The sequence below is a fragment of the Dendropsophus ebraccatus genome, unplaced genomic scaffold (assembly GCF_027789765.1).
Source record: "Dendropsophus ebraccatus isolate aDenEbr1 unplaced genomic scaffold, aDenEbr1.pat pat_scaffold_449_ctg1, whole genome shotgun sequence".
NCBI classification, from domain to species: domain Eukaryota; kingdom Metazoa; phylum Chordata; class Amphibia; order Anura; family Hylidae; genus Dendropsophus; species Dendropsophus ebraccatus.
This window is the reverse complement of record NW_027210055.1, coordinates 1-126,806: the sequence shown is the minus strand read 5'-3', so window position 1 is coordinate 126,806 and position 126,806 is coordinate 1. Positions and strand designations below refer to the sequence as shown.

The 126,806-nt window shown below is 44.6% G+C and overlaps 1 protein-coding gene across 2 annotated transcripts; it reads right to left on the bottom strand.

Annotated features, from left to right (window-relative positions):
- Window positions 1–34,675: 34,675 nt before the first annotated feature.
- On the bottom strand, window positions 34,676–87,280 carry LOC138776573 (striatin-like). Of its 2 annotated transcripts, XM_069956153.1 has the most exons (18): window positions 87,177–87,280; window positions 84,246–84,319; window positions 82,447–82,528; window positions 81,759–81,926; window positions 72,862–72,991; window positions 72,211–72,346; window positions 65,963–66,073; window positions 54,002–54,088; window positions 53,478–53,621; window positions 49,987–50,123; window positions 48,759–48,934; window positions 46,115–46,162; window positions 44,168–44,289; window positions 43,125–43,292; window positions 41,221–41,361; window positions 39,591–39,692; window positions 37,606–37,692; window positions 34,676–35,572 (listed from the first exon to the last, which is right to left on the bottom strand). In XM_069956153.1, exons 1-18 carry the CDS (start codon window positions 87,203–87,205, stop codon window positions 35,403–35,405), a joined length of 2,112 nt encoding a protein of 703 aa, XP_069812254.1. In that variant the 5' UTR covers window positions 87,206–87,280; the 3' UTR covers window positions 34,676–35,402. The 2 variants fall into 2 exon arrangements, with proteins under 2 accessions (XP_069812254.1, XP_069812255.1); XM_069956154.1 differs by lacking the exon at window positions 54,002–54,088.
- Window positions 87,281–126,806: the final 39,526 nt, after the last annotated feature.

Genomic DNA, 126,806 nt, shown 5'->3' with positions numbered 1-126,806 from the left:
TTGGTCGGTATAGGATTCGTTGCATCTCTCTTATTAGTGATGTCTGTGCAGCCCTTGCCTAAAGTGTAAAATAATAAACGTTATACATACCTCTCCATGCTCTCTGGTGTTCTTCTAGCTTCTGCCGCCCCTGGAACTTCTGAGCCGCTAAGCCAATCACTGGCCAAGAAGGGACAGCGCCACGGCCAAGAATAGGTTGAGTGGTCTGTCATTTCAGAGAGTGGCTACGAAGTTCCAGTGGCGGCTGCGGGAGCGGGCAGAAGCTAGAACACCAGACAGCGTGGAGAGGTACGTGTAAGGTTTATTTTTATTATTATTTTTACATTGTCAACAGCCGCACATTGTTATAAGGTAGTAATTCGCGCCCAGGGACAGAGGATTTTTAGGCTGGCTTAAAACAACAACCATCAGCCGATATCGTTGTCATTATTACACACACCGATAATCTGCGGAATCAGCCGGATTTGCCAGATTATAACCATTTTTTATATCTCCCCCATGGATGCATGCTTCTAGTCAGAAAAAAACCAACACACAAATGAATGGTCACTAACCGGGCATTACAGAGTCACATACAGATACATACAGCTGCCTGGTGAATCAGCCACTCATGTAAAACTATGAATGACGCGACCAATCCGAGAAGCTCCGGCTGCGATGGAGACTGTCGCTCAGATTGATGACTAAAGGTTTCCATTTCTACATGACAGTCAACTATGAAAGATAATGAAGTCAGACAAGAAAAGCAGCTGATGGGGTGTCGGAGAGAATAGGCTCGGATATAGAGCAATCCGGGTACATTATTGGGAGGTTAGTCATTTGTTTTGACGTAAAATAAGAGTCTCTGTAGACTGGACCAGAAGACGTCTTACCTCTAGGATTAGACCAGAAGACGTCTTGCCTCAAGGATAAGATTTGTATGGTTGTTATGGAGAACACCGCACCTTCCAACAAAATGTATACACCTATACAATAGAAGTGCATGGGGTTCAGTGTCTCCCATCACCAGCTGTGCCACAACTTCAACCCACGTATCATGTCTGCACAAGCCGGAGCAATAAGTGACTAAATGGGATTAAAATCAAAAAGAGGAAAAGGACACGTTTAGAATGGTTATAGATACAACCAAAGACATACACCCAATGTCATACACCCAATGTAGCACACAGCTCTGCATTACAACCTTTAACCAAAAAAACATGGCCTCTTTCTTCCAGAAAGGGCGCCCCCCTAGTCCTCAGTTAGTGTGTAGTATTGAGTCTAGGTTTCATTGAAGTGAATGATCCCAAGTTGTAATAACGCACACAGCCTGAGGACAGGGGTGGTGCATTTTTAAGATTGAAGTAGATGTGTGTTTTTTTTTTGTTTTTGTTTTTTTAACTCTAGATAGCCCACTTAAGGAGTTAGAAAAACATGGCCACTTTCTTCCAGAGACAGCACCGCTCGTCTCCAGTTTGGGTGTAGGTTTTGCAACTCCATTCTATTGAAGTAAATGGGCACGTATCTCGAGCACGTATCCTGTTTACCGCGCAGGCGCAGAAGAGGTGACGAGACCATCGCAACGGCGACTGCGCGGGAATTCGTCAGAAGACGTCAATCAAGTTCCAGGAGGCGTGGATGGGCGGCAACGAGAAGAGGACCTCATGAATAAGTTGGACTCGTCCATCGTTTCCTATGGACGTTGGACTCATCTCAGCTCATTACCATAATGGGCGCGAGAAGAATAATCTGCGATTTCTCCGTGTTAACGGGATCCGGGACGGGATCAGGAGCGATGTGGTAAGTATATTGACCTTTACGTCACTGTATGTCGGTTTCTGCCGGGGCCACGGGGTGAATGGTTCCCTTTAAGTGGCTAATTTTGGCTTCCAAGTTGGGGGAATCAGACAAGTGGCAGAAACCATACCCAGAACGTTCTAATGGCCATAGCCGGCCATTCAATAACTGGTGCATGGACGGCCACAGATGTAACAAACATAAGAAAGCCTGAACCCTTCACTGGTCGCATCTAACCACAGGGCAGTTTTCGTTAAGGTTTTTTTTTTGTGTGTGCTCATTCACCATCATTGCAGTTGATCGATAAGGGTGGGAGGGAGCCTGCGCTCTTGTGATACTGTTATCAATAGTGACCACAACCTAACAAGAAGATTAAATGGTTAGGATCAGCTGCTCTTGTGGGGTGGTAACCATACCCGCTGTACCACAAAGTGTTGAATGGTTATGAAGTTGTACAACATTTGGATGACACTATTGGTATGATGCTAGAAGTATTCATGCGGTTTACAATCCACCGCCGTTGTCCCCTACCTTCACCGTCTGCGGCAGAGCAACTGCATGCAGGACATGAAGACCATCACCAGCCACCTACCCCAATGTTCCCTTCCCTGGCTGTCCTTGTAAATTCGCAGGCAAGGCATCAAGAGGCCCGTCGCCTACCGCCACCCCTGTTGTCCCCTACCCCCAGATGTAGAGCTGCACACAGGCCGCTGTTATCCAGTAGCCTGCCGCCATACCATATGCTGTCACTGTAGATCTGTAAGAATGTGCTGTGATGAGCTCTCCCCGTAGTCTGGAAGCAGCCATACCCTACGCTGTTGCTGCTGTGCTATACAAGTGTGTTGTGGTGAGCTCCCCGTGGTGACCTGAAGCCACCATACCGTACACTGTCCCCGCTGTGCTGGATGAGTGTGCTGTAGTGAGCTCCCCTTGGTGGCCAGAAGCTGCCATACCGTACACTGTCCCCGCTGTGCTGCATGAGTGTGCTGTAGTGAGCTCCCCCTGGTGGCTGAAAGCCCCTATACCGTACACTCTGTCCTACCAGTCTGCTGTCATGAGCTCCCCCTGGTGGTCGGAATCTGCAATACTGTCCGTGCTGTACAAGTGGTCCAGGAGTTAGTTAGAGTCTCCAGACTGTACATTATATAATAATAATCATTTTGTTCAACAATAAATGTGAATTCTTCATGGAAAAATAAGACATCCCCTGAAAATAAGACTTAGCGAATCTTTGGGAGCATATAAGACACTGTCTTATTTATGGGGAGACACGGTACATGCATGTATACACACATTTGTGCACAATACGACACTGATGTAATTGCATGTTTAGACGACATAAAAAATTAATGACAGAATGAAACAAGTTCTTAATATCTCACAATGAGTCAACTGAAACCAGAGTATCGCTGCCAACCTAATGGCGGGTTTACGTAATTGCCCAAGGCAACACAAACTAGGAAGATGAAGAGCAGTGAAGTTGTGTAATGAGTAACAATGTAATCCTCTTTGGGGAGAAGCACTTCTATAGACTTTAGAAGCTCGGTTTCGATTGATGATCTATCGGTCGGGTGAAAGGAAGTCACAAAAATCGAGGTCAAGTTATTTCCTCACTTTTATATGGTGCAGGAAAAAGATGGGAACGTTACCTTACAGTATACAACCTAAAATATATACACATGAGAATACAGGAGGGGTCAGTCCACCTGCAGGGGAAGATGCCGTCAGTCCCCATGCTACTGTAAAGCGGGGAAGAGAAGCCTTTTTTTCAACTAGTAGGATATGTCCACACTATGGAATCAGGTTCATTCTTCGAACGGACAGCGAAATCCGCCTGACCATAGAATTGAGTCTATGGGCCCTATTACACGGGATGATTATCGTGCGAAAAATCGTTGCAGGCAACGATTGAAAAATAGTTTGTATGGTTTGTATCGTTCAGTGTAATTGCACATTGCACATTGTTTTGCTGGGATCAAAAGGAATAAACGATCATAGTAACGATTCGTTAGTTACGATCCTAACTAACGATTATCGTTCCGTGTAATATGGTGAACGATTTCAGGTTAACGATAAACAATCTCGTTTGCGATCGTATATAGTTAAAAATCGTTCCGTGTAATAGAACCCTATGGGACAGGTGGAGAGTGAAGGGCGATTGAACGGGGACAAGCAACCTGATCTGCGGGGAGCTCTCCACATGCGAGGCCTCAGGATCACAGTCTTCAGAACACAGAACGTTATTTACAGCTTTCAGCAGCTCTTAGGGCTCTATTACACAGACAGATTTATTTGACACGTTATTGAAGCCAAAGCCAGGAACAGACTATAAACAGAACAGGCTATGAAGAAAAGACTGAGATTTCCCCTCTTTTCAAATCCATTCCTGGCTTTGGCTTTAGTAATCTGTCAGATAAATCTGTCTGTGTAATAGGGCTTTTACTCTCCTGTATATGTGAAACTTGTTTGGCCAGCAGCTCCCTCCCAATCTCCCACAATACATATGCACGTGTTCTAAAGGGGTAGAGAGGAGGAAGACAATGCCAGACTCCTCTGTCATCAGCTTGTTGTGCAAAGAGCAAACAGATCTGGTACTTAAAATCCAATATGGCTCATCTTTCTGTACCTTAACAACTCGGAGGCCTGGAACACACCATTCATCCAAATGGCCAACTTACTCTTCAGGTGGTATATCTTCTGGGCAGGAAAGTCCTGTACAACAGAAGTGAATGGGGTTTTACAAGTGTCCGCTGCACATGACCAGAACCTCACAGTATATGGATGGGGGCCGCCAGCGCTGGTAGCAGAGCCTACACTAACCTCATGTATATAAATAGCACAATACAACAGCTCCCTATAGACTATTAATAGATGAATATCATCCACAGAGACAAAGGGAATCCACCGCATTATCCTGTCATCTGAATGCTTATAAATATTCATCGGTCTGCTACAGTCTGTGCTATTAGAAGGCGAACATTAACATAGGAGGCGCAATCTTACACAACCCCCCTCGTCCCTAAATCAGGGGATCAGCTGGCCATTTTGGGCGTGGTTAACTACTAAAGGTCCTTCTACATGGGGCAATTGTTGCGGTTTGTCCTCTATAATGAATGCCAGTCCCCATGCCCAGCGCTCCTATTGCTCTGCCATCGGCCGGTGAGGCTGCACCCACATGTTCTGTGAAATTGTCAGTGATCGCGGATCCACCACCACAGACAATTTCAGGGGCCATTGAATTCTACGAGTCTACTAATAGGATCCATGTGGCAAAAAAATAGGACGTCATAAGGTGGACGTGATCATGGCCAATAGAAGTCTATGGGATCTGTTAAAAAAACGTGGATCAGATAAGAAAACTAGTCACATTTTTTTTTTACAAGTTCAAAATTTTATGTGGATGCGGACATGGATACGAATACACAAGGATGCAATTACGGACCAAACTGCAGGGATCACGGAGTAAAAAAAAAAAAATAGTTGAAAAACACTAAACATGTAAATAAGGCCTAAGGATACTATTACACGGAACGATAATCAAGCGAATCAGCCCTATCCGACCGATTATTGACCCGTGTAAAAAATACAACAATCAGCCGATAAGAACGATCAGCTGATCGTTGATACAGGTTTGGAGTGGACCTATAACTGTGGGGCGCCAACTGCGCATCGCTACGTGTAAGAGCGGTGTGCGGCCAGCGGCTGACGATTTCCAAACTCTATACATTACCTATCCATGCTGCAGGGCTCCTCTTGCGGTCCGCTTTTCACCAGTCCCGTGCACTCCAGCTTCAGAGCAGCCTGTCTCGGCTGAAAGGTCGCTCAGCCAACCACTGGCCAGGACCGCCGCGGCCAGTGATTGGCTGAGCGGCCTGTCAACTCAGACAGGCCGCTCTGGAGCTGCAGTGTGCAGGACCTGGGGAGAAGCAGAGCGCAAGAGGAGCCCTGCAGCATGGATAGGTAATGTATACAGTTTAAGCAAGGGCTGCAAGGACATCAATAACGATGTCCCTGCAGCCCTTGTTTAAACAATTAGGCCGTGTAATAGGCCCAGTAAACGCGCCGATCTAGCAAATCGGCGTTCGTTTACAGTTCTTATCGGGCCATGTAATAGTACCCTAAGAGTCTAACTTCACAGTTTATATAGAGAGATAGTGAATAACAATGTAGTTTATAAAGATCCCCACGTAGGTCACACCTATTCACTATCACCAACACGAAAAACATTCAGGATAAGGAAGAACACACACAGGTAGGAGCGGCAGAATTATAACTACATTTATAGGGCACAGGTTACAGCGAGAGGCAGCGCAGACACCATATCCCTTATAACAGAGAGCAAAAATGTTACCTTTCCTGCAGTGTAATGTTAATCGCCTCAATCCAAACCTGTCGGCTGTCACTTAGTGAAGATATCATCCCAGACACATTATTCATCAGCAATATGTGACATGTGAAACACTCCGCATACCCGACAGCCGTACATACTACTGGCTTAAAGGCAGGGCTCCAGACTAAAAAATTTACCTAGGAGCCATTGGCTCCTAACCTGAAAAATTTAGGCGCCAAATAGAATATTTGGTCGCCAACATTTTAAACCATGTAAAATTAATGTTATGTTAAATGGGACTTACTGTGCGCAGAGGCCGCAGCCTCCTCCTCCTCCTTTAGATTCTTTCTTTTCTTAGTTTGAAAACGTTCAACATGGAAACTTGCAACTTGACAACCATATACAGTCTGACTCAGTACTTCAGCTTCACTTGGCTAGCCTTTTAATGAGGCTTACTCTTCTCAACTTGAACTTAAAGGGAACCTGTCGACCCCCGTGCCGGGGTGACAGGCTCCCAACCCCCCGTTAGAGCCCCCTATATTCACCTCATGGCGCCGGGTCCCGCTTCTGAAGATGGTCGGGTCACGGAGATCTCAGCCGCTGCAGCCCGACGTGCGCTGAGAGATGAGTCCAACGCTCATAGAGAATGACGGGAGAGTCCAGCGCTCCGTCATTCTCTATGAGCGTTGGACTCATCTCTCAGTGTGCGCGCCGGGCTGCAGCGGCTGAGATCTCCGTGACCCGACCATCTTCAGAAGCGGGACCCGGCGCGATGAGGTGAGTATAGGGGGTTCTAACGGGGGGTTGGGAGCCTGTCACCCCGTCACGGGGGGTGACAGGTTCCCTTTAAAAGCTTGCAACAGTCTATACATACTGAGCTAGACTTATGACTGCAGCCATAGTGACCCCCCACAAGATGTGTATATAGATAGATATATCTCTCACCTAGTGACTAATGCAAGTGACCCCCCTACAATACAGACACCTGAGGGGCCCTGATAATAATAATTGTGCATATATCTATCTCCCAGTGTCTGCAGCCAGTTTGCCCTACACTTATAGATGGCCCCCTCCCCTTATAGATGACCCCCTCCTCCCCCCCATTATAGATACCCCCTCTTCTCCCCCCCATTATAGATGCCCCCTCCTCCCCCATTATAGATGCCCCCTCTTCTCCCCCCCTTATAGATACCCCCTCCCCTTATAGATGGCCCCCTCTCCCCCCATTATAGATACCCCCTCTTCTCCCCATTATAGATACCCCCTCTTCTCCCCCCCATTATAGATGCCCCCTCTTCTCCCCCTTATAGATACCCCCTCACCTTATAGATGCCCCCTCTCCCCCCCCCCATTATAGATGGCCCCCTCTCCCCCCCTTGAAGATGGCCCCTCTTCTCCCCCCATTATAGATGCCCCCCCTTCTCTTCCCCCCATTATAAAGCCCCCCCCCTTTCCTCTATGCTAAGCAATATTTAAAAAAAAACAAACACACAAACTCACCTGACAACCCGCTCCCCCGGCGATCCTCTTGTTCTTCAGGCGCTGTCCCCGGCTGATGCGCAGCTGCCGGGAGTGTCCCGTCCTATCCCCGGCAGCGCGGCGCGTCAGTGAGCTCCTGTACGCCGGGGCTGTGACTTCTGACACAGGAAGCGTCTCTGACGTGCGCTTCCTGTGCCGGAAGTCAGGGCCCCAGGCAGCTCACTGATGCGCCGCGCTGCCGGGGATAGGACGGGACACCCCCGGCAGCTGCGCATCAGCGCATCAGCCGCGCATCTTAAAGAGACAGCGCGCCGCCGCCGGGGCCAGTCGCAAATGGCGCCCAGATTAATAAATCTGGGCGCCATTTGCAAAAAGTCAGTCGCATTGGCGACCATTTTGGTCGCCATCTGGAGCCCTGCTTAAAGGGAATCTGTAACCCCTGCGACCGCTGAGTGTTTCACCAGACCTGAACTGGAGACAAGAGCGGTGCTGTCTCTGGGAGAAAGTGGCCATGTTTTTGTAGCACTGGACAATCCCTTTAAGGTAATAACAAAAGGACATGTAAAAAGATTTTGTTAAAGGGACAGTGCCCATTTAAAGGGAACTAATCACGTCGAATATGTGCCTAATGATAAGGAAAGGTGCTGGTACATCACCCAGCAAAGCAAAGCAAGGCAAAGCATTTTCGGCACAACTCGACTTTGCAGAAAGTACTAGATGCACACAGCTACATAAGCCTAACCACAGGAACTGGATTATCGATCAGGATTCAGCTCCTTGATGGCGTTTCTGTGTAAGTACACAAAAGTGCGGTTGACCACGTTTGTGTACGTTTTTTATAATTGAAGTCAATGGAAAAATAGATCAAAACGGATGATCACAAATGCATCTGTTGTAGTGTGAACACAGCCTTACAGCCGCTGCAGAGTGCAGGAAGTGAAGGCGTTAAGACTCTTATGGATGATGCATGATCAGTACATTTCACAGGGGGGGGGGGGAAACATTCCAGTATAGTCGGCCATTTATCCATCTCAGAAGCCGCTAGATCTGTAACTAGGAGCAGAGGAAGGTGGAGCGCTCAGTGCTAAGAGCCCAGCACACCGGCACCTGCTGGCCTTGGGCTCAGGGCAGTATACACATTACCCAGGTCAGTCACAGAGGCTCCCCTTATGAAACCAGGAACTTTATCATAGGGACAGGGACTACCTGGGCATGCAGCAGCCTACCATGAAGGACCCTTTCCTCCATTTTTGGGCTATAGGCAGCTATTTGGCCTCCCTGTTCACACCGGGATTCAGTTCCTCATGGACAGAAAAGAAAAGCACCATTGAGCAGCATAGTCATAGTGCTGCAGGCTGTGCCACCCTGCCAGTACAGAAGGCAATATACCCACATATATAGAGCCCCAATATACCGACAGCATCGTGCAATCCTAAGCAAAAACGAAAGGGTGGGGGTCTGCGATAACACAACGACTGCGCTGATAGATAAGATACAACTACTCTGAAGAATGCGAGGCTGGCGGCCAATGCAACCCTGATGTATGTGCAAAATGCCAGGAGAATGGAACTTACACAGAGACATCACACATGGAGCCAAACCTCCAAGAAGGCAACAGCGGGGCACTAGGTACTAATATATTATATATATATATATATATATATATATATATATATATATATGTTCTGAACTGGCATGGCTGCATGGGTCTAATAATTTGGGGGTCAGCTTATGTAAGGCTCTGAGGACATTAAAGGGGTACTCTGGGGAACATATTTATCTTTTAAATCAACTGGTGTCAGAAAGTAACGTAGATTTGTAATTTACTTCCATTTAAAAATCTCCAGCCTTTCAGTACTTATCAGCTGCTGTATGTCCTGCAGGAAGTGGTGTATTCTCTCCAGTCTGAGACAGTGCTCTCTGCTGCCACCTCTGTCCATGTCAGGAACTGTCCAGAGCAGGAGAGGTTTTTGTATGGGGATTTGCTGCTGCTCTGGACAGTTCCTGACATGGACAGAGGTGGCAGCAGAGAGCACTGTCTCAGACTGGAGAGAATACACCACTTCCTGCAGGACATACAGCAGCTGATAAGTACTTGAAGACTTGAGATTTTTAATAGAAGTATATTTCAAATCAACTGGCCGTAGCAAGTGCCAGAGATTTGTAAGAATGTTTTTTGTAATTACCCTTTTAAGAAATCTATGTTACATTGTTTTAGTAGCAAAACTGATGAATAACTAGCAACCCACCAGCCCCAGACCACACTTTAATAGAAGTATTATACAAATATCTAACACCAGTTGATTTAAAAGAAGAAAAAAAAATTGTGAACAACCCCTTTAAGAAGAAACTAAACAACAAGAAGTGCTAAACGTGTCCCATGTATGCAGAGTGACAACCTGCTGAGAGTTTATCCAGGAGAATTAACCTATAAAAGAATAGGATCAGTATAGAAATAAACCCATTACCAGAGTTCACAGCGGGTCACACAGGCTCTCCACAGCGCCGGATGTTATACTATGACAGTGCCCATCACAACTACTATAACCTGAGAGACGCTCAATTCTTTACTGGAGATGCGGAATTCACAGAAAGAAGTGTAAGGGATATTTACAGGCCGTGTGCAGGAGCAGAGAGCTGGACGAGATACGATCTGTCGCTGCGTACACCTGGCATACACCATTCATATGAGAGGCGTTGTATCATAACACAAAGCCTAGTACATGCGGGTCCAATTACACGGGACGATTATCGTGCGAAAAATTATTATATGGTTCGAATTTAAATGATAATCGTTCTGTGTAATTGCAGGCAACGATCGAAAAATCGTTCATATGTTGTTGATTTAGATCTGAACCTAAAATTATCGCTAATCGTTCGCTGTAATTCCACATTCGTTCACTCAAGTTCCGCATTTGGTCACTAATCGTTCAGTGTAATTGCACATTGTCCATTGTTTTGCTGGGATCAGATGGAATAAACGATCATAGTAACAACCATCATTCTGTATAATATGGAGAACGATTTCAGGTTAGGATCCCATACAGAAGTTGGATGCAGACATAGGGGGGGGCCCCCCATCGGCTGTACCTATGATTTCCCGGACCCCCTAGGGCTGCATCCAACTTCATCACACACCGGTAATTAAAAGCAGCGCGAGTGGACTCCAGCATGCTCATCTCCACTTCTAAGGTCTGTCCTCCCAGTCCTGTATCAGTGATGACTGGTAAAGGCGGCGATTACTGGTTGTCACCTATAAGGCTTCTGAAAGTCACTCAATCTGGTAAGGGGAAGAAAAAAAAAGAGAGGAAAAAAAAAAAAAAAAAAAAAAAAAAAAAGTACAGAGCAAAGCACATTTATATGGCTTTTTACTTCCTCCTTGCAGGTGTTCACTCCTCCAATCAGTACACAAAGGTATGGCACCCCCACGGTAAGATAAGGTGAGGAGAGTCCTGACCCTATACAACTACAGGCAATGGAGGCCAACCCCTGCACCCCCCCGGCAATGGAGGCCAACCCATGCACCCCCCGGCAATGGAGGCCAACCCCTGCACCCCCCCGGCAATGGAGGCCAACCCCTGCACCCCCCCCGGCAATGGAGGCCAACCCCTGCACCCCCCGGCAATGGAGGCCAACCCATGCACCCCCCGGCAATGGAGGCCAACCCCTGCACCCCCCGGCAATGGAGGCCAACCCCTGCACCCCCCGGCAATGGAGGCCAACCCCTGCACCCCCGGCAATGGATTCAACCCCTGCACCCTTGGCAATGGACCGGCCCCGTCCTTACAGGGATCAGCTGTAGGATCTGCCCTGTACACTATATAAAGCAGAGGTGGGAACCTTCAGCCCTCCAGACGTTGCAAAACTACAATTCCCATCATGTCTGGACAGCCAAAGCGGTGGGAACTGTAGTTTTGCAACATCTGGAGGGCCGAAGGTTCCCCATCTCTGATATAGAGGAATGATTGTGTGAGTAGTCACGGTGCGGCTCCCTGCTATGGCAGGACGGCCTAGAAGCCAGGCACAAGCCGCCAGCTGGAAATGCAAACTCTGCAGTCTATTGCTATGCCACCAGTGTATTATACACAGATATCTAACAAGCCTAGCCGCAGATCCTCGCTCCCTGTATTATACACTGGTATCTAACAAGCCTAGCCGCAGATCCTCGCTCCCTGTATTACACACTGGTATCTAACAAGCCTAGCCGCAGATCCTCGCTCCCTGTATTATACACTGGTATCTAACAAGCCTAGCCGCAGATCCTCGCTCCCTGTATTACACACTGGTATCTAACAAGCCTAGCCGCAGATCCTCGCTCCCTTTATTATACACTGGTATCTAACAAGCCTAGCCGCAGATCCTCGCTCCCTGTATTACACAGCCAGGCTGCTAGACATCATGCACGAGATACAAGAGGAGACTCACAGATGACTTAATGCTTCCTAAACCTGATGGGATGCAGAGGAGGCTTGTAGAGAGCCAGACACAATGGCCGTACCCAGACAGTATGTACCAGGACTGGCATTAGATGAAGGTGACCCAGACGCTGTGCATTACAGGGAGAAGCTGGCTGAGCACAGGGACTGCCGGCTCCTCCACCTGACAACAAGACTGAATGTAAGAACAGAACTCCATAAACCTTACAGATCAGACAAGTGACAGCTCTGCTTATAGGGGGAGGGGGGGACTGACTACTGGCATCCCTCTAATAGCAGGGGCACCCATCACCGGCATCCTCCCTGTAGGCAGGGGCACCCATCTCTGGAACCCTTACAGTAGCAGGGGCACCCATCTCTGGAACCCTTACAGTAGCAGGGGCACCCATTACCGGAACCCTTACAGTAGCAGGGGCACCCATCACCGGCAGCCTCCCCGTAGGCAGGGGCACCCATCACCGGCAGCCTCCCCGTAGGCAGGGGCACCCATCACCGGCAGCCTCCCCGTAGGCAGGGGCACCCATCACCGGCAGCCTCCCCGTAGGCAGGGGCACCCATCACCGGCAGCCTCCCCGTAGGCAGGGGCACCCATCACCGGCAGCCTCCCCGTAGGCAGGGGCACCCATCACCGGCAGCCTCCCCGTAACCAGGGGCACCCATCACCGGCATCCTCCCCGTAACCAGGGGCACCCATCACCGGCATCCTCCCCGTAACCAGGGGCACCCATCACCGGCATCCTCCCCGTAACCAGGGGCACCCATCACCGGCATCCTCCCCGTAACCAGGGGCACCCATCACCGGCATCCTCCCCGTAACCAGGGGCACCCATCACCGGCAGCCTCCCCGTAACCAGGGGCACCCATCACCGGCAGCCTCCCCGTAAGCAGGGGCACCCATCACCGGCAGCCTCCCCGTAAGCAGGGGCACCCATCACCGGCAGCCTCCCCGTAAGCAGGGGCACCCATCACCGGCAGCCTCCCCGTAAGCAGGGGCACCCATCACCGGCAGCCTCCCCGTAAGCAGGGGCACCCATCACCGGCAGCCTCCCCGTAAGCAGGGGCACCCATCACCGGCAGCCTCCCTGTAAGCAGGGGCACCCATCACCGGCAGCCTCCCGGTAGGCAGGGGCACCCATCACCGGCAGCCTCCTTATGCACTGATAACCAGACAGTGAACCGTCTAACAGAGCAGACACTTAAAGGGACAGCACCCCGGCATCTCTATGGGGAGGCCCTCAGGACTGGGGATGAGGAGACATCTTTCCTGACACCCATTGATAACCAGCACTGTGCACCTCTGTATACCCCATGCTGGCTGATACCAGGGAACAATAGTACAGGGGGAGGCAGTGACCTCACCAGCAGCAGTATACAGTAGAGGGGAGCAGTGACGTCACAGCAGCAGTATACAGTACAGGGGCAGTGACGTCACAGCAGCAGTATACAGTAGAGGGGTAGCAGTGACATCACCAACAGCAGTATACAGTAGAGGGGTAGCAGTGACGTCACCAACAGCAGTATACAGTAGAGGGGAGCAGTGACGTCACAGCAGCAGTATACAGTAGAGGGGAGCAGTGACGTCACAGCAGCAGTATACAGTAGAGGGGAGCAGTGACGTCACAGCAGCAGTATACAGTAGAGGGGAGCAGTGACGTCACAGCAGCAGTATACAGTAGAGGGGAGCAGTGACGTCACAGCAGCAGTATACAGTAGAGGGGTAGCAGTGACGTCACAGCAGCAGTATACAGTAGAGGGGAGCAGTGACGTCACAGCAGCAGTATACAGTAGAGCAGTGACGTCACAGCAGCAGTATACAGTAGAGCAGTGACGTCACAGCAGCAGTATACAGTAGAGCAGTGACGTCACAGCAGCAGTATACAGTAGAGCAGTGACGTCACAGCAGCAGTATACAGTAGAGCAGTGACGTCACAGCAGCAGTATACAGTAGAGCAGTGACGTCACAGCAGCAGTATACAGTAGAGGGGAGCAGTGACGTCACAGCAGCAGTATACAGTAGAGGGGAGCAGTGACGTCACAGCAGCAGTATACAGGGCCGGTACCTCACAGCCGTAGAGCTCGCTCAGCTGCTCTACGATCCACTCCTCCAGCACCAGCCGCTTCCTCAGCTCCTTCCTGTCGTATTTCACCGTCACTTTCCCCTGCTGCTGCCGCTTCTGCTGCTGCTGCTTGTGCTGCTGAGCCGGTACCGGCGGGGAGTCTTCCCGGGCTCCGGGGGCGCCCAGCGGGGTCTGGAAGAAGACCCGTCCCCCGGCTGCAGCAGGGCTGGGCTCCGTGCCGCTCACCGCCGACATCTCCCTGAGAGGAGCCCGGTCCGCGGGGATGTGAGGAGCGCAGTGATCCGGGGATGTGAGGACCGCTGTGTGCTGCGGCGTGTGCGGCGGCTGCTGAGCCCGCTCTACTCCCTCATCACCGGGGATCGCTCCGCCCGCTCTATATAACGCGCTGCCGCCACCGCTTCTTGTCCCCGATGTTCCCTCATCCGCCGTCTGCTCACCGCTCACCGCTCACCTGCGCTCCCTCCCCCTGCGCCAAGCCGCTCGCTGGTTCGTTCTTACGTGAGGGGGAGGGGCTTACCATCCAAAATATAGGAGCGGGGGCGGGGCCTGCAACCTGGAGACGTCTGATCCATGATAGGGGGCGGGGGTGTAATACATACTGTACAGCGAGAGGGGCGCAGGTGTGGGCTACTGCTGTCATGTGACCAGTGGTGGATATAGGGGCACAGGTGTGGGCTACTGCTGTCATGTGACTGGTAAATATAGGGGCACAGGTGTGGGCTACTGCTGTCATGTGACTGGTAAATATAGGGGCACAGGTGTGGGCTACTGCTGTCATGTGACTGGTAAATATAGGGGCACAGGTGTGGGCTACTGCTGTCATGTGACTGGTAAATATAGGGGCACAGGTGTGGGCTACTGCTGCAGTCATTCTAGCTACACAGTACCAGAGATATCCATCTGATGTGTGTCGGCAAATCTCCCAGCATGCTCCAGGGACCTATTCATAGACCCCATCACCAATGGAGGCCAAAAACGTCCCATGTCGGCCTCCGTTCAGGTGCTTTCTGGCAGGATCTCTATTCCTTTGCTGGATGGAACGCCACAGACCTCTGTGCTATCCTACAGAGCAGGATACTATAAATATATATATATATATATATATATATATATATATATATATATATAGCAAGGGAGTCTATGTATGATGGATGCTACAAGCTATTTGGCAGCGATATCGGGGTTATCAATATATACCCCTGCCAGACACCACAAAAACATCAAGTGAAAAGCCCCCCTCCCCCCCAATACAACCAAGCACAACTGTTTTTTAGTGCATAACAAGGGAGAGATGCTAGACAAGGCCAGGAGGATGCAGCCCATGTTATTCTGCACTGTGGAGAGGAACCATGCAGGGGACAAGGATTGACAAGGGGAACAATGCTGGGGACCAGGAATGAGATTGGGAACCTTGGTGGGGACCAGGAATGAGATGGAGAACCTTGGTGGGGACCAGGAATGAGATTGGGAACCATGCCAGGGATTAGGAATAAGATGATGAACCATGTCAGGGACCAGGAATGACAGGGGAAACCATGCTGGGGACCAGGAATAATGGGAAACCATGCCGGGGACCAGGAATAATGGGAAACCATGCCGGGGACCAGGAATAATGGGAAACCATGCCGGGGACCAGGAATAATGGGAAACCATGCCGGGGACCAGGAATAATGGGAAACCATGCCGGGGACCAGGAATAATGGGAAACCATGCCGGGGACCAGGAATAATGGGAAACCATGCCGGGGACCAGGAATAATGGGAAACCATGCCGGGGACCAGGAATAATGGGAAACCATGCCGGGGACCAGGAATAATGGGAAACCATGCCGGGGACCAGGAATAATGGGAAACCATGCCGGGGACCAGGAATAACGGGAAACCATGCCGGGGACCAGGAATAATGGGAAACCATGCTGGGGACCAGGAATAATGGGAAACCATGCTGGGGACCAGGAATAATGGGAAACCATGCCGGGGACCAGGAATAACGGGAAACCATGCCGGGGACCAGGAATAATGGGAAACCATGCCGGGGACCAGGAATAATGGGAAACCATGCTGGGGACCAGGAATAATGGGAAACCATGCCGGGGACTAGGAATAATGGGAAACCATGCCGGGGACCAGGAATAACGGGAAACCATGCCGGGGACCAGGAATAATGGGAAACCATGCTGGGGACTAGGAATAATGGGAAACCATGCCGGGGACCAGGAATAATGGGAAACCATGCCGGGGACCAGGAATAATGGGAAACCATGCCGGGGACTAGGAATAATGGGAAACCATGCCGGGGACCAGGAATAATGGGAAACCATGCCGGGGACCAGGAATAATGGGAAACCATGCTGGGGACCAGGAATAATGGGAAACCATGCCGGGGACCAGGAATAATGGGAAACCATGCTGGGGACCAGGAATAATGGGAAACCATGCCGGGGACCAGGAATAACGGGAAACCATGCCGGGGACCAGGAATGGGATGGGGAACCATGCTGGGGACCAGGAATGACAAGGGGAACCTTGGTGGGGACCAGGAATCAGATAGGGAACCTTGGTGGGGACCAGGAATGGGATGGGGAACCATGCTGGGGACCAAGAATGAGATGGGGAACCATGCCGGGGACCAAGAATGAGATGGGGAAACATGCCGGGGACCAGGAATGAGATGGGGAAACATGCCGGGGACCAGGAATGAGATGGGGAACCTTGCTGGAGATGCGGAATAAAATGAAAAGCCATGATAGGGACCATGCATGATAAGGAAAACCATGCTGTGAGGTAGGGATGACAGGGGGAACCAGGCTAGGATCAGGATTGAGATGGGGAACTATGCTGGGGACTAGGAATGAGATGATGAGACAGGAATAAGATACAGCATTTCTGGGGACTATCGGACCCCGCCGACTCTTTTATGAATAGAGCCCCAGGTCGGCACACAACCTTTTTCTCTGAATACCCCTTTAACCTAAATTAACATCTATGTGTACAGGTAGGTATATAGCGATGTTCTACAGACTGCCATATCAAGGCAACATATACCTCCATACTACAGCCTGTATTACAGTATGCCAAGAGATACAGTACATGGCTGGCTACAGGTTCAATGTATATAATCTATGTGATACCAGTGTCCACCAATCATAGCACTTCCTTAAAGGGGTTATCCAGCGTTGGAAAAACATGGCCACTTTCTTCCAGAGACAGCACCGCTCTAGTCTCCAGGTCAGGTGCGGTTTGCAATTAAGCTCCGTTCACTTCAATGGAACGGAGTTACATAACCTGCACCCAAACTGGAGACAAGAGCGGTGCTGTCTCTGGAAGAAAGCGGCCATGTTTTTCTAACGCTGGAGAACCCCTTTAACTGCGCCTGTATAATCACCTCATTATTTGCCGTAATAACTGGTGCGGCAGAGACACTTTCCCAGACGACGGCCTCCAGATGGTGGAATGGACGATGCCGGTAGGAGACGCCCTCTTGTCTGTTCTCCGGTGTCGCAGCTGTCACAGCCGGCGATGTTATCGGGCGCCGCACCCAATCATCACATCATTACTCTCAGTAAATCAGTCCGTAATATGGCCGTGTCATATGAGATTATTTCCAGATAAACGGAAGCTGATGGTGCTGGAGACATCGTGGAGAGCGCACCACTTTATATCCGAAGTATTAGGGTGCGTTCACACGTACAGGATCTGCAGCAGATTTCATGGCCCAGGTTGGATTTGCTATGAATCTGCAACTTCAAATCTGCTGCAGATCCTGTACGTGTGAACGCACACCTAAATGTGAAGTAATATAAACCACTGTAAGGGTAATGTGATGGAGTTCAGACGTAAAGGTCGGGGTATATTCACACAGCACAAATAAGCTGCAGATTTCCCATCAAAATGTCCTCATAGAAAATTCTACTTTTGCTGTTGACTTTGGTGCATGAGGGGGATTTATCAAACATGGTGTAAAGTGAGACTGGCTCAGTCGCCCCCGGCAACCAATCAGATTCCACCTTTCATTCCTGGAAAATGAAAGGTGGAATCTGATTGGTTGCCGGGGGCGACTGAGCCAGTTTCACATTACACCATGTTTGATAAATCTCCCCCGTTATGTTTCTTGCAGATTTTGAAAGGGAAAAAAGTGTGAATGGCAAATGATAGTTTTCCACAACGTGTGAATCAAACTTCCTTAAAACTCCTGCATATTCTTGGTACTTTAAAGGGGTATTGCGGCAAAAAAACTTTTTGTTTCAAATCAACTGGTGTTAGAAAGTTATATAGATTTGTAATTTACTTCTGTTTAAAATTCTCAAATCTTCCCATACGCATCAGCTGCTGTATGCCCTGCAGGAAGTGGTGTATTCTCTCCAGTCTGACACAGTGCTCTCTGCTGCCACCTCTGTCCATGTCAGGAACTGTCCAGAGCAGCAGCAAATCCCCATAGAAAACCTCTCCTGCTCTGGACAGTTTCTGTTGTTTCAGTTTAAGCACTTTGAACCGTTCTATCAAGTTTCTGTCCTGGAAAACACTCAAGGGTAAATATGTGAAAAATTTTTGTATCTTTTCAGCTGTGCAGTAAAATTGCAATATTTAAGGATTTTTCTGATATGTGCTGATTATTGGACATGTTTACAACAGCCGTCTCAAAAGGGAGGGGGAGGAGGGGGAGACAGAGAAAAAAGCTCACACACAGATTATTGTGTCTTCATCAGAAAGTAGCATCTGTGAACTGGGGGAAGGAGACTGAATAGATAATAACAAGTATAGAAGGAATTGTTAGTCTCACCATGGGCAGCAACATAGCAAAAGTTATGTCTGAGTGGAATACCCCTTTAGTATTTTTATTCAGTCTTCAGGTTGTCACCCGCCTTTTCTTGGAATCCATAATGGTAACGCAACGTGACACGGAATTTTTTTATCTTATGCGATAGAATTTATGTTGTGGACCTCCACCTTCCTGTTATTAGTTGTACGACATTACGTTGAGCTCAGGGTTTTATAACAAAGGTTTAGTGACTCACGGAAAAGCTGCTGGTAGTCAGACCCTGGAGAACACCTACGCCGCAGTGTTGGGGGAGCGCAGGAATAATAAGAATACCGCCAATGAGATTTCTATTGGATTTAATTGAAGCTGTAATATTACAGATGACATTTTCTTGTGAGAAATAAAAAAAAAAAAAAGTCCTCTCTGCCGGGTAGCATCATGTGACTTAAATCCAGTGAAGTGACACTAACATGACATAAAGGTCACTTGGCTGAGCGCCACAATCACAGCTTAAAGGGATTACGCCAAGAAAGGACGTTTTAGCCTTTTAAGTGCATGTAACCACATGGACGTCTAACATTCTGCACATACTTAGTAGACATGCTAATTACATCAATTATTAGGGAATATTAGAGGGGTATCATACAACGGCCATTGTCTGATAGAAGGGGTTAAACAGTGCCACGAAGTCAGAGGCAGAAAGGACGGTGGGAACAAACCAATAACCTGACCCCAGGAGAGTGAGTGTCAGGTCCGATCATCGTAACGTCCACTTCTAGTGCTCCGCGTCTGCTTGTTTCTAGGGGGATTGGGTAGGGATGTCATCACGGCCAGTAGTCACAGGCTGGCTCTGTAATTGGCTGAGACGGCTCTAATGTGTGTGTGTGTATATGTATATGTATATATATATATATATATATATATATACACACACACACACACACACACACACACACACATATATATATATATATATATACACATACAGCACAAGATATGGAAGCCATAGACATTCACATCTAAGAATAGATTATGTTTTGTACATTACTTAAAGAGAAAATGAGAATGTTTTTATGGTAAACATATTTTGTAAGAATTTTTTTCAAATTTTTCCATTTTTCTATCTATATTATAAAATAATCCTGATATCTTGCAGTTCTTATTCTCACCACTGGGGCCAAAACTAAGCTGAGACTTCCTGTTGTGTATGTGGTGATAAGAGGAGGCTGCTGTAAAGTGATCTGTACAGCAGACATGTGACACCAGTAGGTAGAGGAGGCAATAGCAGCTTCATGTGGAATGACCTCTTCACAGGTCACAGAGCGCGCTCAGTAATGTCTCACAGAGTGTCTGTTGTTGTCTATGTCCATGAGTCTTGCTGTAAAGCATATCACTAAGTGCAGTTAACAGCAGCCTAGGCAATATGGCTGCCCACATAACAATGAACAAAAAGTGAAATAAAAATTAGTCAGAAAATAGAAACAGATTAGAATAAAAAAAAAAAGTTTTAGTATCTGACTCCAATCAGTAAAAAGAGATCTGGGCGACACATTCCCTTTAAAAGGGAACTTGTCACTTTAAGGTTACTTTCCCACTTTAGCATTTTATCGGGATAAGGGGCCACATATTGATCCAGATAATTATTTGCGACCGTCATTATCAATAGACAGCCGCCTTTTCCCACTAAATGACATCTGTCATTCAATGGCAAATAATAGGTGTCGTAGTAGTGCCCCCATTATAGGACCCCAGCAATCACACCTTACATAGTGCCCCCATTATAGGATCCCAGCAATCTCACCTTACATAGTGCCCCCATTATAGGACCCCAGCAATCACACCTTACATAGTGCCCCCATTATAGGACCCCAGCAATCACACCTTACATAGTGCCCCCATTATAGGACCCCAGCAATCACACCTTACATAGTGCCCCCATTATAGGACCCCAGCAATCACACCTTACATAGTGCCCCCATTATAGGATCCCAGCAATCTCACCTTACATAGTGCCCCCATTATAGGACCCCAGCAATCTCACCTTACATAGTGCCCCCATTATAGGATCCCAGCAATCACACCTTACATAGTGCCCCCATTATAGGATCCCAGCAATCTCACCTTACATAGTGCCCCCATTATAGGATCCCAGCAATCTCACCTTACATAGTGCCCCCATTATAGGACCCCAGCAATCACACCTTACATAGTGCCCCCATTATAGGACCCCAGCAATAACACCTTACATAGTGCCCCCATTATAGGACCCCAGCAATAACACCTTACATAGTGCCCCCATTATAGGATCCCAGCAATCACACCTTACATAGTGCCCCCATTATAGGATCCCAGCAATCTCACCTTACATAGTGCCCCCATTATAGGATCCCAGCAATCTCACCTTACATAGTGCCCCCATTATAGGATCCCAGCAATCACACCTTACATAGTGCCCCCATTATAGGACCCCAGCAATAACACCTTACATAGTGCCCCCATTATAGGATCCCAGCAATCACACCTTACATAGTGCCCCCATTATAGGACCCAGCAATAACACCTTACATAGTGCCCCCATTCTAGGATCCCAGCAATAACACCCTACATAGTGCCCCCATTATAGGACCCCAGCAATCACACCTTACATAGTGCCCCCATTATAGGACCCAGCAATAACACCTTACATAGTGCCCCCATTCTAGGATCCCAGCAATAACACCCTACATAGTGCCCCCATTATAGGACCCCAGCAATCTCACCTTACATAGTGCCCCCATTATAGGACCCCAGCAATCACACCTTACATAGTGCCCCCATTATAGGACCCCAGCAATCACACCTTACATAGTGCCCCCATTATAGGACCCCAGCAATCACACCTTACATAGTGCCCCCATTATAGGATCCCAGCAATAACACATTACATAGTGCCCCCATTATAGGATCCCAGCAATCACACCTTACATAGTGCCCCCATTATAGAACCCAGCAATAACACCTTACATAGTGCCCCCATTATAGGATCCCAGCAATCTCACCTTACATAGTGCCCCCATTATAGGAGACCAGAAATCACACCTTACATAGTGCCCCCATTATAGGATCCCAGCAATCACACCTTACATAGTGCCCCCATTATAGGAGACCAGAAATCACACCTTACATAGTACCCCCATTATAGGATCCCAGAAACCCCACTTTACATAGTGCCCCCATTATAGGAGACCAGAAATCACACCTTACATAGTGCCCCCATTATAGGATCCCAGCAATCTCACCTTACATAGTGCCCCCATTATAGGACCCCAGCAATCACACCTTACATAGTGCCCCCATTATAGGAGACCAGCAATCACACCTTACATAGTGCCCCCATTATAGGAGACCAGCAATCACACCTTACATAGTGCTCCTATTATAGGAGACCAGCAATCACACCTTACATAGTGCCCCCATTATAGGATCCCAGCAATCACACCTTACATAGTGCCCCCATTATAGGATCCCAGCAATCACACCTTACATAGTGCCCCCATTATAGGACCCCAGCAATCACACCTTACATAGTGCGCCCATTATAGGATCCCAGCAATCTCACCTTACATAGTGCCCCCATTATAGGATCCCAGCAATCTCACCTTACATAGTGCCCCCATTATAGGATCCCAGCAATCACACCTTACATAGTGCCCCCATTATAGGACCCCAGCAATAACACCTTACATAGTGCCCCCATTATAGGATCCCAGCAATCACACCTTACATAGTGCCCCCATTATAGGAGACCAGAAATCACACCTTACATAGTACCCCCATTATAGGATCCCAGAAACCCCACTTTACATAGTGCCCCCATTATAGGAGACCAGAAATCACACCTTACATAGTGCCCCCATTATAGGATCCCAGCAATCTCACCTTACATAGTGCCCCCATTATAGGACCCCAGCAATCACACCTTACATAGTGCCCCCATTATAGGAGACCAGCAATCACACCTTACATAGTGCCCCCATTATAGGAGACCAGCAATCACACCTTACATAGTGCTCCTATTATAGGAGACCAGCAATCACACCTTACATAGTGCCCCCATTATAGGATCCCAGCAATCACACCTTACATAGTGCCCCCATTATAGGATCCCAGCAATCACACCTTACATAGTGCCCCCATTATAGGACCCCAGCAATCACACCTTACATAGTGCGCCCATTATAGGATCCCAGCAATCTCACCTTACATAGTGCCCCCATTATAGGATCCCAGCAATCACACCTTACATAGTGCCCCCATTATAGGACCCCAGCAATCACACCTTACATAGTGCCCCCATTATAGGAGACCAGTAATAACACCTTACATAGTGCTCCCATTATAGGACTCCAGCAATCCCACCTTACATAGTGCCCCCTTATAGGATCCCAGCAATAACACCTTACATAGTGCCCCCATTATAGGACCCCAGCAATAACACCTTACATAGTGCCCCCATTATAGGACCCCAGAAATCACACCTTACATAGTGCCCCCATTATAGGAGACCAGAAATCACACCTTACATAGTGCCCCCATTATAGGATCCCAGCAATAACACCTTACATAGTGCCCCCATTATAGGATCCCAGCAATAACACCTTACATAGTGCCCCCATTATAGGAGACCAGCAATCTCACCTAACATAGTGCCCCCATTATAGGACCCCAGCAATCACACCTTACATAGTGCCCCCATTATAGGACCCCAGCAATCACACCTTACATAGTGCCCCCATTATAGGACCCCAGCAATCACACCTTACATAGTGCCCCCATTATAGGATCCCGGCAATAACACATTACATAGTGCCCCCATTATAGGACCCCAGCAATCTCACCTTACATAGTGCCCCCATTATAGGACCCCAGCAATCACACCTTACATAGTGCCCCCATTATAGGACCCCAGCAATCACACCTTACATAGTGCCCCCATTATAGGACCCCAGAAATCACACCTTACATAGTGCCCCCATTATAGGACCCCAGCAATAACACATTACATAGTGCCCCCATTATAGGACCCCAGCAATCACACCTTACATAGTGCCCCCATTATAGGACCCCAGCAATCACACCTTACATAGTGCCCCCATTATAGGATCCCAGCAATAACAACTTACATAGTGCCCCCATTATAGGATCCCAGCAATAACACATTACATAGTGCCCCCATTATAGGACCCCAGCAATCACACCTTACATAGTGCCCCCATTATAGGACCCCAGCAATCACACCTTACATAGTGCCCCCATTATAGGATCCCAGCAATAACACCTTACATAGTGCCCCCATTATAGGATCCCAGCAATAACACCTTACATAGTGCCCCCATTATAGGACCCCAGCAATCACACCTTACATAGTGCCCCCATTATAGGATCCCAGCAATAACAACTTACATAGTGCCCCCATTATAGGATCCCAGCAATCACACCTTACATAGTGCTCCTATTATAGGAGACCAGAAATCAACTAAATCTGTGGGGGAGCAAGTGTTCCGTTTTACTGCAGTGCCACCACAGGAAGAATAAAGCATTGCACCACTGGAGGAATGAAATGCCTGAAGCTAGAGCTGCTCTTCCTTGTCCCACTCCATCTAATTTTATTTTTGTAAACTATTTAAATTGATTGGTGCAGAGAAACGCACATGGAGTAAAGGGGGGGGGGGGGACTATCACTTTAACTAGTCACTTTGCAGAAATCATTTGAACAACTATAGTATATAAAGAAACATAGAAGATTATCAGCAGAAAAATACCACTGGGTCCATCTACTGTGCCCCATATTCTTATGAGTCCCCATAAAAAACCTCTCCTGCTCTGAACAGTTCCTGTCTCCCCCAGAGATGTCAGCAGATAGCACTGTGTCAGACTGTAAATAAAACAACATTTCCTGCAGGACATACAGCAGCTAATAAGTATGGGAAGACTTAAGATTTTTTAATAGAAGAAAATTATAAATTTATATAACTTTCTGACACCAGTTGATTTGAAAGAAAAAGATTTTCGCTGGAGTATCCCTTTAACTATAACCAATGGGAATTGCTACCGCAAGACTTCCCTTAGACGCGGCTTTTGGTGTATTTTTGGGTTGATAAAAGCAACAAAAAAACTGCCGTCGTTTTATCTTTTTAGTGTACATTACTATGGATTTTTTCCCCCTCTGCCATTTTATCCCCTGAATATTTTCAGTACATGTGATTCTATAATCAATGTTTGTGTCGTAAAACGTGGAACCCAGTCCCCCACCGCAGTTTAACAAAACTCCACCCTGAAAAACACCAACACCATGTCAAATATTGCATTTTATTTTTCCACATTGACTTTCACCTAACATTTGGCCACAGCATTTTTGACTTCCTAAAAATACCATTTTGGTGTTTTTAGTGGCATTTTCTTTTCTGAAAAACACCTAGACCAGCCTAACAGAAAATAGCAGGGCTTATAGGCAATAGCTTAAAAGGGGTTAGAGAAAAACGGCCACTTTCTTCCAGAGACAGCAAAGCTATTGTCTCCAGTTTGGGTGCAGGTTCTATAACTCAGTTCCATTGAAGTGAATGGAGCTTAAAGAGGTTTTTTTTTTTCAGTGAAAATATTTTTCTTTCAAATCAAATTTATATAAATTTGTATCTTACGTCTATTTAAAAATCTCATGTCTTCCAGTACTTATCACCTGCTTTATGTCCTGCAGGAAGTGGTGTTTTCTTTTGCATCTGACACCGTGCTCTCTGCTGCCACCTCTGTCAATGTCAGAAACTGTCCAGAGCAACAAAAAAATGCCTATAGAAAACCTCTCCTGCTCTGGACAGTTCCTATCTTGGACAGGGATGTCAGCAGAGAGCACTGTGTCAGACTAAAAAGAAAACCTTTCCTACAGGACATACAGCAGCTAATAAGTATGGAAAGACTAGAGATTTTTTAAATGGAAGTAAATTACAAATTTATATAACTTTCTGAAACCAGTTCATTTAAATGATAAAGGGGTACTCCAGCGAAAATCTTTAATTACAAAAGACAAGTGGCCACGTTTTTCTAACTGTGGATAACCCCTTTAATGGATCTAATCTGTGATGTATGTAAAATATTACAAAACCACTAGGACTGAGCACCATAAAAAATGTAATATTTGTTGTAAACCTGAATAATTATGGTGATAAACAAATTGTAAATGCAGTTACTGGTGTAATGTCTCCACCTAGTGGTAATCTGTGGAAATGATTAAACTCAAGAAAGTACTCACAGGTGCCCAGATAGTAGGAATTTATTCTCTTTGAATGATTTCAGTTCATTGCTTTAGTAATTTTAACGGGTTATCCAGTACTACAAAAATTTGGCCACTTTCTTCCAGAGACAGCACTGTTCTTGTCTCCAGGTCAGCTCCATTCCCTTCAATGGAACTGAGTTACGAAACTTGCACCCAAACTGGAGACAAGAGCAGTGCTGTCTCTGGGAGAAAGTGGCCATGTTTTTGTAGTGATGGATAATCCCTTTAACACATTTGCCAATTCTTTCAGAATGACTTGGAGACTCCTGGAAAAAGGCTAGATGGTCCCGATCGGTGTCCTACATACTCACCTCTCCCTGTTTCCCCTCTTCTCTCAATAGATACACACATGCTCATTGGCCCAGATTTATCAAATATGTCTCAGACAAAGAGAAACCAATCACAGCTCAGCTTACATTTCTCACTATGGGATGTGATTGGTTGCTTTGTGTTTTTGTCTCACATTGATAAATCTGGGCCAATGTTTTGAAAAAGAGAAAAATGAAAGTCACCCTTATCATTGCACTTTGTTTTCCTTTTTTTTGTGTCCAGATTATTTAAAAAAAATGATTCTTTCAAATCAACTGGTGTCAGAAAGCATTATAGATTTAAAGGCTCACACAGATTTATGTGTCTTCAGCAGAAAGCAGAAGCTGAGAACTGGGGGAAGGAGACTGAATATATATTAACAAATATGGAAGGAATTGTTGTTCGGTCTCCTTTCCCCCAGTTCTCAGCTGCTGCTTTCTACTGAAGACACAAAAATCTGTGTGAGCCTTTATCTCTGTCTCCCCCTCCCTTCTGAGACAGTTGATGTAAACAAGTCCCTGCAGCCTTTTTCTGCAACATTGACCTCAGAATAACCTTCACAGCATTAGAAAGCTACAAAGTTGCAGATAAAGCCAATCAGGGACTTGTTTACATCAGCTGTCTCAGAAGGGTGGGGGAAGGAGGAGGGGGAGAGAAGATCAAGCACAGATTTTTGTGTCTTCAGCAGAAAGCAGTGGCTGAGAACTGGGGGAAGGAGACTGTATAGATAATAACAAGTATGGAAGGAATTGTTAGTCTCACCATGGGCAGCAACATATCAAAAGCTATGTTAGAGAGGAAGAGCCCTTTAGGGTGTGTCACACGTTCAGGATCCACAGCAGATTGCTCTGTTCAGTCATTTAGTTACATTAATATCTGCACCATCAAATCTGCTGCGGATCCTGTGCATGGGAACGCACCCTTAGGCTATGTTCACACTACATAAAAGTACGTCCGTTGTTGCAATCATCAAAAACTGCCGTACTTTGTGCGGGGTGGAACACTGCCTTTACTGCTATGGGATCCCGGCTGAGATCCCATACGGCGCAGCGAAGAACTGACATGTCACTGAATTGCCGCGGCAGAAAGACCTGTCAGTTCACACAATGAAGCGAGCGGCTCTAGCCGCTTGCTTCATTGTGTGCTGTGTGAAGCGCTGATGCGTCTGCATCAGAACACTGCAACCCGAAAGATCATATGGTACTTAAAGGGGTTGTCCAGCGAGAAAAAAAAATAGAATTGTAATTTACTTCTTTTTAAAAATCAAGTCTTCCCATACTTATAAGCTGCTGTATATTCTGCAGGAAGTGTTGTTTATTTACATTCAGGCACAGTGCTCTCTGCTGACATCGCTGGCCGAGTCAGGAACTGTCCAGAGCAGGAGAGGTTTTCTATGGGGATTTGCTGCTGCTCTGGACAGTTCCTGACTTGGACAGAGGTGGCAGCAGGGAGCTCTGTGTCAGACTGGAAAGAATACACCACTTCCTGCAGGACATACAGCAGCTGATAAGTACTAGAAGACTGGAGATATTTAATAGAAGAAAATTACAAATCTATATAACTTTCTGACACCTGTTGATTTGAATGAAAAAAAAAATGTCACTGTACAACCCCTTTAAGTACCGGCCGGAATGTTCTTTGCAGAGATCGGCCAGGTCACGGAACGGCCGGTCTCTTACGTAGTGGGAACATAGCCTTAAACAGCAAATAATGGACGTTATGTAAGAAAACGCCATTATCCGTAATATAACAGACGTTGCTTTAAAATAATAAACATTATTCATCGTTAATTATATTTTTTACAATTAAAATTTCAGTCCGCTATTTTTGCATCCATATTGAATCCGTATGGAAAAGTGAGGTAATAATAATCTAGTCACTATTTGCGGAGCCGTATTTTTGCCAATCCCATAGGGTTCTATTAGGGTGTCCGTGGAGGACGTTCATCAGCACTAGGGCCAGTCTTTTTTTGCAGCACACATCACAGCCCTGTACACAACTACAGAGGTGTGAATGGGGCCACTGAAATACACTGATCCTATTTTCTGTCCGCAATTGCAGATGTGTGACTAGGGCCTTACTGGTGCAACTATACATTAATTGAGCAAAGGAAAATGGAAAAGCCATAAATATAGGAATAAGGGGGAGATTTATCAGACATGGTGTAAAGTGAGACTGGCTCAGTCGCCCCTAGCAACCAATCAGATTCCACCTTTCATTCCTCACAGACTCTTTGGTGGAATCTGATTGGTTGCCGGGGGCGACTGAGCCAGTTTCACTTTACACCATGGTTGGATGAGGTCTGGGCCTGCGTCTATGCGGAGTTCTCACTCCTGGTATAAGAGAGGGATTCAGGTCATAAAACATGGAGCTCACATGTCACCTTCTGAGGCGTCACCCAAGAATAATGACTTCCCTGTTAGGAAAGCTGCATTTTAAGATGAGCAAATATAATCCACAAGGTCAGAGGAAGGAAACGTCTGATGGCTGCAGGAAAGTCAGACCCAGGACAAGGACTTTCCAAGAACTCCGCTGGTTGCCGGAGAGAATTTCCTACTAAAATGTACAAAACCCTGTATATTAGAGAACCCCTCCCTACCAGTACCACCTAATATAACAGGGTCCTTATACCCCCCATGTGTAGTGTCTGATGATACTGCATGCAGCGCCATCTGCAGGACCAGGGAGGCACTAAAAGCCTCATCCTGTATCCAGGACCAGAAATAATCAGCGACCCCTCATAGTGAGCAATAGGTTTGAAGGTACAGAAGCTCTGCAGAAAATGCAGAGACTGGTATGATATTACAGGGGTTCCTGCTTGAGTATCGGGGCGCTGGAAAATACTTAATACTCTAACATGTACCACATGGTACTCATGTAAAATGGCGAGTCTCCTCCCTTTAAACAGCCAATAAACATGCAGGGAAGGGTCTGGCACCTCCTTCTATGTCGCAGCCATGACGACTGCTGGTGTAGCAGTGATTGGCTGGCCACATCAGGTGACCTGGGTGTATATAGACTAGGGTCACCTGATACTTGATTCTCTGCTGGGGCAGGGACAGAGCAGGTGCAGGGCTTAGAGTGCGTTTACACAGACAGATTTTCCATTGCAATTATTGAAACCAAAGCCAGGAACAGATTATAAAGAATGAACATGTCATAAAGAAAACAGACTGAGATTTCTCCTCTTTTCAAATCCCTTCCTGGCTTTGTTTTGAATAATTGCAACAACGAAAGAAAAAACACTTTGAGTGAACACACCATTAGATTTAATGGGTTGGCGACTTGCTAACACCAACCCAAAAAAAACTTTTCTGGACTAGTAATCTCACGCGCAAAAAAAAATTATATTACATACAATATACCTGTATTATATGGTATCCGGATAGTGATACAGTGTACTGGTATATAGCTGGTATACGCAGTTGGATACTGTGCTACAGTTCTTGCTATTGGATTATGTCGTAGAAGTACCAGCATTAATCCATAACTATCCAAAAGGGTTTTTTAGGACTAGTGATATCCGTGTGTGACACAGAATAAGCATCTGACCGTCTTACCAGTAATACACAGTCTGGTAATAGGACAGTATACAGCATCCACTTGCATCAGTTTTTCCATTGACTTCCGTAAAAAAATAATAATAATCAAAACATCAGATTTTTTTTTTTTTAGTGTATACAAAGATGTGGATCATATTTAAGTGTAGGAAAAAAAACACAAACAAATCTGTTTGGATCCTTTTTTTCATAATATAAGTCAATAGAAAAAACATCCAAACAAATGCACACAAACCAGTTTCTCATTAAGCACATAGGGTGGTATTACACGGGCCGATGGGGGCCAGATAATACCTGTAAACGAGCGGCAATCTACTAGATCGGCGCTTGTTTACTGGGCCTATTACACGGCCCGATAATCGCTTAACAAGGGCTGCAGAGACATTGTTACCGTGAACTTGGATAAAGCTCTAAAGTTGTCTGGAAAACATGGATACAGCCAATGACTATATCCATGTTTTCCACATAGCCTTAGGGCTTTATCCAACTTCAGCGGCCACCGCTAATCAAATGCCGAACGATCAGGTTCGGATGGACTCCAGCTGCTCCAGGTTCGCTCATCTCTAGTTCTAACCTATATCAGCGATCAGCCGATGATCGTTGTCATCGGCTGATTGTTGTATTTATTACACGGAGCGATAATCGCCCGAATCGTTGTGTAATAGTACCCATACTCTACCTTAAACAGAGAGCAAAAACGCAGTGAACCACCCGTCACCATGAAAACGCTGCCTAAGCTATTGTCATCATGTTATAGAGCAGATTGATATATAGTATCATTATGGGAAAAGATTCAGTATAACTTGTAATTTATTGATTGAAATCTCTGATGCTTCCATGCTAAAGAGTCCAGACTATGTAGTGACTCCGCCCTCTGGACTCCTAACATAGAATGATCAGGGATTTCAATCAACATGTTATAACTTATACTGAATCTTTCCCTACAAAGTTATATATCAATCTGCTCAGCTCTTCCTGCTCTATAACATGATGGCGATAGCTTAGATAGCATTGTCTTGGCGACAGGTTCCCTTTAAAGGGATGCTCTTATCTCAGCTAACCTAGTTACACTTGTAGGACTCATCAAGTTAAATATTCTTGCAAATACCTTCACTTATCAAACGTACCTCCTTCTCCGATAATTGTCCCGTGGAATAGAAGGCAACGTTCAGCCGACATTGTTCATGTTGCAGTCGTTTGTTGAAAAACAAACGACTGATACGGCAACGATCTGCTGCTGTCGCTTGTTTGCTCGTCAACACAGCTCGTGGAATAGGGCCTTAAGTTACCGACCACCGCTCTGCAAGCAGTTTTCTGATGGGTGTGTATATATAAAAGTAGTATACATATTTAAAGTAATATACAGAATATACAAACTAAATCTACATTAGAACTATATAGGCATCAGGCAGACCACTGCTTTTAGAGCAGTGTGGTGGTCGGTAACCTAGACAATGAGTGAGCTGTTAGTAATGGGAGGGAAAGAGCAGCCATCAGGATGTATGTGCAAAAATATTTAACTCTCTAAGTCCTAAAAGTGTAACTATGTTATCATGTCTGTGAAAAAGGGAGCTCCTGCCTGAAACACGTTGGATTTTTTTTTTTACAATTTTCTGATGTAATACGCTTTATGGATCTTCAATAGTTTAGCATGTTTTTGGATGTGCTGGATGTCACTGTGTTTTTTCTGGAATAAGATTCTGCTCAGATGGGGGAAGAGTCCATATTGTGGTGTGGCATCTGTCCCTTTTTGCAGTAGCTGTGTTAGTTGAGATGAATACCCCCTTTAAGGACAAAACAATTAGACATTTCATCCACATAGAATAATTGTAAAATAAAAAAAAAAAAGCTGCTGTTTAATCTACACATCAATAACAATCCGTTCACCCAAGTAGTCTTCCCTTTATTAATATTGAAAATAAAAACATTACCATGGCAAGTTGACTTTACCCAGCACTCATCCATATTTATTTCAATTCACATAACCAATACTCAGAGACTCAAAGGAGGCTCGGAACAAAAAAAAAAAAAAAAAAAAAAGTGATTTCTCCACGCGGTCGATTGCAAATCTAAATTTCATTGTTTTCAAAAGTTTCTACAGTCCAAATATATCGTCTATATATGTACACATTCACAAAATAATAATAGTGGAACATGCAAAGGCTTGGATATTGCATGTTCTAAAATGGAGGGGGAAAAAAAAAAAAATGTCAAAAATGTGCATTTTACTAAAATGGATGCCCTCAGGTGAATATACTTCCCAAATTTCCAATCCCTTGTACATAAAAAAAAAAAAAAAAAAAAAAATTGTGAACACTGGAACATACGTATACGACTTGCACATGAGATTCTGCACGACTTCCGTGTTAAGTCTTGGTTTTGCGTATATGATCAGTAGGTTACGTTTGCCGTAAGGCTCTCCGTTAAAGGCACCTTCTATCCGCTCCTATAATTTACTACAACAGATGGCAAGGTGGAATTTATCTTGCTTGAGTTTAAATAGCCGGTATTTTTTTTTTTTTTTTTTTACTTACATTCAGGTTTTAATCAACTAAATATTACAGTCATAAAACAAGCATGCCAACTTAAGATGTATGTACATCAATTGAAACAGCTGTAAATTGTATATAGTAGTATGTAACAGCAAAATACTCAAGTCCATACCCATACCATTATCTTTGTGTACACTTAGAAGAACTCAATACAAAAAGATTAAAATGCACCCCTTGAGTCATCCCATACTCAACACATTTAATATATGTTTACAATATATATATATATTTATATATAATATACATAGCTTTTTTTAGAATTTCCAAATAAATCTTTGTAATTACTTAGTCTAAAAAGAAAGTAGGAAAAAAAAAAGAAAAGAAAAAACAAAAAATGTCAAATACACAAATAATCCACAATTTCAATGTCTAAGTACAAAGCCACATAGCTCGTTTCTTTCCTTTAAACAAACCGAAGATATTAAAATCATTGTGTTAAATCGGTGGCCTTTCTGTTCGCTTGGTTTCGTCTTCTTTTCTTAGATATGCAGCCATTTAAATGTACTTTGCACAAATACCACTTTTACAAAAAAAAGTTTTTTCCCCCTAAGCCACTTTGAGAAAGACTTAGCAACAACAGGAGATCAGTGTGTATAAAGTCCAGGAGCATTGTTATACCAGGGCCATAGGTTGTGTTCAGTCTCACCATGATCAGTCAGTAAAATGAGGAACAGCAGGAACAGTGCAGGCGGTGGTATTACTTATATATTGCAGAACTATTGGCTCTTCTAGGTCACTTCCATACAGACTTATCCTCTCTGACCTATGTGTGTGTCTCATCTGGGTTTAGAACAAACATGACTTAATGCGTAATGATTTAATAAATATATTCTTGGAAGTCTACTAAACCAGCAACCTGTTCGAGAGGGCTGTCAATGGGCCTATCTTCCCCCCCACAAACAGCGCCATCTTTGGCCATGGGCTGTGTTGGCTACTGCAGCTATGCCAAGTTAATAGAGATGAGAGAATCTTGAGCATGCTGAACCTGAACGCTAAGCATTTGATTACTGGTGGCTGTCTGAGTTGGATACAGCCTTAAAAGGGGTTATCCAGCGCTAAAAAAACATGGCCACTTTCTTGCAGCGACAGCACCGCTCTTGTCTCCAGTTTGGCTGCAGGTTTTGTAACTTCATTTCAATAAAGTGAAAGGAGCTTCAATGTAAACCGCACCTGACCTGGAGACAAAAGCGGTGCTGTCTCTGGAAGAAAGTGGCCATTTTTTTGTAGCGTTGGATAACCCCTTTAAGGCTGCCAGCAAAATATGCATACCACCTATAGATTGTATCCATGTTTTCCAAGAGTCCATAGAGCCGCACCCAGCTTCTTCAGCCACGGGTAATCAAATACTGAGTGTTTGGGTTTGAGGTTCGCTCATCTCTACTGGTTAACATGAATAGGGCTGCAATACCTTACATGGCCCACAGTTTGGTGCGGTTTCAAAGATTTAAAGGAGTTATCCAGTGCTACAAAAACATGGTCACTTTCTTCCAGAGACAGCACCGCTCTGGTCTCCAAATCATGAGTTGTTTGCAATTAAGCTCCCTTCACTTTAATGGAACAGAGTTACAAAACCTGCCCCAAACTGAAGACAAGAGCGGTGCTGTCTCTGGAAGAAAGTGGCCATGTTTTTGTAGCGCTGAATAACCCCTTTAACTAAATCTTAGACAACCCCTGCAGTATAGCCATTGCTCTTTGTACATTTCAACATTATGGCTGAATGACAGCAATATATTTTAGTGGCAGGTCTAGATTTATGCATCCAGGTACACAATGCAACAACAGCATCATGTGCCCAACGTTTGCACGGGGGAAGGTATTTCTTATGTGCCTGGTGACAAATATTAAACTAAATAGACTTATTTACAAGACAGAAGCAGCAGAGTTGCTCAGGATTACGCGAGGACATTGTATATTCATAATTAGAAAAAAAAATAAAAAAATCACGAAGACAATGCAAATTTGTTGCTCTAGGGAACCTCACTGTCAGGGTAAAAAAGCCTCTAAAAACCCAGGACACGTGGCTGTTATGTTGGCGAGAAGTCTTCCATGCTAACGGTGATATTACAATGGACCTTTAATGTATTCAACACATTTAACCCTTTAGAAATTTATTTTGGTATTTTACCTAGAAGTACATTCCAAGAACACAACACAACGGATACTAAACAAAGCGGTAAAAGAGAAAGTGTGTTCCTCGTTGCTGTTGTTTTTTTTTTTCTTACACTGACTTCACTGGTTACTAGCGGCCCAATGGACTGGGAAACGCTTCCTTTCTCAGCTCAACAGCTCCACTATGAGAACTGGTAAGTAAGAGGTCCATGGTTTCCACCAAATACGCTTGCGAGAGAGCTGTAAGTGAGAAAGGGGAGCGGTGAGTACTGTGTTTCCTATATTGTAGTTAGTCGCCGTCCCACTGGCTGTGTTTGTTAATTTTGTCCCAATTGCCACAACCGCAAAATACACCGGAGACTAGTTTGATCCAGGCCTGCCTGGTCAAATGTGCACTCTCAAAAATAAAATGCTGCTACTGTAGCTCAGAGGTCATTTGAAAGACAGAATCCTGGCTCCAAGCACCAGTCCAGTTCACAGCACCCTGAACAAACCATTAGTTTAGTTTAGAAAACAGCACCCTGCAAAACTAAGCCCACGACATTGCTTTCTGTGTTTGTTTGTTTTTTTGCATCTTTTCCTGATTATTGAACACAAGAAGGAAAGAAAAAAAAGGCCGGTTAAATCAAATCTTCGCTCATAAGTAGCGCGTCTCTGCTTTCAATGTGGCTGCTTCGGGGGAAATTAAAAACTACGAGGACGCATGGTGTCATACAAAAACTTTGGCGAGGGCGTCTGCGCCTGCACTGGCTATGTAGCATTTGGATGGGTGGAATGCCACGTCGTGAATAGACTCGTCGAATTTCTTGCGGTGGGCGGTGAATTCCTGTATGCAGGTCTTGCTTTCCAAGTTCCATAGGCGTATTGAACAATCGTGACCTGTAAGAAAAATAAATAAAAATAAATGAAAGTTGCAGAAACTGCACATTATTCCAATTTGATCATCAAAACCAGATATTATTTCACGCTAGGAGACATCTTGATGGATGGAAATAGGCATGTCAGCCTCTGGTTCTCCCACTTGAAGTAGTTCCTGCAAGCTTAAAGGGATTTTCTAAAATGACTACAAAAACGGGTGCAGGTTTTGTAACTTACTAAAAGGGGTTAGAAAAACATGGCCACCTTCTTCCAGAGACAGCACTGCTCGGCTCCTGTTTGGGTGCAGGTTTTGTAACTAAGTTCCACTGAACTGAATGGAGCTTAATTGCAAATGACTTGGAGACAAGAGCTGTGCTGTCTCTGGAAGAAAGTGGCCATGTTTTGTAGCGCTGGATAACCCCTTTAACCCTTTGAGGACCAGGCCCAAAATGACCCAGTGGACCGCGCAAATTTTGATCTTAGAAGGGGAGGAGGGAAAAACTGAAACACTAAGAGCTCTAGCACTCTCAGTTTTCTATCTACAGGCCATGTAAGGGTTTATTTGTTACAAGAATAGTAGTACTATGTAATGGCGTCTTTCATTTTACCATAACATGTATGATAGAATTCCAAATATATTATTTATGAAGATATAAATTGGTGAAATCGCAAAAAAGAATGCAATATGGTAACGTTTGGGGGGTTCCTGTGTCTACGTAATGCACTATATGGTAAAAGCGACATGATACAATTATTCTATAGGTCAGTCTGAACACAACCATATGCAGGTTACACAGATTCTCTAATGTTATATATTTTTTTTTTTTTATGAAATCCTTTTTTTTGGCAATTAATTATAAATAAAATGGGCCTATTGTGACGCTTATAACGGTTTTATTTTTTCACCTACGGGGCTGTATCGGGTGTAATTTTTTCCGCCATGATCTCTAGTTTTTATTAATACCATATTTGTGAAGATCGGACGTTTTGATCACTTTTTATAAAAATTTTTTTATATATAATGTAACATAAAATTGGTAATCCGCGCACTTTTTTCCCTCTTTTCGTGTACGCCGTTTACCGTTCGCAATGACGCTTGTTATATTTTAATAGATCGGACAATTACGCACGCTACGGTATATTATATGTTTATCTATTTATTCATTTTTATATGTTTTATTTATATAATGGGAAAGGGGGGTGATTTAGACTTTTATTGGGGGAGGGGTTTTGGGGTAGTGTGTTAGTGTTTTTAACTTTTTTTTTTACACATTTGAAGTCCCTTTGGGGGACTTTTACATACATTAGTTTGATTTCTACACTGATGAATGCTATGCCATAGGCACAGCATTGATCAGTGTTATCGGCGATCTGCTCATTGAGCCTGCCTGTGCAGGCTCAGTGTAGCAAATCGCCAATCGGACCGCACGGAGGCAGGTGAGAGACCTCCAGTGGTCCGTTTTACCGATCGGGACCCCCGCGTGGGGGTCCCGATCGGTAAGTGACAGGGGACTCCCCCTGTCACTTACACTTAAACGCCGCGGTCGCGCAGCGATCGCGGCGTTTAAGGGGTTAATGACACGCAGCAGCGCGATCGCTGCAGCGTGTCATTACCGGTGAGGCCCCCACCTGCTATGAAGCGCGCTCCGCTCCGGAGCACGCTTCATAGCCGGAGAAACACCCAGGGCGTACAGTTTCGCCCTGGGTCGTCTGGGGACAGACTTCCATGGCGTAACTATATGCCCTGGGTCGTCTAAGGGTTAAAGAGGCGTTGGTATACAACCTTTCAATGTTCACTGTTCACCACTTCTGATGTCCCCATGGAAAGGACAGACAAGACGCTCCTAGGCCATGGCCCAGTTTGACCGTAGCTTTGGCATAGTTGTCAGCTACACTAACTATCCATAGACGTACTATAGATGTCTGTATTTAGGTGCTACTACCTCATCACAATTGATCTTTTGATAACCATGTTGCTATTCATTATTCCTCCCATAAGCGGTGATGCACACACATAGATTAAGTTCATCTATAACCAAGGTAGAAATACTCACTGCCAGACATCAGGTACAATCCATTCGGATCAACAGCTAAACTTGTTACAGCATCTAAATGTGCAACCATTGAATGAATGAGTTTTCCTGCAGGAGAGAAATACATTATATTAGCAAAAGAAAATAAAACATTTTCTATACTAAGGGCCGTATGACATGGCCCGACATTTAATGTAAGCAAGCGATGTTCTGCTAGGGCGACACTCACTTACTGAGCCTATTAGACTTCTTGATGATCGTGAAACTAAGGCTGTATATATAGTTATGGATGTCCGTGCAGACCTGGCTGTATATACTTTGCTTCTCCATGCTCCCCCCAATGTCATTATAGCTCCTCCCTACAGGCGCTGCTGAAGACTTCTCTCAAGTGACAGGCCAATCAGTGGCAGAGATGGGAAAGCGCCGTGGCCAGTGATTGGCTGAGCTCCTGTCACTGCACAGATGGTTTCAGATGGGGGAGAAGCTTCAACGACAGCGGGGAGCGTGGAGAGGTAAGTATAAAAGGTTATTATTTTACTTTACACATTGCTATGTGTAATAACGATGCACGTCCGGCAGCCAATCATCTTTGAAGATGTTAAAACACAATGATTAGCTGATTATCATTTCCTCGGCTGATCGTTGTTGACATAATTCAGCAGATTATTGCTCTGTGCACTGAATCTTTCTTGAAGGAGAAGTCTGGCAAAATTTTAATTAAAGTATTGTATTGCCCCCAAAAGTTATACAAATCACCAATATACACTTATTATGCTTTTTTCCCTGCTCTTACTACTGCATCAAGGCTTCCTGGATAACATGGTGATGTCACTTCCTGGATAAACATGGTGATGTCACTTCCTGGATAAACATGGTGATGTCACTTCCTGGATAAGATGGTGATGTCACTTCCTGGATAACATGGTGAGGTCATGACCCGACTCCCAGAGCTGTGCGGGCTGTGACTGCTGATGAAGGATGATGGCAGAGGGATGCTCAGTGTCCCCCCAGAGTTCCCCTGCTATCATCCTCTCCAGCAGCCACAGCCCGCACAGCTCTGGGAGTCGGGTCATGACATCACCCTGTTACCCAGGAAGTGACATCCCCATGTTACCCAGGAAGTGACATCCCCATGTTATCCAGGAAGTGACATCCCCATGTTATCCAGGAAGTGACATCCCCATGTTATCCAGGAAGTGACATCCCCATGTTATCCAGGAAGTGACATCCCCATGTTATCCAGGAAGTGACATCCCCATGTTATCCAGGAAGTGACATCCCCATGTTATCCAGGAAGTGACATCCCCATGTTATCCAGGAAGTGACATCCCCCTGTTACCCAGGAAGTGACATCCCCATGTTATCCAGGAAGTGACATCCCCATGTTATCCAGGAAGTGACATCACCATGTTATCCAGGAAGCCTTGATGCAGTAGTAAGTGCAGGGGAAAAAAAACACTTTATAAGCATTTACCGTAATAAGTGTATATAGGTAATTATTATAACTTTTGGGGGGCAATAACTTTAATAAAAAATTTCGCCGGACTTCACCTTTAAGCCTATTTAAGGCTGTGATTCTTGCTTTGTACACATTCCATAATAAGATAGATAACTAAGTTTTTTTTTGCATTGTAAAGTATAAGTAACATAAGTCAGAGCAATGCTTCAAGGGGCATCAGGATCTCTTCTCATTATTTCTATACACTGTGCTAATATATTTTCACATTGCAGAGAAGTAGCACAGGGAAAGAACATTGCAACGAAAAAAGGAAAGAAAGGAAACGTTAAGCTTCTGAGAACTTCAGACGTCATCTAGTGGTCTCAGCCTCTGTAATGATCCACGTGTATCAGTGTAATCGCTGCTGTACATTGTTACCACGTCTTACCGTCACTGACACCTGCTAACCATCATTGTGAACGTCACCCAGCATTACAGGCTGTAGCTGCCATCCAGATATTCTCAGTCCAGGCTGAGCAGCACAGAATCATTTCAGTCCCGTCCATACCTGTATTGTTGTCATAAAATTTGATGTGCCGATCCTCATGAGCAGTGATGGTAATTGGAAGAGTCGGATGGCTAATTACTCGGTTTATCTGGCAGCTCGTAGCTACAGGAAGAAGCAAGTCAGGCATATTAGTCTCCATAGATACACAGTATTTATATGTACCAGCGGCTCAGAACCTTTCCTTCCATTACCCTGCTGCATATATCTTTGTTGAGGAGAATCCTAGTCTGGGTTCATGCAGGGTTCTTAGCTGCATCGCAAAATCCACTAAATGCAGACCACCACATGACACAAAATATGCAAAAATAAAAAGGTGACAAAAACAAAACACTATCATATTATCAATAATAGACAAATCTAACCTGACAATAGCCCCTAAAGCGCAGGGAGCACCAAGGAGGAAGGTATATGTCTCTGCACTGTTCCCATGCTGTTAACAGTGTAATCCTCGATATGGAGCAACATTACAAGTACTGCTCCTCCCCCATTGAGCTGAGTCGGATCAACGTGATGGGGGAGGGACAGCGCTCCTAACGGTGCTCCAGGCTGTAGATTCAACTACTAACTGCATGGTAACAGTTTAGAGGTAAGAGGCACATAACTTCCTCCTTGGTGCCCCCTGCGCATTAGGGGGCTATCAGGTTACAGTTGTCTTACCTGCTGATAGTTCCCCTTTAAAACACAAGGACTTGCGCTAAAAAATTATTCTTTTAGTCCTTTTTTTGGTCCCACAATTAACCTGTTTACTGGAGAGGAGGTATGTAAAAGATCAATAACGTTAAAAGTGGTTGCCCAGTGGTTTAAAGCCGCTGCTATTCTACCACTCATGGAGTCGAAATGTCTGCCCTGTAGGTCACCCAGCCAAAGCCTGGCTGAGCAGACACTTCCTGTGTGTGGAGACAGGACCAGGAAACGGGGACCGGAAAGGACCTGACAAGCCCCAGGTTGGTAGCAGCACAGTAAAGTTTAAACATCTGACTAGAACATATGGGTTCAAACCATGATTCTGCCATCGCTGTGAAGCCCCTCTCCCCCCCAGGAAATAATGTCCCTTAGGGCACACTCCTCACACGTTCTGCCATTACAGTCTGTGCACGGAATGGAATTTGGTTTAAATCTTTGCATTATTGTACACAGCTACGTGACTGCTCAGCCAATCAGGGCTGAGCAAGCTGGAAGCCATGTGATGCGCTCCAGCCAAGGACTTGGTAATAAGGAGATAGCTAATAAACATACATTAGAAAGTTATATAACCTTGTAATGTGTGTTAATTAAGAAAAAAATACTAAAACGCCTGAGTTGTCCTTTGAACTGTTTCAGAGCTCACAGAATCATAAGGAATGATTGATGCCGGGAGCTCTGAAGTCCGTTCCATAGCTCATCGCCCGTATTTACGGAATCGGTGAAGGACCCCTTACTATCTACAGTGCTCTAGAATTATAACAGATTTTATTCTATTAAAAGGTAAGCAGGCGCAGGCTCAGGACATCTGCCTGGACCACAGATACTTTTGTTCTCTTCAGTTTAAAGGAATATGTGAATATACATTCATAAAGACGTGTGTGTAAGTGATGTGTATGACCTCTGGATGTTCCAGAATTACAGGGACATGTGCTGATGAAGTACATACCTGTTTCTATACAAGACTCTAATGTTAGAACTTTCTGCCGTGTTTCCATATTGAAAATACTTGTGTGTCCGCTATCAAAAGACGAAACCATGTGAGCTGGGTCGCTGCTTACTAGGTCCACGGAGGAAGGGATTCCCAATTCTAGAGAAAGATGAAAATGAAATTAATCCCTTGCAAGCATCAATTATGAAAAACACTTAGAGCGGCGTCCTGCACCCACAGGCATCACTGTATTTAATAAGCAAAAGGCACAGCATACACTTTACTGGGTGTCTGTGTACATGGCAGTCAGTTCTCTGATAGGTGAATGGGGGCTTTCCTACCACAAAAAGAAACTGAACACTGAAAGCACAGTAAGGCCTTATTCACACATCCCGCAAAGTTGTTGGGCATCGCGGATTCACACCCACACATAATTTTAGGGGACATTGAATCCTATGCATACATTAATACGATCTGTGCTGCTAAAACTCCTGCCTAGTGTGTCACTGAACCTTCCCCACCTCACTGACCCCCGTCAAACACTACCACAGCAATGCCAGTTCAGGTGCCTATGTGCATGCAGGCTTCTTTCAGTGTGACACATTTGGCTCTACTACATCCAGGGTGGTGGGGGAGGGGGGAATAAGGGGCAATACACTCAGCTCTGCTATGCCTGAACAGAGAACACAAGTGGTCATGTGATGCACATCAATAAAAAAATACAGATATGGATGTCAAAACGGATGCAATCACGATTGTATTAAATGGATCACGGATTTAGCTAGCGGACTAAAAGCGCAGTTCTTAAAAATCTCTAAACGTGTGACTGAGGCCTAAGATAGTACTGAACAGATAAAGCAGCTAAAATCTACGGCTGTAATAAGTGTCTTGTATCCTAAGGACTTGTATGTGCAGTGCAGTGGTGGTACCTACTCCATGTGCCCCACAGTACAACTGAATATTTACCATGGATTCTACTGCAAGTCTGATATATCAGTGGGGTCAGCAACATTAGATGGTCAGTAGTGCTAACGGTATTACTGTACTTAAAAGTGACACTGTCACCCCCTTTGTGCATTTTACATCTCTACACAGGTGTAAAGGGTAAATTTAACGTTTTTCATACCTTATTTCATATCATATGTCATGGTGCTTGTTGAAGTAAAAAAGTGTCCTTTTATCAACTGCTGATTGTATTAAGTGGGCGTGGCCTTGCGGGATTAGCGCCACTTAGCACCGCCCACAACGGCACTATTGGCCATTGGTTGGCCGCAGTAAAGGGGGTGGGGTCTAGACCTTTCAGCAAGCCTGTTCCGATGGCCGGCGAGGGGGCTGGGCCAACTGTGGTGCTGTGGGCGAGGCTAAGTGGTGCTAATGCCGCGAGGTCACGCCCACTTAACACAATCTGCAGTTCTTTTTACTTGAACAAGCACCATGAAGTATGATATAAAATAAGGTATGAAAACCGCTAAATTTACCCTTTACACCTGTGTAGAGAATGCAAAAAAGGGGGTGACCATGTCACTTTAAATATAGCCAAGTCTATTACAGTAGCTACACCGCAATATCCAAATCTAGTACACATGTAAAGGACTGGGCGTCTATAAGAAGTGTCTGCTGCAGCTCTGCTTCTATGCGTCCATTACTTTGCATTCTGATGGGCAGACAGCCATTACTGCATACTGATTATTTTTCAGAGAATATTCACTAGTAATGCACTGTGTAAGGTGTACACTGCTATACTTAAAGTCTTGTAAGACAGTAAAAATTGCTTTAATCTGACATTAATATGCCCCATAGGGGCAGGATAATTAACATTCTGCAATAAGAGTCACAGTGTATACTTCTTACTAGATAACCAATAGAATAAGGCACAACACTAACACTGAATCTTCGCGTTCTGCTCATAATACCACCATTACCTTGGTTATCATTAAATATGCTTAATGCAGGGGCGGCTTCTAATGCGTTCCATACTCTAATTGTGCCATCTGCTGAGGCCGACAACAAACGCTGGTGAGCTGCACTGTACACCAAGCCCCATATAGCATCAGTGTGGCCTTCAAACGCACCTCGCAGGACTGAAGGATCTATTGAGAGAGAGGAGGAAAACATCAACACTTTCTTATAGAAAATCCAATCCTTGTAAATAACATCGGTGTAATACAAGTCGTATGGTATTGTACACCAGCGCCTACACAATGACAAGTGGTCATAGCTAAACTTATATCGTGTGAATTATTATATTGTTTAAATTTAAACAATCATTTTGTGTACATGCAGGCAACGATCAAACGACTAATGAAAAATCGTTCGTTTGGTGCAGAAACCAAAATCATAATTGTTCGCGGTAAGGGTACAAACACACGACGTATCCGCAGCCCATTGAAGTGAATGGGCAGGTATCTGGAGCGGATTTCGCTGGGAATTTGCAGCGAGAAATTCTGTGTGTTTGCACCCTTATTCCGCATTCGTTCACTAATCGTTCAGTGTAATTCCACATCTCTCCTTCATTTGCTGGGATCAGACGGAGTAAACGATTGTATTAAAAAAATCATAACTTACTATTGTTTTATGAAATATAGTGAACAATTTCAGGTTAACAATAAACAATCTAGTTTGCAATAGTTTATCATTAAAAATTGCTTTGTCTAATAGGACCTTTAGAAGTTGGCTCAAGAGTGAAAAGAGGCGCTCATAAGAAAGCTTTTCTTATGAAAGCTATGGACGCTATGGTGAACTTTTTTTTTTTTTAAACTGCATTATATGTATTTTTATTCTGGTTAGTTTGTCTTCTGTAGTCGCTACGCCTTATAATTCAAGCTGCAAGATGCCATTCAGTGCTCAGCTATATGGGTTTCACTTATGGCTCCAGTCTGAACCTATGACCCATAGCCAAGAAACAAATCAGGCAGATAACATGTATATGGTCTGCCAGTCCTGGTATTATCATTTCTCCACATACCATATGAATCATATGGATCCACATTAGGATTTGGGGTGTTCCAGCTCTGGATGATACCATCTGTTCCTCCGCTGTAACACTGCTCCCCGTTAGTACTCATCACCACGCACAGAACAGGACCCCTGAAAAAAGAAAAAAAAATTATTATATATACAGATCGATAGATAGCCCTACATATACAAGAACCTCATCACATTACATATAGTGTTACATATATATGCTTCATATACATGTTAGTGTTACACATAATGCTGGTGACAGAAAGGCTTGGAAATTAAATGTAATTTCCAGCTCCCAAAAATATTAGCATTTTTTTGGGCAGCTGCAAACGAGTGCTGATTAGCCAGATCAGCGCTCATACCCAATGCCTTTACACAGCAAAATAAAATTAGGTGGCTGGGCCACATGAATGATCCCCCCTATGGTTCATGCTGCCATGGAAACAGACAGCACCGATATGCACCGATGTGCTGTCAGTTTCCAGATCACACATACAGTGCATACTTACTTAATGCTCTGCTGTTTGATCCAGCATCCTGCTCTCCGGCCACCCTGCCTCCTTTGGCTGCCAATTATTCTGGAGGAGGTGGTGGCCAGAAGATACAGCAGTGGCTGGATGGGAGAGCTTGAGAGTGGGATGACCAGCTGTCTGATGTGATCGCAGAAGTATCCCAGCACTCACCAAAGTTTGTTTATGCTTGTTTACTTAGTATCCCATCAAGCAGGTACATCGAGAAAGGACGCGTTTCGGCTCATAGTCTATCAGCTCTGGAAATGTGAAAATGTATCTGCTTGATGGGACACTAAAGTGAGTGTCACATATTCCCTTTTTAGTTACGCTATAAAGGAAATAAGCAGTCTGAGCTTCAGGCGGCATGTTATAGAGCAGGACGATATATAGTTCTCTGGGAAAAAATTCGGTATAATGTGTAATGTGCTGATTTAGACCCCTACACATTTTAAGTTTTTGAGTCCAGTGGGCGGTCTTAGTGACTGACAGCCTTTTCTGTATAAAACTTTACATATAGAGAGATATAGCTGTCAATCAATTAATCAGACTGCTTACTGGATTCCTAAGCCCCCGTAATGAATAAAATTACAAATTCCTTTTTTGCCTTAAAGCGTAACTGACATTTCAGGGTAATTTTTTGGAAAAAAATAAATATCTGTAGAACAAGCGATTTTAAGAAACTCTGTAATAGGTTTTATTTAGCAAAAGAGTTTCCATCTGTACTGAAAAAAGCTGTTTTCCTAGTCCCCCCCCCCCCTCCTCGATTCAGAAGAAGCACAATTTCTGTGTACATTCTGCTCTATGGAGAGGGGAGGGGCTGAGAGGAGTGAGTGAACACAGAGCAGTCCTGCACAGCACAACACCCTGCAATCTTCTCTCAGCAAGTTCCTAGATAAGCACTGACCTTTTTGACCCCTGAATCCAGCGTTTTATGTGCCCAGACAGTCTATAAACAGCTGACCTTCATGTCTCCTCTATATGCTCTCATCTCCCTCGGCCCCTCCCTCTCCATAGGATATAATGGACCCAGCAGAACCAGCCTTCACTGGCTTCTCTGTAACGAAGACGGGTTTGCCTGATACTGCACAGATAAGAAGTGAGGGGGAGGCTTGAAAATTGCTTATTGAGTACAGAAAGAGGCTTTTTTGCCTAATAAAACCTTTTATAGAGTTTCTTAAAATCGTTTATACTACTGATTTCTGTAAAAAAAAAAAAAAGAAAAAGAAATGACAGTTACACTTTAAACTATACATTAATGTGCTGTATAACATGATGCTGGAAGATTAGACTGCATTTACAATAGGACATGTTCCTTTTGACTAACAGTGGTTATGTGTTGTAATAATAACCCCACAGAAATACACCTAGGATAACGTTTACACATATAAAATACTGAGCGAGTTAAAGCCCACCAGTGACTGGGGCACGTATATTACCTGTGTGCTCTGAATGTGTATATCGGTTCCACATCAAGAGACGCACTCCTACAAATGAAGACAAAAGTTTTATGAGAATTTCATGACTATAGCAAGCGATAACACAGAATGAAGACACACACACACACACACTATATATATATATATATATATATATATATATATATATATATATATATATATATATATATATAAAGTCTAATGCATCAGCTACATTATTGTTATCTGTCTGGGCTGCACTTTGCACTATATACGTTCTCAATGCATCAAGGGTAAGGGTAAGCGGCCTTGGTTTCTGGGCGCTTGCTGAGAGTCCATCAGCTGCTATCACCATTGGAGTTAGTGGACGGTTTGGTACATGGGTCACAACTAGCCAACGCCAAAGCATTCAGCAGTAAGATGTGTTACTATGGGAATACGTGAAGCCAGATGCAGCGAAAACTTAGATTACGAGCACAATGTGTTCTGGGAACACGGGTGCTTGTAATCCAAGCTTGTATATAGAAGCAAGTAAATTAATAAAATGTGTCCGTGCTGTAGAATTGAAGCACAAAATACTGTTAGTGTCCTATTCCTGTCTAACTGTGGCACAGATGAGCCCACAGAGGTATAAGGGACACTCCCTGCTATAGCTGACAGCTATGGATGTGAATCAGATAAGAAAAATGGAAAGGGGCGTAGTATAATAACAAGGGGTGTGGCCTAAAACGAAACATGGGCTGGGAACCAGAGCGGGGGACAGCGGACTCCGGCGCTAAAGCCAGGGAGGTAGGGGCATTTTATGTTCAGTCACCTCCTCCCTGGCTCTTTGCGCGATGCCCAGGTTGGCCCCCATAGCGCGACGCCCAGATCGGTCCCCATAGCGCGACGCCCAGGTTGGCCCCCATAGCGCGACGCCCAGGTTGGCCCCCATAGCGCGACGCCCAGGCTGGCCCCCATAGCGCGACGCCCAGGCTGGCCCCCATAGCGTGACGCTGCTGCATTAGAACTGATGAACTATAAGAGGACAGCAGCTGCTTCCATCCGTCCTTGGCTGACATCTCTTGTAGCGGGTCGGATTCTTAAGTCCCAGCCATCCCTCAGCTACTGTGCAATCGATAGCTTCACCATATTGCTTGTTACATATTTAACAAGAGCCGAGCGGCTACTAAGCTGCGGCTGCCATTGGCTTACAATAGTAGACAGAATTAACTCCCAGGGTTTTGCTTAAGATCAGGATAATCAATGCCTGGAAGCGTTTTACACGACTTGCTGCTCTGGATATCTATTAACATCCATTAAGACTTTTTTTTAGTCGATGTTATTGACTTTCTAAGCAGTGACGATGTACAGTACACTGTCAGATTCTCCTGCCAAGGAGACGCAAGGCTTCCGTATTATACTGTGAGCTCCAAAACATCCACAGCTGCTGTAAGTACTGACAGATCACGGGCGCCAACGCTATATAAGAACACTGGACCACCTTCTGAGCGACGTTCCATTAGCTGGACGCAGGTCCACTGGCATTTGTTTCCTATAGTCTGACGAGGTTCTGTCCTTCTAAAATTAAGGGACGGAGCAGAAGATTGAAGACCACCTCCATCGCTTTACCATCAGCAGTGCCCGCTGCCCCACGTACAACACTCAGGCCTCCTGGAATCCACTGACTCAGCAATTGCAGAATGGACTAGTTCCAATGACTCCATTACACATGGACATATAAAGAATAGTGCTGGATATTAGAAATTCCATGTCTGGGGCGAGTATTATGGATGCATTGAAGGCAACTATAATAATTTCCATATATTAATACAAACAGCTTCATATTAGGCCCCATTTCCAGCCTGTTACCGCTGTGTAGGGATACCCTTAAAAAATATTCAGACATATAAGTTGTCTATTGACTATATTTGTCCTGTTTTGCAAACACATGTTGTTGGTATATAGTCTATTGCAGTCTATGTCCCACCAAACGTATAAATCATGAAACCGACCAAATGGAGTGCAGTAATGAGGGAGAACAATTGTTTTTAAATCAACTGGTGTCAGAAAGTTATACAGATTTATGAATTACTTAAAAAAATCCAGTACTTACCAGCTGCTGTATGCTCTGCAGATGTATTCTTTCCAGTGCTCTCTGCTGCCACCTCTGTCCATGTCAGGAACTGTCCAGAGCACTAACAAATCCCCATAGAAAAGCTGTACTGCTCTGGACAGTTCCTGACATAGACTGAGGTGGCAGCAGAGAGCACTGTGTCAGACTGGAAAGAATACACCACTTCCTGCAGGATATACAGCAGCTGATAAGTACTGGAAGACCTGATATTTTTATTTAGAAGTAAATTACAAATCTATATAAGTTTCTGTCACCATTTGATTTGAAAGAGAAAAAAAAATCACTGGAATACGCCTTTAGGTATGATGGTAAAGCATGGGCATGATGAAATCTAAATCTTTAAAGGAAGATGGTGAAATCCGGACTAGGAATTTTAAAATAGCAAATGGCCCAGCGATATGTGGCTTGTCAGGGGTCTCCTGCCGACCAGCACCTATTGCCAGGGGAACCAATGTCTGACTATTCATCTGCCCCTGTGGTACACAATGTAAGGCATGTATGGCATGTATGTAAATGTAAACTATATCTGAAGGACAATGAGAGCCGTACTTTTTTGCAGGAGCAGTCTTCTGCAGATTCCACATTTTTAATGTATGATCTTCTGAGGCGGTTATGAGAACAGGCTCTGCTGGGTGGAATGCAAGTCCCCGTATTCCATCAAAGTGACTTCTAAGAGTATACTTAGGATTCCAGGTTTTTCTAAGTGCGTCCTTGTTGTTTGCGATCTGTGACGGAAACGGAAACCATTAAGAACAACATACAGACATGCGACCACAAAGCCGTAAATGCGGCAAATAACAGAAGGAAGAGCAGGGCAATTCATTTTTTTCATACTCTGGCTGTAATATAATGTTTTCCTAAGGAAGCCAGAAATAGCTTATATTATGTGACAGCAATGTCTCCCAGTCCCTACACACACCTGAAATCCAACATGCCTGCCTCTCTTCCCTCCAACATAATCTGCTGGGTTGGAGTGAGGAGGCATTCATATCCCCCCAAAATAGTTGGCCAGACTGACTGAAATCTGCCGACACATGTCTAATGTGTATAGGGGCCATAAGGAAGGACCGCTGGTATGCCTATGCTTTACCAGACACATCCCATAGAAGAAATTAACCATGTTTTTCTAATTTCATACAACCATTATGAACTGACATGGGCTGGAAGGGAATGACAATGATTGGAATGGAAACATTCCTTTATAAAGCAGACTTTGTCTGTGATAAGAACAGGAGGAGAGAAAAGAAGCAGCACCCGTAGTACTAGTCCACATAAATTACTTTAAGGGAACCTGTCACCCCTGCGCCTGGGGCAGAACCCACTCAAATTCCCAATAGAGCCCCGATACTTAACACCTTCAGGCCGGTCCCCGCCACAGAGAAATTGCAGGCAGCACATCTGTGTGCCCAAAATGCAAATTAGAAGAGGGGAGTCCAATGCCCGGTGATTTCCTATGGACAACAAACTCATCTCTTCTGATTTGCATATTAGAGGCGCAGACGAGCGGGCAGCAATTTCGCAATGTCGAGACCGGCAGGAGGAGGTAAGTATTAAGGCTCTATTGGGGGGTCGGGTGGGTTCCACCCTTGTGAAAGTTTAAACACAAGTTATTGTTCATCTAGAGCAGACCTGGGCATTGTTTTGCCCGTGGGCCACATCCAGTCTCCTGACTAGCTGTGACCACCCCTGTGTCAGAGCATCTATGCTGCTGAAACAATGATAAATGATACCACAGTATATAGCAGTCTGGCCCTCGAAGACCATCATGATAACTTACATCATATGTCAAAGAGTCGGCCTCATTGGCCACTGTAAGTCCAGCCAGCTCTCCCAGTCCTAGTTCATTTTCCAATGCCTCATCCGCTCCCATGATGAAAGACTTTCCAGATGATGGCGGAAACGTTAATGCTTCAACTGCAGAAAAGAGTAAAGAGTTTCTGGTAAGGAAATACTTATATTTACTGATACAAAAATCCTTCTATGTCAATATTAACTATGAGAAGGGATCAAGGCCATGCGTCTTATAAGATTTTAAATGTACATATTTCTATGTAACGACACTTTCGAGCTTTTAGTTTTTCAGCTTCTTTATAAAACAATGGCTGGTAACCTTATATAAGAGGGATGGGAAATCTTCGGGCCTCCAGCTGTTGCACATCTACAATTCCCAATATGTCTGGACAGTCAATGGGATGGGAATTGTAGTTTTGCAGCAGCTGGAGGGCCGAAGATTTCCCATCCCTGTTATATATTGTATGAACTAGGTTAAAGGCTCTATAACAGAGGTCCTCAACTGGCGGACCGCGGTGTGAACGTGGACCGTGGAGGCCAGCTGTCCGGGCCCCTGCTGCAGCTCAGTACACCTGCATATTGAGCTGCGCTCTCCACAGTAACACAGACGAAAATATATTTTCTTTCAAATCAACTGGTTTCAGAAAGTTATACAGATTTATAATTTGCTTCTATTTAAAAAGCTCAAGTCTTCCAGTAATTGTCAGCTGCTGTATGTCCTGCAGGAAGTGGTGTATTCTTTCCAGTCTGACACAGTGCTCTCTGCTGCCACCTCTGTCCATGTCAGGAACTGTCCAGAGCAGGAGAGGTTTTCTATGGGGATTTGCTGCTGCTCTGGACAGTTCCTGACATGGACAGAGGTGGCAGCAGAGAGCACTATCCCCGACTGGAGAGAATACACCACTTCCTGCAGAACATAAAGCAGATAAGTAAGGGGGGGGGGGGGATTTTTAATTAGAAGTTAAATACAAATAGCTTTCTGAATCCAGTTGATTTGAAAGAAAAATATTTCACTGGAGTACCCCTTTAACCTCCCGACAGCAGATAAGGTAATAAGAAATAGCTGTTATAAAACTACTTCCTGTCCCAGAAAGCCAGCAAAGGTCTGAGCTCACAAGACAGAGACTGCACAGCTGCTGCATATTCAGGAGCAAAAAAAAAATATCTGAACACAGAATTTCACAGGTTTTCTCCGACATTGAATATATAATAGACCAGCTGTAAAACATGACGCTAACGCAGCAGGGTCACTGATACAACACAAGCTGTCAGATTGGGGGTCCTTAAAGCGACAGCAGACAAATGTAGAGGAACCTGGTCACAATCTGCAACGTATCAAGACGTTAACAGATTCCATATGCGAAAATGCTCCTGTAATTTTTTTCTTTTGAAGCTCCTTGAAAAAGATTCTGCAATACAGCGACAGCCACAACAAATGTGACAGATGCTTAGATTAAGATGAGAAGAGAAGGAAAATGTATGGAAGGTTGTTGCTTGGAAACTGGCTTCTTGCAGCGTGTGGAGGAGTCCGTTGAATCACGAGAGCGGCTCAGCCACAAGCAGCGACATCTCCTACCTCCTACTAGTCACATCCTCAAAGCCTGAAACTTTACTAGCACAAATTACTATTATCTCTGTATGCAGCTGTAGGCGAGGGATCGGGTGTGCACTGTAACCCATCAGAGCAAGCCCGGACTCTGTATTGTCTTACTGCAGTCATTTAATGGGATAACCTATTGTGCAGCAGCAGTCACTTCTACATCCAGATAGAAGGTGGAAACCTCATATTAATGTGACGTATAGTGCCACAATCTAAGAAAATACAGATGTCCAGCACTACAAATCTGCCTGAACTGCTTCCACACAGGTCTACGGCATTTCAGAAGCTGATACTAGGTGTGATATTCAAACCGATATGGCAGTCTGCCTTTCAACTCCGTGCCGTTCCTCCCCGGGTGCCGGGAAAAGCTGGATGCAGTCCTGGGAAAATTCCCCTAGTTTCCCAGGACTGGATCCAGCTTTTACCAGCACCTGGAGCAGCACAGAGTTAAAAGGCAGCCGGCTAGATATGGACCCTTGTTTTGGAGTTCAGTTTTCGTTTTTTTTCTTTTATTAACAACACTTCCCTATTAAACCTTTAGTCCTTTACCACAGTTAAAGGTTTCAAGCATGTTCCCCCTTTTCCATTCTTTTCTCCAGACAATATGGACTCAAATTCTTAAGTCTTTCCTGAAATCCCTTCCCCTAAAGTCGTCCTCTTCTGAAGTCTTCACTAACACAGAGCTGATATGATACTCTGACAGAATATTCCTCCTGCTCCCCAAGTGCATTTTTTCCCATTTGGAACCTTTAAACTGCACTGTTTCCACTGTTTGGACCACTGATCTAATAATGATAGATCATTTTCCATATTAGACACCTCCAGGAATATCAACCCTATTGCACACTATTGTGTCATCTGCAAACAGACAAACCTTACCTACCAACCCTTCTCCTATGTCACTATCCTTACCTACCAACCCTTCTCCTATGTCACTATCCTTACCTACCAACCCTTCTCCTATGTCACTATCCTTACCTACCAACCCTTCTCTTATGTCACTATCCTTACCTACCAAACCTTCCCCTATATCACTATCCTTACCTATCAACCCTTCTCCTATGTCACTAACCTTACCTACCAAACCTTCTCCTATGTCACTATCCTTACCTACCAAACCTTCTCCTATGTCACTATCCTTACCTACCAAACCTTCTCCTATGTCACTATCCTTACCTACCAACCCTTCTCCTATGTCACTATCCTTACCTACCAAACCTTCTCCTATGTCACTATCCTTACCTACCAACCCTTCTCCTATGTGTCTATCCTTACCTACCAACCCTTCTCCTATATCACTATCCTTATCTACCAAACCTTCTCCTATGTCACTATCCTTACCTACCAAACCTTCTCCTATGTCACTATCCTTACCTACCAACCCTTCTCCTGTATCACTATCCTCACCTACCTAACCTTCTCCTACGTCACTATCCTTACCTACCAACCCTTCTCCTATATCACTATCCTTACCTACCAACCCTTCTCCTATGTCACTATCCTTACCTACCAAACCTTCTCCTATGTGTCTATCCTTACCTACCAACCCTTCTCCTATGTCACTATCCTTACCTACCAACCCTTCTCCTATATCACTATCCTTACCTACCAAACCTTCTCTTATGTCACTATACTTACCTACCAACTCTTCTCCTAGAACTAGCACCGCACAGATCAGTATTCATGATTACTTACAGGGGTGAAATAATTATTTAACATGTCAACATATTTCTAAGTAAAATTTTGAAATTGTCAGCAGATAAAATCCCATCCAATGCACGCAAGCACAAGAAACCATGCCATAGATGTCCATACATTGAGAAATAACACAGGGAAATAATAACACAGATGCCTGTCTGCAATGTTCAGGCGCTCACCTTCATCCGTTCGGTTTACTTCCTGCTCACTGAGTCGGGAGCTTGCAGGTCTTGAAGACGACACTACAGAGGGCTGTAATGATGGAAGTTCATCGACGTCTCGAAGATTAGCCAGCATATCCTGAAGCTTCGATCTGTTTGGCCCTAACCGCAACAAAGAAAACAAAAAGGAGGGGAAAAAGAAAAAAAAAAAAAAAAGGGAAAACAAAACAAAACAAGGATCATAAAATATTTACAAGCATCCAATGATTACATCATCACTACATCAAGAGAACTAGTGTCAAGTCAAAGCCAAGACTTTCAGCTGAGCAAAATAATTCTAAGCATGTGGAGCTTTGAAATATAAAATAAAATAAAAAAAATGAGATGTATTCATTCCAAGGCAAAACTTCAGGGGTCCATTACTATTACAAGCCAAGGTAAATGCAGATCCATGTCATACAGAATGGAAAACATCAACGGCAGCCAATCAGAATGGAGGCAGGGTTCCATCGCCTACGTCCTCGCACCATGGTGACACTTACCTGTGCCTTTCTCCAATATGCTCCCACATCCCTGTTTTGATTGTTTTATGTGGGACACAGGCTGAGACATTTCTTCTGAGGTTTTTCCTGTTATGAGTTTAGGGATAAAACGTTCTTTAAGAAATGGAAAGGTCTGACCACCGGTCTAAGACATTTCCTAGATCAGCACACCTGCTTTACTCTATATGATGCCAATAACCAAATAAGCCTTTCCATATGATGTCATCACAGGCAAAGATTTCATTTATAAACACGCACCAGTCTGCAAGAGACAAAGCCCTAAATGTAAGACCTGACTGGAGCCGGACTAATGTGCAGAGCCGCCAGGGGAGCACTACAAAGAAATATATAGGGATTCAAAAAGACCCAAATAACTCAGTCTCAGGCAGCAACATGTCTCGCTGCCTTCTCCCTGGTATGATTGACAGCCAGCCATTGACAGCTGCTGAATGGTCGAGTGCGGCAGTGACATCACATCTTGGACCGCGGAAGTGGTCGTACACTGGGTAGCGGAGTGGCCGAATGTGTGTGGAAGCCAAGGAGATAAGTAAGAATGGGGGGCATTAAAAAAAAAAATATCCTGGCTCACTGTCGCTATAACTTTAAAACCAAATTAGCAGGAGATGTTGTGATGTAAAGCATATTTGCAATTTACTTTTTTTTTGTTTTTATTAGACTTTTTTTTTTTAGAGTCTAAACACAGGAAGTCCTGTGTATCCCAGGTCATGTGAGCTCACAGAGAAGGCAGTCATGTGATTGATGGACACATTGAGCCGGGACACTCTGTACTGGCCGGGACATCATATGTTTAGTCTTTTTTTCTCAACCAGCACAAGACTAAAAACCTTCAGGAGACTGGATACAGTAAGTATAGCTGTTATATAGCAGCCTTTAGGAGACTGGACCTGGATACAGTAAGTATAGCTGTTATATAGCTGCCTTCAGGAGACTGGACCTGGATACAGTAAGTATAGCTGTTATATAGCTGCCTTCAGGAGACTGGACCGGGATACAGTAAGTATAGCTGTTATATAGCTGCCTTCAGGAGACTGGACCTGGATACAGTAAGTATAGCTGTTATATAGCAGCCTTCAGGAGACTGGACCTGGATACAGTTAGTATAGCTGTTATATAGCTGCCTTCAGGAGAGTGGACTGGGATACAGTAAGTATAGCTGTTATATAGCTGCCTTCAGGAGACTGGACCTGTATACAGTAAGTATAGCTGTTATATGGCTGCCTTCAGGAGACTGGACTGGGATACAGTAAGTATAGCTGTTATATAGCTGCCTTCAGGAGACTGGACCTGTATACAGTAAGTATAGCTGTTATATGGCTGCCTTCAGGAGACTGGACCTGGATACAAATAAGGATAGCTGTTATATAGCAGCCTTCAGGAGACTGGACCTGGATACAGTAAGTATAGCTGTTATATAGCTGCCTTCAGGAGACTGGACTTGGATACAGTAAGTATAGCTGTTATATAGCTGCCTTCAGGAGACTGGACCTGTATACAGTAAGTATAGCTGTTATATGGCAGCCTTCAGGAGACTGGACCTGTATACAGTAAGTATAGCTGTTATATGGCAGCCTTCAGGAGACTGGACCTGGATACAGTTAGTATAGCTGTTATATAGCTGCCTTCAGGAGAATGGACCTGGATACAAGTATAGCTGTTATATAGCAGCCTTCAGGAGACTGGACCTGGATACAGTTAGTATAGCTGTTATATAGCTGCCTTCAGGAGAGTGGACTGGGATACAGTAAGTATAGCTGTTATATAGCTGCCTTCAGGAGACTGGACCTGTATACAGTAAGTATAGCTGTTATATGGCTGCCTTCAGGAGACTGGACTGGGATACAGTAAGTATAGCTGTTATATAGCTGCCTTCAGGAGACTGGACCTGTATACAGTAAGTATAGCTGTTATATGGCTGCCTTCAGGAGACTGGACTGGGATACAGTAAGTATAGCTGCCTTCAGGAGACTGGACCTGGATACAAATAAGGATAGCTGTTATATAGCAGCCTTCAGGAGACTGGACTTGGATACAGTAAGTATAGCTGTTATATAGCTGCCTTCAGGAGACTGGACTTGTATACAGTAAGTATAGCTGTTATATGGCAGCCTTCAGGAGACTGGACCTGTATACAGTAAGTATAGCTGTTATATGGCAGCCTTCAGGAGACTGGACCTGGATACAGTTAGTATAGCTGTTATATAGCTGCCTTCAGGAGACTGGACTGGGATACAGTAAGTATAGCTGTTATATAGCTGCCTTCAGGACACTGGACCTGGATACAAATAAGGATAGCTGTTATATAGCTGCCTTCAGGAGACTGGACCTGGATACAGTAAGTATAGCTGTTATATAGCTGCCTTCAGGAGACTGGACTGGGATACAGTAAGTATAGCTGTTATATAGCTGCCTTCAGGAGACTCGACCTGGATACAGTAAGTATAGCTGTTATATAGCTGCCTTCAGGAGAATGGACCTGGATACAAGTAAGTATAGCTGTTATATAGCAGCCTTCAGGAGACTGGACCTGGATACAGTAAGTAGAGCGGTTATATAGCAGCCTTCAGGAGACTGGACCTGGATACAGTAAATATAGCTGTTATATAGCTGCCTTCAGGAGACTGGACCTGGATACAGTAAGTATAGCAGTTATATAGCAGCCTTCAGGAGACTGGACCTAAATGTAAATTACAAACTTGCTTTATATCACATCTACTGTTGAGATTTTGAAATATATAACAGTGACACTTAACATATTTTACCCCGTTAGTGACAGAACAAATTTCAGCTTCAAGGATGATTTAAAAGTAATGAAATAAAAATGTTTTCCAGTATGATCCCTAAACTTATAATGGCCTAAAGATACAATATTTTTTAAAATACAACGTTACTTTCTGGACCATCGTAACTTGAGACCAGACTCAACATACAATACTACAGACAGTCCAGATCTGCGGAACATGTAAAAAAAAAAAAAACCCTACATGATTGACCAATGAAAGTGGTCATTTTACTGGTAAAATCTCAGTATTAGTGAAGTGCCTGCACTGGTTGGCTGTCTAGTTTATCCTGTGTATAGTACAGCTTGATACTACATGTCCTGTACTGCTGTGTGTGTCTGGTATCTCCTCCCTACAGTAGGGATGTCACGATACCAGAATTTTGAGTTCGATACCGATACCATCTTTTTTTTTTCCGATACTCAATACCATTTCGATACTTTTGAAAAAAAAGCACTTAAAATACAAATATAATGACCCCCCCCCCTCACCCAGACTGTGGGTATGATGCCCCCATGCAACACATTTTTATTTATGTGACTTTTTGATCACTTTTTTTGTTACTTTTAATGGTTCGGACAATTCCGCATGCAATGATGCCAAATGTTTATTTTTTGACATGAATAAAAGGGAAAGGCGGGGATTATTAGAACTTTTATTCTGAAATTTTTTTAATTGTCATCTGCCTCATAGGGGTTTTCGCCTTCCCCTGGATCAGCACAGTAGGATTTCCCTAGGTTTTTTTTTTTTACACTTTTTAATTCCCTTGTACCTCCCAGCATACCTTCTTGTGCACTACAACTCCCAGCATACCTCCTTGTCCACAAAGAGGTATGGTGGGGTTGTAGTACACAAGAAGGTATGCTGGGAGGTACAGTGGTGCAGCAGCAGCCTCCCAACACAACAACTCCCAGCTTACATCTTTGTGCACAAGAAGGTATGCTGGGAGTTGTAGTGCACAGAGGTATCCTGGGGGTTGTTGTGGTGTCAGGAGGCTGCTGCTGCACAACTGCAACTCCCAGCATATCTTCTTGTGCACAAAGAGGTATGCTGGGGGTTGTAATGCACAAAGAGGTATGCTGGGAGTTGTTGTGATGGGAGGCTGATGCTGCACAACTACAACTCCCAACATATTTCCTTGTTTGTTATAAATCCCAGCATACCTTCTTGTGCACTACAACCCCCAGCATACCTCCTTGTGCACAAGAAGATATGCTGGGAGTTGTAGTGCACAAGAAGGTATGCTGGGAGTTGTAGTGGACAAGGAGATATGCTGGTAGTTGTGTCGGAAGGCTGCTGCTGCACAACTGCAACTCCCAACATCTTCTTGTGCACTAGAACCCCCAGCATACCTCTTTGTGCAAAGAGGTATGCTGAGAGTTGTAGTGCACTAGAAGGTATGGTGAGAGTTGTAGTTGTGCAGCAGCAGCCTCCCGATCCCAGCATACCTCCGTGCACTACAACTCCTAGCATACCTTCTTGTGCACAAGTAGGTATGCTGGGAGGGGACTGGCCGGTGTGAGGGACCGCAAAGTGCAGCTGCGGGTCCCGGGGGACGGAGGGGAGGGGTGGATGAAGGGCTGGACTGGCGGTGCAGAGGTGGCTGCCGGGGCTGACAATGGAGGGCAGGACTGGAAGGACGCAGCCGCGGCGGGGGAATAGTTAAATAACTGCCACCCGTAATATCGCGGGCTGCAGTCATTAGCAGTGGGGGCCGCTCCATATACAGCAGACTTCTGCTGCATATGGAGTGGCTCTGGGGGGGGGGGGGGGGGGGGGGGGGGGTAATGCCGCTGTCAGTTGTGACAGCGGCATCTACCCTGTAAAATAGCCGGCACTAGCGATCGCTATGTGCCGGTTATTTGAAGTTGGCGCCACAGGGAACGGACGAGGGCGGAGGAGGGGACACCAGGGGGCGGCACACAGAGAACACGGCCGGCGCTCAGCTAGCTGCCGGCCGTGGTCTCTGCGCTGTACTTTATATTAAGCTGCGCTATTATGCAGCTTAACATAAAGTATCGATACCAGGAAATCCTGGTACGAACCGTTTTTCTGCCCGAAATATCGATAGTAGTATTGATATTTCGGTGCATCGCAACATCGCAACACTACCCTACAGTATAGTGTGATACTACATGTCCTGTACTGCTGTGTGTCTGGTATCTCCTCCCTACAGTATAGTGTGATACTACATGTCCAGTACTGCTGTGTGTGTCTGGTATCTCCTCTCTACAGTATAGTGTGATACTACATGTCCAGTACTTCTGTGTGTATCTGGCATCTCCTCCCTACAGTATAGTGTGATACTACATGTCCTGTACTGCTGTGTGTATCTGGCATCTCCTCCCTACAGTATAGTGTGATACTACATGTCCTGTACTGCTGTGTGTATCTGGCATCTCCTCCCTACAGTATAGTGTGATACTACATGTCCAGTACTGCTGTGTGTATCTGGTATCTCCTCTCTGCAGTATAGTGTGATACTACATGTCCTGTACTGCTGTGTGTATCTGGCATCTCCTCCCTACAGTATAGTGTGATACTACATGTCCTGTACTGCTGTGTGTATCTGGCATCTCCTCCCTACAGTACAGTGTGATACTTCATGTCCTGTACTGCTGTGTGACTAGTATCTCCTCTCTGCAGTATAGTGTGATACTACATGTCCTGTACTGCTGTGTGACTAGTATCTCCTCTCTGTAGTATAGTGTGATACTACATGTCCTGTACTGCTGTGTGTATCTGGCATCTCCTCCCTACAGTACAGTGTGATACTTCATGTCCTGTGCTGCTTTACCTGTGATAATGAGTTGCACCTTTGTGAGTTTTATTTTTGAACCTGTGATACAGAACAAAAAGTATTTAGAAGTTTAGAGTCTCTAGGATAACGAAGACAGTACAGTATGCCGGTCTATATAAGACCTAGGAGACTCACTGGATACGTAAGCGATTTTTTCTTAGCACTCATAATGAGATTTCAGTGCTTGTTTTATATTTTTTTTTCTTCGGGGCCTTCCAGGACACTTCTATGAAATACCATGAAACTAACTATGTTTTGAAGTCATCACTTCAATTAAAGGGGTACTACAGGGTTTTTCCCCCTTTTAAATCAACTGATTTCAGAAAGTTATGTTGATTTGTAAAAATTGCCAGTCTTCCGGCACTTAGCAGCTGCTGTATGTCCTGCAGGAAGTGGTGTATTCTTTCCACCATGACACAGCGCTCTCTGCTGCCACCTCTGTCCATGTCAGGAACTGTCCAGAGCAGGAAATGTTTTCTATGGGGATTTTCTACTGCTTTGGACAGTTCCTGACATGGACAGAGGTGGTAGCAGAGAGCGCTGTGTCAGACTGGAAAGACCCCTTCTGCAGAGCATACAGCAGCTGATAAGTACTGGAAAACTGAAGACTTTTTATTAAATAATAGTAAAATAACAGATCTGAATAACTTTCTGAGACCAGTTGATTTGAAAGAAAAATATTTTTGCCGGAGTACCCCTTTAAGTCAAAGCCAAAAATAGATCCAGCAGGAGGGAAGTATAAGGCCCACCCTTATAGTTTCCATTCCTTTTGAATCCAGTATTACATTTGGCTCAAAATGACATAGTGAGACAGCAGCCATATAATGTATTATTCCCTGTCCGTGTTACACCAGCAATGTATCACGCTGGGCCGCTCTGCAGGCATCATGCTGTAGAGCCGTAGGAGAGCAGACAGTGATACTAACACAGCCCACCCCCCTATATTCATTAGAAATCAGAAGTACTTCTCGCTTTTTATAGTCCTAAACCCTGACAGCAAAGAGACGTCTCATTTTGTCAAGTTAAATTATTAAATCTTTGCCTGTTAGTCATTGAGGCAGATAAAGCCTTTAGCATTTAACATTCGCTTAAATAAAATATGATAAGTTCCTCCTGGCCACGAAGCAACGGGAATGATTAACTCTTTGGTATTTATGTTAATTGCCCTTAAAACACAAGAGTTTACAACACGTCTCCGAAGGTGAAACACCTCAAAGTCTAATGGTCAGGTCAACGCTGGGACGTGTGATAAAACGCTAAAGAGTTCTGATCACCGAGGGTCCAGGTGCAGAGGAGACCACCACTGAGAGTGTCAGAAAGTTATTTAGATTTGTAAATTGCTTCTCTTTAAAAATATCATGTCTTCCAGTACTTAGCTGCTGCTGCATGTCCTGCAGGAAGTGGTGTATTCTCACACAGTGCTCTCTGGTGCCACCTCTGTTTTAAATCATACTCTACTATAAATGTACAACAAGGAATCTCAGTGTCTATTCTGTAGTGTGAATGAGTGCTCGCGCGTCTTCGCTCAAAGAATTGACATGCCTGTCAGTAGGTGGCAGCAGCGCGATCCACTCCCGGCCACCTGCTCTGAGCGGCAAAGTGGTCTCATAGACCTCCATTTACAGACAGAGCAGCATCAGTGATAGGGCCGGGGAGTGAATGTGCTGGGTTCCGCACTGTCTCCACAGCTGTATGACCAGAGCAGGTGATGCTGCTTCGTCCATAAATTGAGGTCTATGAGATTACTTTGCCAGTCAGAGCAGGTGGCCGGGGAGTGGATCGCACTGCTGCAACATCTCTCTATGAATTTATCTCCTGATCCTGGCAGGTCCCCACAGTGAAACCTGGTGGGATCAACAACTTAGACATGTCTGATGTCAAAGGTCATGTCTAAAGTTTTACTTACTCTAAAAATATGGCCATAAATGACACTGAGAGATCAAGGAGTATACACACACATGATCTCGCTCTCCCCCCCCCCCCCCCTTCCATGATTTGGCTAAAAATGTATGTCAAATCTGTAGTAAAATCTCTTACATCTGTAACACCAAGAGAGGTAAAAACCACAGTGGAAAAACAGTCTGTGCCCCCAACCCTTTAAAAAAAAATGAGTGAGTGGTGTAAAAGGGCAGGAGTCACATTTTTGACCAAAAACAGCAGCACCATGTTAATAAACCCCCCCTGTATGTCTCACTTTAGCTGAACATTTAAAAGATTACAACCCCACCCCCCTCAAAACAATGTTGATCTTGTAAATCAGCAAGGTCATTTCAAAGCTTGGCCAATCAGATTGCTTCTCTCATTTAAAAAAAAAAAAAAAAAAGGCTTCTGAAGAAAGAAAGCTGGATTCTGATTGTTTGCTATAGGTCACTGCTCCTTTACACAAGGCTTGATAAGAGGTCAGAGGTCGGCGTGGACAGGTGCTGATGGGTTCATGTGCAGTGCAGCAGCTCATCTGTGTAAGGGCTCGTGCACACTGAGCAAAAGAGGCAAAATTTACAAGGAGAGTCCAGTATGCACAGGCACTTAGAAAGGAAGTAAAGCCTAGCCCATCCTAATCTATGTACACTTTACTAATAGTTAATAAGACCTGCCGTTTTGGAGATGCTCTGCCCCTGTTATCTACCCAGGACAGCTTGTCCCTCATCAAAGTCAGACAAATCGTTACGCTTGCAATTCATCAACCTAAAGAATCGACTGTTCACTTAAAGTAGTACTGCAGCGGGAAAAAATAATTCCAAATCCACTGGAGTCAGAAAGTTATACAAATTTGTAAATTACTTCTATTTAAAAAAAAAATTATAATAATTAAAATCAGCTGCTGTATGTCCTGCAGGAAGTGGTGTATTCTCTCCAGTCTGACACAGTGCTCTCTGCTGCCCCATCTGTCCATGTCAGGAACTGTCCAGAGCAGGAGAGGTTTTCTATGGGGATTTGCTGCTGCTCTGTACAGTTCCTGACATGGACAGAGGTGGAAGCAGAGAGTGCTGTGTCAGACTGCACATGCCACTTTATGCAGGACATACAGCAGCTGATAAGTACTGGAAGACTTGAGATTTTTTTTTATAGTAATTTATAAATTTGACACCAATTTAAAAAAATTATGTATATCCCCCCCCCCCGCTGGAGTACCCCTTTGAGTCAATATATCCAACCCCACTGGAGTTGTGATGCACTGGTGTATACAGCAATGTACCTAGGTATAAACAATCAGCCTCAAGCATATCTAACTGTACAGACACACAGAGGCAAATGTTTGCATCCCCTTGAAAGGGGCTGTCTGGGCCAAAAGTTTCCTTTTTCTCAACTTTCAAAATGTTAACAGGCTGAATTCATGTGGGTACATTCCTCATGAAAGTAAAATAAATGGGTATTCTCACCTCCAGTGCTCGGAAGCTTATAGAGAATTACATGAGGGAGCACTGGTCATGTGTTTGGTACTTTGGTATTTTGGGGTCCATCTTATCACCTTTGTTGTGACCGATAGGGGTCCCAGCAGTTACACCCCAACCAAGCAGCCTGTAATCTCCAATAATGTGGAGAAGGGATACCTTTTGGAGATGGGAACACCCCCCATTATTGTCATAGGACAGCTGCAGCCATCACCAATGATATTCTCCGCGATTTGATGGGATAAGCGACGTCCCTCGGCTCTTACTAAGCAAATTGCAGGTTATCAACCGCTGACGTTCACACAACAGTAGTGTACTAGCGTACATAGTATTTTATTGTGATGCAGTAATGTAATGCTGGGGGAATGGATGATGGCACTAAGTCACTGGCCATGATCAGCTCTGTCTCTGCGCAGCATGGACACTGCAATGGTCTGGAATCATGATGCATATTCAATGCAAAATTTATCTGTCTTTTCCCGGGCACAAAGAGCTCCATAGCAAATCTACAATTCTTATTAAAGCATCAAGGTTAGCAAAAAAAAACAAAAAAAAACAAAGTGAAGTGAATTTCCTATAAAAGATCAGGAATAATATCTGCATTAGGTCCCATTCACACGCTGCAGATCTGCTGTGGATTTTTTGTAACTAATGTTTAGCAGCTCAGCTATTCAGTTGTCTCGGTGCAGAAACACTGGACATATTCTACAATCGATATGCAGCATGTGAACATACCCTTAGACAAGATCCCACGGATGCACAGCAGATTTCACGCTGCGAGTTCAAAGCAAAATCTGCTGCAAATCCCTTACTGTCATTCTGAATAGAGGTTACATACTGACAGTGGAATTTTTAAATCTACTGCAAGTATGTAAACGGCGGCCCAGTGCATACATTACCAGTCCACGCTCCGGCCTGCTTCAGTGGCTCCCGGCATCCTAACATCCCGTTCAGCAAAGCAATGGCAGCGGCAGAACAGCACACTGATTGGCTGAGCGGGACATCATGATGCCAGGAGCCACAGAAGCAGGCCGGAGCGCAGACCGGTAATGTATTAACTGGGCCGCCATAGGTTAAAGGGGCGACGTTTACATACTCACAGCGGAGTTTTCATTCCGTTGTATGTAACCCTATTCATTATGACAGTAAGGGAACTGCATTTGATTTTGCTGCAAACACGCAGCGTGAAATCCGCTGTGGATCCATTACGTGTGACTCTAGCTTTAATGTTTTTTTTGGTAAATTCTTTCATTGTGGTTGACTGAACACTAAGGCGCCAGCACCAAATATAAACTATAAAATTTTTAATTATATTTGAATGGAGGAATAATAAGCTTTGCAATCTTGTAGTATCCCACTGTAGAAATCCCTAGGCTATACCATCACTTTATGATCACTTTGGGGGGGGGGGGGGGGGGGGAGAGATTACCTCTTGAACTACCAGTGATCATGAGAAGGAAGGGGATGCTGGTGTACAGGGAGCGGCCCAGGCCACCTGGCTGTATAGGGATCCCAATGCAGGAGTAGTCCTCTGCACAGCCACACAGTCAGGAGATGTAGAGCTACATCCGCATTGTATCTACAATATTCTCACAGCCCCAGTGGTCAGATCTGGGATGGTATACTCTAGCGATTTGTACTAACACCTTATGGGATGGGAATACCACTTTAACGGGACAAAAATATGTAGCTCTTAAAGTGGAACTAAACTCAATCATATTTATAAAAAAATAAAAATAAATAAATGCTGGCAATCCTATCCACAGATTCCACACTGGTAAAAAGTTATAGACATGGGCTCTCAGAGCGGCTTTCCCACTGGCCAAGCACCTGCCTGTAACATGGAGATTTTTTGAGGTTATTTTCAGTTCTCATCTGACCAGGACTAGTGTGAAAATTGCTAATTACACATTATATATATATAATATATATATATATATATATATACACACATATATATATATATATATACACATATATATATATATATATATATATATATATATATATATATATATATATACACATATATTTTTTTTTATTATTATTTATTTATTTTTGCCACACCCCAATAACAACAATGGGGTTAATCCCTGTGTGCAGCCAAGGCCAGCTCTGCCACAGGTATTCTGTACATGGCTGATAAAATTTGATGTGTGAACATAATAGCAGGAAGTATATGATATAGAAGTAATATACGTACATCCCAAAATAGTGTTGCCTGGAAAGTATTAAATTCATGTGAATGTACAGCAGGCTCCAATGCCAAATGTTAAAGAGTTATTCTGGCAAAAAACATAAATAAAAAAAACACAAGTCTTCCAGTACTTAGCTGCTGCATGCCCTGCAGGAAGTGGTGTATTCTCTCCAGTTTGAGACAGTGCTCTCTGCTGCCACCTCTGTCCATGTCAGGAACTGTTCAGAGACGGAGAGGTTTTCTATGGGGATTTGTTGCTACTCTGGACAGTTCCTGACATGGACAGAGGTGGAAGCAGAGAGCACTGTCAGACTGGAAAGAATACACCACTTCCTGCAGGACATACAGCAGATAATAAGTACTAGAAGACTGGAGATTTTTAAACAGAAGTAAACTACAGATGTATAAAACTTTGCCAAGATTCCCCTTTAAATCCTTGAAATGCAAGGGGTATGACTTTTTTATACAACTATGATGGAAATACATTTTTTTTTACATTGAAATGTAGGATTGAGTTTAGTTCCACTACAAGACAACAGATACGACACCATGTACAAGATCACGGCTAGTACGGCCTAACTTATCTAAGAGATGACAGAGCTCAAATGCCCGTTAAAAGGTGAAGAGCAGGAAAAAGAGGAGGAGCAGCAAAGTAAAAGAGTAAGTGGTTCAGGAAAACATTGAAAGAAAAATAATGAAAAATAGCTTTGGAGGGAAGGGAGGATATGAAAGAGGTGGGATTGATGATTTGGAAGTGCAATGTTTTCCACTTACTCTTCACCCCTTTTTTCCCCTTGCGCTCCTTTTTGTATTGTTCCTTGAGCTTGGTTATTACTCCCTGATCGATATTCCAGGATTCCGGTATAGGGCACTGGTCTTCCTTTTCTAAACAGTGAAAGAAATCAAACATATTCCTCTTCAATATAAATGATTTACCAAGAAATGTGATTGAAGAAGACGCCTGCAACTTTCTTTTTTTGCCATAGAACGAGGCATGAACACTAACATTATGTGTGCACGACACGTCCCTCGCTGTTATAGCAGATTAACAGAGCTTCATTCTTTTCCACTTACGGCACAAAATAACAGTATGACAAGCACAAGTATAAAAGGATATTCATACCTACCAGGGTTTCTAATTTTAGGTATTCTTTAGGAAGCCCGACAGACTCCCTAATGAACACAGCTTGCCAGTTGGCACCCATGGGAGTAGGGCCGGCTGTCAACCAACACAAGTGCTAATGCTGATTCTTGTTTGGTTAGATTCAGCACACTGACCATCCCGGTCACATGTACTACTGTACCTGATCAGTACTGCTTAGCCCCAGATGGGAAATATAAGAGGACAGATATAACAAAACTAGAGCACAGTAGAGTGGCTGAGCTGCTGGTAGCAGTGTTCAGATGCCCTGCAACTCAACAGGTTCCTGGAGGCAAGTGGTTAATGTGACCTGTATGCTTTGATTTGTATGGCACTAAGATACCGCAGCACTTTACATGCTTTGTCTATTTTGGTCACCCTTGCACTAGTTTGGATAAACCTCCCACCTGAAACTTTCTTTCTAATGATAAAAGTGGTGCAGCGCATATATAAAAACCTAGAGAAACATTAAAGTGTGCAGTTATATTCAAAATGATTGAGCCGCCGCTAATGGAAATTCAGTTAATTTATTTAGTAGGGGCTTTAAGGGAACCAATCAGCCCACTTGGGCTGGTTTGGTTCCCTGGAGCACAGTATAAAGCTTTTGTGGGGCACGCACCAGCTGCAGCAGCTTTATACTCGAGAAAATGACATTTAAACCCCCCACGTGGCAGGTATTCATCTGGGTGGCTTCCTATAAGTGTCTAATCAGTGTGCTTGGCGGGGATGACTGACAGTGACAGGTGCCAGTAACGAGCCTCTCTGTCAATCATCCTTGCAGAGTGCGCTGACAGGCAGAGAGTAGTGACTAGACACATGCGGGGAGCCACCCAGATGACTACCTGCCACATGCTGGGGGGGGGGGGAATTAACCTTCATTTTCTCAGGTATAAAGCTGATGCTGCAGCTGACACGTGCCACGGGCTGCACAGGAGCTTTATACACCGCTCCAGGGAACCATATCAGCCCAATTGGTCTGACTGGTTCCCTTTAATAACAAACTGCCGACTGTTTACAAAGAAACAAAAAGAAATCAAAACAAGAACAATTCAAGTAGCTGAATACTAATAAAACAAGGGGCTTTCCCCAAATGTAACTACATGCCACTGTTAGTGACTACAGCAGCCTCAAAATTATTCCAACCTCCTAAACGGAATCCTTATAGGAGCACACATGTGCAAGAACTTTATTATGAGATGCATCGGGTGTGCTTCACCCATGTACCATAGATCAGCCTTAGGGCCGGTTCACACTGAGCAAAGATGGCACAATTCTGCGGCGGAGCTCTCCGCCACGGAATCCCGCCGAGCTCAGTGTCCTGCTGTTAAGTGAATGGAGAGGGCGCGCAGCCGTCCGCTGCCGCCGCTCTCCGCTCAGAGAATGAACATGTTCATTCTTTGAGCGGAGAGGAGAGGGAGCGGACAGGCGCGTGCTCTCCCATTCGCTCAAAGCAGGACACTGCGCCGTGTTTGCTCAGGCACATGCGCTTTAACATGACCACGGATGGTGCAGCGGTCCATTTTTCAACCGCGGCACCAGCACCAACCTATCCGTGGGTCATGTTAAAGCGAATGTGCCTGATGGTACATTCGCTTTAAAGGGGTTCTCTGCTGCTCACACATGTTGCTGTCATATAAGAAAATAAACATGTTATGCTTACCTCTAAGCGCTCCCCCTGTGTCCAAATGCAGTTCACTGATGTCCCCACTGTCTGTAGTCACTGTTACTTCTGAGACTAGCTCATCTCAGGAGTGACCGCCTGCTCAGCCAATCACTAGCCGGGGAGCTGTCCTATCTGTCAGTGATTGGCTAAGTGGGCTGTCACTCCCAAGACGAGCTGGTGTCAGAAGTAACAGTGGCTACAGACAGCAGGGGTCACTGGCAACCACATCAGGACACCGGAGGAGCGCGGAGAAGTATAACATGTTTGTTATGTTAAAGATGTGCGAGTGCCGGTTAACCCCTTTAAGTTGAGTCATCCAAAAATTTAGTGACTAGGAAACACTTGCAAATGAGCATATGCTAAAAGAAAGACCCACAGCCATACGGTGCTTTACAAAGTAGACACTGGTCACAGAGGGGCGGAGTAATTCTAATACTACTGTAGTCACTGAACAGCAGAAAAACAAGCCGCCCATTGGGGTTCAATCGTTTGGAATGCAACTGTGAATGTAAAACCTGACAAAATGTAAAATAGGGTTAAATTATATATATATATATATATATATATATATATATATATATATATATATAAAAAAAACACAATGAGTGTGAACGCAGATTCATACACTGAAGTAACCAAGGTCACAGGAGAAAACAATGATGGGAGCAAATGAACGTCTTCAATAGATCGCTTCTGTGCAAGTTATTAGAAATATATGACGCCATCTCTAGTGTTCACAGTATGTGACAAATAAGAGAAATCAGGGCAACAAAACATGATGAATGTCCTTAGTAACCCAGATGTTTTCTAAAAACCTTTATAAATCTGGAAATCCTAAGAAACAGGGAGTATTAGTCGGGTTATAACATTCTGAGAATGTCGACCTGAGGTATAATCGGTGACGTTTCTTCTGTATTTCCTCATTCCAAGGATAGCATTCATCCCATCTCAAGGTGCAGCAAGCTCAGGCTGTTATATATAGCGCCAGATTTCTATAAACTTCTCTCCTTTTAGTATATTAGCATATACACAATCTTACAGGTTACTTGTCAAGCTATTACACTCAGGTATAGAGATCTTTTATCCACGGTGTAAATGATTTATGGCGAAGAGGAACCGCACTATATGGTCACTGACCTTCTTATTATACCGATGCTTCTGCAGATCTGGTGTCAGAGCTCATGGCCATGTAAATAAATGTAGAAGGCCTCAAACATAAGACTGTTCTATTAGGCATAGGCATAGACATAGGCCTCAAACATAAGATTGTTCTATCACACTCTGCACTATTCCCACAAAAACATACTGGGTGTCACCGAGAACCCAGAAAACAGGTACTGTCAGGATCAGCCAACTATCTTATGTCTATTGGGGCCTCCTTACTCTACACAACAGATGTCGGGAAGAATAATAGGGCAGGGCAACATTTCTACTTGCTGATCCATTGGGTTCCCCTGGAGGTGTCTGGCAGCAGCTTATTTCCTCTTTGCTGGTAAGTATCCTCAGCCAGCTTTTGTGTCTCCCACTCAAAACACAGACGACTCCAGGTCTTGTGAATTGTCCCTGGAGCCATTTGTGGTCTCAATGGGGGATGTAAATATGCAGAGCGGATTCAGCTCAGCATCGCTGCATCCCGTCCTCACCCCCAAACCCCCACACCAAAACAGAAATTCACAGGAACGTGTATGTGCATTCAGTGGGGAGAGGGGGAGTAAGCTGCTGCCAGACACCTCCAGGGGGAAGCAAAGGATAAGTAGAAAGTTAGCCCTACCCTCTAATGGACACAGCGATGCTGAGCTGAATCAGTTAGAAGAGAATAAACCAATGGTGAAATGTCCCTTAGGTTGTATACATTTTACAGCCATAATTTCAAGACTTTATGTGCCAGAATATGGCCATAGTTAGGGAGCATAAATAGCCCAAAATACTGTATGTTCAAAATGAAAAAAAAATAAAATAAAATGGTTTTGGCCTACAGCCCCATAAAAGTCATAAAATGTTTTTTTTTTTTTTTTTTTTTTTTTAAAGGATGGGAAAAAAAGCCTTAAAAGTTCTAAATGTTTGTGCTTTAAAAGAAATGGACATTTTTTGAGCTGCACAATCCAATCCAACATAACGTGCATATAGACTGAAGTGATAACTAAAACTAGAGAGAAGCCAAACAAACCAGCTCTTACTCATTGTGTACACTTAGGCTGCATTCACACATCCTGTGTTCTGTCCGTGAAACACGGATGACATGGACGTCGAATGCAAACCCGGCAATTCAAAGAGTTCCCCCAAGAGACCACAAAGAGCAGTAGTAACAAACCTAATGCTTAAACAAGAGGAGGAGATAACCTCAAAACAAAGAAAATGGGTAAGAGGCCACTCACCGTTAAAAGTAGCTTTACTTTCAAATCTTTAAAACATAAGTGCAGGGTTGTGCGGCATTCAGGAACGCTAGTACCTAGCGGATTGCATTTGTGTGACAGATGTTTCACACGGAGGCAGTGCTTCAACGGACTCTTCTACGGTCCGTAGAAGCACGGTATCAGGGCGAAACAGCTGTCACACAAGCGCAATCCGCTAGGTACTAGTGTTCCTGCATGCTGCACAACCCTGCACTTAGCTTTATTTCCAAATCTTAAAAACATAATTTAACTCATTTTCTCTATGTTTTGACCAATTCTATTGGTACTACAGCATTTACAGGTGAGTGAGCATCCCGTAGCGCTTGTTATTAAACTCCATGTCAACTCCTAGCATATCAGTAGTGGCAATGGCTGTGTCTGAACCTTGCATTCTAAAAATGGAACTTAAAAATATTTACTTCTGCGTTGCAGGGTGGCGCAGCGTCAACGAAGCAGGGCTTAGGACATCCGTGCCCTCGGCCTGCTGAAGATTAACATCCAGCCCCAGAAGGGAGAGAGGCGCTGTAGGCCTAGTGCACGGGTGTCCTTAGCTCGACCCGCACCACAGGGGGTTTGGGGGCAGAGTCTGAAAATACAGTATCACTAACATGATATCATCTTGGGTTAGATTTCATGACAAGTGTTCAATAAAGTGTTAATCTCATTACAACAACTTAAAGAAAACTAAAACTTTTAATTGATCAGGGGCCCTTACTGACTGCTAGATACAACCAGGAAAGGCTGTGTGTTTGAATCCCAGGCTCGCCACTGAATCCATCTAGATGGAAAGGACCATCTCCTCTAAGTCTAGAGAGTCCATCTCTTGCAACATGTCTGATCAAGTGGCAAGCTGGGAAGTGACATGTGCAGCTCATGCTTGTTCTCTACATATCTAGTAATCGGTGAGGTTCTTACCCCCCAATCAATCACAACTCGTGACATATAAAAATTTTTAAAAGTGACCCAACACTAAGCTCTGACTATGATGGAACGCTTCCAGAAGTGATAACATGTTAATTGTCTACAAAGACCGGCTGCCAGGACATAAAAGTTATAAACACTGGATCTGCCGGAGTGAGAGACTAGTTACACAGGAAGTCTACAGAATTAAAGGGGGTTGAAAAGCCAGGAACATATTTATAGTTTTTGGACCATCGAAAAGCCACTTTAACAACTGGGTGATTAGAGTTTAATTGCACACTCATATTTGATTTGGTTCACCTTCCTGATAATATTAGGGAGAAATGTATGGAGGCTGAGTTTTTATTTTTTTGGGGGGGGGTGGGGTCCAGGAAGAGTCAAGTTCTACCTCTCGCATCCCTCCAATAAGGCTCACGTTACAGATGAGATACATTAAATCCAGCCTGATAGCGATACTTTTCTGCAGCCCATTACAGACACAGAGAAATACTACAATGGACAGAGTTGCATCTGGACGCATGCCTCGTTCAGGCGTACATGGAAGGGAGGGGGGTGACAAAATGAGGTCCGAAGAATGAGTGGGAACATAGTCTAAGAAACTAATTATCGATAACATAAGGAATATTTTATCCAAGTAAAAAGATGGTAATAGCAGAAGGCGAAGAAGTTGCCCATAGGTCAACAAGCGAATTATGATGCATGAAAACCAACATGGGGGAAGGCTGACTGGTAATATAGCATTAAAAATCTGACAAAAAGAAAAAAACAAGTCAGAACTTTGTTCATGTGAAGGAACCAGCCTGAAGTGATATAGTGCCATACACAATGAAGTGGTATAAATATGCTACAATATAGAGCTATACTATAATACATGCAAAGACTTAGAGAATAAACACAGCCTTACCCCATTCAGTGCCGTCACCGGCGCTCCTAGACTCTCCGCCATCAGTATCATCTGACACCAAGAAGTCAAACTCTTTTAAAGCCTCCTCTGTGTCCCGGTCTTCGTTAGGGTCAGGCATGACTCGCCTTCTCACAATCTTCATATCAGAGACAGAAAAGAACCCAGACAGTAAGGTTAGCAGACATCTACTGTACAAGGTGAGAAAAACTGGAGGGAAAAAAAAAAGGTCTGACATATAGCAATGCTGGATACCACTGTATAGGCTCCCACGTAATGATATACATTATAGTATAGTGGAGCAGACTGGGCTTTTCCATACAGAGGTTTACTAATGTGTAATGCCTCAATGTAGTTAAGAGTATATTTTTGGGGCAGATTAGTTTGCCATATAGGAAAGAAAAGCTGGGGGCAACTATAAGGCTGTATTAGAGGACCTCAGCTTAATAAATGTGCAGCCAGGGCTGCATGAACAATTGATAGTTCTCTTATTACACAGGAAGATTGGCTCCCTAGGACTGGAGGAATGTGCATATAAAGTGACATGTTTATGCAACCAACTTGCACCCCATGCACAATGCATCTTTGTGAAATAGAAGCGTGTGTGATTGGAGAGGCGTGCACTTTTTGGGAAGGGGAGCCATATTAGTTTACCGTTGCAGCATCTATGCTTGTCTTGCCATCATTGTCATCATCATCCTCTTCGTCACTGAACTCCGCAGCAGCATTTTCCAGAAATTTGAATGTTTCGAGTACAGAGGCCGAGTCAGTCATATCTGGTTTCCTAATGTAAAATGAAAAGAACACAGATCATCTATTGAGCTGATTGGAAATACTGAAAACTTATATGATAAAGTTGTTTTTTTGCGTCCAAATAGGCAGATGTCATTCACAGAACCTGGTAATTACAGCTTGTCATGTCTCCTACACAAAACCCATGGCTTTCATCCCACATTCTTCTAGGCAACTCTACTGCATTAAATAAAATATTACATCAATAGGAAAACATGCTGTTCACACTAAACTAATAAAGCAACTTATGCGGAACGATCATCAATTGAATCAGGCCGGTTCGGACAGATATTGCTCCGTGTAATAAAGACAATGATCAACCGAGAAGCCAATCATGGGCTGATCGTTGTCTTTCAACATTCTGAAAAATCATTGGTCACAACCAGGCATCACTACGTGTAATAGGAGGTGCCCATCCGATAGCTGATGACATTGTAAAGAAAATAGTAAAGGCTATACTTACCTGCCCAGGCTCTCCCAGTGTCCTGCTGGCTTTCCTCCCACAGCCGAAGCCATCTCTGAAGTGACATGCCACTCAGTCAATCAATGGTCGAGACAAGAGAGCATTGCCCAGTGATTGGCCGAGCTTCCTGTCACTATATGGATGGCCTCAGAAGATTCAGGAGGTGGCTGCAGTAAGCAGGGAAAAGAGCAAAAGGACAACCAAGAGCCTGGACAGGTAAGTATAAATGTATTATTTCACATATAAAGCAAAGGCTGTACTATTAGATCCCTTGATATGCCTATTGGGTATATTATCAGAAGAGACTTGATCTCATTATGAACTTATATTTCTGAAGGAGTGAGGAAAACTGTTGCTCTCCGCTGGATGTAATGCCCTATCCCCCAATCTGTGGATATTATCCTGTGGAAAGGAGCAGCGTGATTGACATGTTAGGCGCGGTGAAATGTCAGCCATAGAAGAAACCACCCATTAAGCAATTTACTATAATAATTCAGAATAGCTACAACTAAAATTGAATTAGTGTAATCCACTAACAATACTATAATCTGCTGAACCGCGTACAAGTCAAGAGCTGTATCCGGCCTTCACAGCGACTGGAAGAACATAAGAGGATAATCATGTGGACCGACTGGTTTGTCTGAGGAGTCTGCAACGATGAATCACTCCACAGTTTATAGGTACAGTAGTCGCTAAACTTACCATAATTATAATATTGTATGTTAAGACCAAAATTCTATGGAAAACTGGCCCAGGTAAGGAGCAGCACAGGACATGTAGTATCACACTGTACTGAGAGAATCACTACTAGACAGCCAACCAGTGCAGGCACCTCACTAATACTGGGGTTTTACCAGTAAAATGGCCACTCATTGGTTGATCATCTATTTATTTGCATGTGCCGCAGATCCTGACTGTCTGTAGCATTGTATGTTGTATGTTCAGTCTGGTCTCAAGATACGATGGTCCAGATAGGACCATTGTATGTTGAAAATATTGTATCTTGAGGACATTGTAAGTTGAAGGATCACTGTATTATTCTGTGCAGGACAGAGGACTCCACCGAGGGTTTCTTCCAGCTAATGGTTGTGTTCAGATATCTCAAACTTTATTGGCCACATCAAGAGTTACAGATACAGTTAAAGGGACTTTCTTGGCTTTAGAAGAGTTTTAAGTGTTTGCTTACTAAATGTCAAACGCAATCTTGGTCACTCCTAATCTGGTGTTAAAGAGGTACTCCCAAAAGAAAAGAAAAAAAACAACAAAAAAAACAAAAAACAATCTCCACTCTTCCAGTACTTATCAGCTGTTGTATGCCCTGCAAGAAGTGATGTATTATCTCCAGTCTGACACAGTGCTCCCTGCTGCCACCTCTGTCCATGTCAGGAACTGTCTAGAACAGAAGAGATTTTCTATGAGGATTTGCTGCTGCTCTGCACAGTTCCTGACATGGACAGCGGTGGCAGCAGAGAGCACTGTCAGACTGGAGAGAATACACCACTTCCTGCAGGACATACAGCAGCTGATAAGTACTGGAAGACTGGAGATTTTTAAACAGAAGTAAATAACAAATCTGTATAACTTTCTGCCATCAGTTGATTTAAAAGAAAAATGTTTTCCGTGAAGTACCCCTTCAACAGACAAAAATAAATAAATAAATAATAATAATAATGATCTCTCAATGGCTACTGTTACCCATGTGACAGAGCAGGAGGCTTTTTCTCCAATCACATAGTTATACATCAGGTATTTACAGTGTTGCACCACACCGCCTGAATAAAATAATTTACCCAAACACCAGGAGATTAAAAGACCCCCGCACCAGGCACCGATTTTTCAGGCAATACAGATTTGCTTTAAAGTTGTTGGACAGAAGTAGAAAAAAGGCTACAAAACAACTGTCCAAAGGTTGTATACGGTATTGCATCTGAGCCCCATGTACTTTAGCATAGGGTTCTAGTTACATCACTGAGTCTATACACAGCAGTGTTTTCTATCTTTCAGTCTATACATACAGAAAGCTACTTTATACCCGCCCTAGAGGTCTCCATCCTGATACTTTCCCGCTGTTACAACACCACAACTGCCAGCCAACCCAAACAGCCGTCTGCAGTCTAGGGAAGCTGAGAGTTGTAGTTTTACATCAGTTGTGGGTTGTCTGAGCATAATGGGAGTTGTAGAAGACACATAACTAACTCCATGTATTACACAAGACTGATCAATGGGCTGTACCACTATATTGGTATTGACCATATAATTTCACATTCTACAAAAAAATAAAAATAAATAGAAAACGCAAATATTTTAGTTCAAGAATAACCGAGATTTGTAGTCTTGAATACAAACTAAAACAAAACAAAACAAAACAGAGCCCGCGTCGTCATCCATGACTCAGGAGAAACAAACCTACAGTACAAGGTAGGAGATGCTGATTACACTAACAAGATTGCAGAAAATGGAGATGTTCCTGCTGATGAGATGAGTGAGGGGCTTCTCACACCTCAACGCCAACAAAAAAGACCCGGAATGATGATGCTGCAGATCCGTTTCTAATCCATATCTGTAACCGCCTACTAAAAGGCGGCGGCTAGACACAGCCATGGAAGGTGAGCCCTCTAACTATTGGAAAACTAGTGGAAAGTGTCACTGTTGTTAAACTTTTTTTTTTTTTTTTTTTTTTTTTCCAGATATCAATAGTACAGATGATTTTGGGAAACTTTGTAATTGGGTTTATTAGCTGAAAAATGCATTTTTATCATGAAAAAGCAGTTTGAAGCTCTCCTCCTGTCTTCCATATGGAGAGGGAAGGGGTGGAGGGAGATGAGGCACCAAAACAGGACAACAAAGAGTAAATTTACAACTACATCACCGGGCTATCTCCTATGAAGTCAGCACTGACCTCTGAATACCGTCTTTCACACAGCTCCCACTGCGTAATCCTTTGTTCTCTGCTGGCGACTAATCTCCCTCCTCCCCCCTCCATAGGTTACACAGGGCCCGACTGATGTAAAAGAGTCGAGACTTCCTGATAATGAGCAGTGAATGAGAGAGAGGGGGGGGGGACCTGGGGAAAGTCTTGTTGAATGCAGATAATGGCATATTTGCCTAATAAACCCAATTACAAAGTTTCTTAAAATCACCTAGACTATTGATTTCTGCAAAAAAAAAATAAAAAAAATCCAACAGTGACACTTTTAAATGTTGGAGAAAAATATATGGTGCAGCCTCATGAAGATATTATGAAGGCCTCTGGTAAAGCTCCAAGGACAGTCGGCCCGGGACATTCTCATCAGCCAAAAGAGCGGCGCCTGAAGGCTATTATGATCCACCTGCTGGAGATCTAGGCCGCCCAAGCTGGGACCACCACAACTGGAGAGGCAGAACATAAACCCCCATCTCTAGAGCACTTATCCATCCAGAACAGGCTACAGGGGCATGCTGGCCAATATCATCATCAACATGGCCCAAGAGCTCCTACACAAACAGTTCCAAGACTTTGATGGCCTACAGCCTGTTGCGACTCTTCTTGTGCCAGTGTACAATGTAGTAAGGAAGACTGTACATATCCACTACGATAACAGCAGAATGCACTGGCTGACAACCTGCTTCAAAAATGGTGACATCCTGGTGGCTGACAGCATCAAGACCAACAATTTGTGTTTCTACAGATGACTATTGTAGAGCAGGGGTGTCGCTGTGTGAGGGACACAGGGCACTGGAGAGACACTGAGCATCCCCCTGCCATCATCCTCTCCAGCAGCCACAGCCCGCACACCTCTGGGAGTCGGGTCGTGACATCACCGTGTTATCCAGGAGGTGACATCACCATGTTATCCAGGAGGTGACATCACCATGTTATCCAGGAAGTGACATCACCATGTTATCCAGGAAGTGACGTCACCATGTTATCCAGGAAGTGACATCACCATGTTATCCAGGAAGTGACATCACCATGTTATCCAGGAAGTGAAGCCTTGATGCAGCAGTAAGTGCAGGGAAGAAAGCTCTTTATAAGCATTTCCCGTAATAAGTGTGGCGCAATACAATACTGTAATAAAAATTTTCGCCTGACTTTTTATTTAACCCATAGCTGCACCAGGACGTTATTGAACGTCCTCGTGCCGCTATGGGAGTTGAGAGGGGGGTCGCGCGGCGACCACCCTCTGAACTGCCGCGATCCCGGGTGCCGCGTGTAGCCCGGGCTCGCGGCTATTAGCGGGCACGGTCCGATCGCCGTGCCCGCTAATTAAGTACTTAGAAGCAGCTGTCAAAGTTGACAGCTGCTTCTAAATACTTGCTTTTATTCATACCTGGTGGTCTAGTGGGGGGATCGCCCCCCTGCGGCGCGATTGCGGGGGGGCGATCCCTGCATCCATCCCGGGCCGGGGTCTGCTCCGTAATGGCGCTGATCCCGACTCGGCATTCTATTGCTTTTGGCTGCAGCAGCCAAAAGTAATAGAACACCGATCTCATGGATTCATGCAGTATAACTATACTGCATGGATCTCTATGAGAGATCAGAGTACATATACTAGAAGTCCCCCAGGGGGAATAACCCTAACCCCAGGGGGAATAACCCTAACCCCAGGGAGGAATAACCCTAACCCCAGGGGGAATAACCCTAACCCCAGGGGAGGAATAACCCTAACCCCAGGGGAGGAATAACCCTAACCCCAGGGGGAATAACCCTAACCCCAGGGGGGCTTCTAGTATATGTGTAAAGTAAAAGAAAAATGTATTTTTAATAACACAAAACCCCCTCCTCTAATAAAAGTCTGAATCACCCCCCTTTCCCCATTTTATAAATAAAAATAAATTAATTAATTAATAAACAAACATGTTTGCTATCGCCGCGTGCGTAATCGCCCAAACTATTAATTAATCACATTCCTGATCTCACACGGTAAACGGCATCAGCGCAAAAAAATCCCAAAGTGCAAAATTGCGCAATTTCTGTCGCATCAAATCCAGAATAATTGTAATAAAAAGCGATCAAAAAGTCATATATGCGCAATCAAGGTACCGATAGAAAGATCACATCATGGCGGAAAAAATGACACCTGACACAGACCCATAGACCAAAGGATAAAAGCGCTATAAGCCTGGGAATGGAGCGATTTTAAGTGACGTATATTTGTTAACAACGGTTTGAATTTTTTACAGGCCATCAGATACAATATAAGTTATACATGTTACATATCGTTTTAATCGTAACAACTTGAGGAACATGCATAACAAGTCAGTTTTACCCCAGGGTGAATGGCGTAAAAACACATTTCCCCCAAATAAAAGAAATGCGTTTTTTTTTTCAATTTCACCACACTTTGAATTTTTTTTCTGGTTTCCCGGCACATTTTAGGCAAAAATTACATCTGCCATAGCAAAGTACAATTAGTTGCGCAAAAAATAAGGGCTCACTTGGGTCTCTAGGTGGAAAAATGCAGGCGCTATGGCTTTATATACACGAGGAGGGAAAAACGAAAACGCAAAAATGAAAACTGGCTGTGTCCCCTAAGGGTTAACTGCAAGAGGCAGATTCTGGGCTCAGTCTCTGACCTCACATATGGAAGTCACTGGATTGCAGGCTCGGTTGTTGTCCTCAACAAGTGACTTCAAAGGCCTATCATCATCAGGGCCACAATTACGATTATTTTCCATATAAAAGGTCTACATAATATCACAAGGTAGGATACGGTCTAGGGATTTATTCAGATTGCCATACTTGAAGTTAAAGGAGTGTCCAGCAAAAAAAAGTTTTCTTTTAAATCAACCGGTGTCAGAAAGTTATCAAGATTTGTAACTTATTTCTATTTAAAAATCTCAAGTCTTCCCATACATATAAGCTACTAGATATCCTGCAGGAAGTGGTGTTTTATTTACATTCAGAAACAGTGCTGTTTGCTGCCACCTCTGTCCATGTCAGGAACTGTCAAGAGCAGTAGCAAATCGCCATAGAAAACTCCTGCTCTGGACAGTTCCTGTCTCAACCAGAGATGGCAGCAGAGAGCACTGTGTCTGAATGTAAATATAACACTTCCTGTGGGACATACAGCAGGTGCAAAGTATGGGAAGACATGAGATTTTTAAATAGAAGTAAATTACAAATCTGTATAACCAGTTGATCTGAAAAAAAGATTTTCACTGGACAACCCCTTCAAGGAGGATTTTTTTCCGTGGGGCAGTAAGACATCCGCCTCATGAGGCTTTTTGACTTCCTCTGCATCTACACGGGTTTAACTTGATATCAATTGACACTACAGCTAACCCCGCAAGAAACTATTCCCCATGTAGGACCATATTAGATAGGAGAAATAGTTAGTTATAGGTCCCATAGGTCCATAATGCCCATATAGAGTTGGTATCACCCTAACAGTACTGAGCCATAGAAGACAAACAACAGGATTTATACCACACAGAGAACCCTGAAGTCAAATGGTGGAATTATATTTTTTTTCCATTCCAACATGGGAAAAACTTAAAGGGGTTATCCATGATTTTTTTTTTTTTTTTTTAAGCCCCCAAAAAGTTCTAAAAGGGCCCTAAATGCAAAGAAGTGGTTACTAACCTCAGCAAGCAAGAGTCAGGAGAGGACAGCACTGAGGGCGGACCTATTTTCTTGCTCTTTCTCAAAGTCTTTTAGGGGTCAGACCTGGTGTTTGTGTAAAAAAAACTTTATTCAGGCAATGTAGTGCCTTGTCAAAGAGGCGGGGACAAGAACATCTGTGCACGGGGCACAGATGCTCTAGGCCCCATCCCTTTGACACAACACTGAACCACAAAGTCTGAATTAAAAATTTTTTTTCACCTGAACACCAGGGGACAGATAAACCTCTGGAATAGGCATGGATTAAGAGGAGCTGACAAACGGTACCCGGGGATTTGGGGACAGTGTTTGGGCGCTACAGATTCTCTCCTTCAGCTTGAAAAACAATTGTGCCTGCTAAGCTACACCAAAAAACTGGTAATGCAAAACAAAGTTCTCACAAAGCATTGTGTACTAGTACCTCACATGTACTATGGTGGATAAGCTACTATATATGTTAACTCTGCAATGGACAAATTTCATCGACACATTGCTGGAAAACAGGAAAGTTCAATGTTATACAGCAATGTATGTCTAATAGAAGGACATGGAGAGAAAGGAGCTGCTGCTGCACCTCACACCTATGGCTGACACTTATGCCTCTCGGCTACATTTAAAAACCAATGCCAGGATGTTGGTATATAATTTGATCAAACCATATTGCCTCATGTACCACGTGCAGGTCCCCTGGCCCACTAAACCTACACCCCCGCCAAGAGGCATTAGTGTTAGCCATAGGTGTGAGATGCAGCTGCTTCTTTCTCTCCATTGTCCGTATTTTATTTCTCCTAGCACTCCTTCTGGTAAGACCCAAGTGACCCCAATTAGCAGGAAGCACCTGTGCACACATGGCAAGTACCTCCTATTTCTCCCATTCTACCTCCAGTGCAGTGGTGAGAGGTAAGACCTTGTTCACACTTGTGTTGCTTGGTGGCAGTTTTCCCGACGGCAGCACCTGCTGGGTTTGGGGGGGCCCTTGGGGTTTGGTCCTGTGATATTGGGATTGCAGGGCCATTCGGTGGCCTCCCTTTCCTGCTTGCGCACACTTTGCGGGGTTAGCGGTCGCATACAGACACAGTGTTGAGTTAGCGTAGGGACTCATGTTGGCCAGGGGACCTGCACTAGGTACATGAGACAACATGGTTTGATCAAATTTTATACCAACATCCTTATCCTTATCCAGCATTAGTTTTTAAATGTAGCCGAGAGGCATTAGTGTCGGCCATAGGTGTAAGGGGCAGCGCTCCTTTTTCTCTCCATGTCCGTATTTTATGTTGAATAGAGTTGCAATATCCACAATTGATAACCGGGTTAAAAAAAAACCCAAAAAACTGTCAAATACTAGTGCAGACCTTTCCCAAGGGTATAAAACACAAGAAGCTGGCAGAAGAGCATTCAATCGAAGCATTAAAGTCCTATACATGTACAAAAACAGGGATTCTATGAAAATGGACTAGATCACAGGTGTCACATTCATGTCCTCCAGCTGTTACACAACTACAATTTCCATCATGCCTGGACAGACAAAGCTTAATGTCTATCCAGGCATGATGGGATTTGTACTTTTGTAACAGCTGGAGGACCAAAGTTTGACACCCCTGGACTAGATCATCATATAAAAAGATGTAATGCTATGGTCATCTATATACTGATAGGACTTATGCACACAGCTATGTGGTTTACAGCTACTAAAAAAGCCAAAAAGCAACCTACCCGATGACCAGTGGGTTGGGAAGTTCAGTCTCTGTGCCATTTACCATGGAGTCCTGATTTGTATCCGTGAGTCGATCTGAAGAATCAGCAGAAATTCCTAACAATGCCCGCACCCGCTTTGACTTCACTTCTAATATGGTGTCTGTGTAGCCGACCTCTTGAAGATACCTAGAAGGGAATGACAAGAACATTCGCAGGAGTTTCACTTTTCAGAGAGGAAAAAAAACAAAACAAAACATACAATTAGCATAGAGTCTGACAGAGCTTTTATACCGCAGCACGCGGAATACCGCTCATGCTAATAAATCAGCCGGTACCAGCTGCAAGAGTTGTCTCTACCAGGCTCTCCAGGCACTGAGAAACCAAACTGATACAATGCTCTATTCATTACAATGGAGAAACAGGAGCAATTGTAACAGCGATACAGCAAAACGAAGAGCGAGAAAAAGTCATGGTAAAGTGGACAGAACGCCACCTGAGCGCAGTTAACACTCTACCTCCGGGGTGGGAACCTTGGCTCTCCAGCTGTTGCAAAACTACAACTTCCATCATATCTGGACAGCCAAAGCTAAAGCTCTGTCTGTCCATTCATGATGGGAGTTGTAATTTTGCAGCAGCTGGAGAGCCAAGGTTCCCTACCCCTTCTCTACCTGTTGCTTATGATAAGTAACCACCATGAGCCACTTACTGTCTTAGTAACTGCCGACTCTGTTTCCATATAAATTGGCTGTTCTGAGGTTGCGGCTGGGCGTCCGACTCATTTGTTTCGTCTAATGGGAAAAGAACATGAAAACATGAATTATACACTCTGGATGGCAGACAAATGAATGGGGAACTCTGGTGAAAAAAAAATCTTTTCAAATCAAATGATGGCAGAAAGTTGGGTAGATTTGACTTATATTAGAAAGTCTAAAGTCTTCCAGTACTTATCAGCTGCTGTATGTCCTACAGGAAGTGGTGTATTCTTTCCAGTCCGAGACAGTTCTCTCTGCTGCCACCTCTGTCCATGTCAGGAGCTGTCCAGAGCAGGACAGAATTTCTATGGGAATTTGCTGTATAGTTCCTGACATGGATAGAGGTAGCGGCAGAGAGCACTGTGTCAGACTGGAAAGAATAAACTATTTCCTGCAGGACACACAGCAGCTGATAAGTACTGGAAGACTGGAGATTTTTAAATAGAAGTAAGGCTGGGTTCACACTGCAGTAAACATATCCATTTTCAAATGGATACTTTTAAACATACACAAAAATATGGTCAAATTAAAGCTAGATTTTATTTTTTAGTAACGCACAGATGACTTAAGAGTAAGGCGGTATTCACAAATTGCGTTTGCTCAATGATTTATAACCAGGTAAAAGGTCATCCGCAGTTTACTACGGCTGATGGAAAATAGCGCCATCAAAAACTCATATGTGGGACCACCACTTTAGGGGTCCTTTTATATTGACAGGCGTATACCATTCTATGGGCCGGCGTATTCCGTAGCGGACATACGCCGGCCCATAGAATGATGTCTATGGAGCCGTCGGAAAGGCACGGATATTATCCGCGAGAATTCCTCAATATGAACCCACCCCAAAATTAGACTTGCACAACCTACTATAAATTATAAGAATATCGAAAGTCACCAAGGAATTCTAGGATCACGTGAAAAGAAATGGCCGCTTGCTGAGAATACTCATACAGGCCATGGAACTCAACTGCTGCAGAACCTCTTACTGAAGCTTAAGATGCTGCTTCTTGTCTACCATTATTTATCTGATTTATATTAAAGGGTTACTCTAGCGGGAAAAATGTTTTTCTTTCAAATCAACTGGTGTCAGAAAGTGGCAGAGATTTATAATTTACTTCTATTAAAATTCTCAAGTCTTCCAGTACTTATCAACTGCTGTATGTTATAGAAATAGATATGCAGGACATGCAGCTGCTGATACGTACAGGAAGAGTTTAAATTTTATTTAATATAAATAAATTATAAATCTCTGGCACTTTCTGACACCAGTTGATTTGAAAGAAAAAAAAATTCACTGAAGTACACCTTTAGGCTATGTTCACACTACGTAAAAGTACGGCCATTGTTGCCATCTGCAACAACGGCCGTACTTTGTGCGGTGTGTGCTTGCTTCATTGTGTGCTGTGGAAGGTTCTGATGCGGGCGTGCGCTGATTTGCACCAGCCTCAGAACCCTGCGGCCAAAAGATCATCCGGACAGTACTGCAGTATCGGCCGGAATGATCCGTGCAGAGACTGGCCCTTCCGTGACCCGGCCAGGTCACGGAAACGGACGGTCTCTTCACATAGCCTTAACCCCCAAAATCCTCCTGCAGCCTCAGTCTGCTGCGGCAACAGTGCTTGACATGAAGACATTTGTAAACTTTGCATAAAAAAGCACATGTATACACAAATATTGATAGAAAATATCAAGCTTTTACAATGCACAGGAATTTTTAAAAATCGGCAACCAACTAATGGTGTGGGTATCTTACCGGAATCGTAGTTTGGTGGCTTCATGTCTCCCTGATTTAACTCTGTGCCATACTTCAGCTTGTGATATTTCGCTCTAGTGGTGGAGAAGAGGAGATATTTTTGGCATAGAGAACACACACACACACAAGCATCCTGATATGCTCTCATTATTACAGAGAAGTCAGGAAAGGCCTCTATTGTCCCCGGCGGCACATTACTGCTCGGCCGCTAACAATTGCCATTGTCAGTGAAGCGGTCTTATCTCCTATTACAGCCGGCATTCCAGCAGCACATCATCCCCACATGGGAATAAACTCAAGTTTTTTTTTTATTATTTACCTCCTATCTGTAACAGGAGAAACCACCATGTCACAACTGATGAGGTCACAACTGATGAGTTACGGCCTACACGATATCAGAAGCCTTGCAATGTATAGGATTTTCATAGCCATAAAGTGGAGGCCTTGTGAAAGTGATAGGGAAGCCTAACAACAAAAGGTCCAGTATGAAGCCTTTAAAGGCAGTGTGATTGCGGGGTTCTATTCTGGAGAGCTGGCTACGACTATTTTAGGGACTGGCCTCTACATTAGACACTATTGGGGAGGGCTGGCTACTTTATAATACTAATGGTGGCTGGGTACTATACGGGCCACTATCGGGAGGACTGACTACTATATTGGGCACTATAAGGTGTGTTGGCTACTATATGGATTACTATTGGGAGGGCTGGCTAATATGTAGGGCTTTAATAGTAGGCCTGGCTAGTAAGTGGGGCACTATTGGGGGAGGGGGTGCTACTACATGGGGCACAATTATGGGATTCCCTACTGCTTAAGGTATAATGGGTAACTACCATGTGAGGGCAATTACTTTAGGATAGGATAGGAACGCCGCATGCTGCATGCACTCTTCATTAAATATCAAGGCTGGCCCGTGACTTTGTCTAATTTTTTAATTTTGGCCCACTGTGTATTTGAGTTGGACACCCCTGCCCTATTTTTTTTTTTTTTTAATATGACATAGCCCCTCACCCAATAAAAGTTAAAACCACCCCTTTACCATTTTATATATAAAACACAAACATGAAATAAAAAATAAATATATATATCGTAGCGTGCGTTGTTATCCAGTCTATTAATCTAATAATATTCCTGTATGGTGACTGGCGTGAACGAAAAGAGGAAAAAGTTCCGGCGCAAAGAAAAGAAATAAAAATAAAATATAAAAAGGTGATAAAATTAAGGTGCTATGGTTGTTAGAAAGCGGGGATGAAAAAGCAAAAATGCTTAATTGAAATTTGGCCTGGTCATTACATCCAACATCCACTGTGTCCCTAAGGGGTTAAAACAAAGCAGAATTGTCACCACTGACTGGACAATACTGGTCTGAGTATAGAAACTCCCCAAGCTGGTAATTTATTCATACATTTCAGGCCCGATCAGCAAGTCAGCGGCCGTAGTGGAGTCTCATCTCTGCTGCTGATTGGCTGAGCAGGCCGGGAGCGTCACGTCCCAGGGTCATCTCTCTAACCATGAAGCAATACCGCTAGATACTGCTGGAATAGTATATAGAAGGTGCAGTCCAGCCGTCTGTATACCCTCTGAATAATGACATGGTCTGAAATGTGCCAGCGGTTTCTGAGGATGGATATCATGCATTACACATTCTGAATAAAGTAGTAAACTTTTGAAAGGGGCACTCCAGAGAAAATCTTTTTCTTTTAAATCAACCGGTTTCAGACAGTTAAAAAGATTTGTAATTTACTTCTATTTAAAAATCTGCAGGCTTCCAGTGCTTATCAGCTGCTGTATGTCCTGCAGGAAGTGGTGTATTCTCTCCAGTCTGACACGGTGCTCTCTGCTGCCATCATTGTCCGTGTCAGGAACTGTTCAAAGTAGGAGAGGTTTTCTATGGGGATTTGCTTCTGCTCTGGACAGTTCCTGACATGGACAGAGGTGGCAGCAGAGAGCACTGTGTCAGACTGGAAAGAATACACCACTTCATGCAGAACGTACAGCAGCTGATAAGTACTGGAAGGCTGGAGATTTTAAAATATAAGTAAACTTCAAATCTATAACTTTCTGAAACCAGCTGACCTGAAGGAAAGTGATTTTCACCGGAGTACCCTTTTAACGCAATGGTATGTGCAGGACTGTAGCTTCTATATTATACTATTGCTGCAGGAGTATTTAAAGGGGTACTCCAGCCCGGGGGTATTTTTCAGTTATGGCCGGGGATGGGGTGGTTATGGACGGCAGAGGTAACTTACCTACCCCGTTCGAGCGCCAGGTCCCGGAGCGCGCCGCACGGCACACCCGTCCCGCGGCCGCTTTCTGGTGTGAGCTGTCGCATGAGATGTGACGTCTCAAGGCAGCTCAGCCATTAAGCGGCCAAGGCAGGACTTTGCTACAGCCGCAGAATGGCTGAGCTGCCTTGAGACGTCACATCTCATGAGGCAGCTCACACCAGGAAGCGGCCACGGGACGGGTGTACAGGGCGGCACGATCCGTGACCCGGGGCTGGAACGGGGTAGGTAAGTGACCTCCGCCCTCCATAACCACCCCATCCCCGCCCATAACTGAAAAATACCACTGGCCGGAGTACCCCTTTAAGTTGCTACAATTAATAAGCGTCCAATAAGCGGCAAAAAACAAAACATATGTTCTATTGAGATATTTATGCCACTACAGTAGGCAAGGCGGGCCATGTTTGTTACAATGTGGGAATGATGTGATACAACTACATCTATATAGCATTTCACATTATTCCCGGTTACACAGGACTAAAGTCTAAAGCTCCACCCTGGTTACTACTACTCCCAGAAAGGTGAAGGATGGAGCATGTTATTGTCTACAATAAACCAGTTGTTCAAGAATAAAAGACACGTTTGACCAGCAGCGCCAGGATAATCCTCGCCGTGTATTGGAGCTACACCCAGAGATGGCGCATACCTTTCTTGCTTTAAAGCGTATTCCAACATCTTTATTCTTCTGACTAGATCTTTCTTTAAATTCTCTTGTCCTTTCCTTTCACCTTGAAGAAAAGCTACCTGGGCCTGTAAGACACAAAAGAATAAACAATGTTAGGAATGTACAAAAGATACTGGCAAAATAAATGGTGAACACTGTGACACTAGTCCATAGTTCATTCCACCTGAAGAGAAACTTCAACCTAAGTATGGTCAGCTCCAAAAACGTTTGCCTTCATAGAAACCCGAACTGGGAGAATGTGACTAAAGTGATTGCTTAGTTCAAGAAAAGCATATAGGACATTATGGATCAGTACTGAGCAGTTTAAGCTGTGATTTAAGCCCTGGATAAGATGTAATAACCACAGTATGTTTTTATGTAGTCTTGCTATAGTCTATGGTTGCTTCTGGCTCTCTCCGGTCACTGCCCTTCCCATCCCCCCCCCCTTGCCCTCTTCCAATCTCTATAGACTTCTATGAGCAGCATGTAACCATATCCCTCAGAGTTGCTTGTAAACATACTATCAGGCAAGGTCTGTTGAAAAGAGACCATTTAACCTAAAAACTACCTATATTTTCTACAGAGCTTGGCCAGAAATAGTGCTACTCCTCACGTACACACACACGTGACAGCTGAAAAGTAACCAGAAACGGTAAGTATGCTTTAATTCAATGTAGTATTAACAAATCATATTACAGAGATCCATCACAGAAAGGCTACGGTACTGCAGACAAATGCATTGGGTCTTATTTCATTCCTTTTACTGTCAGGATACTTGGAGCACCGAGAAGCCCATCGGAATAGACTCCACTCACCGAGAGACAGCACACAGGTCTATGTACCGGGCCGTACTACATTGGTAATGTCATCTTGCATCACAACCAAAGCCAATTACTTCAAAAATAGGATTAGTCTTACCGGTAAGACTGTTTCTTCGAACCTTCACGACGGCACCATAGGAGGATAGGTTATACCCTAGGGACAGGAAAAAGCACGAGAGGTTAAAAGCCCCTCCCTTTCCTCCCAGCACCAGTGCCTTTATAACAACCAATAGCACCACGTGAGTATCATATTTAATCATACAATACTAGGGGGGGATACTGGTGCCGTCGTGAAGGTTCGAAGAAACAGTCTTACCGGTAAGACTAATCCTATTTTCTCTCCTCACCTTCACGACGGCACCATAGGAGCAATACCAACCATTACTCTTAGGGGGGGCCCACAGCCTGCAGCACCTTCCTGCCGAAGGTGAGATCCTCTTTTGACTGCAGACGTAGTCTGTAATGTTTTATAAATGTGTGAGGGGACGACCATGTCGCGGCCCTACAGATCTGTTCTAGAGAAGCTGAAGCTCTTTCTGCCCACGATGTAGACATTGCTCTCGTAGAGTGGGCTTTGATGTTAATGGGAGAAGGTAGGTCTTGAGCTTTATAAGCTTCTGTTATTGAATTCCTTATCCATCTAGCGATGGTACTTTTTGACACCTTCTTCCCTTTGTTCTTTCCCTGGAATTGTATGAACAGGTTCTGGTCAATTCGCCAGGGGGCCGTAGTTTCCATATACTGTAAGACTGCTCGTCTGACATCTAAAGTATGGAGTTTTTCTTCTGATGAATTTTTTGGATCTGGACAAAATGATGGAAGGATAATGTCCTGATTCCTATGAAATTCTGTAACTACCTTGGGTAGAAATGAGGGATCTGTTTTTAGTGTAATGCAGTCCTCTGAGATAGTGCAATATGGTCTGCGGATAGTTAAGGCCTGGATCTCGCTCACCCTCCTGGCGGAACATATCGCGACCAGAAAGACTGTCTTGTATGAGAGTAGTCTTATGTTGATATCTGTTATAGGCTCGAAGGTTGGTCCTGTTAACCCTTCTAGTACTAAATTTAGGTCCCATGACGGATGAATGGACTGAGGTCTAGGGTTAATCCTAGACGCGGCTCTTATGAATCTCCTTATCCATCTATGGTCGGCTAGGTTAGTGTCGTAGATTGCTGATAAAGCGGAAACCTGCACTTTAAGCGTGGCTGGTCTAAGGCCTTTGGATAGACCAGCCTGCAAGAAGTCCAGTATTTGGGCTATGTTTGGTTCTGCCGGAATTGGTGGGGGAGATGTACACCAGGAGGAGAACACCTTCCAGACCTTTAGATAGATGGAGTTAGTCACTTTCTTTCTGCTTTTCATCAGAGTGGATATTACCTCTTCTGATAATCCTCGGCTCCTTAATATTGTCTCTTCAGGATCCATGCAGACAGTTGTAGTTTCTCTGGTTCTGGGTGGAGAATCGGACCCTGAAAGAGAAGGTCTGTTAAATGTGGAAGTAGGACTGGCTCTTCTAGTGCTAATGCCTTGAGGAGGCCAAACCAGCTTCTTTTTGGCCAATACGGCACTACCAGAATCGTCTTTACTCCCTGGTCCCTGATCTTCTGGAGTACCTTTGGTATTAATGGGATGGGTGGAAAGGCATATGCTAGATCTACCTTCCAATCCTGTGTCAGGGCATCTACTGCGGCCGGATGGTCTGTTGGATTTAAGGAGTAAAAGTTTGCCACTTTCTTGTTTTTTCTCGTGGCGAACAAATCTATCTCGGGGTTCCCCCAGCGCTGTACTAGTTGATGGAAGACTTGGTATTTGAGGCACCACTCCCCCGGATGGACCTGGTGGCGACTGAGAAAATCTGCCTGAATATTTTCTGTTCCCTTCAGGTGAGTTGCTGACAGAGACAGAAGGTAAGCCTCTGCCCAAGTGAATATCTGATCTGATATTGACCACAGGAGATTGTGTTTCGCACTGCCTTGGTGTCTCAGGTGGGCTACCGTAGTTACGTTGTCTGATAGGACATGAACGTGGGTCCCTTTTAAGGTGTTCTGAGCTGCCAGTAATGAATTTTTTACTGCCTTGAGTTCTCTGAGGTTTGAGGAGTCTTTTGAATTGTTTGTGTCCCAAACCCCCTGAAAGAACTGGGTCCCGACTTGGGCTCCCCAACCTGTCTGGCTTGCGTCCGTTTTTACTGTTATCTTGGGCTGAGGGTTCCACTGTACCCCTTTTTGTAGGTTTTCTCTTTTTAGCCACCAGCGTAGAGATAACCTCGTTTGCGGGGTGAGAGAAAACTTCATGTCCAATCCCGAGGGTTTTTTGTTCCAGGCTTTTAGGATCTGAGCCTGAAGCCACCGGGAGTGGGCTTGACTCCATGGTACCGCTGGAATGGATGAGGTCATTGAGCCTAGTACTGACATGGCCTCTCTCACAGAAGTCAGAGAACCGCTCTTTAGTCTCCTGACTTTTGTGATGATCTTTTGTATTTTTTCCTCTGGGAGAAAGGACGTTTGGAGAGTCGAGTCTATGAGGATTCCCAGAAATATTTTCCTGGGTGATGGCGTCAGGTCGGATTTGTCGGTGTTGATGATCCAACCTAGGGATGTAAGAAGGTTGTGAGTTGTTTCTAGATCCCGTAGTAGTTTGTCTTGTGTGTCTGCTATGACCAGAAGATCGTCCAGGTAGGCCACTATATTTACTCCCTGGAGATGGAGAAAAGATATCACTTCTGACATCACGTTGGTGAAGATTCTTGGAGCCGAGGAGATCCCGAATGGGAGAGCTGTGAACTGATAGTGGCGTACTTCCTTCCCTATTAGTATCGCAAATCTTAGGTACTTTTGGGAGTCCTGATGTATTGGGACGTGGTAATAGGCGTCCTGGAGATCTATGGAGGCCATCAGGGCATTGGACGCTATTAATGGTGTTGTTGTCTTTATTGATTCCATTTTGAACCTCTGGTACCTGACATATTGGTTCAACGGTTTCAAATTTATAATTAGACGGAAGGAGCCGTTGGGTTTTTTTACTAGAAACAAGTTCGAGTAATGACCCGCTCCTTTCTCCTTTGGTGGAACTAGGGAGATTACTTTCATCTGATGTAGTTTCCTCACGCTTTTTAGTAGTTCTTTTTGTAGGGGATCTGAAGACTGGCGTGAGATGGTGAATTTGTGTGGGGGAGGATGAATCAGTTCTATTCGATAGCCCTCTCTGATGATATCTATTACCCAGTTGTTGTTGGTAATAGATTCCCACACACCTGAAAAGCCCTGCAGCCTTCCCCCTACCGGACCGATGTCACTGTTTATCTTGGGAGGTCTTGGGATTGAAAAAAATATTTCTCCCTTTCCCTCCTTTGGCATAACTCCAGCGGCCTCCTTTCCCTTTGCCGCGGTAGTTATCTTGGAACTTGGGCCGTTTGAATTGTTGTTTCTTTTGCGGAGTCTTTTCCTCCGGTAAGGCTTTCTTTTTATCTGCTGATTTCTCTATAATTTTATCCAGGTGTGTCCCGAATACATACTGCCCTTCAAAGGGTATACCACAAAGATTTGATTTTGCCGTATTATCACCGGTCCAATTCTTTAACCAGAGCGCTCGGCGGGCGGCATTAGTTAAAGCACCATCCTTAGCTGCAAATCTAATAGATTCAGCTGTGGCGTCAGCTAGGAAGGCCGTGGCGTCCTTTAGTAGGGGTAAGGAGTCCACTATCTGTTGTCTTGGACATTTATCATTTAAATGGTCCTCTAGCTGCTGTACCCAGACGTGGAGGGCCCTGGCTACACAAGTGGCCGCAATGTTATTTTTTAAGGAGTAAGATACCGTCTCCCAGGATTTCCTTAACAGGCTTTCCGCCTTGCGATCCATGGGTTCCTTAAGCTGAGAAGAATTCTCAAAGGGAAGTAATGATCTTTTAGTGGTTTTTGCCACCTGAGCATCAATCTTAGGGATATCTCCCCACTTAGACATATCTTCTTCCCCAAAGGGTAATCGTCTCCTGATCTCACTGGGCACCTGTAGTCTTTTCTCAGGTTCTTCCCACTCATCAGAGATTAGCTGTTGTAGAGTCTCATGAACTGGAAAAACCAATTTCCTCTTGGTTTTCAAGCCCTGAAACATCTTATCCTTGGGAGCCACTTGCTCCTGGATCTCTTCTACACTCAGAGCATCTCTGACCGCTTTAAGGAGAGCAGAGGTGTGGTCTGAGGCGAAGAAATATTTCTTTATTTCCTCTTTTTGTTCCGTGTCATTGTCACTTAATTCAATTGTTTCTTGAATCTGACCCGACTCACAGGAAGACGCAGATGAATGTCTTCTGCGTTTCCTGGATGATGTGGATTCATCTGACGCTGCTACGGAAGCTGAATAATTAGTAATCGTCTGCACCGGCGCATCATTAGTCACTGGCTGATGGACCGGGGATACATGAGGAGGAGCTGGATCTAGCGCAGCAGGAGGAGGTGGAGGTGGTAGTAGAGGAGGAGGAGGGAGATTAGCTATAGATGTAGCAATCTCCTCTTTCATCATCTTTCTAATATCTTCTAGGAAAGATGATCTGTCTTCCTTTATAATATCTCCAACGCAAGATGGACAAATGTTTTTCTTGCAACCATGTGACAATTTAGAATTGCAGGTCACACATCTCCTCTCTGGTATTTTGGGTTTATCCTTCTTAGGATTGGATTCTTTAGTCTCCTAGGGAGGATAAGCAATATGTGCATCAGAATCCATATAACACAATGATCTGATGGACAGTACCCACACACCAGTTGTATAGATGCATATATATATATCTCCTGTATATATATATATACCAGTATATACCCATATACATATGCATTCCCTGCACCCGAATATATATTGTGAGTGGAGAGGGAACCATAGTGATGACATTCAAGGTAATAAAAGCACCCCCAGTGGAGACATAGACCCCAAGGGATAAGGACTGCAGAGTTTGCATGGGAAGCGTGCTGAAAAAATGCAGAGCTACGCATGCGGAAGCGGCCGGAGCCGGGTCGTTACTCACGGTTACCGTTGCAGCAGTCTTGTCGGACGTGGAGGGATCCATCTTTACCGGCAAGACGATCCGACCAGTTCCCGGCGTGGTTTTAACTGTGCATCCCGGAAGCGCACACGGCCGCACTGCGTCCCACGTCACTTCCGGAGCGCCGCAGCGTCCCATGCCATCAAGAGGCGACGCGGCGTCCGACGTCATCCAGAGGCGACGCGGCGTCCGACGTCGCGCGCCGAGCGACGCGGCGTACGACGTCACCCGCAGAGCGACGCGGCGTCTGACGTCATACGCAGAGCGCCGCGACGCCCGATTCTGGTGGGGAAATTGAGGCCTACCTCTAATGGCGGCGCCGATTCCACATTCACCGGGCGCCTGGAGACGGTGCGAGGCCCCATATGGACGACGGAACCGTTCCATGCCCCGAGACCGGCTGACGATTTGGGAGGAAGGGAGCCAGGCCCCGATCGACCCCACAGCCTCCTGGTAACTTTCTTCAGAGGGGATCTCTCCTCGCCTTCACGCGGATCCCCTCCCTCTCGTGCCTGCCCTAATGGGACAGGAAAAAGCACTGGTGCTGGGAGGAAAGGGAGGGGCTTTTAACCTCTCGTGCTTTTTCCTGTCCCTAGGGTATAACCTATCCTCCTATGGTGCCGTCGTGAAGGTGAGGAGAGAAATATGCGAATTGCAACACTAGAAAGAAGGATTCTGGCCAAGCAACACCATCCTTCTCCCATTCACACCTCAGAAGGGCACAGCGCCAGGACAACAACATGGCATTTAAAATCCACACCATGCCAGCACACATCTAGGCAAGATAAATACAGAGTAGATGGATGACAGCGCTCAACAAGACGTCTCCTAGTCGAGCTGTGAAACGTATTCGGAACAGTTAAGATCCTACAGTAACACAAGAGGACAATACCATGACGAAAAGATCTGCATGTCGTATTCTTATGATGAAAAACAATAGACGAGGATCACAACAACCCATTGTCAAACAGGTTCTATGGTAAATTAAGAGACTGCACATAGATTATATATTTTACTAATCAAATACTATTTACTCCCTGCAAATAGACCTCCTGTTATGTCCCAAGTGTGGTGCTCACACCAGTAGATGGTATGGGTACCACTGCCAGGAGGCAAAATACGTCCGATTAACCTCATAGATGACATGGCCGAGATTTAAAGGGGTGGTCTGGGAACGGATTATACATTTAAAAGAGCACACTGTGGGATGAAGACAAGAAATGTACTCACCTGCCACCGATTCCACTTCCGTGCAGTCCCGACTTCAAGGACCCACCTCGGCCAGTGATTGGCTTCCTAAGTGTGGAGATGAGAGTGCTCGACTGGTGGGGCATTATGAACAGTAAGGACAGTAAGGGTCCTATTCCACAAAGGAATAATTGGCCGAATCAGCACGATTCGGGCGATTATCGCTCCGTAGAATAGAGACAACGATCAGCCAATGATCGCGTTCAAACCTCAAATCAGGCACCAACTGTGCATCGCTCTGTGAAATAGCGATGGCAGGCGACTAACGATTTCACAAGCACCATACATTACCTATGTTGCAGGTCTTCTCCTGCGCTCCTTCTTCCTCCCTCTGGTGCTGCCTGTCTTAGCTGACAGACGGCTCAGCCAATCACTGGCCAGAACCACCATGGCCAGTGATTGGCTGAGTGGTCTGTCAGCTCACACAGGCCGCACCCAAGCTGCTGCTGTTGTGTACGGGACAGGGAGGCAGGAAAAGACCTGCAACATATTTAGGTAAAGTATGGCGTTTAAACAAGGGCTGCAAGGACATCGGTAACGATGTCCCTGCCGCCCTCACTAAACGTCGATCGGGCTGTGGAATAGGCCCAGTAAACAAGCACCAATCTAGCAGATCGGCGCTCGTTTACATTATAGATCGGGCCCCCATCGTCCTGAGGAATAGGACCGTAAGTACAGGCTCTTTTCTTACTCATCCCACAGTAAGCTTCTTTAGGGTATGTTCAAACAGAGCAAGTGTGGCGGTATTCCGCCTGCCTCAAACGGCATCTTTACGGGAGGGCTCGCACATCTCTGCTCTCTTCTCAAAGTATTGACACCATTTGACACTGAGGCAGGCGGGATTCTGCGGCAGAACCCTCCTCCACATTTGCTCAGTGTGAACATACCCTTAAATGTGAAGTTTAAAGCTAAAGTTTCTAAAATCCAACAATGAAAAAAGTTATTCCACCCTGAAGGCCTACAAAGGGCCGGATCTAATGGGGCTAAAGGTGATGGGTAGTGTTAAGCGGTTCGGGAACGTTCTCCGTCATCACGCATCATGCTAGTAAACCCACATTGACAAACAACTGCGTGATGGTGTCCTGCGATGTTCTGCCAACATGCAATAATCTTCATACAGTCATAGTGGATCTGGAGGGAGTGGTAGCCCTACTCTACGAACTAGTGGATATATTGGAGATAGATGTGAACGGGACATAATATAATCTACTAATACAGCACAGCCAGCAGCTTTATCCAGACACTCCACACTCCAGCAACTGATCAGGTTTTCCAGGGCCGCATCCCATGAGTGCAAGCCCGTACCTGTAGGAGTAATAGAGCGTGATGCCAAGGTGCCAATCAGTTTCCTAAAGAAGAACTCATGTAGCTCAGAAAGCCGACTGATAAAGACCAAAAGTTACTTTGGGCCCTATTACAAATTATCATGCAAAAAATTGTTATATTGTTTGAATTTAATGGGAACCTGTCACCAAGACAATGCTATCTAATCTATGACCATTATGTTATAGAGCAGGAAGAGCTGAGCAGATTGATATATATATCTTTGTAGGAAAAGATTTAGTGTAAGTTATAACATGTTGATGGAAATCCCTGATCATTCTGTGTCAGGAGTCCAGGGGGCGGGGTCACTCAGTGGACAGGACTCTCTAGCATGGATTTACCACAGTTAAATCACTAAATTACAAGTTAAATTAAATCTTTTCCCATAAAGAGATATATCCATTTGCTCAGCTCCTTCTGCTCTATAACATGATGCCGCTTAGGTAGCATTTTCATGTGATGGGTTCCCTTCGCTGTTAATTGTTTGCACATCTTTCATATTGTACAAACAATCATGACCACAATTGTAATTGGGACTGTAACTAATGACTATATCTGTGTATTATGGGAAATGATTTAACAGAGATGTCCGGCAGGGGGAAAAAAAAAAAAAAAAAAAAAAAAGATGTTGGGGGGGGAACATAATAAAAAGAGGTATATTTACCCATTCCGCTGAAGGTGAAGTGCAGGTCCTGCTCCTGGACCTCGCTGACAGTCTGCATATCTCCCCTGCTGCTATGCCACAACCCGGCTGACGGATGCCCCGCTCAGCCAGTCAGTCCCTGGGACGGGAAACCACTGCAGTCACTGATTGGCTAAGCTGGACGCACTGGATTGGCTTTATAGGACGCACCCCTGATTTTAGGGGGGAAAAATAGAAAAAAAAATAATATTTTGCTCATTGTCACAGTTTGGAGATAGCAGCAGTGTGATTGGTGCCAATCCCCCCATACAGTGCCCCACATAGTAGCCAGTGCCCCCATATAGTGCCCCACATAGTAGCCAATGCCCCCATACAGTGCCCCACATAGTAGCCAATGCCCCCATACAGTGCCCCCATATAGTAGCCAATGCCCCCATACAGTGCCCCCATATAGTAGCCAATGCCCCCATTCAGTGCCCCCATATAGTAGCCAATGCCCCCATTCAGTGCCCCCATATAGTAGCCAGTGCCCCATATAGTAGCCAATGCCCCCATACAATGCCCCCATATAGTAGCCAATGTCCCCATACAATGCCCCCCATGGTAGCCAATGCCCCCATACAGTGCCCCCATATAGTAGCCAATGCCCCCATACAGTGCCCCCATATAGTAGCCAATGCCCCCATACAGTGCCCCCATATAGTAGCCAATGCCCCCATACAATGCCCCCCATGATAGCCAATGCCCCCATACAGTGCCCCCATATAGTAGCCAATGCCCCCATACAGTGCCCCCATATAGTAGCCAATGCCCCCATACAGTGCCCCCACATAGTAGCCAATGCCCCCATACAATGCCCCCCATGGTAGCCAATCCCCCCTGCGACCAGAAAAACAACAAACAGGCTACTCACCTGTCCGCCGGCCCCAGCAGCTCCTCTCCCGACACTCCGGTCTCCAGTCATCCTCCGGCACAGGCAGCGGGGGACAGAGAGACTGCCGCTGCAGAACACTTCCGGGACACAGGCAGTGTCTCTGTACCCCGCTGCCTGTGCCCGGAGGATGACGGGAGACCCGAGTGTCGGGAGAGGAGCTGCTGGGGCCGGAGAGGTGAGTAGGACAGCGATCCCCTCCGCACGCCCAGCCAGCCCCCTCCATCGCCGCTTAGCCAATCAGGAGCCCAGGAAAGTGCTACTCATTGCACTTTTCCCGGCTTCTGATCGGCTCAGCTGAGCGGGGATAGAGGGGGCGGGCGGAGGGGGTTGCTCAGGGCCGCTCACTATGCATATGCATAGTGAGCAGCAATACAGGGGGCGGGCGGGACGGCTTCCATGCGGTGCTCGGCACTGCTTGGGAGCAGTCTTCGCTTTATAGGACGCACTTAGTTTTTCCTCCCACTTTGGGAGGTAAAAAAGGGCGTCTTATAAAGCAAAAAATACGGTATGCTCTCGGTGGCGGGCTGTGGGGGGTTAACACACATACTCCCAGCGAGAAATCAATCCCACTCAGAGTATGTGCTCAATAGGAATAAATGGGAGGGGATCCGCAGCGGATCTCTCCTGCGAATCTGCAGCGCTAAAAAGGCTGCGGATCCGGTAGGTATGAAGGCACCCTTAAAAGGAATCTGTCACTAGGCTTGTGTTGCCTTAAATGAGGACAGTGCAAACTAGTAACAGAAAAGCTGAACAGATCAGTGTATAACTTGTATAATTCTGTTCAGCTGTTCTCCTAATATGCAGGAGAATAGGAATCTTGTCACACCCCTCCCCCCCCCCGCCCTCCAGCTGCTGATTGACAGGTGACTGCCTATACACAGCATGGATAGATAACTGCCAATCAGCAGCTGGTGGGCGGAGCTTTCTGCTTCTCTTGAATATCCAGGATTACTGGGCTCATGCACATAATGGAGAGGACTACTTATTGTCCATGTTATTCAGGAGGAGATCTCTGGATCAGCTGCACAGAACAATGTAAGTGTTACATCATTCTGTTCAGCTTCTCTGTCACTAGTTTATGCCACCCTGAGATAGGACACCATAAACCTGCTGAGTCTCTCTAAAGACGTTTGCAAAAGAGCTCACTTACCGTTAATCAGAATAAGCAAAATATTGCTTCGTCTAATAGGACCCAGCGTGTATTGTTGCATACAAGTCATGTGATGGCCGTACCTACACATTATACAGACTCCGAACAGGATGCAAGGCATTCGGATGCAAAACAATCATAACTATGATCAAATGTCATGGAGAAGTCACATTCCAATAGCAGAGGAGGGCGAAGAGCCAGCGTTCTGCTAAACTACTACGAGTCTGGAGGTGATCACTGTTTACATGAACATTCCAAAATCTATCTTACCCAGAGTAATCCCTCCTTATACCACCACTCCCAAACATAAGCAGTTTTCCCAGCATTCCTGGCATAACTTTACCTCTAATGGCCTATTACGTTATTGTTTCCCAACTATAGAAGATCCTCAATGGCTGACAACTGACAAGTCCACCAAAGTTTTCCACACTATCTTTACAAGAAGGCATTAGTGGCGGACATCAGATGTGTGAGCGAGTATCCGACGGGAAGGGGGAAGCATGATCTAATAGTAAGCGGAGATGTGGATGCGAGAAGCTTTGTGTGTTTACACAGGCCCCATTCAGGCATTCACATTCCTCACATACTCTGCCAGGGCAGCAGATAACTAATGAGAACGGCCCTTTCATTTCTGCAAAGTTCCAGCTGTAATTTTCCTTAAAGGGGTACATTCACTAAAATAAAAAGCCAAAAGCAAAAAAAAAAAAGAAAATTATATTTATTTATATATATATATATATATATATATATATATATATATATATATATATATATATATATATATAAAGAAGTCCAACCTTACAGGAGAAAAATGTTTGTTTAAGTATTGTATTGCCCCCCAAAAGTTATAAAAATCCCCAATATACACTTATTATGGGAAATGCTTATAAAGTGCTTTTTTCCCTGCCCTTACTACTACATCAAGGCTTCACTTCCTGGATAACATGCTGATGTCACTTCCTGGATAACATGCTGATGTCACTTCCTGGATAACATGCTGATGTCACTTCCTGGATAACATGCTGATGTCACTTCCTGGATAACATGCTGATGTCACTTCCTGGATAACATGCTGATGTCACTTCCTGGATAACATGCTGATGTCACTTCCTGGATAACATGCTGATGTCACTTCCTGGATAACATGCTGATGTCACTTCCTGGATAACATGCTGATGTCACTTCCTGGATAACATGCTGATGTCACTTCCTGGATAACATGGTGATATCACTTCCTGGATAACATGGTGATGTCACAACCCGACTCCCAGAGCTGTGCGGGCTGTGGCTGCTGGAGAGAATGATGGTAGGGGGACACAGAGACACAGGGCAATGGAGGGACACTGAGCATCCCCCTGCCATCATCCTCTTCAGCAGCCACAGCCCGCACAGCTCTGGGAGTCGGGTCGTGACATCACAGTGTTATCCAGGAAGCGACATCACCATGTTATCCAGGAGGTGACATCACCATGTTATCCAGGAGGTGAAGCCTTGATGCAGTAGTAAGTGCAGGGAACAAAGCACTTTATGAGCATTTCCCGTAATAAGTGTATATTGGGGATTTTTTATAACTTTTGGGGGGCAATACAATACTTTAATAAAAATTTCCGTCAAACTTCTCCTTTAATGGTGATCAAGAGAAAGCTAAAATCCACACACATTAATAGCTCCATACTAGGGGAAATTCCTTCCAGAGATTGTTGTAGTGACCAGATGGCCCCTAAGAGGACATATTTCCAAACTAAGGATTTGGTGAGGAATTTCACCGAACTCCACTTGAAATTCCTCGCTGAATCCCTAGTGTGAACATATTCTAAGGGTCCTTTTAGACTAGTTGATTTTTATCGATTAACAATAAACAATCGTAAACTAGATTGTTTATCTTTAACCTGAAATCGTTCACCATACTACACAGAACGATAGTCGTTTGTTACGATTGCTCACTCCATCTGATTCCAGCAAAAGAAGGTACGATGTGCAATTACACTAAACGATTAGTGAATAAATGTGGAATCACAGCGAACGATTAACAAATTTAGCATCAGATCGAAATCAACGAACACCACCACAAGCGTTTTTTCAATCGTTGCCTGGATAATTATCGGTTAAATTTGAACGATTTTATAATTTTCCGCACGATAATCACCCCGTGTAACAGGGCCCTAAGGCTGTATTCTAACGTTCTGTAAATGTGCCTGCAATAGCGGCTCTGCAATTACAAACAAACTTAGGGCCAATCGATTTCTGCTGAGCTATTCACACTATCCCAAGTTCTATGGATCCTTTCCATAAAAGAGGGGTCTGAGAGCCGCACTTTGTGGACGTTACGGATGTACAGATAACCATCATTTAAACTATCACCTGCTTTTTTTTACCGATCCACAAAAAAATATGGATTCCAGATGCACTACGGTTGAATTTTGCGCTTATTGCTGATGACGAATGCAGACATAATATAGAGTTCTGAAATGGTACTTATCAGCTGCTGTATGTCCTGCAGGAAGTGGTGTATTCTATCCAGAGCAGCAGCAAATTCCCATTAAAAAAAAAAAAAAACAACTCTCCTGCTCTGGACAGTGGATGACAGTTTAGCAGGAGTGTGGGGGGGGGGGGGGGGGGGGGGGGAAGGAAGATGCCTCATAACAGAAGGAAGCAATTGTGCCTGATAAGATATATTGGGGTCCTATTACATGGGGCCCGATAACTGTAAACAAGTGCCGATCTGCTAGATCGGCAATTTACTGGGCCTATTACACGGCCTGATAATCGTTTAACAAGGGCTGCATGGACATAGTTACCGTGTAATAGCGGTGCGCGGAAAGCGGCTGACTATTTCAGAACTGTATACATTACCTATCCATGCTGCAGGGCTCCTCTTGCGCTCTGCTTCTCTCCGGGTCCTGCACGCTCCAGCTTCAGAGCGGCCTGTCTCAGCGCGGTCTTAGATCAATGTCCTCGACTGACCATTGTGTTCATTACACGGATCGATAATCGGCCGGATAGCGCTGATTTTGCCGATCATCGTTCCGTGTAATAGGGCCCTAACAGTTTCTTATATTTGTTTACACTATGTATCTACGCAACGTTTGTTGAAACAACAATGCCTATTGAAAGGCCGTATTACACGGTCTGACGTCTGCTGTAAGTGATCTCTGCCATTAGACAGGTTTGATAAGATATAATATAGATCCCCCTATATTCGATTATACATTGGATTTATATAAAATGTGTTGAAGGTGCAGGGAGTAGTTACCTCATTACAGCACTTCCTGCTATAAGCTTTACACCCAGCAATCCATAAAGCCTGGATATTACTCATGACTTAGAGGCGAGTTGTTGTTGTAAAATCCTTTAATTGTTCTTGTAGCATTAGTTTTGCCCGTACTACTATGACTTGGCCAACACTCCACTGCCTGGACCTTACAGAAGTCTAAAGCTTAGAAATTCTTAGGATGGGAAGTCACCTGGAGGCAAAACTAAAGGGCATTGTAAGAGTATATACATGGGGCAGCGTATTAGAAAGGGAAGGGCTTCGGAAAAATAAGCAGATATCAGCTAAAGATAAGTGCAGAGGATGCAGCTGGGAGCGGGCACCCGGTTACATCTATTATAGTCATGTCAGCCCAGGGAAAGAAGCCGCAGTCATTCCCTTTATGACAAGGTTAATAAAGCAGCAATCTATGGCTTCAAAAATGTCTCCACATGTCTCAACACATAAAATATGTGTAAAAGCTGATAGCAATAACAGTAATAGAATTCAGGAAACGGTGGAAGAATAGTGTAACAAGTCTGTGCACATGGGATACATGAAGGGCACACTCACACTCAGGGTTATTACTTTTGCTTCAATTCAAATCAATCAGTCATGGCGAGTACTCAGACTGTAAAGAATTTAGATAGATCAGGTAAGGAATATCATATCCCTATGAGGGGACCCAGAAGTGTTTGCCTATACAATGGAGGCGACATGACATAGGATTTCTGATTCTACCATTCCTACAGACAAGAAAAGAGAACAGGGAACCCCATCCTAGTGAGGTATACCGCGGTATAGGAAACCTCATCCTAGTGAGGTATACCGCGGTATAGGAAACCCCATCCTAGTGAGGTATACCGCGGTATAGGAAACCCCATCCTAGTGAGGTATACAGCGGTATAGAAAACCCCATCCTAGTGAGGTATACCGCGGTATAGGAAACCCCATCCTAGTGAGGTATACAGCGGTATAGGAAACCCAATCCTAGTGAGGTATACCGCGGTATAGGAAACCCCATCCTAGTGAGGTATACAGCGGTATAGGAAACCCCATCCTAGTGAGGTATACAGCGGCATAGGAAACCCCATCCTAGTGAGGTATACCGCGGTATAGGAAACCCCATCCTAGTAAGGTATACCGCGGTATAGGAAACCCCATCCTAGTGAGGTATACAGCGGTATAGAAAACCCCATCCTAGTGAGGTATACCGCGGTATAGGAAACCCCATCCTAGTGAGGTATACAGCGGTATAGGAAACCCCATCCTAGTGAGGTATACCGCGATATAGGAAACCCCATCCTAGTGAGGTATACCGCGATATAGGAAACCCCATCCTAGTGAGGTATACAGCGGTATAGGAAACCCCATCCTAGTGAGGTATACCGCGATATAGGAAACCCCATCCTAGTGAGGTATACCGCGATATAGGAAACCCCATCCTAGTGAGGTATACAGCGGTATAGGAAACCCCATCCTAGTGAGGTATACCGCGATATAGGAAACCCCATCCTAGTGAGGTATACAGCGGTATAGGAAACCCCATCCTAGTGAGGTATACCGCGATATAGGAAACCCCATCCTAGTGAGGTATACAGCGGTATAGGAAACCCCATCCTAGTGAGGTATACATTATTTGCAGATAAAGGGGTTGTGCACAGCCACACGCTCACTTTATTCTATAGGCTCAGCTTTGCTTAAAAAAACAAAACAAAAAAACAACAACAATCTCATCTGCCTAATCCCTTAGGGCTTATTGCCACGTCCCGTATTTTACGGATGCTACAGAAGGGGAAGCCTGGTACTGGAGATACACACTGATTGAATCTCCGCAGCACCGTCGTAACAGAGCCACACGGCCGTGTCATTACAGCGAGATTCAAAGTTTCCCTGCTCCCAGCAGGATATCGATACATCATGCCGGGCGGGGATCACTCCACTACAGGGCTTCCCCGTCTATAGCATTCTTATAACAGGACAGGGGTTCCTGCTGACCAGGACATCCAGCTTTCCTCTCCACACACAGGAAAAGCCCGCTCAGTCTCCGGCAGGAAGCAGAAGCAGTGGCAGGAGACTGGGCAAGGGAGAAAAATACATTTTTAAGTAGCTTGTGCTAGTAAATAATAAATCTGTAGTGCCAGACAAGCCTTTAAAAGGGGTACTCTGGGCTAGGTGTGTTCTTACTGTGTGGCCGGGGAGGGGTTGGCTTTAGATGCCACTGTCCACTTACCTCCCCGGTTCCAGCGTTGGGTCCCGGATCGCGCCGCGCCATTCTCCTGTCTCGCTGCCACTTCCTGGTCTGAGCTGCGGCTTGAATGACTCAAGGTAGCTCAGCCATTCAGCGGTCATAGCAGTCCCGTCTTGGCCGCTAAATGGCTCAGCTGCCTTGAGATGTCATGTCGCAACGCGACTCCAGTCGGTCAGCATTTAATTACCAGTGGCTGAAGAAACTGGATGTGGCCCTTAGGAGTCTGAGAAAACATGGATACAGCATATGGCCTATGGCTATATTCATGTTCTTGGACTCCCTAGGGTATTCATCTAATGCCCAATGATCGGACTCAAGCATGCACCAGTTCCAATCTCCAATAGGTAACCTTCAGCCCTCCTACTGTTGAAAAACTACAATTTCCATCATGCCTGGACAGCTAAAATTGTATAGTTTTGTCTGTTCAGGCATGATGGGACCCCCGGCTATATTCAAAACCAAAGAGCCGGTGGTCAATCAGGATATTGCTGGGGGGCAGAGGTCAAACCCCTCGCAATCTTGGACTTGTGCCCTATCGTGTGGATAGTGGACAAGTACATTTTAATCAGGAAAATCCCTTTAAATATATAGGCAAATATAATTGTGTCTAAGATCACCGGCATATCCGCTGCACAGGCACTACTGTACCATGATGGATTTACAGTACTTGTGCAGTCGGCACATAACCCCAGGAGTTGAGCACTATGTTATACATTGTTAGCACACGCCATGCAGTTTTGCCCCTGTGGTATATCCCTCCATGCTTAAGAGGTTACTGACCCTTCATTGGAACCATAGGGTCGGGCCTAAGGGCCCTATTCCAACAGACGATTATCGTTCGCATAATTGTTAAGGATTAACGATCTTAAATGACCCCTATTGCGAAAGACCTGAAAACGTTCACTCATTTCCATGGAACGATAATCGTTACTTATGATTGTATTTGCGATAATTTTTTCTTCACTATTGTGTTCGTATCTACTGCGAACGACGTCTTATTCAATGTGAACGATTTACAAACGTTTTGCGAACGAGCAACGATAAAAATAGGTCCAGGTCTTATAAAGCGATCAACGATTTCTCGTTCGGTCGTTAATCGTTAACTGCATTTCAACCGAACGATTAAACGATAGTCTGAACGATAATCGTCTGGTGGAATAGGGCCCTAAAATGGGAAGAGACAGCAATAAAAATAAATAAAAATTATGAGATGCTAAAAAAAAAAATGCCTAAGCCGTTCGCCACAGAGAAGTGGATTTTACAAGTTCTTAAAAAAGCAATATATATATATATATATATATATATATATATATATATATATATATACATACATACACACACACACACAAACTGCTTAGGAAAGCAGATTGTCAGAAGAATTGTGACGACTGCCTCTTTAACCACATCACTATCTTGGGTTCATCACTGGTGACAGGGTTGGCACTCACACTTCCTGAGGATTTCCCATTCGTATTAGAGGAAAATAATTGAAGGTTTTTATACTACACTAAAAAGACTGGAAACAGACCGGAGCATTCTCCACGTGCCCCAGATCTGGTATCAGACACTGAAAGAAAGGGCTCCTCTGGTCCGGGGACAGGTCAGATCCGCACGGCATCTATGGCATTTTCTTTATCCTCTCACAGTCGTTTCTTTTTTGCTACAGTAAAGGCCATTATGCAATTTACAAACCAGCTGGTTTTTTTGGAACAAAAACATCCCAAAAATTCCAAAATAACTACCTTTGTTTTGAGCCATAAATGGCCATAAAAAGACTTTGCATTCGCTTTGAATGCCAGTCAGGTCTATTAATTTCACTGACTTTCAATTGTGCTCAATATTTAAGAAAATAAATAAATAAAAAACAGCAGCCATGATTTGATCAGTTGTTTGAGCGTTTGAGAATGGACCAAGATATTGGCCCTGATTTACTAAGATTGTCAGGTTTTCAAGAACCTTACAGCTCAGGGTTTTAGTTTCCCAAGCCAGCAGATTTATTTAGGTGCCCCATTGCCCTCAGGCTGGGTTAACTACATTTATCTTCACGCATTTAAAGGAAAGAAGAAAAAAATTTGACTTTCATTATAAAAAAAGACGGATCAAAACGCATCTTTAGGGTGCCTTCACACACACCGGATCTGCAGCAGATCCTCAGCAGATTTGATACAGTGTTCAGTCATTTAGATCTAATCTGCTGCAGATCAGTTGTGGATCCGCTGCAATACGATGTGCATGAAGCTATCCTTAACATACAAAAAATGTGGTCAACCATGAATTTGTGTACTTGACAGAAGTAAATGGAATCAAAATTGATGCACACAATGCATCCTTTCTTCAGGTTTTTTTTTTTTTTTTTAAACTGATGGGAAAAAAAATGTAGTGCAGGGCTCCAGATGGCGACCAAAATGGTCGCCAATGCGACTGACGTTTTGCAAATGGCGCCCAGATTTATTAATCTGGGCGCCATTTGCGACTGGCCCCGGCGGCAGCGCGCTGTCTCTTTAAGATGCGCGGCTGATGCGCGGCTGATGCGCGGCTGCCGGGGGTGTCCCGTCCTATCCCCGGCAGCGCGGCGCATCAGTGAGCTGCCTGGGGCCCTGACTTCCGGCACAGGAAGCGCGCGTCAGAGACGCTTCCTGTGTCAGAAGTCACAGCCCCGGCGTACAGGGAGCTCACTGACGCGCCGCGCTGCCGGGGATAGGACGGGACACCCCCGGCAGCCGCGCATCAGCCGGGGACAGCGCCTGAAGAAGAAGAGGATCGCCGGGGGAGCGGGTTGTCAGGTGAGTTTGTGTGTTTGTTTTTTTTTAAATACTGCTTAGCATAGAGGAAAGGGGGGGGGGGGGCATCTATAAGGGGGGGGGAAGAGGGGCCATCTTCAAGGGGGGGAGAGGGGGCCATCTATAAGGGGAGGGGGTATCTATAAGGGGGGGAGAAGAGGGGGCATCTATAATGGGGGGGAGAGGGGGCATCTATAAGGGGAGGGGGTATCTATAAGGGGGGGAGAAGAGGGGGCATCTATAATGGGGGGGAGAGGGGGCATCTATAAGGGGAGGGGGTATCTATAAGGGGGGGAGAAGAGGGGGCATCTATAATGGGGGGGAGGAGGGGGCATCTATAATGAGGGTAGAGAGGGTCATCTATAAGGGGAGGGGGTATCTATAAGGGGGGGAGAAGAGGGGGCATCTATAATGGGGGGGAGGAGGGGGCATCTATAATGGGGGGGAGGAGGGGCATCTATAATGGGGGGGAGGAGGGGGCATCTATAATGGGGGTAGAGGGGGTCATCTATAAGGGGAGGGGGCCATCTATAAGTGTAGGGCAAACTGGCTGCAGACACTGGGAGATAGATATATGCACAATTATTATTATCAGGGCCCCTCAGGTGTCTGTATTGTAGGGGGTCACTTGCATTAGTCACTAGGTGAGAGATATATCTATTTATATACACATCTTGTGGGGGGTCACTATGGCTGCAGTCAGAAGTCTAGCTCAGTATGTATAGACTGTTGCAAGCTTTTAAAGGGAACCTATCACCCCCGATGCCGGGGTGACAGGCTCCCAACCCCCCGTTAGAGCCCCCTACACTCACCTCATCGCGCCGGGTCCCGCTTCTGGAGATGGTCGGGTCACGGAGATCTCAGCCGCTGCAGCCCGGCGCGCACACTGAGAGATGAGTCCAATGCTCATAGAGAATGATGGAGCGCTGGACTCTCCTGTCATTCTCTATGAGCGTTGGACTCATCTCTCAGCGCACGCCGGGCTGCAGCGGCTGAGATCTCCGTGACCCGACCATCTTCAGAAGCGGGGTGAAGATGAGGTGAGTATAGGGGTCTCTAACGGGGGGTTGGGAGCCTGTCACCCCGGCACGGGGGTCGACAGGTTCCCTTTAAGTTCAAGTTGAGAAGAGTAAGCCTCATTAAAAGGCTAGCCAAGTGAAGCTGAAGTACTGAGTCAGACTGTATATGGTTGTCAGACTGTATATGGTTGTCAAGTTGCAAGTTTCCATGTTGAACGTTTTCAAACTAAGAAAAGAAAGGATCTAAAGGAGGAGGAGGCTGCCACGGCCTCTGCACACAGTAAGTCCCATTTAACATAACATTAATTTTACATGGTTTAAAATGTTGGCGACCAAATATTCTATTTGGCGCCTAAATTTTTCAGGTTAGGAGCCAATGGCTCCTAGGTAAATTTTTTAGTCTGGAGCCCTGTAGTGTGAACCCAGCCTTAGTAATCTGGTAGGTTTTCACATAAACCTACAACCTAATCATCCCACCATACTAGGGGGTTGCTGGTTTTAAGAATGCAAAACCAGTAAAAAACAAAACAAAAAAAAAACACCTGATTAATAAAGAAGTTGGTTATGGAGGGTTTTAAAGGACACACCCACTTTTCTAAATTTAAAGCGCAAAAAGACAGGTGTGATGGTTTTTCTTCTTAGAGATTTCTGTGGCACCCAAAAAACACATTACAGGGCTCCAGATGGCGACCAAAATGGTCGCCAATGCGACTGACTTTTTGCAAATGGCGCCCAGATTTATTAATCTGGGCGCCATTTGCGACTGGCCCCGGCGGCGGCGCGCTGTCTCTTTAAGATGCGCGGCTGATGCGCGGCTGCCGGGGGTGTCCCGTCCTATCCCCGGCAGCGCGGCGCATCAGTGAGCTGCCTGGGGCCCTGACTTCCGGCACAGGAAGCGCGCGTCAGAGACGCTTCCTGTGTCAGAAGTCACAGCCCCGGCGTACAGGAGCTCACTGACGCGCCGCGCTGCCGGGGATAGGACGGGACACCCCCGGCAGCCGCGCATCAGCCGGGGACAGCGCCTGAAGAACAAGAGGATCGCCGGGGGAGCGGGTTGTCAGGTGAGTTTGTGTGTTTGTTTTTTTTTAAATATTGCTTAGCATAGAGGAAAGGGGGGGGGGGGGCATCTATAATGGGGGGAGAAGAGGGGCCATCTTCAAGGGGGGGAGAAGAGGGGGCATCTATAATGGGGGGGGGAGAGGGGGCATCTATAAGGTGAGGGGGTATCTATAAGGGGGGGAGAAGAGGGGGTATCTATAATGGGGGGAGAAGAGGGGGCATCTATAATGGGGGGAGGAGGGGGCATCTATAATGGGGGGAGAAGAGGGGGCATCTATAATGGGGGGAGAAGAGGGGGCATCTATAATGGGGGGGGGAGAGGGGGCATCTATAATGGGGGGGGAGAGGGGGCATCTATAAGGTGAGGGGGAATCTATAAGGGGGGGAGAAGAGGGGGCATCTATAATGGGGGGGAGAAGAGGGGGCATCTATAATGGGGGGGAGAAGAGGGGGCATCTATAATGGGGGGGAGGAGGGGGCATCTATAATGGGGGGGGGAGAGGGGGCATCTATAATGGGGGGGAGAGGGGGCATCTATAAGGTGAGGGGGAATCTATAAGGGGGGGAGAAGAGGGGGCATCTATAATGGGGGGAGAAGAGGGGGTATCTATAATGGGGGGAGAAGAGGGGGTATCTATAAGGGGGGGAGAAGAGGGGGTATCTATAATGGGGGGAGAAGAGGGGGCATCTATAATGGGGGGAGAAGAGGGGGCATCTATAATGGGGGGGAGAAGAGGGGGTATCTATAATGGGGGGGAGAAGAGGGGGTATCTATAATGGGGGGAGAGGGGGCCATCTATAAGGGGAGGGGGTATCTATAAGGGGGGGAGAAGAGGGGGCATCTATAATGGGGGGAGGAGGGGGCATCTATAATGGGGGGGAGAAGAGGGGGTATCTATAATGGGGGGGAGGAGGGGGTCATCTATAAGGGGAGGGGGCCATCTATAAGTGTAGGGCAAACTGGCTGCAGACACTGGGAGATAGATATATGCACAATTATTATTATCAGGGCCCCTCAGGTGTCTCTATTGTAGGGGGTCACTTGCATTAGTCACTAGGTGAGAGATATATCTATCTACACATCTTGTGGGGGGTCACTATGGCTGCAGTCATAAGTCTAGCTCAGTATGTATAGACTGTTGCAAGCTTTTAAAGGGAACCTGTCACCCCCCGTGACGGGGTGACAGGCTCCCAACCCCCCGTTAGAGCCCCCTATATTCACCTCATGGCGCCGGGTCCCGCTTCTGAAGATGGTCGGGTCACGGAGATCTCAGCCGCTGCAGCCCGGCGCGCACACAGAGAGATGAGTCCAACACTCATAGAGAATGACGGAGCGCTGGACTCTCCCATCATTCTCTATGAGCGTTGGACTCATCTCTCAGCGCACGCCGGGCTGCAGCGGCTGAGATCTCCGTGACCCGACCATCTTCAGAAGCGGGACCCGGCGCCATGAGGTGAATATAGGGGGCTCTAACGGGGGGTTGGGAGCCTGTCACCCCGGCACGGGGGTCGACAGGTTCCCTTTAAGTTCAAGTTGAGAAGAGTAAGCCTCATTAAAAGGCTAGCCAAGTGAGGCTGAAGTACTGAGTCAGACTGTATATGGTTGTCAAGTTGCAAGTTTCCATGTTGAACGTTTTCAAACTAAGAAAAGAAAGAATCTAAAGGAGGAGGCTGCTGCCGCGGCCTCTGCACACAGTAAGTCCCATGTAACATAACATTAATTTTACATGGTTTAAAATGTTGGCGACCAAATATTCTATTTGGCGCCTAAATTTTTCAGGTTAGGAGCCAATGGCTCCTAGGTAAATTTTTTAGTCTGGAGCCCTGCATTAGTAAAGGACAAAATAAAATTAAAAAAAAAAACTCAATTTGATGACGTAAAACGCATTAGAAAATCAGGACCATTGTGTATGAATATAGCCTGTAACACAGCCCGAAGCACACGCCTCTATACATTGTTTTATGCCCATGAGAATTTTTTTTTAAAAAACCCACTAGCACAGCATCTGCCACAGCAGTATGGCAGCAAACGCAGGCAATATGGCTGCACATGGGGCCGGTGAAAACTGCTCTGCCATGTTTACCAGCCAAGTAGTACAAGCAGTATTGTTATCGGTAAAAAAAAAAAACGGCCAAGAACGTTGTTTGCAGGACCTTTAAATATTACAGATTACGGTTTCAGACCCCTTAAAGGTTGTTACACAGCAAACACAGGTGATGCAATGCCAACATACCAACAGAAAATAACCTTTGCATCACCCTGGTGGAGTCAGTAAACTATCAGGACAGACAAGCAGGAACCTGCGGCCATATTACCACCCCGGCATGAGAAAAGCTTCCACCAGGATAGTGACAAAGCGTCAGCCCATCCACTTACACAATACCCTCCCACTGAATCACAGCCGGCTCTGACACGCTGAGTAACCCGTGTGTGACACATGGAGCTCTAGTATAAAGGCGGCAGGTTAAACACGTTTTTCCATCCACAGGAAACAAGTGAATTATCACCAAATTTTAAGCAACTCCTATTTGCCCTTAATTAACCTAAAACTGGATCCCCAGCTAAATTTACTCCAGCAAAAAAATTTTTTGCTGTCAAATCGACTGGTTTCAGAAAGTTATATAAATTTGTTTATTACTTCTGTTTAAAATCTCTAGTCTTCCAGTACTTATTAGCTGCTGTATGTCCTGCAGAAATGAAGCAGCGGCATCCTGAGAAGAACCCTGTAAGTAACTATTCTGCATTACTGTATAATTTCTGCGGCAGACAGTAGGTTCCCCTTCCCTGTCTACAGCATATGTTCACATGGAGCAGCTATGCTCCAGCTAGGTGTATATGGGTCCTATTAGACGGACCTATTTTTTACTTTTCACTTATTAACGATAAACTATTGCAAACGACCTTAAAGCATTCACCATAATACAGACGTTAGTTACGTGTTCGCATAGTCTAGTATACAAATGATCACAGTAACGAACAATGAGTACATACACTCCCAAACCTACCGCTGCAGTTCTTTTTGTACATTGTTATAGGGGCGGCCATCTTGCCCAAGCTGTTTTTAACAGCACTTAGTGACATGCTTTGCAGCAATACTCATGGACATAGAAGACAATAGACAGACTCTGTCCCCTTGAGATGAATGTGAGACATTACTGAGCGCGCTCTGTGACCTGTAAAGAGGTCATCCCACAGGGAGCTGCTATGGTCTCCTCTATCTACTGGTGTCACATGGTGCTGCTATGGTCTCCTCTATCTACTGGTGTCACATGGTGCTGCAATGCTATACAGATCACTTTACAGCAGCCTCCTCTTATCACCACAGACACAACAGGAAGTCTCAGCTTAGTATTAGCCCCAGTGGTGAGAATGAAAATTGCTAAATATCATAATTTTTTTTTTATATAGATAGAAAAAATTTAAAATTTGAAGAAAAAAAAAATCAAAAACTCTTTAAAAATATGGTTAACAAAAAAAACATTTCCTAGTCTGGTGACAAATTCTCTTTAAATGTAGTAGTACATGACAAAAATAGTTATATAAAACTGTCATGTGGTGCAAGATTAAAAAAAAAAAAAAGTCAAAAAAAAAAAAAAAAAAGTGTGGCACTACCCCTTTAACTAGAGGAATGCTGGCAACTTCCTGCAACAGAGCGCTCCCCCCACCCATATGAGCAAATGTCATAGATGATCTGCTGTCTGTTTTCAGGGGCAACTCCAGCACTTGTGCCACCTACAAGGCCATAGATCAAGGACCTACTATACACAGGTCATAGAAAGGAGACCTGCAAGTGCTCTAGATGCCTATTGATAAATACACAAAAAAAACCTTCAGCTCAGAATCTTTATTTCTTAAATAATTCAGCCGTATAACTATTTCCCTGCAGGTCATATATTATTAATAATGTAATTAAAAGTGGTGGTTTATAATGTGAACGCGCTGTAATCCTGAGACGTAAGGAAAGCGGCGCGTCCTCCAGGCACAAGAGACGCAGCTCATTACTGTATCGGCCAAACCTGCAGAATCCATAGGAATAAAAGGAGCGGAAATCACAGTGTTTGTCATTAGATGACAGAGCGTTCTGCTCCTAAAGGCAAATGTGCTCTGAAAAGAACCAGACTAACCTCTCAGCTCAAAGACAAACAGCTCCTACATCGCTCTACACGTGGTGGTTAACTCTATACAGGTCAAGTGTGCAAGTCTGATCCATGGAAAGCCTTTTATAGGAAAAAATATATGCAAAGGTGCTAAAAAAGACATTCAGGTCTTTAACCCCTAGACGACCCTGGACGTAGGGTTACGTCATGGAAGTCTGTCCCCAGACGACCCATGACGTAACTCTACGTCCTGGGTGTTTCTCCCGCTATGAAGCGCGCTCCGGAGCGGAGCGCGCTTCATAGCAGGTGGGGGCCGGCTGCAATCAGCAGCCGGGACCTCACCGGTAATGACACGCTCCCGCGTGTCATTAACCCCTTAAACGCCGCAATCGCGGCGCGACCGCTGCGTTTAAGTGTAAGTGATAGGGGGAGTCCCCTGTCACTTACCGATCGGGACCCCCGCAGTTGAAACGGACCACCGGAGGTCTCTCACCTGCCTCCGTGCGGTCCGAACGGCGATCTGCTACACTGAGCCTGCACAGGCAGGCTCAATAAGCAGAGCGCCGATAACACTGATCAATGCTATGCCTATGGCATAGCAATCATCAGTGTACAAATCCAAGTAGTGTATGTAAAAGTCCCCCAAAAGGGACTTCAAATGTGTAAAAAAAAAAAAAGTTCAAAACACTAACACACTACCCCAAAACCCCTCCCCCTATAAAAGTTGAAATCACCCCCCTTTCCCATTATATAAATAAAACATATAAAAATAAGTAAATAGATAAACATATAATATACCGTAGCGTGCGTAATTGTCCGATCTATTAAAATATAACAAGCGTCATTGTGATCAGTGAACGGCGTACACGAAAAGAGGGGAAAAAGTGCGCAGATTACCGATTTTATGTTAAATTATATATTAAAAAAAAAAATCAAAAAGTGATCAAAACGTCCGATCTTCACAATTATGGTATTAATAAAAACTAGAGATCATGGCGGAAAAAATGACACCCCATACAGCCCCGTAGGTGAAAAAATAAAACCGTTAAAAGCGTCACAATAGGCCCATTTTATTAATATTTAATTGCCAAAAAAAGGGATTTCATAAAAAAATACATATATAACATTAGAGAATCTGTGTAACCTGCATATGGTTGTGTTTGGGCTGACCTATAGAATAATAGTATCATGTCGCTGTTACCATATAGTGCATTACGTAGACACAGGAACCCCACAAACGTTACCATATTGCATTATTTTTTACAATTTCACCTATTTATATCTTCATAAATAATATATTTGGGATTCCATCGTACATGTTATGGTAAAATGAATGACGCCATTACACAGTACAACTATTCCTGTAACAAACAAGCACTTACATGGCCTGTAGATAGAAAACTGAGAATGCTGGAGCTCTTAGAAGGGGAGGAGGGAAAAACGAAAGCGCTTTTCAAGAAAGTTCTTTTTTTGTTTATAACTATACCCAGGTTGGAGACAAGAGAGGGGGAAAAGTGGTCATGTTTTTGTAGCGCTGGATAACCCCTTTAAAATAAGAAAACCCTATACTTACCTTCCTTGTTCCACCATAGCCTACAATACCATGGTGGCCAGTATGGGCTGCTCTTCACTACCTGGTGCTAGGATCAGAAGATATAGCCAATCAATACGACACATAATGTGTCAAACAGTGTCCCAAAAACTGTGCAGAATTAAAGGGGTTATCCAGCATTACAAAAACATGGCCACTTTCTTTTAGAGACAGCTTAATTGCAACTGCACCTAAACTGGAGACAAGAGTCATGTTGTAAGTGGCCATGTTTTTGTAGCACTGAATAACCCCTTTAATAAAAAATTTTTTAAAAACAACAACAACAACAACAAGGTCTGGCTTTGTTGCGATGGGAAAGCCTGAAGGGGAAACTAATGGGAATCCTTTGTTACTTTACCCTTTAGTTGGAGGATGTCATTTTGGGGCTGTAAGGAAACTGAGATTGGCGCTTGTGACTACCTGCTGGGCATAGAGCAAACCCTGTAGAGGTGGAGGACCCGGCCATATATCAGGGTGTGACATCTCCACTCTTCATTAAACTTATTAATGAGATTTCATTCTGCTCTTATCATTCGTGTGCGCGCGGCCGGATCATAAATCTAATGAAATGTATTTGTATTATGTCTGCAGAATACATGAGACCAACAGAGCTGTAGGCCGACATATACTCCTGCAGAAACAGGTTCCTGAGAACCCAATGTAGTCTAAGGGTGGGTTCACACGTACCGACTAGCAGCGAGATCCGCTACGAGTTAAGGTCCTGAAAGACCACTGCAAGTATGTAATGCAGCTGTCCCCTTAACCCCTTCAGCTGCCGATTGGCTCCCGCGCGTATTCTACGAATCATAGCGACGGAGTAGCCCTTTCCCCGCCCAAGCACAGATATGTTGGCCGCAGATTTTCTGATTCGGATGCATGAAATGCGTCATGAACCTGACCTTACAAATAAACCGAATGTAGTGAGAACGAGAATACCAGTAAAATGAATAGATCTGGTTGCACACATCATACAGTTCTGCAGGCTTATCAACATATACCACATGCCTAGTGGAGTTTCAGGTGTGAACATACCCCAAGGCTAGTTTACTCATATGTTCATGGGGCAATGGCTGTGATAGTTTATTTTTTTTTTCTGCAGGAAGCCATCACTGGTGAACGTAACCTCAAGGTCTATCCATGAATAATACTATAAAGTCTTGAATAAAGCAAAGCCTTTCTTTCCATCCCAGATATGCAACATATGGTGGAGATCAACAGAACCTGGAGATTGAGCCCACTTGGAAAATTCACTTAAAGGGGTGGGTCACAAAATGTTTTATTTCAAATGAATTGGTACCAAAAAGTGCCAGAGATTTGTAATTAACTTCTATTAAAAAATCAGCTTCAGTATGTCCTGCAGGAAGTGGTGTATTCCCTCCAGTCTGACACTCTCTGCTGCCACCTCTGTCCGGGTCAGGAACTGTCCAGAGCAGCAGCAAATCCCCACAGAAAACCTCTCCTGCTCTCTAGACTGGAAAGAATACTCCACTTCCAGCAGGACATACAGCAGCTAATAAGTACCAAATCTCTGGCACCAGTTGATTTGAAAGGCAAACAATTTCTGGTGAACTAGCCCTTTAATATACAGAATTATAGCGGCAGATTGCGTTAACTTTTAATTTTAGTCTAATTTTCTGTCTCCGTTTTGGAGGTTTTCCACCCCAACAGGAGGCTGAGCTATAAATACTTCTGCAGTGAGCATTCAATAATTCAGGATCCATTATAATGTGTAATCACCTATCATGTCCTAGTGACGCCAGGTACTTATAGTACATGCTGGACGGCATGCTCACAGGTAAGACATGTTCATCTATTTATTATGTTCCTATAGTAACAGCATTTACAGCCCGGCTATTCTTAGAATACAAGACGTTCTCACTCATTCTAATAACATATGGTAACGTCCGTGGTCAAACGGTACTAATAAAGGGCAGTAAGGCGGTCCGGGAGGCATTATATCAGAAGGTTATAACAACGAGGCAGACAGCGGTGCCATCAGGACGGTTAAAGAAGCAGTCCACATTATTTTTTTTTATTTGTCTCCCTGCTGCACAAGGGCACACATACTTACCAATAATGATCGGCGTCCTGTGGCGGATCTTTGTTCCGGTCCTGCAGCACCGTTCAAATTCCGCAGGCGGTGAAGTCACATCTCTCTTCTTTCTCCCGGGCTATTGAAGGCCGGAAGTCAGGGTCTCCATTGCATCCGTAGGAGAGCGCTCTTATGGAGATACATTGAAGACTATGACCTCCAGCCTCCATAGCTGCAGCGCTGAGAGGTCCCATGGGCAGCGGCGGGATTGAACGGCACCGCAGACCGGACTGAAGAAACTGGACAACGATCGTCATTGGTAAGTATATGTGCCAGCGTGCAGCCGGGGGACAAATAAATATGTGGAAAGCTTCTTTAACAAGCAAGCTGTAAGAATGCACGCACCTACAGTCACACAGCCTCACAGGGAATACTAGTGACTACAAGGATGGGTCCACACTGCGTTTTTGAAGTATTTTTTATTCGTTTTTTGCAAAAAAAAAAAAAAGATGAAAAGAACTGTGTGCATCCATTTTTCCATTGACTTCCATTCTTTAAAAAAAATGATAAAAAGGATCAGAACACATCCTTTTTTTTGTGGTCGACCACATTTTCGTGTATGCTAAAAAAAAACCTTACCCTTGCCCCTTTATTTTTCTAATGAAAGGAAATGGAAAAATGGATTAAAACATATGCACACAAATGTATCAGTTTTAATGAAAAAAAAAAAACAGATAAAAAAAGGAATGCAAAAACGCAGTGGGAACCTAGCCTAACTCACACTCTCTAGGGTTTCTTTTCACTGTTCCATAAGGAAATGGATCTAGGATTTACACAATATAAGCTTTCCAGGTCAGTTCTATGTTACACATAGCTGTGGACACATCTTATAACTATAAGGGCCCGTTCACACTGCGGGAGTGGAAACACTGCCGTGGATTTCGCTCAGAATTCCACCTGCCTCAATGCATCAATGTTAAGTACAGGGGCGCCTCTGCTCTCCGCTAAAAGAATTGACATGTTCGTAGTGGAGATTCTGCTCAGCATTTCCGCGGTGTGAACAGGCCCTTAGGCAATTTCATAGCAAGAAGGTATAATACTGACAATATGTCTCAGCCATGATTAGAACTCTAGCCTTTGAAAAATATTGATACCTACTTGTCTGTTTTAGAATGTTTTTGTATTCCCAAAAATTTTACAATTCGGAAACAATGTTTTATTCCTCTCCCAGCTGACAACTAGCTGGGATATGGTCCCTATACAGTCTGACTCTGTCCACTGGGTCCTAAGTAATCACCCCATCTGTAAGTGGTAACGCCCAGTTGCCAATTTATTAAAAACATTTAAATAGAAATGACATAAGACAGGGTGGTAAGAGGAGATCTAGCACAGATATTTTAGGGGGAATACAAGTATTTAAAGTGTCACTGTGGATTGTAAAACTTTTGACACATTATAGATCCGTGTCTTAGCCCAGTCCTCTCCCAGCTCGTTCCCCTGATCGGTATCGGTCTGAACAATTCGACTTGGACCATCCAAAACTTTTGACAAGTTTTTACAAATGATAGTGACACTTTAAATACAGACCGGATCATTGATGTCAAGTTCTGATTAATGTAAGTTTTAATTAAATAAAAAAAAAAAAAAAGTAATGTCAAAGTCTGGAAATCATTACATTCTGTTGGGTTTCAGGAAAGTGGCTGAAATGAGGAAGAAAGCGAAAGCCACAGCCATGTCCCAGAGAGAAGAGACGCGGTCATACCGCCCTTTCATCTCTTACCCTTATATAACAGCACAGCATGGGAGAAAAGAAAAGAAACTCTACCCTGCCACAAAGGGAGAAAGGAGAATACACTACACAAGTGTTACGCCACACCTAGTAATACACAGGTTTATAAAGCAGGTTCTATTTTACTATTACACAATGAACATAAAACATTAACAACCTTATACTACAAATAGTTTTTGAATCACCTGATTACAGAAACTTATACAGATTTGTAAATTACTTCTATTATAAAAGTCTGATAAGTCTTCCAGTACTTATAAGCTGCTGTATGTCCTGCAGGAAGTGGTATTTTCTCTCCAGTCTGACACAGTGCTCTCTGCTGCCACCTCTGTCCATGTCAGGCAGAGAGCACTGTGTCAGACTGGATTACCCCTTTAAGGCCTGGGCTACACTGTGACTTTAGATCACCAGAAAGCTAATCTCTTATGCTGAGAAAACAACATATGTTTAATAAGGCTGGAAAACCCCTTTAATGCCACTGGTAAGCAGCACTTACGGCTACAACTTGCTGTGACAGTGAGACATTCCATTTTGGCAAATTATTGACTAGACGCTCATATAAAGAAGACGACTTTTAGCCATCAGGGAAACTGCTGTAAACAAGACCCAAGAAAATAAGTTACTTAGAAAATCAAGAAACGTGTCCAAGGGTCCTGAGCAAGGCGTAAAGTCCTAGATGTCTGACAATAAATAGGGTTAACCCAACAGAACAAGCTGACAGGTGATGGTCCGGCCACTGCGACCCAATAGATCCTGAGACTAGAGGGCCACTGTCCCCAATGAATGAAGGAATAAATGAAGGAAGGCTTTGATCAATTTTCCACCAAGTTTCTCATCAGTAATAATCATTTTTATGATTCATCATTGATCAGGTTACATAGACGCTGCACTTTATACACAATAGACTGCACGACTTTCACTTCCCCGACAAGATATGCCATGGAACATAAATATTTACATGGTGTTATAACAATTCTATTATATGTCAGGCGATTTGCATCACCGTTGTATGTTGCAGACTCAGGTGACAACCAGCAGCTCTATACACAATACAAGGCTGGCTGTACACATGAGACAGCTGACGCATGAACCAGCCATTCCTCCTTACCCCATGCCTCCCATACCCATGCAGGCTCAGCTGAGTCTGTGTTCTTAATGGGAAGAGGGGAGTTTGCTGCTGCCAGACACCTCTGATAGCCGCTTATTTCCCCCCGCGACAAAGGGACTGGTCACTGAAATCCCACAGCACAATCATTCCTTTTCTCCAACTTCTTGACATCTGATGTGAGGGAAACATTGGGAAACCCCCAAACACACTGGAGGGCAGGCCCGTGCCTCTAGCACTGATGAGTGAGACAGCTCCAGAATCCAATACAAGACTTTAGTAGCCACAAAGGCAAAAAAACACACCAACAGCATATTTCTTGAGAATTTTGCTACCTTAAAGGGGTAGTTTAGTTTTTTCTTTTTAAATGAACTGGTGTCAGAAAATGGAAGAGATTTGTAAATTACTTCTATTTAAAAAAAATATCTAGTCTTCCACTACTTATCAGCTGCTGTATGTACTGCAGAAAGTGGTGTATTCTTTCAAGTCTGACACAGAGCTCTCTGCTGCCACCTCTGTCCATGTCAGGAACTGCCCAGAGCAGGAGCAAATCCTCATAGAAAACCTCTCCTGCTTTCCAGACTGGAAAGAATACACCACTTCCTGCAGGACATACAGCAGCTGATAAGTACTGGAAGAATTGAGATATTTTTAATAGAAGTAAATTACAAATCTCTGGCACTTTGTCACCAGTTGATTTGAAAGAAAACATTTTTTGTGAACTACCCCTTTAACCACATTCCAAATGCAAATGTGGAGAGACATCCCTTGGAACAAACAGATCAAATTGGCTGTAAGGTCCACGGTGGAAAAGGTGTGTAAGCATGCAGATTCAACCTTAAAGGGGCCAGGGAATTGGTGGAGAGAAAACAAAAACATACTCCTAAACAAGTGCACGACCACAAAAGACAGCAAAAACACAAGCACACCTTCCAGGCCGAGCACGCATGAGTATAGGCCAATGATATGAGGGAAAATTGGTGAGCTATGGAAAGCTTAAGGGTATGTTCACACTGAGAAATAAACGAGGAATTTCAAGCGGAATCAACAATTAATTTTACATGTATTCTGCTTGAAATTCCACCTGTTAAATAAGTACACAGCAATGTCTCATTGTGTTCAATGGGATTTCCACTCTGCTGTTTACACAGTGGAATTTCCAACACAGATCTGCTAGAGAAACCCCAAAGAAGTCAATGGGGCTTTGAATTTCCGCATTCCGCGCCTATTCTGCCAAAGCTGGAGAAAAGGAGATTTCAAACAGGAAACTTTCCTCTCCAATTTCTCACCTATTCCTCAGTGTGAACAAACTTACAGATCCGTTTCAATAGGTGTTTTCCTCCCACTTTAATGGATTGTGTGTGCGAAAATATAATTTATATGTCTTCACACAAGGTTAGGCTGGGTTCACACTACGTTTTTGTCATCCGTTTTTTGCAAAAAACTGATGAAAAAAATAATGCATTTGTGTGCATCCGTTTTTCCATTGACTTCCACTATAACAAAAAAAAACATGGATCCCAACATAATGCACACAAAAGCGTAGTTGACCTCATTTTCGTGTTTACTGATCCTTTTTTTTTTTTTTATAATGGAAGTGGGAGTATAATGGGAGTTAATGGAAAAAAAAAAAAAAAAAAAAAAGATGCACACAAATGCATCTGTTTTTTTTGCAAAAAACAAAACGCAATGTGAACCCAGCCTAAGGATCGTCAAGGTTGCGTGCTGACCTCTTGCCACTGAAGAAACTTTGTTGGTATACTTGGATGATTTATAGCTATATCTATCTATTTGCCATAAAATTGGAGGTTGGATCGGAATCCCTAACAAACACCAAGCCAGCAAGCACACTCCCTAGTCTTTCCTGTAATCTAATAAACAGGATAGGCCCGCCATGTCAGAGACCACAAACAAGGGGGATGCTGTTCCTGGGGATGAAGCAGACCCTTCTATCTCATATGGAAGCCCATTTAAAGCAGTATGACCATCACTTCCCTCAGACGGCAGGCGGCTAACAATCATCCCATTCTTTCCAGACTATTATAAATAGGGCTGTACTTATAAATAGTGATCGCTGCATGAGAAAGTAGGGCATCGAGGAATCCCCCATCATGGGAAATAGCAGATGAGATCAATGTGTCTACATTCTAGCTCAATATCTTTGCATCTAAAGGTCGTTCACACTGACAATCAATGGAAATCCAGTTGACACATCCTATACACTTGTATGTAGTCTAGACCCCATTATAACAAGTATACACGGGGCCTTTCTTCGGATAACTGATGAGCTTGTATATATGCAACATACTCTACATGGAAATGTTCCTTCTGCTGTGTTGCCATGAAATCCCTGACAGGCAGCGCTGCTGTGTTGTCATCAGCTTATGAATAAATTATGATCTCAATGGAGGGAGAAACCCCTACAAAAATAAAAGATGAGCAGCTTCCCCAACATGAAACAGCTAGCAATGCAGAATTAATTCTACACAACTGATTCACCATCCGCGTGTGCGTCATCTGCTTAACCCTACCACTATCCTGTGATGGTAAGGATGGTATTCATGATGGCAGCTTCTCCTGCCAAGCTGGCACCCAGGCAGCAGCAAACCCTACATTATACACCATGGCAATATGTAGGATGCCCTGCTGGCATGAAGCACTGACACGCATTACATGCCAATACTCTTCTGCATGACTGCTCCAAGAAGGAGTGTGCAACAAGGAATCCCCATAAAGCCAGGGCTGCTGAGAATCAGGGATAAATGTGAAATGTCAGCCGGGCCGTGACGTTACAGATGGGAGAGCCGGATACGTGATGTATTCGGATTTCAGCCGGCATCAGGACCCAGGAGTGGCACTACGGAGGCACCAGGACAAGAGAGTTTACTTTATTATTTTCACGCAACCCCCCCACCTGCCTCAATTTCTTCAGTATCATGGAACTTCTTTAAAGAGGTTGTCTGGGCAAAATCAACTTATCCCCTATCCACATGACAAGAAGAGATTGTGGGGGGCACCCTCTGTAACCCCCCGCCGATCTCTGCATCGGGCCCCGGCTTCTGTGATAGGAATACAGCCACGGGTACAGCATGTGACCCTCTCCTCTATTATTTCCTATGGAACGACAGAAAGAGCAGAGTATGCTGAAAGAGCGATGTACTGGGCTCCCTCCGCCACCTCCATAGGAACGAACAGAGTCGCAGGTCACGTGCCGAACCCACTGCTCTATTCATAATACAGAAGTCGGGGCCCGATACAGAGATCGGACCACCCTGTGTTCTCTCACTTGTCACCTGTCCTGCGGATAGGGGAAAAGCTGGTTTTTCCCCTGAACAACCTATTTAAAGGGGTACTCCAGCGAAAATCTTTCTCTTTCAAATGAACTGGTTTCAGAAGGTTATACAGATATGTTATTTACTACTGTTCAAAAATCTCCAGTCTTTCAGTACGTATCAGCTGCTGTATGTCCTGCAGGAAGTGGTGTTTTATTTCCAGTCTGACACAGCGCTCTCTGCTGCCACCTCTGTCCATTTCAGCAACTGTCCAGATCAGTAGCAAATCCCCATTAAAAAAAACAAAACAAAAAAAAAACCTCTCCTGCACTGGACAGTTCCTGAAATGAACAGAGGTGGCAGCAGAGAGCACTGTGTCAGACCGAAAATACTAAACTTAACACTTCCTGCAGGACATACAGCAGCTGATAAAGCACTGAAACACCGGGGGATTTTTGAAGTAAATTACAAATATTTATTATTTTTAATATTTAATATTTATTTATTTTTTAATTTTTTTCCCCCTGAAAACTGTTGATTTGAAAGAAAAAGATTTTCGCTGCAGTACCCCTTTAAACTTCTCTCTGTTTCTTCCTTCTTTTATTACAGATTTCTAAAATCTTCACTAAACTTTGCTGAACTCCCAAATGTGGGGTTACAAGTCTAGTTACAAGTCGGGGTTGCAATGACTCTGAATACCATGTACATACATTATATACATAGGTAATATCAATCTCATAACTCTTCAGAGCGAGCCCAGTTAGCTCAGCGCAGTAGTCTGGTTTAGTGACGCCATCACAGGCTCAGGAAGCGGACAGTAAAAGCTATGATGTACCAGGATGGTTTACACAGCCATGGGAACCCTGCCATCACTGCATCACTATTACTCCAGTATCCTGGCAGCGCGGCTCCTATGGATTCTCTGCAGTGACATTATGTCCTGTTTATGTACATTACATAAAGACAATAATCTCTACAAACCTGTATAACACCAGCAACTGCAGCCAAAAAGACCAAGCCCTGGCCACATCTATAAATATGCATCTGAAATTACAATGTGCCAGCAACAGATCTATCCCATGTAAATGCCTGACAGCAAGCAACACGCCTTTACTACATTACAGATATGAGCAATGGAGGCCACAGACCAGGGATGGGGAACCTTCGGCCCTCCGGCTGTTGCAAAGCTACAATTCCCATCATGCCTGGACAGCCGTTTTGCAATAGCCAAAGAGCTGAAGGTTCCCCATCCCGAACACTGACCCAGGATCAGTCCTTGACTAACCCTTAGAATATCAGGGAGTCAATACACCAGGGCTCCCCAACCTTTGCCTCTCTGCAAAACTACAAATCAGACATATAGCTCTGCAACTGCAGTCCACCACACTGACAACCCGGGTTATATGACCTATCACTATAGCTCCTCCTGATGAATATACAAAATATACTGTACGGCTGATATATGACCTATCACTATAGCTCCTTCTGATGTATATACACTACTGTACGGCTGATATATGACCTATCACTATAGCTCCTTCTACTGTATATACACAATATACTGTACAGCTGATATATGACGTATCACTATAGCTCCTCCTGATGAATATACACAATATACTGTACGGCTGATATATGACGTATCACTATAGCTCCTTCTACTGTATATACACAATATACTGTATGGCTGATATATGACATATCACTATAGCTCTTTCTGATGTATATACACAATATACTGTATGGCTGATATATGACATATCACTATAGCTTCCCCTGATGTATATACACTACTGTATGGCTGATATATGACGTATCACTATAGCTCCTTCTACTGAATATACACAATATACTGTATGGCTGATATATGACGTATGGCTATAGCTCTACCTGATGTATATACACAATATACTATATGGCTGATATATGACATATCACTATAGCTCTTTCTGATGTATATACACAATATACTGTATGGCTGATATATGACATATCACTATAGCTCCTTCTGATGTATATACACAATATACTGTATGGCTGATATATGACATATCACTATAGCTCCTTCTGATGTATATACACACACAACTGCAAGGCTGATGTATACAATGTATACAGCATCATGTTCCTAGGCCCATTGTCTAGAAACCTGCGGATGCCCGATATCGGCCACATTGGCATGCGCTGGGGCAGATCCATCAGCATAAACCAATAATGTAATCTTGAGCCGTACACAGGTTTGGGAGCTCACTTTTCAATGGATGAAGGAGAATGGGAGACTATAGGCGTCAAAGTGAGTTGCAGAGTCAGTGTCTGAGAAGTCGGCTGTCTGTGTGAGCAATGCTCAGGACTACAGGCTCAAGACGACAAATGCCAACCTAACTAACACAGCCTGGCAAGGGCAAAAAAACAATGCAAAGCTGGGCACCCCTAGTAAATACAAGGTGTTGGCTACCTGGTTTGCTGCATTTGATCAGGTTTGGCATCAAGTGCTGGATCATTGTGATACAAACCCTCCTGTAGATGAGGGATGGATCCTATTCAGTCAGGAGGGAGAGCTGCAGCTTTATCATGTTAAAAGGGCATAAAACAATAACGGACGTGCCACAGTCACCTGCTCAGGCCCCCCAGATGCCTCGCCAATGCTCCACGTCTTCCAGGTTCTGTCCTCCTGAGCCTACAAGACCCACCTGCTCGGCCCATCAAGGTCTGAGGCTAGACGGGTACATCCTGTGAGAACAGGGCGATACACAACCTGGACACAGCAGAGGACGGGGAGACACTGCAGCACCTACAAGGGACCAGAGGGCGGCATAACATGGGTATTATGATACAGCCCCTAGTCTAAAAATAAATTATTGCTGTGACCAAGATTAAAGGGATATTCCACTTACTTTTGATATGTTGTTGCCCATGGTGAGACAAATCCTTCCATGCTTGTTATTATCTATTCAGTCTCCTTCCCCCAGTTCTGAGATGCTGCTTTCTGCTTGAGCTTTTCATGAGTTCATCAGCAACCTGTCCTCAGATTAACCCTCCCAGTATTACAAAGAAGCTACAATGTTGCAGATAAAGCCTGCCAGGGACATATTTAAATCAGCCGTCTAAGATGGGAGGACGGAGGAGGGGGAGACAGAGAGAAACAGGACGATTATCGTGAGAAAAATCGTTAAATCGTTCGAATTTAAACGATAATCGTTCTGTGTAATTGCAGGCAACGTTTCCAAAATCGTTCGTATGGTCGTTGATTTAGATCTGAACCTAAAATTATTGCTAATGGTTCGCTGTAATTCCACGTTAGTTCAAGTTCCGCGTTTTTTCACTAATCGTTCACTGTAGCTGCACATTGTTCTTCTGGGATCAGAAGGAATAAACAATCATAGTAACGATCCTAATAACGATTATCGCTCTGTGTAATATGGTGAACGATTTCAGCTTAACGATAAACAATCCCGTTTGCGATCGCTTATCGTTAAAAAAAAAAAGGCTCAGTGTAATAGGACCCTCACACACAGATTTTTGTGTCTTCAGCAGAAAGCAGCAGTTGAAAACTGGGGGAAGGAGACTGAATAGAAAATAAGTATGGAAGGAATTGTTGGTCTCATCATGGGCAGCAACATATCAAAAGTTATGTTAAAGTGAAATATCCTTTTAAACTTTATTAATAAAAAAAAAAAAACCTCCCCTGGGACTCTCAGCATTCATGTGTGAGGAGTGAGCAGGATTCCCCTGACCCTTTACTTGAAAGTGCAATCACAGTGATATTCACTACATAGGATCTGGGCATGAGATATAGGAGCCCAATGCAAACCCCTCGTCACCCAGCTCTATACATCCCCCTATACACACAAGGCATGACGACATACACATATAATCGAGAGGGTATTTACCAGCTGCACCACACACACCAAACCAGTGCCCTCAGTACATGTATGAGCTGTCATGTGAGCGCCCCAGAGCTGACAGCCTGTACATGTGTGCCGCCACAGCCTGGACGCTACACATGCATCTGCCCCCATAGCCAGTTCACTATACCAATACGAGGCCTGTGCACCATAGCTCCCACCTCTATACACTATATAAACACCCATAGCCCTCAGCCTGTATACACCGTGTGCGAGCCCCTTAGCCCGTGGTGTTACCTGCAGCTCAGCCCCTGAGCCTGTATACAGTATAGGAGCCCCTCAGCCTGTATACAGTATATGAGCC

Bases quoted from the DNA above. Each gene is read 5' to 3' on its own strand.
- LOC138776573 (XM_069956153.1), bottom strand. From the start codon at position 87,205: ATGTTGGAATACGCTTTAAAGCAAGAAAG. The intron at 81,927-82,446 runs GTAAGTGGCTCA...ATTCCCTTCTAG, and splicing joins AGTCGGCAGTTACTAAGACA to GTATCTTCAAGAGGTCGGCT. The intron at 43,293-44,167 runs GTATGTGGAGAA...CTCTCTCAATAG, and splicing joins GGATCCATATGATTCATATG to ATCCTTCAGTCCTGCGAGGT.